Source organism: Sphaerodactylus townsendi, linkage group LG06, assembly GCF_021028975.2.
Source record: "Sphaerodactylus townsendi isolate TG3544 linkage group LG06, MPM_Stown_v2.3, whole genome shotgun sequence".
Lineage (NCBI taxonomy): Eukaryota > Metazoa > Chordata > Lepidosauria > Squamata > Sphaerodactylidae > Sphaerodactylus > Sphaerodactylus townsendi.
Window position 1 is genome coordinate 89,567,057 of NC_059430.1, and position 144,179 is coordinate 89,711,235.

The 144,179-nt window shown below is 41.8% G+C and overlaps 1 protein-coding gene across 1 annotated transcript; it reads right to left on the bottom strand.

Moving 5' to 3' along the window:
* Positions 1-51,115: 51,115 nt before the first annotated feature.
* LOC125435400 (cadherin-related family member 4-like) lies at positions 51,116-110,593 on the bottom strand. The gene is made up of 17 exons (XM_048501598.1): positions 110,464-110,593; positions 106,721-106,821; positions 98,592-98,705; positions 93,927-94,039; positions 90,332-90,477; positions 89,645-89,825; positions 86,309-86,465; positions 85,287-85,392; positions 83,273-83,488; positions 79,463-79,608; positions 64,401-64,542; positions 63,377-63,630; positions 60,146-60,276; positions 58,368-58,460; positions 55,661-55,724; positions 53,940-53,976; positions 51,116-51,641 (listed from the first exon to the last, which is right to left on the bottom strand). The coding sequence occupies exons 1-17, from the start codon at positions 110,591-110,593 to the stop codon at positions 51,565-51,567; spliced, it is 2,208 nt and encodes a 735-aa protein (XP_048357555.1). The 3' UTR covers positions 51,116-51,564.
* Positions 110,594-144,179: the final 33,586 nt, after the last annotated feature.

A 144,179-nucleotide genomic window follows, 5' to 3' on the forward strand; every position in this document is an offset into this window, starting at 1 on the left:
TTACTGTACTGATACCCAACCATGTACCAGTAGACTAGACTTAGGATTGGTGAGTATCTTTTCCTGTCTAAATTAATGTGACGTGGCTGTTTTCACAAATGCAGACAAAAAATAATCTTTAGCTTTCAGATGCAGTTGTTGGGAAGGAGAAGGGACAGTTGAATTTCTTTGCCATGGCTCATGCTATGAAATAAGAACAAGACACTTAAAATCAAACGACAATTAACAGAGGACAAAATGATAATGAACATGTGAATTCCACTTTCACCATGAATGTAGCAACAATAGATGCGGAGAACCTGGTATTTCGAAACAGAAAGGAAGGAAGGAAGGAAGGAAGGAAGGAAGGAAGGAGGAAGGAGAAAGAAAGAAAGAAGGAAGGAAGGAAGGAAGGAAGGAAGGAAGGAAGGAAGGAAGGAAGGAAGGAAGGAAGGAAGGAAGGAAGGAAGGAAGGAAGGAAGGAAGGAAGGAAGGAAGGGGAGGCTGGATCATTTGACTGGAATGAAAACTTAATCTGAAGTTCTGCAGGTATTTGAAACCAGAAAGTGGATTGAGAAGCAGCTTTCTACACTAGGAGCCTTTAAGCAGGCCTTCAAAATCAAATATGAAATTAGAGACTTCTTCATAACTAATAATTTTTGATGCAATAGACATCATCCCTAAGCACCATCCACAAATTCAAACACCTCATCTAGCCTCTGTTTGCCAACCTCCAGATACAGGCTGAGTTCTCCTGAAATTATAACAGATCTCTAGACTACAAAGACTACGTCTCCCTTGGAGAAAATGGCAGCTTCCCATGGCAAACTTCAGGCCCCAACTGTAGGTTTGTGTGCCATAATTTCTCCTTAAAATCCCTCCCCCAATTCCCCCTTTCCATTGGCACCAACTGCAAATCTCCGGGAATTTCCCAGACTAGAGATGACTCTTTGCTGACAAAGTCTCTCTCATTTGCCCTGACCGAGGCCATGTTGAGGACAGATACAGTATTTGAGGTGTCAGAAGCTTCTGCTTGTCCTTTTGTTATGCATAGTTGCAGACTGATCTTTCCTAAGGATGCTGAGAGGGTCCTTGGAATTGTAAGGGCCACAACCTGGGCTCTGGATCCATGCTGATCATGGCTTTTAAAAACTTTTTAGGAAGAGATATTGGATCCATTAATGGAAATATCCAACTCCTCCTGATTGAGGAGCTCTCCCTAGGCCTTCAAAGGAGGCATTTATTAAACCCCCTACTCAAAAATCCTTTATTGCCAGGGATCAAGTGGCCAATTACCAGCTAGTCTCTAATGCACCTTTTCTTGGCAAAGCATGCGGTAATAGAACATGTGGTGGCAGAGCAGCTCGAGAATTTCCTGAATGACATGTGTGCCTTTGACCCAGTTCAGTCTGGTATCAGGCCTGGGTTTAATACTGAGATGGCTTCAGTTGCACTGGTAGACAATCTTCATTTAAAATTGGACAGGCTTAAAGAAGATAATATTTCCCATTGATATTACTAGATCTCTCATTGGCCTTTGATACAGTGGACTTCTCCATTCTTATCCACTGGCTTGAATACAGGGTGTAGCTTTTCAGTGGTTTCACTCTTTTGTGTCTGTCTGGACACACAGAGTCTCCATTAGAGGTTTGTCAAATTTGCTTGTTGGAAGCTTCTATTTTCTCATCTGTGGTCTTTACTATCTGTCTGTCTGTCTGTCTAGTTAGTGAGGGTGGTGTGTTTATATGCATGCATGTGTGTAGGCTCCCTGAGGAAATGAGAGGGCTCTGCTCATTCAGCAGGTGCCACAAGGCCTCCCTGTTTGCCAGGGCTTTTGAGGGTGTTGGAATAGCTGGCATCTTTTAAGGAGAATGTGTTTGGGGCTTATTTTGTCTCTGGTTTTAGCCAGAGATATGTAATTATTGTTGTAGGCTGCCTTGAACCAAGAAGAAAGGTAGAATGTAAATGTTTTCATAAATTAAAAAAAACCCTAATGTGGTTTCATCCTGGCTATACCCCTGCTAGAAGGAAGTCCATGAAGATAGGGATTTTAGAGGGCAGAGAGTCCAGAGGCAAGATGGCTGAAGAAAGGTGCAGAACTATCAATCCAGGCAACAAGAGGCCTAGGGGTGGGGGCTAGAAAATAATTCTGGAGCACAAGTTGAAGGAGCTGAAAATTGTAACCTGGAGAAGAGTAGAGGTATCAAATCAGGGCTGGAAAAGTTCTGGAAATTTCAGGAGTCCAGTGTAGGGAGGGCAGGGTTTGGGGAAAGGAGGGACCACCTTCCAAAGCAGCCACTTCTTCCAGGAAACAGATCTCTGTAATCTGGAGATCATTTATAACTCCAGGAGATCTTTGGGCCTCTGCTGGAGGTTGGTAACCCTAGAGAGGAGTGAGGGAAGACATGATTGTGTTGATGGGCTGTCACACAGGAAAAGACAAAGACTATCATGCACTGAGCCACTGTGACTATCATGTACTGTGTATCAATATATTTAGCTAACAAATAATTAGAACTATGCTAACTAGCTAATAAATGTATGTACTCGCTTGACATGAACGGAAATATCTGTGCACAATTTAGAATGGAAAATGAAAAGCAACAACCAAGATCCAGCAGCAGTCAGGATTAAGCAGTTTTAAACTACCTTTGATTTCAATTTTAACTATTGGCTTAAGTCACTCTTTGAAATCACAAGGACATATAAATGGGAAACTTTTGCTGGATCATGCCCCAAGCATAAATCTTCTAAAATAATAGTCCCTCAGGGATTCTGCTCCAGACTGGCTAATGGCTGAGGCTGACTATGCTTCAACAATAATTCAGTTGGAAAAATGGAATTTAATTCACTCTTGAAGATTCACTGCTGAGCTGGGACAAAGCAAGGAAGAGAATTAGCTTCTCATCAGATTTTATTAGGCAAGTGCTTCAAAAAGAGGGATGTTTGTCCACTATTCATATCAAGTAGATACCCAAAAGTGTAAAAATGACTGCCACTAATGACACTAAGAACTGCAGAGACAAATGCCTATCCAGTTGCAGTGTTGTTCTCTTCTTCTAATTAACCTAAAGGGGGAAGGGAATGGAAGCATGTACTTTTCTGCCTTGGGAAGTCAATGTGACTTTGTAGGCAGTGCAGAGCTGAACGTTTGGCTTGACCAAGCCGAGCCTAGCATTCAGTTCTGCCTCACCACCTCCAAAGGTCACATGGGTCTCAAAGGCAGTAGATTAGGAGTTTGCAACCTGCGGCTCCAGAGCCACTTGCGGCTCTTTCAGCCTTATACTGTGGCTCCATGTGGCCTGGAGGTCAGAGGGTAGCGTGGGCATGTCCCTCCAGCCCTCCAAAGCAGCGCTGGAAGGAAAGGTGAGTGGAGGGGCCGAACCGGAGGCGGCTCCATGCAGAGCCACCTCTTTGGCTCAGTAGATCTTTGGGGCTGTGGAAAACGGGTCCAAATGGCTCTTTGGGTGGTAAAGGTTGCCGCCCCCTGCAGTAGATGGTGTGGAGTTTAATGATGGGCTTAAACTCTGCACCACCTGCTGCCTTTGAGACCTGTATGGACTTTGAAATATTGGGGTTTTTTTGGGGGAGGGGATCAAGCTTAATTTGCGGGGGGGGGGGGGATCAGGTTTAAAAAAGCCAGGAAAAAAACCCACACACCAATATGAAGGTTTGACTTTTCCATATTTTTCAAAAACATTCGGAGTCTTTTAAGCCTGAATCCGAAAAATACCAGAGGGAAAAGTTGCACAGCCCTAGCTGTAATGATTAGCGTGCCAGGCTGAAAGGCTCAGGTTTAAACTCACAGGATATTGTTGGGTGGCCATTGTTGGGATAAGAGCTCCTGGTAGTTGGAGATTATCTCTTTATCGTAGTTAGCAGAGCGGCACGGGTGGCTAGAACACAGCAGAAGCCTTACCTGCATTATTAGCGTATGCAGCGTCGTGATGGATCCCAATGCTCGCGTAAGCTTACAGCAAAAAAGAAAGTCGAGTCAGTTATAGTTTCTTATCCTCTAATGTGTATGAGTATTTATTAGTGAACTCCATTTCTGGATAGAAAGGTAGGTAGATAGAGTCACTTATGCTATCTTTAATCTATGCTGGATGGAGATGGATGCGTGAGCATCCATCCTACCTCTCTCTAGGCATGGTAGGAAAAAAATTGAATTTGTGAGAAGGGGTCGAGGGAAGTGCCTGAAGCCGAGGAAGGAAGTGAAGTCCCTGAGAGTATCAGTCCCTAACATCAAAGGTATAGCAGCAGCATGATAGAGTAAAGGTGTCAAACCCCTAGGTCCCTATCTAGCCACTAGCTCTCTAGTAAAAACCTCCCTCTGTAGGTTGAGGCAGGTAAACAAGCTTAACAAAAGTCCTTCACTTCCAACACCCCTCTCGAATGTTTCTTGACTCAGGTAGTCAGGCTTATCTGGTTTCTAAACTCTCCTCAAAAAAAGCAGGTTTCGCTTTAGGGGTTTAGCGCGTGAAGCAGGTCTGCAAGCATCTCTCAGTGGTGTGGCAGTAGATCCCAGTTGAAGGCTTCAAGCCATTCTTTTTGCAGTCTTCTCACTATGTGGTACCTCACATCAATGTGCTTGGTGCGCTTCTTCACATCTTCTTGTTTAAAGATAGTTTAATGCAATCCTTTGGTTATCTTCATACACTGGTATAGGAAGTGGTGTGTCTATGCCTAGATCCTTTAGGAGTTGGCATAAATCCCACTGTAACTCTCGCGGACAAGCACGTGAGCAGCAGACACATATTCTGCTTCTGTGGTAGATGCTGCTGTTATGTCTTGCTTTGGTACTAGACAAAATAATAGGACCATTGCCAAAGAAAATGATCTGCCCATTGGTAGATGCCCTCTGTCAGTTGGAGTTCCGGCCCAATCTGCATCAATAACATAAGCTATTAGTGTGCAGCGGTATCTTTCGGTAGCTGGCAGTTTCCAGTTTAAGATGTCGCGGTTCAACTTTCAGATATCTAGAAAGCCGCCTTTCCAGTGCATTCCAGTCCTGGACTGTTGGTGAAGCAGTCTTTTCTGCACAATAGACTCAACTGCTATTGCTATATCTGGTCTGAGATCAATGTACCTATGTATAGAAGCTTTTCCTAAAGCTTCTATATTTGGTGTTATGAGAGGTAATTCAGTGGGATCATCTTGTTTGATATAATTGACTTGTATAGGTATGGGGAGCTGGATGTGCATCGTGTAGGACCAGTAAGTTGATTAGGGTCTGTGATCTTCTGTTGTTGATTCAAAAGGAAACTCCGTCTTTCTCGCTCTCTATTTGAATTCCTGAAGTAGTGGTGCAACTGTTCCTAGTTGCTTAATTTCAACTTGTGTGCTAAGATGGTGCGTATTAAGTTCTTTGTAGTCTTCTGTGTTCTCAGAGACTAGAAGTAAAATCATCTACATAATGCTAAAATATAAGTCCATTGTCCATTTTGTTCCTGACATAAAGGCATTGGTCAGCCTCACTCTCGCTGAAATTTTGCATCAAGTGGCATTTGGTTCAATTTTTGTATTCCAAGATCTCGTGTAGCCTGTTTCAGACCGTAAAGAAGAGCGCTGGAGACAGCGAGACGCACTTTTCCTTGCCCTCTTACGTGAAATCCTGGAGGTTGCTGCATAAAATCGCCTCATCCAACCACCATGCAAAATGCAGTCTTCATTATCGAGCAAAGTACTGAACTTGCATCCTTTTGCTTGCTGCAACACTCAGCAAAGTTCTGACTGTAGTGTGTTTCACAACAGGTCGCGAAGGTCCCATCATAATCTTCTCCATATTTTGAGGAAGTAGCCTTTAGCAACCAATCTTGTTTTCTATGGTGCTGCTGTGACTTGGCCATCTGCATCATGTGTTTCAGCTTAAGAGACCCATTTACGTAGCCACCCTCGCTCTTCTTCCTTCACTGGCGAATTTCAAGTTAAAGTCCAAGTTTTATTTTGTTCTAAAGAGTCTATCTCATCAGAGTGCAGCTTGCTTCCATCTCTCTGGCGCCTCTGAGTGGTGGAAAGTGGGATATATCTTCTCCCCATGACTCTCGCTCATCTAGCAGCCGAAGTTTGTTGGTGGCAGGGAAATTCCCAGTCTTGCGAGGTGGTACTCCTTTTGTTTGTGCTAGCGTACTGATCCCTCACCCTTCATCTCTTGGGATTTCTTCCCCTCTGCAACTGCTGCTGGTATTGGTAGGTACTCTGGTTCAACATCAACATCTGGAATTTCTTCTGGTTCATCAAATACACCTTGGTTAAGTCATCTAAATCTGGCGCTTGTCATCTCTCTGTGCACCGTTGGCAACAGGATACATCAGCCAGTCTTGCTGGGGCTTGGTACTGGTCATTGTTATTGCCCCTCTGGAGACATGGCCATTTCATTTTCCTCAAACTGGAACAGATCCTGCTGATCATGATCTCATGTGTATCGAGGGTTCATCAAGCTTATAAGCTTTTGATTGAGCAGAATAATCCAAGGAAGATTGCTTTCTGTGCTCTTGGGACTCAAACTTACTCTTCGTTTTTCTTTGCAAACATATACATAAGCTGTGCATCCAAAGGACTCTTAGGGTGTTATTGCCATTGATGGCTTGTAACATGGCTAAAGTTCAAAAGGTGTTAGGCCTGTGGCTCTAGTGTACAGCCTATTGTGTATGTATGTTGCTGTCATGATTCCTTCTCCCCAGAAGTGCTGAGGAAGGTGTGTGCATTAATGAGCATGTCACCTTACCTTGGTCAGTAGACTTCGATTGGGGCTCTTCTTTCTGAAGTGCCATTTTGAGCTGGGCAATATGGAACCGCGGGTCACTGGTGTTGAATTCCTTCAGATTTCATGAAGTCCTGCGTAACGCTTCTGGATGTGTATTCTCCAGCACCATCACTTCGTAGTACCTCTGAATATTTCGCTGGAACTTGTTCTGCTCTTTCATTCCGACATAGTCTTTAAACCTGTCCAAAGTCTCCAGATCTTTCTTTCAAAGAAATGTGGTTACATATCTAGAATAATCATCAATAAATGTCAGAAAAATATTTAAATTTACCAATGTCGCTTCAGGAAGTGGCCCAATAAAATGTCAGAGCGCACCAGATCCAGAGGGTTGCTTCGCTTTTTCTCTTCACTCTGTTTAGGATAGGATGCGTTTTCACAGCTTTAGCTTGTAGACAAGAATCACAAGAAAAGTTAGTTTCACAGTTTTTCAAAACAATATCTTTAGTCAAACCTTCTTTCATGCATTTTCAGGGATTGTATCGTATGTGCACAGTGGCTCAGGCGTTGATGCCATGTGCTCAAGCAATTTTTTTGTGGTTGCAGGCTTTTTTGCTAAATTGGTTTGAAAAATCATCATTGCATTTTTCAAGTTCAAGTTTATTTTGTTCTGCATTCATAGGAACATCAGGCAATTGATTAACTGGTACAGATCCATTCATTTGAGATGCAATGAGACCCACAATTCCTCTTCCTTTGTAACATAACATTTCCCATTTTTAAAATTCAATTCAAAATTCTGCTTTTCCATTTCAGCTATTGACAGCAAAGAATTAGTCATCTCTGGTGCATAGTATGCATTTTCAATGGTAAAATTAGCAACTTCATTATCATAGGGCAATATATACAAGGGATCTCGTACAGTCCCCTGGACATGATGGGGAAAGAGAACATAATGTATCATTTCCTATGTAAATTCTTTGTTCTGGGATTTTACTCAGGTCTACAAACAGGTCTAATCTGTGTGAGGACATTGCATGAGGCACCACTATCAATTAAACAGTCATTTTTTGCTACCTTTATGTGCATCTAAAATTCAAGTATTCCAAAAGCTTTGCTCAGATTGTCCTTGCTTAGGGAATCTTTTAGTCGAAGAGTCTCCCCCTGGTGGCTGGCTGTTGTTGAAACAGCGTTATCTGGCACTAATGACCTGGCTGTTGGCATTTGTAACAAAATGATCTCTTTGTTGTTAGAGGTGAATCCCCTGGTTGTGGACCGCATGGGTCTATAGGTATTTTTTTTTATTGCTGTGGCCAAATTGGGTACCATCAAAGGAACTTTCCCTGGCTCTGGTGGTCACGCGTGATCTCTTCCATCGGGTTGGGCCCCTTCCTCTAAAGGGTTGAGCCCCCCTTCCTCCATAGCAGCCATCTCTCTCTGGTCATTTGCATTTCTAAAGGTCTGCCCTTTTGTTTTAGAATACCGGAAGGATGCCTTTAAAGGCATTTCTTTGCGTTCCAAAGACTGAGGAAGGGCTGGATCTTTCCCATGCTCTTCCAGCCATTACATCCTGGACGAAATATACATTTTGGATCTCTTTCACAGCTTGAGAGAATTTTTAAACCTTCCCCTCTGTTCCAAATTGGCAACGAGAGGTGCAAAAGTCTCTGGTAGAGTTAGAAATAATGCAGACCGCTTATTCAGATCAGACATTTCCTGGCTGCTCATTTTTAAGAGAAGTGAAACATTGCTTTGAAGCTTTGCAGGTGATTCATGAAAGGTGTCCCTTCTTGGTACGCTTTTAGTAAATATAGTTCATGCTTTTAAAACATGTGACATTAGACCAGCCTCCCCGATTGTGTCAGGTCTGGCTAAAGAGTGTCCAGCATCTCAGAAGCAAGCTCATATCAATTATGTGTGAAAGCGGGCTGAACTTCCACGGTTGAGATGATAAAAGCACAGGCCACGAGTTTGATTTCTTCCAGCCGCTTTGCTGCCTCGGCTGCAGCATTTCCTGGTGGGGTGTCAATGCGTCCAAAAACGTGAATGAGGTCTTCTCGCGATCCAGAAGAGCGCAATCTCGCTTCGCTAATTTGAAAAGCTCGAGTCTTCCTCGGCCAAAATCATCAGAGGAAGTCAGCCCATCGGTGAAGAGAAGTCATCTAACTTTGTAGCCACCGGCTCAAGTCGTTAAGCCAGTACAAAAGAAAAGTTTGTCAAAAAACTCTAGAGTATTCTGCACTCCCTGGCCTCTGGAGAAAACCAGCAGAAACTTAACCTCCCGGCCAGTGCCAAGCTCTTTCACTCATTGGTAAAAAAAAAAACAAAGGTTGGGATCTCAATCACCAAAGTAAAAGAAAAATATGGGCTAAAACAACCATTGGCACAATAACTTGTTGAATGCCTGGGCCCATTAACCTGTTGGGACAAGAGCTCCTGGTAGTTGAGAAGTTATCTCTTTATCGTAGTTAGCTTGAGAGCGGCACGCGGTGGCTAGAACACAGTTATAGCCTTACCTGCGGGTAAAAGCGCATGTGCTGATAAGGATCCCAATGTGACAGAAGCTACACACAAAAGAAAGTCTGAGTCAGTTATAGTTTCTTATCTAATAAAAAGAGTATTTATTAGTGAACTCCATTCTGGATAGAAAGGTAGGTAGATAGAGTCACTATGCTATCTTAATCTAGCTGGATGGAGATGGATCGCAGGGAGCATCAAAGGCATCCTCTCTCTAGGCATGGTAGGAAAAAGTGGTGAGAAGGGGTCGAGGAAGAAGCCGGAAGGAAGGAAGTCCCTGAGAGTATCAGTCTAACATCAAAGGGATAGAACCAGCATGATAGAGTAAAGGTGTCAAATCCCTAGGTCCCTATCTAGCCACTAGCTCTCTAGTAAAAACCCCCTCTGTAGGTTGAGGCAGGAAACAGCGTAACAAAGTCCTTCACTTCCAACAGCCATGAGTAAGTCACTAGCTTTCTCAGCCTAACCTGCCTCACAGGGTTGTTGTAAGGATAAAACAAGAATTCTTTGGAGGAAGTTTGAGATTAAAAAGTGCACTCAATAAAGTATATTTACTTTATAGTCCCCCTTTCTCATTTGGACTCAAGGCAGATTGCATGGAGTGAGTCTATACAATCAACAGATGGGACACTCAATAAATAATGCAACAAGACTAGAATTGTGGAACCACATGAAAGGCTAAAAATTGAAATGAAGCAAAGGATAAGTATTACCATGACATATTAAATGATGCAAAATTACATAGTAGGATAGCAATTTCAGCCAGCTATACACAGAGCTATAGACTACAGTACCTAATATTTTTCCAAATAATTTTGACTCATTCTGCGCAGCAGGAAAAAAAAAGGTGTCTTGGGGATGAACTCTTCACATCTTTTCCTCCAAGTCATTCTCAGGACACCTTATTTCAGCTCAAACCATCTTTTTTTGAAGTAGCTAAAATGTGGACCTTTTTTCCTGAAGTCGTCTGCAAGTCCTCTCTTGTTTGCTGTGCAGAGCTCAGGAGCTAGGAGATGTTTTATTTTTCCTGTCTACAGTTAAAGCTCTCTTGTCAGTTTCCTTCACTACTCACACTCAACATTTGTATGGTGTTGCAGCGATTCTCTGTGCCTGCAGTCATTTGATGACGGTTTCCCTGGGATGTTTGCTCTGCAAACTCCTCTGCTGGCACCTTTCAGCCTGAAAAGTACATGGTTGTACTCAGCACATCCTGCCGATTCCAGCAATATCTAGTTTTGCCTTTTTTCCCCCTGATGAGCTATCTTTGAAAATACGCAGACACAATTTCAAAATCCATGTTGATTTTCACATCATTTTTGCAAGTCTTCAAAGATTTTTGAAAGATTTTTTCAAAGGCAAAAGTATATAATGCCAGAATTAGCAGTATGCGTTGAGTACAACCATGTACTTTTCAGGTTGAAAAGGCACCCAGAATTGGAGCCTGCACAGCAAATATCCTGGGGCAACTTTCAGCAAATGGCTGCAGGTATGGAGAATCACGGCAGCACCATACAATATTGGGCATGGGACCACAAACTCAAGCAAGAGGAAGTGGCTTTCTCCCCTGATACCTTTTTTTGTCCATACTGTCCAAACAAAAAAAAAAAATCAGTAGGCAGCTTTTTTAAGACATCCCCAAGACATCTTATTTGTGCTGTGCAGAATGGGCCCTTGTCGGTCATTTAGTATAGTACAATGCTATTGCCTGTGTAGAAAAGCTCTCTTGAATAATTCAGTTTTGAATTGTTTGCAGAATATTAGGTGAGTAGTCAACCTTACTTCTTTGATTAGAAAAAAGAACTTAACTAAATTCATTAATAATTGGAAGCCCTGATAGACTTATTGCATAAAACAGGGAGGAAAATGAACTAATCATTTGTGGATCTGAGGAACAAAAGAACAAGAAAATTGACATAGTAAGGGAAAGTGTGAATCTTATTATTAGTATTAGTAGTAATAATAAATAAATAAATAATTCTATAGTTCTATAAATTCTATAAATAATTCTATAGGAGAGATGTTGGTGGAGGTGGAGAGATAGGTTCGCTAACTATCCTATTCTAGCAGGATGGAGACGGATGCGTGGGGCACCCATCCTCTCTCTAGGCATGGTAAAAGTAAGATGGAGAGGTCTGAGACAAAGGCGGAAGGAAGGAAGGAAGGAAGGAAGGAAGGAAGGAAGGAAGGAAGGAAGGAAGGAAGGAAGGAAGGAAGGAAGAGAGAAAGGAAGGAAGGAAGGAAGGAAGGAAGGAAGGAAGGAAGGAAGGAAGGAAGGAAGGAAGGAAGGAAGGAAGGAAGGAAGGAAGGAAGGAAGGAAGGAAGGAAGTCCCTGAGAGAATCAGTCTAACATCAAAAGGATAGAACCAGTATGATAAAGGTGACAATTCCTAGGTCCCTATCTAGTCACTGGCTATCTAGTAAAACCCGCTCTGTAGGTTGAGGTTGGAAACAGCATAATGTCCCTTTCTTCCAACAGCACCTGCACAAAACCCTGCTCTAGTAAGCGATGCAGTTGAGGTGGAGCAAGGGGAAGAGGCAGTTATGCAGATATGAGGGTCCAAGGCCATGAAGGACTTTAAATACAATTATTGATACCTTAAGTTAAGCCTGGTAACTGATGGTCAGCCAGTGAAGTGCCTGTGGAATGAGAGTAATATGCATGTTCCATCTAGCTCCAGATAATAGCCAAACAGCACATTTTGCACCAGCTGGAGTTTCTGAATTGATATCGAGGAAAGGCCAGTGGTGGGATTCAAATAATTTAATAACTGGTTGTTTACCATTTTAACGACCGGTTCTCCCGAAGTGGTGCGAACCTGCTGAATCCCACTACAGGGAAAGGCCCTTTCAGTAACTACTCCTGCCCAGCTACAGCATACACTCCCCCACTTTGTGCCTCTGGTGCCATTGCTATGTATGTTCTGGAACAAAATCAAAATGTTTTTTTCAAAAAAAATTCAGCTGACTTTTAACTAAGTGGTGTGTGCGTTAAACATTCTTAAGATTTTTTTTGTTTGCTGTTTGTTGATTACTTATTGCTGTTGGTGTCTCTGCTGGTTTAAAATTGATTGTTTTAGAAAATCTGTTGGAATTGTTTCATTTATTATTCATTATAGTCATTATGTGGATTTTTTTCTGTGTGTTTTTTCTTGCTGTATGCACCTTGATGGGGAAAATATACAATTCAAGGTGCTCAGTAGTAAAAAGAATTGGCACTCTCTCCATTCAAATGAAGCAGCTGGGACGGGGGTAGACTTGTATGTGGTGGTTAGAGTGGCAAACGATTCAAGAGATCAATGAAATGCCCATTCTCCCATGAAATGCACTGACCATGGACCAGTCTCTCCCTCCCTCTCTCTCCTCCAACCATGTCACTGTAGACAGGATGAAACCACTGCCCTGAGCTACTTAGTGAAGGGGCAGAATAAGCAAGACCAAAACTGATGATTCACTCCAGTAAATGAGACAGAGCTGTGTGTGTAAGGTATCCTGTAGTTTAGATTTTTAAACCATGTTTCACCCAGTTTTGGTGAATGACCTGCAATTTAGGCTCCCAACAACTGTTAAAAGAGCCTGCTCTAAGCCTGTCACTTTCACCTGCATTTATGTTCACCACCTGACACATGAATATAAATCTGCATAAGATGTCTGCATTGCTGTCTGCCTGGAAATTCTCTCAGTCTGGAAAAAGGCCAGTGAATCAAGCACAATGAAAATACTTTCTGATCAAATATAGTTTTATTCAAGATAATATAGCAGACTATATTATGTTATTCTGGAGAGTGTTTATCTGCATCCTCAGAGCGGTTCTTGGCTGAAACGCTCCCTCTGCTGGTCTGCAAAGGCAAGTAGTTAGAACAGTATTTGCCTAGAAACAAAGAAATACCAGATTTATCAGACATAGTCTCTGCCTGGTACCTGTCCCTCACATGCCCCTAGGAATTCTTTGTGCCATTTTACAATTCTATAGCTGTCCATTTCTTCATTCAGGCAAGTAAAATTTGCCACATCCTGGCCAAGGTTTCTCTGTAGCTGTATCACTTCCTTTGGAGCAACCTACCTGAGCTTGTTATGGATGCTCTGTCCCATTTAGCTTTTAGGAGGTTCTACAAGACTGAAATCTTTAAGAAGGAATTTGAGGGTGAATCGTAAGAAGGAGGTGCTTGTTCAGTTCTTATCTTCTTTGTTTTATGATATGACTTGCATTGTGGATTGGCAGTTTTAAAACTTCTGTATGCTACATTGGGTCCCATTTGGGGAGAAACGTTTGAAATTCAATATCTTATTTGAGATATTCTACACCCTGATTTCCTCCCCTTTGGGGAACCAAAGTGGCTTACAACATTGTTCTCATCTCCTCCATTTCATACCACCAACAACCCTGTGAGGTAAGTTAGGCTGAGAGAGAGTGACTGGTCTCATATCACCCAGCAAGCTTCTATGGCAGAGCAAGGATTTGAACACAAGTCTCTGAGATCTACTCCAACACTGTAGCCACTGCATCATGCTGCCACAAACTGATCAATAAATTTCTGAAGTTTGAACTCCTATATTCAAAATTTAAGTTTTAAGCTGCAATCCTTGGAACTTTCCTTTCTGTAGACCTAACTGTTCAAGTAAGAATACAACAAACATGTGGCATCCAGTCACTAGTATCACACAGCCAGTACTGCCTTTTTCTCTCATCAAGAATACATATGGGGGTGAAACATGGTTGCTTGGAATTGGAAGCCTTCTGGCAGCTGCAAGGGAGGATGGAGTCTTGACTGTGCCCACTCTGCACGTTCCTCCATTGCTTGAGCCCACTTTTCATTCCCACAGAAGGCTCTGCCCCTACAGCTGTGCAGGGTTGTTACCACCCAAGTCTACAAGTCTCAGCCAAAACTTAGGGAGAAAAAATAAGAAAACATTCCTGTATCATTATATAGTTGAGAAGACACAGTGAGAAGGTGCTAAAGACATAACAGAATTACAGCCTATAATACCCAAACTTCACACATTCCAACATACTCATTAGGAGACTAACTCAAAAAGTTGATGCAAATTATCTTTCTGGGTCAATTCCCAAGTAACAAGCTGTTGAAGGCATCAGGAGCACCACAGTTCTTCACAGTGCAGTCAGTGCTGTTTTAATTTTCATTGCATGGGGAAAAAGTAAAGTTGATAAGCCCCACTTTTACTAGGCGCAGCCCAAGAAAAGAGTGGTTTGGTTGAGCAATTTTAAAGTTTTGTTTTTGTTTTTTTAAAAGGAAATATAGCTAGTGGTAAAGACAAAAAAGTTAAAAAGTTCACATAATGCCTTCTTTCAACAACTTCTCATGAGCATTTAAGGTATGGAAGTATGAGCAGAGTTGGCATAAATGACTATTAATGCTAAAAAAATAAGTGGAACCTATTAAGTAAACTGATCTCCCAATTAGTAGATAGACTACCCACAGTTTAACCCACCAGTTAAAAATTACTAGTAATGAAGTCCACTCAGAAGACAGTTACATCTCTCTCTCATTTCCTACATTGATGCAGAAAAGGGATGTTAAACAAAATTCTCAAGAGCCACGTCAGTCTGTTCAGGTTTCCCCAGTGTTGTTTCTTGTGTTAGTGCTTAGTCACACAGTTAAATGACACAACGGATGCTGCCTGTTATCAAGTGAGGGGAAAGTGTGGCATTTGCCTTCACTTCTCTGCAGTCTGCTGTGCTCCTGCCTGTAGGACAGCATGTGAAAGCAAACAGTATGCCCAGTGTTTAGCAAGCACAGCACAAGAAAAGACAGACCTTTTATGTATGCAGGGCTTATGCCTACAGCTCTGTTCTTTGCAGTGGGTTTTTCCCATACGCACTGCAGTGTAATGATGCTGAAATTAAATAGCAGCCATCGATTCACCAGTGGCAGCCATTGCGGCAGGGGTGAGCAACCAAAGGCAAAGAAAAGCAAGCTTGCAGCTCAAGGGCACCAAATTGCAGGGAGCTGTATTGATTGGCCTGAGCGGAAAGGGTGGGAGGAGCAAACGCATAAAAGCGCCACACCCCAAGCCTCGGCCTTCTTGGCTTGCCGAGGCTCAAGAGTGGCGTGACCCACTCACCCTCCCTAGTTTCAATGGTTGGTAGTTGATTTTGTTATAATGTTTACTGCAAAAATGTACTTGTCGCAGCCTGGCAGGTTGGCAACGGAAATTGCAACATCTGGGGGGAGAAGCCGAGGCGGGCGGCTGGTCTTCTCCATAGTTATGTCCTTGGAGAAGGGCCGGGGGGTGGGGCGGGCTGGTAAGCAAGTCGGTAGGCTTAGCTGGTGCCCAACACCCCATCAGGTGGGAGTGGGGCGGGCCGGTAGGCAAGCCAGTAGACTTAGCCGGTGCCCGCTACCCCCAGCAGGAAGGGTTGAAGCCGGGGGTATCACCCCTGGGGCTCCCAGCTTCCAGCGCAGTGCCTCCAATGGAGATTGGGGACAGCATGATGTTGCGACCCGTTTTTCTGCCCAGCTTCTGAAGTGTTTAATGTTGTTTACCAGTTAATAAATTGGGCTGCAGCCCAATCCATTTCCAAACTCTGGTTTGGTGTGTTTATTTGCCCGGGAAGGGTCTACAACATCTGCACGCAATTAACATTCATAGAACAATTTTCTGGTCAGTTTTTTCTTGTCTTTTTGACTCTTTCATAATTTTTTTTTGGGGGGGGGGTTAATTCCTCCCAAGTTGCTTTTACTGTTTAGTATTGTTTTTAGTACTGTTTAGTACTGTTTTTAAGTAATAGCATTTACTCAGCTACAAAGCTGTGGTCCTGTCTTTTTCCAGCTGTTCTTTTTCCCACCTCTGTCTTTTTGGATAATTAGATCTAAACAAGCACATTTTATGAACCAATATTTTTATTTTATTAGATTTGATATTCTGCTCTTTCTCAGCAGAAGGCCAAACTCAGGGCAGCTAACAATTAAAATCATTTCATATAATACAAAATCAGTGTTTCCAATAAATAGTTCAATAGCCCATTCAGCTATCACAATTCAAATGGCATTTGTCGAACTTACTTAAAACAAGATTCAGTTCCTAATTCCTCCCTGATTAGTTTAAAACTTCCACACTTTTCTGTTAATGAAGGAATAATCCAGGTGCGGAGGGGGGAGGTTTTGCACCTGATCATCTTTATTAGAATTGAAGAAATTTGTGTAGCTCATCTGAGTGCTCTTGAAGTCCATCAGCTGGTTTTCTTATTTTTAAAAAAACACACCTGGCAATATGTTTGATTACTTGTAATAGTTCTCCAAACACTGGCAAGAGATGCATTTCTAACAGGAATTCATTATTTCAAAGCTGTGCAAGGTATTCCCCTAAGGAAGGGAGGCTAATTATATCCCAAAAGGAAAAAAAAATCATCTAAGTTGAAGCATTGTCCAGTCTGAAGTGGAAAAAATTTAACTTGTCTGATCATGTTGTCTCACATTAAAGAGGAACTGAAAGACTGTTTGAAACCTTTGGCATACCTAATCTTTAGCATGAAACAGAAATCTCTAATTCACATTCTCTTACAGAAACAGCTTTGAACAAGCCTCAGACATCAGACTTCACTGGAAAATTGCCCAGAATTCTATCTTTAAAAAAAATTGTGAAATTAGAGAAATGATTAATTTTTACCTTTTTTTGACAATTTTGCAGGTTTTAGCAATATAATAATATAACCAAACTGTAAATAAATATAAATATCTTATACATTTGTTGCAAATGTTTTCCAGTATTTAGAGCCAATGTGGTATAGTGGTTTAAGAGCAGTGGACTCTAATCTGGAGAACTGAGTTTGATTCCCCACTCCTACACATGAAGCTTGCTGGGTGACCTTATGCTAGACACAGTTTTCTCAGAACTCTCTCAGTCCCACCTACCTCACAAGGTGTCTGTTGTGGGCAGGGGAAGCGAAGGTGCTATGAGCCTCCTTAAAAGGTAGAGAAAAGTGAAGTATAAAAAACAACCTGTCTTCATCCAATTACTCACAGCCGCTCTGCCCCGCTCTTGTCCTGCTCTGGTGTAAATGTCACACCAGAAGTGCTCTCATTTTCTGCGGGGAAAGCAAGAAGCACAGGCAGGGCAAGAGGAAGTGCATCGGGACAAGAAATCTTGCCCCAGTGCGCTTCATCTCTTGGTGGGCCGCAGGGAGGAAACACATCAGGACAAGTTTTTTTGCCCTGATGTGCATCTGCTCCCAGCACGCACCAGGGAAGAAGTTCACTGGGACAAGATTTTTTGTCCCCACATGCCCCAGCTGCCAGCATGCAGCAGCTGCCTTGTGGGTAATTGGCCTTCTTGGACATTTGAAGGATTTCTGCATAGTTTTCTGTTTCTACCAGCTTTCACCCAACACAACATTAGAATTGAATTCACAAACTTTTGCCAAGACAAAACATCTGTAGACATTTCACAAGATATTCAAATCATGTGAACAAGCATGGTCCAGTTTCTAAAGAGGGTCAAGGTCCTTGACCTTGATTCCAAAGCTGACCAAGCAAACCTATCAAGATGGGTGGTCCAGAAGTAGCTGAGTGCTCTAACAGTGAAAATATGGGTCAGCTTCTTATTTTTCCAACAAACATCAAGGGTAGTGGAGAAAATGAGTTGGCTGCATTCTCAAAAGAGAAACCCCTCCACCCAAAAGCAGAATTTCATGATTCTTTACCACTTTTCAGATGCATTTCAGTGATGATCAGCATCAAAGATGGACCATTCTAAATAATCACTTTGCCTTTTCAAAGACATTTGGAACTGCCCTCTTTCATTTCTCACTTAGCAGAAAGCCGAGTTCCTTCTTGAGCTTCTACTTTTATACCAAAGCTAACTTGAACTTTGGGACCTTAGAGCATTTATTACCTTTAAGAAACGATGTTTTATAGCCCATTCTCCTTAGGTCAATTTTTCTAGTTCAGACCCTTAGATTTAAGATTTTTTTAGAGCTATCAGATTGCACCCAGAGTTGAAAAAGTCACACAATTATTGGGTGTTACTCATTAACGGAAATTCAACAGTCTGGCAACACAAGAACAGGAGTGTGGGAGGGGGTCCCCTTCCATGAGTCATAAAAAGAAAGCATCTCAATTACCTTTCTTTTACTTCCAGCATAGCAGACTATGTATGGGTTACTTTATAATTACAAGGAAAATCTGCATGTAAACCCTGAAGCCTTGCCTGCATATTTGCACAAAAAAGTTGTGATTTAAAGGCAACCAACCTTCTATTTATGACCTCCAAAACTGTGCATTAAAAAATGAATTAAAAGCACTTCAAAGAAAATAATTAAGGCTGCTCTTTATAAGGAATAGCAAGACATCGATTATTTCGAGGTATAAAATCAGTGTTAATTAACTGGTCAAGAGCTATTCATGAGTGAGTTAAACTTCCTGAAAGGAAGGGAAATACTTTGACTTTCTTTTTGTCCCATTTCCCACTAAATGAAAGTCTCATTGGTATAGTTTCTCACTGTTATGAGTTCTCAAATGGTCCTCATCTCAAAGCATCATCAAGTGGCCTGCATTATCATTTTGGTTTCTACAGAGCTTTTAAAAATGATTTATAGTCCTCATCTAATGGCATCCCTGAGAAGCAGATAATCTTAAATAAAAGACATGGGGACTGGGGCTCATGGAGGATTGATTCATTCACAACTGCATGGTTATCATTTGATGGCTATGAAATGCAATAACCATTTCCATATAGAACATCAGAAATTGAAAATAAAATTAACTTGCAGATGACATCACGTGCTATTTCTTTCCAGTGGAATCTCTTCACATGGTCTGTCTCCTGTCATCAAGTGTGCAATAATGTGGAAAGAAATCCAGTGACGTGATTCACCTGAATCGCCGACAACGATTCCATCAGTAGAAACAAAGCTACAAACAGCACCATGAATCAGTTTCTCTATTTCACTTCCAAAATGGAAAATGGAGAGACAAAACTGATGGGAGACATTCATCATGCTGAGCACATTTCTCCTTTCTGAGAACATGTTACAACCTGCAGTAATGTGTGTTATGATTAGATATGCTTCTAAAATTCTCTCCAGATTTTGGACTTCACCCATTCTGGCCTTCTGTCTGACACCAAGCCAATGCATTAGGAATTCTTTATCATTTTAGGTTTATTATTGACTTTTGTGTAGAACAAAGGGCAATTTGTCCATGAGCAATTTGTTGTATTTTCAAGAAACCTCAGTTTATTTGCATCTTTTCACTCTCTGAGCCATGGATGTGCATATACACAATGATAAAACATTATAGAAGAGCAAACCTGATGCTCTGGGTTCTGGGTTTACATGCAGATTTTTTTTGTAATTATAAAGTGACCCATACATAATCCGCCATGTTAGAAGTAAATTGTTACATCTGCTTTACACATGTATCTATGCACTTATTAAAATACTGCAAGAAAAAGCATGCTTCATAAGACGGTACTCCTTTCTACCAAGATTATTTTTGTGTCTTGCTTTGCTAACATGCAGGGGCACATTTTTGCATCAGTAAAATACTGCTGAGAAAGAATTTAGGTCCGGTAATGTGCACAATGACACTGACTTTTCCCCACTTAATGTTTTACCAGTGGGCATCAGTAACATAGAGGGAGACTAAAGATGAGCCTGAGAAACTGAAAGCTACAGCAAACTTTACATAGTCTTTAATTCCACAACTGATTTTAGAAAGTTGCATAGTTACACAAGAATAATGGCACAGGCCCGAGTGAACCCACAGAATAATATTATGACTATTTCCATTGTATTGTTATGCTTAGTGTTTCATTTTACATTGTTGTACACCACCCTGAGCCCTTCAGAGGAGGGTGGTATATAAATTAAAAATTCCATTCCGTGTTTGTGTGTGTTTGTGTGTGTGTGTGTGTGTTTTCTGCCAATTCAGCTGTTGGTGGAGAAAGCAGGGATCTGAATATGCTCTCCATTCCCCCTGAAGAACGATTGTCAGTGGTATTCCAGCTTTTTAAAATCAGGCTTGGGTGTCATTTACAGAGCACTATACAATACCTATGGATATTGTTACAGAAGTTTGCTTCCATGCTAAGATAACATTTAGCTAGAACAGTCAGAGTGTTTTCACACAATATCCTGTTAACAATGAGGAATGAGTACAGGCATATATTGGAATGCACTGTTAGAAACTTTAAAGGCACATTAAAACACAGCAAAGAAAGGTTTCAGGGACTCCAGAAGGTGTGTTGTAACATGTTCTGCTGAGCAAAACCATAAATGACCTCAGTCAGTCCCTTCCAGGATAGTGAAGCTCATGAAGCTTCATGAAAAATGTGTCCAGTTTCAACTAGCTCTGCCAAAGTTTTCTTTAAAGTAGCTCTGTAGGGTATTAGCAAGTTGAGACTAATAGCAAAACTTTCTCAGCCTATATATATGTATCAGCATCAAGGGAGAGCTTATATACTAACACCAGTAATGACAGATAGTTAAAACTAGTTAGATGAAAGGAAAGAAGAACATTTAATTGTCAGCAAATTTCTGGATAAATTCTGAAGAAGGAAGTCATCCCTCTTGTCTGTGGGACTGAGTTTAGGAAAGGTACACCTGAATTTCTGCCAAAGGGGCGGGGTGAGTAGTTCAAGGCACTAAGAAAATTCTGAAAAAGATAAAAGAGGAGGGAAGTATTCAAGTGGAGAGAAGTGTAAGGATGGACAGTCTTGGTTTAATCAAGAGTTGAACTTTGGCAAAGAAAAATAATCCAAATTAGATAGGGTTGATACAAGGCCTGTTTTGGAAAAATACTAATGCAATTTTTTAATCACTACAATGATTACAATAATGACCAGATACTCAGTAGGGTACAGCCTCTCCCAGAAACAAACTTATTCTACTTCAGGTAGCATGACTGCAATACTAATCACTCATCGTTTTGTTGTGGAAATGGCCAAAAAACCTGGGCAGTTCTGTATGCTGACCTTACTCCTGAATCTCAGGTGGCCAATCTGCAAGTTTTAGAATTGGCTTGAGTACAAACATTCTTAAGCTTTCCAGTATTATTCAGCATTATTTGTGCTGCAAATATAATTTCTTTCCAAACATGACCAAATAAGTAGTACTATGTGTGGAAAGTAGACATCACCAATGCTGTTATTGTTGGTGTCACAACACCAACTCCCTTTTTATTTATTACACATGCACTCTGGTGATACTGCAGAGTAGCGTTAAGTGAATGCCTCTGATGTTTCATCAATCCTTAAAACTCCCACACATGGGGGGAGGGGTATTTGTTTTGCATGTATTTTAGTCATACTGCACAGGAATGCTAAAGCATTGACCTTCCCTTCCACCCTCCCTAACATGATTGGCCTGATTATTATTTCGCCCGTATATATGTATGGTGATTGTGTAGGTACTCTTTTTGAAATAGTGACATCAGCAGGGTAGGAGATTCTTTGATGTGCCTTTTTTTAAAGTGGCCATTTTGTAACCAGGAAATCTCCATCTGGATATCAGTTCAGGGACCACTAGACAAAAGTATGAAGACAGCAGTGGAATTGCTGATGGTGGACTGCATGTGTCTACTGCTGTGTTTCAGAGATTCCATAGTCATCTTTTCTGTTTACATGCAGTTGCTCAATGTGAATCGAGTATCCTTACCTCTACCACGTCAGAAACAAGGAGAAAACTTAGAGCACAGCAACATTGCAAGGCTATCTACTGTCGTCATGGAGGAGAAAGGAGGAATTTGCATTGTTGCATCTAGTAAAGTCAGGTGAGGTCTTGCCACCCAACACCATTTCTGTCCAGTTTATTTCAAACAAAGATAGTTTTGAAACATAAACTATCACTTTTCCTATCCTAAAAAGCACAGCAAAGCTGCAACCATGTTCCTGAGTTGAAAGACCAGGACAAGTCCTAAACATTACAAGAGGTTTTGGTAGAATCCGCCCCTAAACTTGCCCCTGGGATGTACAGATTTCACAATCAAAAAGGCAGTTTCTTTGCAAGTCATATTCTAAGTTTTATCTCAATGTAAAGTAAATGAGTTAGATCCAGTGATCCACTGGCAGAAAGTTTGGTGGCCATGGATCTTCCTTGCTCTTCTCTTCCCTAGCAGCCATTTATGATCACACGAAAGCTTATTCCTGCGGTCATGGGACTCATTTGGTGTAACAGCCTTCCAACCTGGTGGATTGCAAACTCAGGCTACGCAAATATATTTACAAAAAGAGGAAGACAAAATAGTCATGTGCTAAAAAGCACAGGCAACCAAACAAGCTTATACAACAAGCAAACAAGAAAAAATATACAGCACAGCAGCATGCAATAGACTCAACAAGCAGATCTATTTGGAAAAAAACAATGGCATGGCATGTAAGAGCAATAGATCTTTGAATTAATCTCACCAGAAAATGTACATACATACAGTGGTTGCTGCTATGGGAAAAGCTGTGGCTCTTTTAGAAGACATCAGCATCATATTGGCAGGGGCAGATCTACAAAAAATGGTGCCGGGGGCAAGAACTAAAATTGTGTCCCGCCCCCCGCTGCAAAACATAAGACTCTCTTTTTTAGATGTCTGCATCAAAGAAATGCCCTTCCTCCCATTCCCAGAAATATCTCCACTCACAGGTATCTCCATCCATATGCAACATAGACATAAAAAACCATTTCTGAAGTAGACATTTCTGTTCCAAGGAATCTTTTCAATTATTTATCATCTCCCTGTCATAATTCTTCTCTCCTCTCCCCTCACTGGCAAAGAAAACAGTTCTCATAATTCTTCCCCGTTACTGGGAAAACAAAAACTTGCAAAGGCTAATATAATGTGTGAGGGAGGAACTTTCTTTTGCACTCTGGAGATCTAACAATATTGGTAATACTGTTATGATTTTCTGGGAAAGATGAGATATGCAATTCTAGAAAGGGAAAGGAAGGGGAAAGGCAAAAAGAAAAAAGATGGAGAGAGATGTACAGAAAGATGAAAAGAAAGGAAGAAAGAAAGATGGAGTGTTTCAGAGATAAATGAAAATTAAGGATAGATAAAAGAAAGATAAACATAAAAATAGATCAAAAAGATGAAAGGAAAAGACTCACTCTGCCAAACAGAAGAGGACTACAGAAGTGGGCTGCACTTGTGGGGATTACCATTCAACACATCTCAAGGTGATTTCATCTGCACAAACACCAAAATATCTGTGTTTGATACCTCCAGAATTACCCCACCTCCCCCACACCCTCAGCACTTCATGTACTACGGTCCCTAGGATTCGGGATCATGAGCTGGGAGACCAGGAGGGACAGGAGGAAGGCAGGTTCTGCTGTTCTGTGTGCATTCCCCCCCCCCCCGCTTCCTGCCACCATCATGAGCAAATTGAGAAGCCAATAGGGATGGGACGAAGACAGGCTCTACTGCCACTGTTTGCATGCATCCCTGCCACCAAGAGCCAGCCAGGGTGGAGCTAGCTTGGAGCCCAGCAGAGATGAGAGAGGGAGGGAGGGGATGGGCAGCCAAACATCTTCCCATGTGACCCACTCAAGTGATGCTGGGGACTCAATCCCCTTCTTTCTGGTCCACTTATGTAACTTCCAATAAAAAAAACCAGAAGTCACATCATGGGATGTTCTAGAACAGTGGTGGCGAATCTTTGGCACTCCAGATGTTATGGACTACAATTCCCATCAGCCCCTGCCAGCATGGCCAATTGATGTCTCTCACACTCCTTTCTCCAAAGTGGCAAACCAATTGGCTGATGGGAATTGTAGTCCATAACATCTGGAGTGCCAAAGGTTCGCCACCACAGTTCTAGAATTTGCAAAAACCCAATGGTTTTAGCATTGTATTTTGAAGATCCTAGACCTAGAGCATCCTATAGCATAAGTTCTGGTTTTCACTGGATTTGCCTGATAATCACAGTTTGCCTGATATTCACAGCTGGCAAAGGGGTATACACCTCACACTTTGAAACACAGTTGCAATCTTGCATGCTCTGTTTTGCCCTGTTCTTAGCACTGTTCCATATTGCTTGCCCAAACCCCTCTCTGCCCTTAAAAGCAATGGAAAGTTTCTAAGACTTCAGCACAAGTTTAATCAAATTCCTGAACTGAATTTCAAATAGACAGGAAAGAGCATAGTTCAGCCACTCTTTATGAACACTTTGCCCTGTTGTCTGGCTTTTTCTTTTTTTCTTTTTTCTTTTTTTACAAAAAAACCTCCCCCCAAACAAAAAAATACTTGATGTCTCTCACACTCCTTTCTCCAAAGTGGCAAACCAGACATCTATTTATAAAGAGGAATGCTTTGATATAGTGGAACAGAGCTCAACTTTTGACACAGTTATTGGCCCATATTCTGCATCATTATGAAATATAGTCAGAAAACCTCTCCTGACATTTTTATGAATGAGGCCGTTTATTGGGTTTCAGTTTTGAGATATTGTATATAGACTTTGCTTAATGTTTTTGGGAATCTGATTGGAGCAACCATCATTTTTAAAGGTGGGGGTGGGGGAGATCACAACCATCAGGATTCCTGGAATGTGACGGATTCTTAAATTACTTTGCTCTTTAAAGTCTTGGTTCTGCCCCCCAGGATATAGACATTTTCCTTTAAATAGTTTTTTTTTAATTCACATGTTGGGTATTTTGGAAACTACCATTGAAAAGCTGCCTAAAATGAATAATGAAAATATATTTTGAAAACCAAATATGACTTTAACTGTGTCTACCTGAACAGGGTAGGAGTCCAGTTGCACAGTGGCAGATAGGAAGGTTCTCCAAAGGGTGATAACTACTGCACAGAGGATTATCGGCTGCCCTCTCCCCTCCTTGGAAGAACTCTATAATTCCCGAAGCCTAAAAAAAGCCCAAAATATTCTGAGAGACTCGTCTCATCCAGCACACTCTCTTTTTGAACTGTTACCATCCGGCAGACGATACAGGTCTATCAAAAGTAGGACAAAGAGGCTTAGAGACAGCTTCTACTCTAGAGCTGTGGCTATGCTAAACTCTGCGGCTTCGTGTTGATGTGTTTGGGGCTGTGTAGGGATGGGTGGAGGAAGGGGAAAGTGAGGATGGGGTATGAGTCTGAAATTGTGTGCATCGAGGAAAGCTGCTGTAAATTTCGTTGTGCGTGCACAATGACAATAAAATGCTTATGCTTATGCTTATGCCTGCTGCCCATTGTAGATGAGAAGAGCATAGCACCACATGTTATTTCGTGCCAACCAGTCTGGGGTATTATTTATTTGTTTGTTTGTTTGTTTATTTATCATTCGACTTCTATACCACCCACCCCTGGAGGGCTCTAGGCGGTGTACAACAACTGATATAATCTAAAATAGCAAGAGCGCATTCAATAAATACATACAATATAATAAAATTAGGGCTCTAAATTTCACATTAAAACCATTTAAAACAGCGCACAAAACATTGTGTCCGGCAATCTAAAAGTCCCTCTGAGAAGGGAACGGAAAGGCCCAAGATGTAAAAGGCCACAGATGATAAAAAAAGGAAGGAGGCTGCAGATGATAAAAAAAGGAATAGTACTTTATATTTAAAGTACTATTGCACAGCCCCCCAGTTCTTTCCAGCCATGAACCCCATCTATGCTTCTAATAGAATAGGCAGGTGAAGGTTTTTCTATTTTGTTTGACAGTCCCTCCTCCCCATTTATGTGTTGTATTTTTACATATTTTATACATTTATATATAAACCTAATTTGGGTGGAAAGATAGCATCAAACTGTTTTAAATAAAATAAACAGAAGTGGGTGCCAATTGTATTATAATTTGACCTCTAATCACTGTAGTTACATTCCTTTAAATTCATTGAAGTTAACGGTCTTAAAATTGTGTAACTCTTCTTAAGGACAGCACTGTCAATGACTGTAAATTCGGCCCTCAAGAATCCTTAGTGGTTTTCATTTAGCAGTCCATTAGGGTTTGGAGGAGTGACCCCTTCTCAATAGAAGGAAATATGCAGAACCTGTCTATGTGAAAAGGAAGCATACTTCTAAATGCTGAAAGAGTCAGAGACTGAAGCAGCCAGAAACTGAAAAAGAAGAGAGTAATTTGGCTTTTCTTTTCTTTTTTGTATAGTAATTTTTATTTAAAATGTTCAAAACATAAAAAACATATTATAAACTGTGCATATCAGTAGTGTAACATTGTGTTTCATCACTTCATGTATAATTAACTTATAAATTAAATACAAAGAATTCAATCTACTCTCTCTTTATCTTCCTAGTAATACTATATATCTACACTTTTCTTAAGTGTAAGGAGTCTCAAAGCAGCTTACAAACTCCTCTTCCTCTCCCCAGAACAGGCACCCTGTGAGATACGTAGGACTGAAAGAGTTATCAGAGATTTGTGACCAGTCCAAGGTTACCCAGCGGGCTTAATGTGGATAGTGGAGAGTCAAACCCAGTTCTTCAGATTAGAATTGACCAGAGGCATTCCTTCCATTGGGGAAAGTGGGCAGTTGCCCAGGGTGCCCCCTTGTGGGGGGCGCAAAAACTGCAGGTTCATTTGTGGGATTTTTTGTATTTTCAGTGTTTTTCCATTTTTGGCCTGCAGAGGACACAGTTTTTAGAATAGCAGCACCAAAATCTCAGGGATTTTTTGGGAGACTCTCCTGATGATATCACTCAGTTTTGGTGAGGTTTGGTTAAGGGAGTCCAAAGTTATGGACTCCCAAGGGAGTGCCCTATCCCCCATTGTTTCCAATGGGAGCTAATAGGGAATCAGGGCTACGCCTTTGAGGGTCCATAACTTTGGACCCCCTAAACCAAACTTCACCAAACCTGGGTGGTATCATCAGTAGTGTATCATGAAGATAAATTTTGGTGCTGCTATCTTAATAATTGCACCCCTGACAGCAGGCACCCTCCAAATTTCCCCAGATTTTCCTTTTAAATCCACCCCCTTCCTGCCAATGCTTATTTTCTTTCTTTCTTTTATTCTCTCAATGCCTAATAAAGGTTGTTGTTGTTGTTGTTGTTGTTGTTGTTGTTGTTGTTGTTGTTGTTGTTATTATTATTATTATTATATTATTATTATTATTAAATCCACCCCCTTTGGCATGGATTTAAAAAGAGAAGAATCTGAGGTCCCCAGTTTAAACATTGAAAGTGATGCTGTTTCAGGGTGGGGGATAATCCACCCCAAAACAGCATCACTCTCAATGTTGTTTAAACTGGGGACCCCAGATTCTCCCTTTAAGGTGGATTTAGAAGGAGAACCTGGGTTCCCTAGTTTAAACACCATTGAAAATGATGCTGTTTGGGGGTGGATTCCAGCATCACTTGTTTAAACTAGGGAGCCCAGATTCTCCTTTTAAATCCACCTTAAAGGCAGAATCTGGGGTCCCCAGTTTAAATAACATTGAAAGTGATGCTGTTTCCCCCAATTGGGGGGACTGGATACAACACCATAAAATGTTTTCATAGCAGTAATAAAACATTTTGAAAGCATTTTGAAAATGTTTTCCAAAAATTATTTCTGCTGTGTGGCATGGCCCATTGCTGTGTTCAGATTTGTGAGTTGGGGGGTGTTCTATAATGTGATGGTGACTTTGAAACGACCTGGTGGAAAAAATCATTGTTTGGTCATGGTGGGGGAGGGTGGCCACCCATGGGAGGGGCATCAAACTCAGGTTTTGCCCAGGGTTCCAGTTTGCCTAAGTATGTCTCTGGTATGAGCAATCCTTTTTCAGCACCTAAGTTTGAATTATGTGATATATTTATAATAAGGAAGACACGTTCTGAACAGGCACAAAGACTTTTCCTCTCCACCAAGGATCAAGATTCAAAACCCCTAGAAAATAACCCCTTCCTCTCCTACTCCCACCAAAGTGTAGGGATGCCAGGGCTCCAGTTTGCCTAGGTACGCCACTGGAATCGACTGCTCTTAGCCACTACACCATGCTGGCTCGCAGTACAAGTTAACTGAAGTACCTTGAAGATGCAGAATCTCTTTCTCTCTCTCTGAAGATCTGATGCCTCCACCTCTAATCACCGGTATATCTACAAATAAAGCAAATACTCGTTCCAACAATTTGCCATCACTCAAAGCAGTGGGGAACATAGTACTACCTGATAGAATATTACCTGATAGAGTGGGTTTTGCACTCTGCTGAAAGCAACAGTAAGACCACATCACTTTTGATATGATTATTGAGATGTTATGGAAGGCAGATACCAATCTGTCAGTTTCTTAACAAGCATATAATACTCAAGTGAATATCCCTTCCAATGAGAAGAGGGAGCTCTTGACAGGGAGGAGCAGCTGTCCAGTCAGACTTCCTATTCTTTTGATGGAAGGGGAGGGGGATCAAATAATTGTTCTGGATTGCAGATCAAATAATTGTTCTGGATGTAGATCAAATAATTGTTCTGGATTGAACAGAGGGGGAAGAGACATTCTGTAAAAGGAGAGGAGATGACAACAATTATCTCATTCATTAGAAGAAAAACAAATAGTGAAGATTCACACGCTAGTTCATAACCTAACCATCAGAATCCAGCTGCAAATTGACTCCCTATTCTCTCATGCATTTAGACATAACAGATAAGAGGAATTTATACTTCCTTGTTTCTTGAAGATGCTTCTGAGCAGGGAGGTCTTTTGGGCAAATCATGCCTGCCAATTCAGGTTGGTGTCATTTTCCCACATGAAACAGTGGTGTGTCTTCTGAAGGTCCCAAATGGGTCATCACAGATGAACCTTTCATGTAGCCTCAAATAAACTCAAAATGCAATTCTTTTGACTGGAGTTAGTCCATAATAGTTCCTGTATATATGCACATAGAGGCATCTAGTGAAATACATACATACCTTGAGAACAATACTACAAAGAAACAAGGTAGCAACCTAGCTATCTGTCTGGAGTGTACTAGCCACCGAGATCCCCACACCAATACAAGGGATGCTCAACGACATCAGTGCATTTTGCCACCTCCTTATGGATAGCAATCATTGGAACCAAAGTTTCATGAGCTATCCATCTTTACGCCCAACTGCTCAAGGTTTTTCCCCCCATGGTGGTCCTGTTCATCTCTCTCAGCCCTGGACCTTGTGTTGTTTCCAATGGGAGCTAATAGGAGATGGGGGCTACAGTTTTGAGGGTCCATAACTTTGGGCCCCCTGAACCAAACTGCACCAAACTTGGGGGGAATCATTAGGGCAGTCTCCTTATGAGACCCTGAAAGTTTTGAGACTGTGCCTTCAGAAATGTGCCCCCCCCAGCCTGCAACCCCCATTGACAGCAATGCAGAAAACTCAATGCAGAACAAAGATTCTTGGGCAGATTTCGGGATGTTCTTGCAGGGAGGGCATTCTTGGACATATTGGCACCAAAATTTCAGGGTACCATCAGGAGACTTCCCTAATGATTCCCCCCAAGTTTGGTGCAGTTTGGTTCAGGGGGCCCAAAGTTATGGACCCTCAAAAGGGTAGCCCCCATCTCCTTAGCAAAGAATGTGGGATGCGGTACCCCTTTTGAGGGTCCATAACTTTGGACCCCCTAAACCAAACTGCACCAAACTTTGAGGGTACCATAAGGACAGTTTCCAGATGATACCCTGAAATTTTGGTGCCGATATATCCAAAAATCCGCCCCCTGCAAGAACATCCCCATCTCCTATTAGCTCCCATTGGAAACAATGGGGGATAGGGGCACCCCCTTTGGGAGTCCATAACTTTGGACTCCCTGAACCAAACTTCACCAATCTTGGGGAGTAGCATAAGGACAGTCTCCCGATGATACGCTGAAATTTTGGTGCTGCTAGCCTAAAAACTGTGCCCCCTGCAGGGCAAAAATGGAAAACCACTAAAAATACCCAAAAACGAACCCAGCATTTTGATGCCCCCCACAAGGTGATGCCCTGGGCAGCTGCCCACCTTGCCCAATGGGCATTACACCAGTGTGGACAAGATCAATCTTTGATAACTTTTTACACCTGATTGTGTGTTCAGTACCAAAAAAAAGAATCCCAGACATGTTTTCATGAAGGTTCCCACAAACAAATGTCAATCCCTTTGAGGAATCCATAGACCAGCTAACCAATCCTGTTTCTACAGCCATTCAAAGGATCAAAGGTAGAGTTCCCAACCTGCAGGAGGAACCTGGAGTTATCCCAGAATTAAAACTGATCTGCAGACTATAGAGATCAGTCCCCCTATACAGTTACAGGTTCAGATGGTGGAATCTATGGTATCACACCCCTGTTGTGCTCCCTCCTTTCTTTGTACTTCCCAGGCTTCAACCCAGAGTTGATAACCCTAAGCAAGGTCAAAATCATTCTTCCAAAAAGCAGAAACATAATTCAAATTTAGTATAGAACAATTTCCCACAAAAGTCTAGGCAAACCCAAAGGGTCTACAAATTTTTTGAATCTAGACAATTCAGCAAGCAAAGTAATTGTATGTCATTATATATATTCAAAGAAGCAGAGAACCAAAACGAAATTAAATCATTAGGCAATCTAAATTTCATTGCTATGTAGGGAACATATAAATATTCTTTAATGATCTACTTTACCTTTCCTGATATGCAACTTTTATTTCTCTAGGAATTATACTAGCTGTTTAGATCTGACATTACTAATAGATCTCATGACAGAATGCCTGTGTGCATTTGAGACTTGGAAGTTAAGTTCTGAGAGATGTTTGGCAATACTCTTACGATTAACACAGTTTGGGACTGGTTTGAACTTGAATAATAAAAAAAAACAGCATTTAGTCAGCTGCCACTGCATTTTGACAGAATACAACAATTGAAAAGTCTGTTTTAAAGCTGGGAACACAATCCTCAAAATAATGCAGGAATGATTACCCCTTTGTGTTTCCATCCTCCCTCCATGATGATCTAGTGTGGCAAAGAACATATGCTGTGGGTTGGTGGGAGTCTTTTTCAAGCAACCCAGTTACAATTGTCTTTTGTTGTTTTTTTCAGTGAAAACCCATAGTTTGGAGTTCCAATAAAGCCAGCACAGCTTGACTTTAACTGTATACACTGCATGACACAATAAAATGACTGGGAATGCAATTTGAGGGTATGACTTTGCAGCAGCTTGTGAAAACAGATTCTAAGAGTTAGGCCTTTAGCAATCATGAAATGCTAATAGTGGGTGGAATTGGAATTTGTACGGGAATGTTTATTCGATACTTGCCTCAGAGTCAGTGATCATAACTTGGTCCACCAGTAGTATCCTTCCATCTGGCATCTTAGTATCTGCTGTGGGTGGCTTGGAAGCCCACTGATAGGTAGTCTTGTCAACTTTCTAATATACGTTTGGTAAGACTTCATCAACTACTTTTCCTCAGACCCAGTCTCATTATTACAAGTAGGTTTGCCAGCTCCCCGCTGGCCACCAGCAGGGGGTGGGGAGTAGGGTTGTCAGATCCAGATCCTGGAAATTTGGGGGTGAAGTCAGGGGAGAAAAGGGACCTCAATGGGGTACAATGCCATAGAGTCCACCCTGTGAAGCCACCATTTTCTGCCGTTGAACTGATCTCAGTAGTCTGGAGATGAGATGTAATTCTAGGAGATCTCCAGATTCCATCTAGATGCTGGCATCCTGTTGCATTGTAATGAATTAGCAGAGTAAATAATAGAGCAGAGCTGCAAGTGAGTTGTTTTTGTAGAACTTTACTAGATAACAAATGAGTTTACACTAAATATAGGAACAGCAAACTCTATCTACGGAAGCGCTCAGTTTGGGTATCTGTGCTGTTGTGCCCCTGTGTCTCTCCTATTTTACTGGAAGAAGGAAAGACCTTTCCAGAACTCATGTGATTCTAGTCATGTGACTTCAACAGTTAACTCTTGCTTGACTGAATGAAGCAGGCACTTGTAAAAACCCAATACATCCTAATGATAAGAGATGTATGAATGTCAGCTTGCTCCATTTTCCTGGTAGTATCAAGTGAAAAAATCAGTATGGCATGATGTGGTTATGCTCAATACTTCCGTGCTCTGCCCCACAACTAGCAGGCAGTAAAGTGGACTGGGGACATGGAAATGGTGATGGCACCACATCAAGTGTGATGTTTTCCCCCCAGGTTTTTTCCTTTTTTTGTTAATTGAAATTTTGTGGATATTGAAATATATGCAATATTTACTGTCCTATCAAACCAAAACTAATGTTACTGCTTTAACATAAAAGGCATAATTTATAACTTACTTAGCATATACATTTGTAATATTTGCATATATATGGAATTAAATTTCCCACCAAAATTGTTTTTTTTCCCCAGAAATAAATAAATAGGGAAAAAGGAACCTGAGGGAAAATTGTTGTTCTGTGGCTTGAAAATTTCCAGAAATTTTTCATCTTTACACATGACGGTCCTGACTTGGGCCTTTCCGCACAGGTCAATATGATATGAACAAATAGTTTGTAATGTTTTAAGCCATTGTATTTAATCATATAAGTTATATGAGTGTAATTCACTAGGCACTAAGCACTTCAGAAACTTATTTTTGTTGAGAAAAACAAAACTCAGAGCAGCCCGACACTGGCCTTGAGTTGAAAGAGAACAGGGCCCCACCAAGGAGATAAGGAATTAGCAGAAGCTCACAAATACAGATAACAGTAAAATAGAAACTTAGTTGTTATAAAAACCTTTGCGTAAGATGTTTTTAACTTAAGTTGCACCAAATATGGGATGAAAAGGTGTGGTAAAAGGTGGGATGAAATGACCGGGTCTGTACGTCTTCTTGACTCAAACCAATAGTCAGAAGACAAGGAGGAATGTTTGTAAGAAGGTATAAATTATGTTACACAGGCAGCAGCTCTTTGAACCTCCTCCCTGTTGCTGACAGAGGAGAGTTCCCTCTTCTGCGCAGAATTGAACAATAAAACTCTTAACACTGAAGAAGCTTATGGATGGTTATTTGTGAGTAACCGGAGAGAGCTTTTGCTCTGAGAACAGGGCCCTGCCCTGTCCCTAACAAATAAACATAGGGTGCAGCTGGGGTACATGAGCCTGGTGCAGCCCCAGGTTGTTCACACGCCTCCGTGTGGGCAGCCTAGAGCCAACATGGCTGGCCAATGCGCCTTTGCATGGAGGCATGTCTGTTGTTTGTTTACCTTTCTCTCCCCATTGTGTAGTAACACAGCTGGCCACAGATGACCCCCGAAGTCATACTAATGTCTCTGGACATCCATGCTCTCCTACATGGTTATGCCAGAGAGAGGCAGGGAGGATAAAACAATAAGGCATGGCCGAGTAATACGCCTTTCACGGGAGGCCATTTGCTCGGAGGCAGCTCCAACCCGGCCTTTCTAAAAAGAATTGCTGATAGTGTAATTCTTGTTTAATCCAGGTTGGGGTGGATAAAATGGAGCAGAACCAATGCAGGGGCTGGAACTGTGCGAAGTTCCCACCCACAATGGGTTATATCCCGTTGTTATCCCGTGTCAGATAGCATGTGTGGAAAGGGCCCTGGATAGCCCAGGCTAGCTTGATCTTGTCAGATCTCAGAAACTAAGCAGGATTGACCCTGGCAAGTATTTGCATAAGAGACCTCCAGGGAACACTAGGGTCATGATACTGAAACATACAATGGCAAACCTCCTCTGAATTTATCTTAATTTGAAAACTTCACTAGGGGTTGCAATACATCAGATGTGACTTGATGGCAAAAACAAACAAACAAATGCATGGGCACACACAAGACAGAGACTGAGGTTCATTCTGCACAGGCCAAACGAGACAGGTGTAGAACAGCATACAATCCATTTTGGGGAGGGGACTTCACACACATCCTGCCCCCAAAACGAGCCTGCCCTGTTTTATTTCCCCCAACCCAGCTTTTTTGAAAATTGATAAAGTAGCAATCCTTTTGGAAAATCCCAGGTTGGATCCACTCCCAAGCAAACAGCCAGGCAGGAGGCACTTTATTTCCCTCCCTTCCCCACGCTGTCCAAGGCAAGGTGAATCCTCTTGCCATTGCCCTGCCATTGCAGGGAGGCCTCTTTTCCTTTTTGTAAAAAAAAATTGTGGGTTACGTATGCATAGCTTCGCAGGTGGTCGTATCATGGGATGATTGGCAGGATTGTGGATTCATGTCTGCATGCCTGCATAGCTGTGCATGTTTTGCTGGGATTTTTTAAAAAAAGAAGCATCTCTGTGCGAAGGTGCAACAGCACCCCAGATTGTTTCCATGGGCTCCAATCACTGCCTCCATGGAATGCATGTGGACAGAAAAATGGGTTCCTTTATCATGATTGCAATCTGTTATATATTTGCTGTGTGGAATCAACCTGATTTACGAGATGGTTTAGCGCTCCCTGGCTTGTCTCATGAGGCTATTTGCCCTAATCAAAGAACCTCCATTGCAAACACCAAATAATAAATTAGAAAGAGGGTAGGCTGAGTAAAAGGGTGGAAATTAGTGGATAGGAACTGTAGGAAAGCATGAAGAAATCTAAATAAATGGAGGAAATGAAATGAAAAACAAAATTATAGTAAAAGTATTATTAAAAAATAGGAGGGGATCAATTTTTAAAACCAATATCTTTTGTAATATTCCCAGTTCTCTGCTAACAAATCCACATGTCTCAGCTTTTTCACTCCACATCCAAATACATATTTCTATATATTTTCAGCTATTTTAATTATCTGTTTTAAAACTTTTCTGGGCATTCTTAATGACGTTAATCTGTCAGACCCAGCTCTACTGACTTCATCTGATTCAAGATCTTAAAATGTTTTAAAACCCAAGATGTAAAATATATAACACAGCTACAATTCGAAGAGCAAGCAAGTGTGTACCACAAGAAGAACTGAGCAGAAACCTCCAGAGAGAGTCCATGTGTCACTGGCTTGACTTACAACGTGGGCACTGGGGAGCCGACGCTGATATCCATGCCAAATTATTTGGTGGTTTTTATGAAGTGAAGAAGTATCTGCAAGGGTTTAGCTGTAATTCAAGAATATTCCATTTACTGCTTAAATTACCTTTGAACTACCTTCATTTTCAGAGGGGGAATGAAGATTTACTGATCTCCCTTACCTCCTGATTCCCCTATACCAGTGATGGCAAACCTTTTTGAGGCCGAGTGCCCAAACCGCAACTCAAAGCCCATTTATGTATCGCAAAGTGCCAATACGGCAATTTAACCTGAATACTGAGTTTAGAAAAACAACTCATACATTTTGTTTAGAAAAACAATTCAATACTAAAGTATTCATCAAAATGTTTCCACTGCAAGAGGACCATCATGCCTTGTAAGATAACATAGAAAGATTTTTTTAAATAAAAGTGGTCCATGGCACTTTTAATTGAATTTGAATAATTGATCAGTTGAACTTAAAAGACAAATCATGATTACTGGACTTTGGGCAAGGTATTTCTGAACTCTATTCCTTTAATCAAAGGGCCTTTTCAGATGAATGCTTCCATGTAGAAGGAATGTGCAATCCTTGGGGGGGAGGGGGAGTTTACCATTAAAGTTTGCCATTTGCAATTAAAACCAAAATTTGCTGGGGAAAATCCATTCTTCTCTCCTCATGCTTTTTTTAACATTTGCCATTTGTTTTATTTAACATTCTATTAGTAACCTAAAGGGTGAGGGTGGCATTAACTATTCTTATTCTGTTTTATCCTCAAAACAACTGACTTGTGGGCTCTGAAAGCAGCTAAGCAACCTGCACAAGTTACAGATGGCCACAGCTATGTGAAAGATGAGGTCCCTTATGTTTGTTTCTAGAGTTATGCTTGTTTAACATACATACATTGTTTAACAGAATAATATGGGGGTCTCCAGCCATGCTCTGCTGGCGGCACCAGGTCAAAGGAGCGTGGCTGGCTGCGGGCAGGCGGGGGTGACCCTGCCACCGCCTCCTCTCCCCCCATGCAAGTCGAGGTGGGCCCTGCCGAGAGATGCCGCCGTCGCCTAAAGCACCATCGAGCCCCGGCAGCCCAACCGGCCAGCTTGCAACGCGCCTGGCTCGGGGTGCCGGCGAGGGTTGCTTTCTGGCGCTGATCGCCGCTGGTGCCTGCGGGCATGACGGGCACTCTGCGGGGCAAGTGGGATCAGCTGCGCCAGGCAAAGGGCATGGAGCAGCCGGAGAACAGCGAGAGAAGCTTGGGGTGACCCTGCCGCCGCCGCCTCCTCTCCCCCCTCCTCTCCCCCCACAAGAGTCGAGCCGGGCCCTGCGTCGCCCTGCTGCCTCTGCCGCCTAAAGCACCCTCGAGCCCAGGCAGCCCGACCGGCCGCCTTGCGGCGCACCTGGCTCGGGGCGCAGGCGGGGGTTGCTTTCTGGCGCTGATCGCCGCTGGTGCCTGCAGGCATGATGGGCACTCTGCGGGGCAAGTGGGATCAGCTGCGCAAGGCAAAGGGCATGGAGCAGCCGGAGAACAGTAAGAGAAGCTTGGGGTGACCCTGCCGCCGCCGCCTCCTCTCCTCCCTCCTCTCCCCCCACGCAGGAGTCGCAGACGGGCCAGACTGAGTGCAGCCTGCTGCCGTCTGCGCCTAAAAGCACCCTCGAGCCCAGTCAGCCCGATTGCCGCTGGTGCCTGCAGGCATGACGGGCACTCTGCAGGGCAAGTGGGATCAGCTGCACGCCTTCAGACAAAGCGGGCATGGAGACAGCCGGAGTTACCTGGCACACAAGAGAGGAGCTTGGAGGGAGCTGCTGCCGTCGCCGCCGCTTGCTCCAACTCCCCGTCTTCTGCCAGCTCGGAGACCTCCATGTGTTCGGAGGCGGAGAAGGCGCCCGTGCTAGGGCGGAGGCACAGCTGCAGGAGGTTTATCTGGCTGAAGATCTTTGGGCGCAGGCAGTGGCAAAGCTCCCATGGAGCGGGGGGTGCGCGACGCACCGGGCACGCGGATTTGGGTCCCCTGCCGCCCTCCCCCGCGGCGCCCCCCCTCCACACTTACTTTCTGAAATTGAGCAGGCTTCTTAAAGCTGTTTAGACACCTTGCCTTCGTCCCTAACGAACCGGCTGACTGGCTGGAGCAGGCGTGTCTAGGCGGCGAGCGAGGGAGGTGGAAGAGGAACGCCCCAGAATGCAGAGCAAGAGGGGAAGCCCCAGAATGTTTAGACACCTTGCCTTCGTCCCTAACGAACCGGCTGGCTGACTGGAGTAGGCGTGTCTGGGCGGCCAGCGAAGGAGGTGGAAGAGGAACGCCCCAGAATGCAGAGCAAGAGGGGAAGCCCCAGAATGCATTGCGGGAGGGGAAGCCCCAGAATGCATTGCCGGAGGGGAAGGCCCAGCCCAGAAGGCAAGTGAGTTTGCAGACAACTCGGCCTACGAGCCGCCTCTGGAGGGGGAAGGGGGAGGGGGAGCTTCGGCACTCACGTGCCAGAGGGGAGGCCTCCGCGTGCCACCTCTGGCACGCGTGCCATAGGTTCGCCATCACGGCCCTATACGATACCACTTAATACCTAAGACAGGAAAGTTTTTTTTCATGATGCATATATTTTTTTAAAAAGCATAGCGGTTTGTTATTGCTGATGTTTTGTTTTGCTTTTCTATGGTCACCAAAGTGACTTCAATACCAGTAAAACACAGTAACTCCAAAAACAAAAACATTCAAAAACATTCTTAAAAATAAATAAGATTGATGTATGTAGCTTTTCTTGCACTTATACATTTTGTCAAGACCTTAGTTAAAATACTGACAGTATTACAAAATAAGTCACATGTCAGTGGAACATCTTTGAGGGTACATGTTGAATACATCCTACAGACAGGGGGATTTATTCAACATAGTGCCTGTGGCAAGCATGGGCGCTCCCCCCCCCCCCACAGCTGCATCTCGTCCTGCCCACACTGGTCGAGGCACAGGTCAATTCCCCATGGTCAATTCATCGCATGATACTCATGCGAAATAACCAGGTTTCAGCAAGAACTCCCCACTGCCTGAACACGGATTCACTGCCTGAATCTGAACTGCCTGAATCCAAACTGCCTGAATCTGAACACAGATTCATCCCAGTTCTGGCGCTCCCTCGCCTGCTGATTGCGTGTTTTTTCAGAACCTGCATGGAAGCGCACCTTTTAAAAAAACATGCACCAAATCCAGATCAGTGGAGAGGATTGGGGTTTCAATCTAGATTTAATTTCCCGCCGTTGGCAGTGATGTGGAGCCTTCCAGCCAATCAGAGCCCAGTGGGCTGTGCGCGATTCACATGTAGCCCTTTTGTTTGTTTGTTTCACTCCAGCAGAGGCTACGTGGAAATGTGGCTGCATGGAACATGATTTCGGTGCCAACTGTCAACTAAAATTACACTTTTGTGCCAGCACAGCTGCCTGGGTAAAGAGTACTGAAGCCGTGAATAAACATAACTTAGCATGAAAAACAGCTACCATCCTGTCAACGCATGCGTGTGGTAATGTAGCTGCGCAAAAAAAAGTTTTAAAAATTCCCACCCTAACACAGCACAACAGTCAATCAGGGGTCGAATCCCTACTACCGTCTTAGCCAGGTTTCAGAACACAAACTAACCAGAAAGAGCCACTGAGCAGATCATGCATTCGACCGCGCTATCGTGGGGAGTGCTGCACTGTTTGAAAGCATGATAGACATGGATGTCCTCATCACACACACGCTGCAGTGGGGAGGGTGAAACCATGATGAAACCATGATGAAAAGGTACTGTTTCTTTTGAAACCTGGGTCGAATCCCCACTACCGTCTTAGCCAGGTTTGAGGGCGTTTGTGTTCTGAAACCTGGCTAAGACGGTAGTGGGGATTCGACCCTGGTTGTATCTGGATTTAATTTCTTAGTTGGGATTTGACCACAGTTGATGCCCGATGTGCAGGTCTCATCTCCATTCACAATCTCCATGTTGAGCAAGTTCCCCTCCCCATGCAGGTCGGGTGTGGGGGTTGGTCTCCTTGTGGAAGGGGTGGAAGAAGTGGGAGTCACCCCATTCGCAATCTCCACATGTAGGTCAGGTGTGGATTGCTCCCACACTGACCTCCACATGGACAGAGTGGCAGCAGGGCCATTCAAGCCTGACCCAAGCCAAGCCTGGACTGAAGACAACTGCTCTGGAGCATGGCCCCATGCATGGCTAGCAGAGACTCAGAGGAGCAGCCGTGCTTTCCATGGAAATGATATAAGAAGGCATGTGAAGCAAGTGAAGCATTGATGGTGCCTAGCATGAGGTTGTCATGCAGCCCATAGGATACCAGCAATACTGAAGGGTATATTGTGTGGCACATTTAAGCCAGGAAGAATATAGATGATTAAGAGGGACTTGCAAAGGGATGTGACAATAAGTGGTGGACATTATATACCTCAGCCAAATATCAGCTTCTCACTGCTCTAAAAATTAAGAGAGTTTTCCCAATTCAGTTGTATTGGAAAGGGTGAGCCACATCAGTCAAATCCTAGTAGTTGTTGTATGGCACAGTGGAAAGGGATGAAACTTGGCACCTCTTGGAACAGGCTGGAATGCTTGGTTGGATTTTCAACCCAGAGAAGGGTTGAGAGTACAAGGCAGTCATCAGAGGTTGTCCTGCAGCCTGTGCTAAAATGGATGGTATGTATTTAATTCCCTTTTAAAAGTTAGGAGCAAGTTGCTTCCTATAACAGCTTATTATGAACTCTTCAAAGTCAGGAGTATGTTTGAATAACGGCCATCCACTCTAATATTTCAAGTGCTACCATTATTTCATTTTAAAACTTTTTCACATTGCAGAATCAGCTTACTCTTCTCGCGCACCCCCCCCCCACACACACACACCAAATTTGCCCCATCTGGTTTCTATTGAGGAGGCATCTGTTATCCAAAGCACAGTAGTCTTATTTTTATGAAAGCTTGTGGAAATTCGTAGCTAAGCTAATTTACTTTTCTATTTCATTTACTACATTCCCATCCACCAATCTTCCAATTTTATTGTTTCTTTTGTCCATGCATAGCTTTTTCTTCCATTGGCTGTCATTTTACATCAGCAAATCTTACAGTTCATAAATAACTCTGCATTTTATTGAGAGTTTTATCTGGGAATCTTTGTTGGTCAAGTTTTAAAATTGTTTTAAGATTACATAGGCATTATGCCATTTTGGTGGTTTCCAACTGTACATATGAGAATATGTATAACTGGGAGAATATATACGATGTAAGTGCTAAGAAAGTATTTACATTAAGTGGCATATTGAATATATCTCTCTCACACACGTACAGTTTACTTATTTATATGCCTTTAATATAATTTGTATCTCATGTAGTCAGAGTTGGTTTTCAGTTACTGGTATCCTTGGCAACCCCCACTCCTGAATTTTGCTGTCTCCAAGAGCAGTTGGGCTTGCCAGAGCTTTTAACCCACAGAGTTAGCCTGGGATGTCTTTGTATGGTCAATAAAATGTAAAGCAGTTGAAATGCAAGTGCATGGCATGATGTGTGAAATAAACCTATGATGAATACGCTCCCATTATGATTTTTAGGCCAAAAGCATTGCTTTCAGGAGACAGAAATATCTTGCACTTTCCCAACCCTTAGCTGTTAGAATGTTCATCTTTCTTTGATGCTGTCTGTTGCATTTCTTTCCCTCATTTGCTGCAGTTCTGCTTTGTCCCCAACTTAGGGAAAAATCACAATTGGATGCAGATTAGAAGTAACCATAGTCAGTTGGGGATCACACACTGAATGAGGCCATATTGTCATATTGTACAGCCAATCAGACTTAACTGTTGTAATTAAATGGATGATGTCATGACAATGATGGCAGAGAGCCACATGTCTATATGGTGATGCTACTAAAATGAATGAAGCCAATTCCAAGTGTTTCCTGTATATTATATAAAAAATATTGTTTCCAAAGCAAAAACAGAATGATTCCCCCAAGCGGTGCTTGTTTTTTTGATGGAGTTGCCAGTGATAGAATGATGGGGTGACCAGCGAGTTGAATTCCTCCCTACCTTAGGGGAAGGTTGTAAAAATGAAATGTTTTACTCTTTGCTTACTCTAAAAAGAAGTTGTTCTATGTTGAAAGAATGGATAAAGAAACGAAAGACCGACTAAGCACTCTAACCCTGAGATTGTACTCTCTAGTTCTAAAACATTCCTGAGATAAGAAAAATAATTTGTATTTGTAAAGTCCAGGGTAATTTGCTGGCATGAAGAAGAAATTCAGAGAACTCTACATTACTCCAGGGGAAATTGTACATTGGGCAGGAGCTTTGGGGGCAGACCATAAAGTCTACAAGCAGGCCATGGAGGCTTTCCTTGGAGTAAGGTTTGGACATTTGGTATTCAGAGATTCACTTTAGCAATCATAATGCTATACAATACCATTTTATAGCTTGACAGTTTATCTGTATTTCATGTTCATGTTTTTCTGATTCTTATGCTTTTTGGATTCTTTATTATTGTGGTTACAGCAATAAAATGTATCTATCTATACTATCTGTTTTATTCTAACAGTGCAATCCTTAGGGGAGCAGGCAAAAGTGGTCAGAAAGCAATGTGAGTGCTTTGCCAACATAGATGCCACCTCTCCCCAGCATGAGAGGCATCTACACCAGTGCAGGGGCACTTAAGCTGGTGCCTGGGAACCATGTAGCTAGGTGATTTTCAGGTTCTGAGGCAGCCGCGGTGGCACCAATGGTGCCAATGGAGACAACTTTAATTGGCTTCCTGAGCCCTTTCAGTCCAGGAATGTCCCTTTTTGCTAGTGTGCCCTTACCTTTTGCTGGTGTGCAGAAAGTGTGGCATAACCCCATTGGTCACTGGGGAAGTTTTATATTTTATATAATTATATTTTATAATGTGGAGTGGTGATTGAAGAAAAGGTAAATCCTATTCTAGGGATCTACTGGAAAGAGCAGGCAGTCTAATCCTGAAAGGGTGTAGAGATTCATGGTAGCTGGCACAGCCTCACCACCTCCATAGAGATTTGTGACACCATGTCCAACAAAAACAGAGGCAAACCCCCTTTTATATTGCTGGCTCTGCCTGTGAAGCTCCGGCTCTGAAGTCACATGGACTTCAGAGGCAGAGGCAGCAGTATAATACTGGACCCAGCCAGGCTGAGCCTTCAATTCAAGACTGAGCTTTGCCCAGCCAAGTCCAGCTTTAAACTGCAGGTTTTGGAGATGGAACTCACAGTTTTAAGGTGGACCCAGCTAGACCAGACCAATTTTGAACTGAGTGCCCCACCTCATGGCAGGAATGGGAAAGCTGAATCATGCTCTATGACTTCTGCCGAAGAGCACAGGAACACACTTCATTCTGCATGTTGAAAGAGATATAGCAGCATCCATTTCTAAAGAGGCTTTAACCTTGTTACATTCTATAGCAGGACTTTATGTGTCATTTTTATGAGAAACACTATTCAGATGTATTTTGGAACAGTGCATAGCTGATTTATTTGTTTTTCTTTTATTTATTTTACATGAAATGGCATATTTAGAGTAAGTTGCAGAAAGTAATAAAAAGGTTGGCTAGGTTTTTTTTACAAATATGGCTTACAATAACAATTCTCATGAGGAAATCTACAGATACATAATTATTAATATGGTTGATTATCTAAACTCTCTTGTTACGCTTACTATGAGAGTTCATAAGTTTTTATGTGGCTTAAGCAACTGCACATTCTTTTTGGTACAGTGGTAATAAAATCCAGGCTTTGCAGGAAACCTCACTTGGTTTACTGAGTTTTGATATGATGGTCTGATACATCTAATTCCTAAAGAAAACATCAGGCCCCAATACTTTGCTTATATAAAACAAAAGTATTTATGTAATGGCAGGACTTTGTCTTCTTAATGTTATCTTTATATGGAGGAGTAACAATCAGAAATGTATGCCTCATTTCTACCTAAAATTCCACGGCCAGAGCAGTTATTTTTGGAAGCGTATCTATAACTCTTTAGCAAAGCCCATGGGAGTTGCATTCTTTGATCTAAAAACAGGAGTTAACTGCTTCACTATCAATTATATACTAATGTTGAAGATACATGGAATTTCCTCAACTTATGCTCAAAAATCTAAGTAAGGACAGAGATCACCAATCATACAGACCTCCTTCAAGAAAAACTTTTTTTAAAAAATTGCTAAATATACCTTCCACATCCCAATCTGGGTGGGGCGGGCGGCTGAAGGGAGTTATGAAGATTAGGCTTGGTCAATACTATAGAAATTGGGGAAAATTCAAATTCAGATTTATTTGTGCATAAAATTATCTGTATGCCTGAATAAGACAAATAACATATTCGGGTATACCTGAAAAATTTGGAGTGATGACTGAGGGTAGAGCCAATGTTAGTCAGCTTCCACTCTGGCATGGCCTCCAGGTACGCGTTGGCCCAAGTCATGGACCTTCACCTCCATTTTGGGTAACCTCCTATTGAGTCCAGTGGATGGGGTTTTTGGCAGCAGGAAGGTTATGCTTCACATTTTGTCTTCCCGCACGACTGAAGAGCTCTCTGGAGGTGGCAGGGCAGCACTGCAGAGGCACCAGCCCTGGCTGCCAAGGGCTCTGGATTCTTCATAACTTAAGACAATTATTCTTTATACTAAAGATTTTACTCTCTCTCTCTCTCTCTCTCTCTCTCTCTCTCTCTCTCTCTCTCTCTCAGGCAATAAACTCATTTCTCTACTGTGGGCTTTTTAAAAAGGTCCCAAAATCTCTGGTACCCATTGAGACTGGTATGGCAGAGGGTAGGGTTGACAGAGCTAGCTTGTTCAGGTTTTGTGCAGTGGTACTAAAATGTTTAAGCATTGCAGCACAACTTTTTAACATTACAATGATTCATACACATGTGCTAATCTAATTATCTGGATTTTAGCATTTTCACTGATGGACCTTTGCTGGTTTGAGGAGGGGAGGAGAGGAGAAGGCCCTACCATAATTAATGACACAAGACTCTTTTTAGTGGAAAAATAACAAGCCATAGCTGATTTATAGGTTATAAACATAAAAAACAAGGGGCATCATAGGAGACAGATCCTGTTGTCAGGCAGCATGCTTGCTGAACCCAACACAATGTAGAACCCAGAGCAAGCAGTCAGTGGGAGCAATTTGAATGGGAGCCATTTCGACCACCAAATGATACTCCCCTTCTTGCTTGGAGGTGAAGGGTGACTGGCAGCCCTTGCTAGGGCATGATATCAAAGCCTATCACACCCCCAAGGCCCCCTAGGAGACCCTCAGTGATGGGGCGGCAAGTGTGAAGGCTCTGTCTTCCCCAAAAGGATCTGTCCCCCTGCACAATCCGCCAAGCTGTAACAAATAGTAAAATAGGAACATGCAAACATTAAACATCACATCAAGTGAAGCATGCCATAAAATTAGGGGGAAAGATGGGCAGGAGTGTCATCCAGGAGTAGGGTCAAAGAGGAGCCAGGTCTGCCTTTGCTTGCCTTTTATGGCCCAGCTCCCAGTGGCCCCTCCTCCAGTTTACCTGGTATGACCCAATTGCTTTGTACCAGCCCAGTCACTAATGGCTTTGCCCTCCAGGCAACATGTGGCCAGCGTGAAGGCTACCCTCATCCCTCCCACCCTCAGGCAGCAATAGCATCAAGGGGTATGTCTTGCACTGCATTTTACTGATAGGTTTTCTGCTGTTGGAATTTTAAAAATTCAACACTTCAAATATTTCCTTAAAATGTAGCTTTTCTTGTTATTGAAAAGCCAGTGAGAGATGAGGAGGAGAGAAAGATTCCAGAATGCTTGAGTTCCAGTGGAACACATGGTGTCATTCATCCAATTTATGTTGGAGAAATAATCATTCTTTGACAGGAATTTTCTGTATCACACAATTAATGTTTGTGGGCTGCATTCCATTTGCCAAACTCAGAATATCAGATAAACATACAAGGAAAAGCTTTGCAATGGAGATATTCATCAATCATACCTGTTTATCAGTTTTCAAATAGAGAATTGACCCAATGACCAAAAGTATCAGATACTATTTCTTGAAAACTGCACAACTTTAAAAAAAAATTCAACAAGATAAATTATGTATTTGTTCAATCTGAGTGTGAAAACACAGTCGTACCTAAACACATATAGAGACTGATAAGAAAAGCCTTCAAAAAACTAACATTCACCTTGGATTGGACCAGCAGCTGTAGTCATGAACATACATGAATTTATACATCAATACATACATGAATATACATGAATATAACCTAACACTTTTTTTGGCTAGAGTATTTATTTGTATTCTTTGCCATGGAGACCTGCAGATGCCTACTAGGTAAGAAACAGTCTCGTGCCTTGTGAATAGGGAACAGTTGATATATGTGTTAAGTGCTAAGTCACTTCTGATGCATAGTGAACCTAGAAAATGAAGCTTAGACCCACTGTGATCCATGGACCCATCACTTGGCCAACCCACTTTTCTGATTCTCACAAAATGTGTTCGTTTCTCCTCAGTTTGAGAAACATCAGTTGCCCATACTCCTTTTCCTGCTGCCTGCCATCCACTGCATGTTCTTTTTTTAACAATGATATTTATTATTTTTTTAACAACTGTGCATTATAACTAAAATGATACCAGAGGCGTAGCTGGGCCAGAGTGCACCCGGTGCATACTCTGGCTCTCTCTCTCTCTCTCTCTCTCTCTCTCTCTCTCTCTCACACACACACACACACACACACACACACACACACACCGCAGTGCCCCCCACCCCCACCCTTTACTTTAGGAAACCGAGCAGGCTGGAGGCCTGTTCTGGTGGGAACTACATTTCCCAGGTTATCCTGGGAAATGTAGTTCCCACAAGAACAGAAAGGCCTGTTCTCCAGCCTGCTCCATGTCCTAAAGTAAGTGTGGGGGGCGCCACGGGGGGTGTTGTGGGGGGGAAATCATGCCCACCTGCCCCACTTACTTTAGAAAACCAAGCAGGCTGGAGAACAGGTCTTCCTGTTCTGGTGGGAACTACATTTCCCAGGAGACTCTGAGAAATGTAGTTCCCACCAGAACAGGAAGGCCTGTTCTCTAGCCTGCTCGGTTTCCTAAAGTAAGTGGGGGGGGGCACCACGGGAAGAAGGGGCGGAGCCGGAGGGAATTTTGCACCCCCCAATTGACCCAAATTCGTGCGCCTGGTGCATGGCGCACCCCTGTCCCCTGGTGGCTTCGCACGAATGATACATACAACGTTATGGTGATCCACTAATCCTAACACTAAAAAAACTACTTACAGACCAATACCAGAAAGGAAAAAAGCAACTACTTGATTTCCCACTGGATCCACCCAGAATCCCTTGCAAAATTAATCTTTATTGTACTGTTACCATTGGTATCTAGACCAGCAATTAGCATTTTAAAAGTAAACTATACACATTTCCATCCTTTTAAAATAAAGAATATACATGGTATAATCTTATCTCTCTAATTTATTTCTTGGATTTAAAGGCAATTAACATATGAATTCTTCTCACCTGGTACAGTTGCAAAGACATCAGCTGGCACTTCTAGAATACATTGTGGTTTCAACAAAAGCTATGATGCTCTCATTCATGTCTGGTGGCAAAGGCTACTGCTCTATAAATTCTGGACCAGCATATTCAAAGAGATAAATAATAGTCTAGATTGTAAATTAGTGTGAACCTAAGGTAGTTCTCCTAACCATTCTACCTGAAGATATATCACAGAGAATAAAACATGCACTAAAAAATCTACTGGTTGCAGCCAGGCAACTGTTAGTACAGGCTTGGAAACCTGCCATCAAATCAGGGGTGTTGATAAATGGACTCCCAAAGTATGGCATGTTGTGTTGATTGGTAAGATGGCAGTTTATAAGTAGATGCACGAAGGGGAAAGTAAGGTCCAGCAGAGTTTTGTGGAAACATGGTTCCCACTTATTGTATAGTGGAATAAAAATAAACCAAAGAAATGAGTAAAAGAAAATACCTTAAGAAATATCCGAACAAAAGGCTATTAGAATAATAAATTGTGCAGAAGTAGGCACAAATTTATGAGTAAATTATTCGAAGCAGTAAATGAAACAGACTGTAAGAGTATGGATCCTTTTCTCTTCAGAATTTTTTAAAAAAATTGAATTGGATGTATGATAATAGTTGGATGGAATATTATCTCCATGCTTTGTTCATTGGAGTATGAAAAATAGGTATAATAACATAGAATTTTAAAAAAATGTCTTTTGGAGTCAATCAATCAATCAATTAATATTTATTACGGTCATAGACCAAAAGTTGTCAAGTACATTTCCATACTGAAATTGCAAATAAAATTGAGGTATCAAAATTTCCAGTAGCCTGTTATTTAAAACCCTAGTGTAAATTCAAATGGAAAGCTGGAATAATATTTAAACAAGGTATAAAATTAGTAACCCAGACTCCATACCCTTATTACATCTTTTGGATTAGTACACCCGCACACACAGCCACTGACCCTAGATCACATATATTTCAAAGAACTGCTCAGCCTTTTTAAATGAAGCCTTGAGGACTTTAAAACATTATAATTACAAACCCAACACGGGGTTAAATTCATGCCTCCTAAAGTCTGAAATCTACAGGATTTTTGCAGTGAATATCAGTGAAACCAGGGCTGTCCACATGTGCCTCGAACTGCAAAACACTGGGAAACTATATCATTTTCATTCTTTTCACTAGACAAATTAACTCATCATGTCCAATTCCATTAGTCAGAGTGCAGGATGACCAAGTGGACACACAGAAACAAATGAACAGATGCAGACAGATGTTTTTATTGCATTGGCTGTACGTTTTGACAATGTTTTAAGAAATTCTAGGAGTTGGTGGGGATTGTAGAGACCTTGGCTGTCTTCATTTCAGCATGAATAGGTTTCAATAAATCCAGTGGTGGGATTCAAATAATTTAACCAGTTCCGAACTTCTGGTGGTGGGATTCAAATAATTTAACAACCAGTTTATTGCCCTAGTGATCATTTCAAGTATAGAAAAAGATATACTGAAAGGTAGTTTATTTCATACAGTTAATACTTAAATAAGAACAATAAAAGAGGACATAAAACTAGATTATGTTACAAGAAAGAGTTTTAAAATATTAATGAAAAAACCTGCTTGAAAAACACGGATCCTCATGATTTTTGCACTGTCATCCCCAAATCACCAGCGCATCACAACTCCAGCCATTAGCCACATGTCTGAACACAACAATCACATATCCCATGCTTTGTGGTGTTGCAGCGGTGCAAAAACCTGTTTAAAAAAATGGATCCTGATGGATTCTCATATTTTTTCTACTTGGTCACCGAAAAATCACCTGCACATCACATGGTGTCACATGTCTGAACACAATAATCCTGCATCCCATGCTCCATGCAAACACAGTGGCACAGTGGCACAAAATTGTAGTTAAAACACAGATCCTCATGGATCCTCCTGATTTTTGCACTTGGTCATCCCAAAATCAGCAGCACATCACAGCTCATGCCCCCGGCAACATGCCTAAATGCATCCCACGCTCTGTGGAACCACAGTGGCACAAAACCCTGCTTGGAAAACACAGATCCTCATGAATCCTTACGATTTTTGCGTTAAATCACCCCCATCACAGCTGAAGCCCCTTCCTTCTCCCCCCCAGAATATCATAGATGGCCTTTTGGGGTGGGGGAAGAGGGAAGGTCTCTGCCAGGCCCCCAAGGCCCCAGCTGGCCTTTTGTGTTGGAAGGAGAAGAAGGCTTCTACCAGAAGGCTTCTACCAGTCCCTCCATAAGTTCCAGCTGGCCTTTCTGGGGTAGGTGGGGAGGAGAGGGAAAGCCTTCTGCCATGCCCCCACCCCCACCCCACTTACTTTTGGAGGCTCTGTGGATTTATTGGGCAGCCTCGCCCAGCCGGGCTGGAGCGTCCGCTGGCTGAAGGAGCAGTCTGGTGGGGGCAGGGCCAGGGGGGACAGAGAAGGATTTACAGGGCCTCATCCTTCTCCCAACCCCTCACTTCCCCTCCCCATTCGTCTGGCAAGCTCTCTTTTACAGCCTGGCCTCTGTCCCTCCCTTAAAACCCAGCTCTTAAAGAGAAAGGTCCTCTTAAGAGGAAAGATCCTTTCCCTTTAAAAGCCTGGGTTTTAATGAAGGGGTGGAGGTCAGGCTCGGGGATAAAAAACAGTTCTGCAAACTAGACCAAAAAATTAACTACCAGTTCTAGCAACCCGGTGCTTACCAATTGAATCCCACCATTGCATATACCTCTAAAATACACTGTATATGTGTGTGTGTGTATCAGTGATATTAGAATTAATTTTTCTAAAGTTTTAATAATAGCATAATAAAAACATTTAAGCAGCATAGCAGGCAGTTCCACATAGTGGAAGCATAATAGAAATAGTAAAGGAGAAGACTAGAATAATAATAGAAACACTTAAGGAGAATAGCAGGCTGTTCTCCTGCAAAGCAATCCAATATATTAAAAAGTTGCAAATAATGTCAGCTAAAAAAATAATCATACAATCCAGTGCTGTTATGACATCCCTGCAAAGAAAAAGGCAATCCATCAGATAATATGAAAAGGCCAGAGAGTGCCCCATTAATCAGCCTGTTTCTTTTGCAGGGCAGAATGTAATCAAGTCATGAAAGTGGGAGTTCATGATATACATTATTATTTTATCCTTTCAACCCAGGAATTATTCTGAATCCACAAAAACTGATGTCTCCCAGCCCCCCCCCCATTTTAAAATCCCAGCTGTTCTTAAGGGGGTAAACATCACTCAACAATATTTAACACGTTGCAACCAACTAATTTATCTTATTGCTTGTTATCTTTGTGTCACAACCTTTGTCTCTGGATGGTACATCATACAAAACTGGGCTCCATTTTCAGTGCTCAATATGGCACTTTGCATACATGCTGTAATGGTCTGTTTACCAGGGGCACACTGCTCCCTAAAGCTTGCCTTTTATAAATTGTTATCCCTCTTTTGCATTTTAAATGCCTTTGGCAATAGCCTTTAACCTTTTGTTAATAAGAACAGGTTTTAGTCCTCTCCTTGAGAAATGCAGAACCCCCCCCCCCTCAAACGGTGCACTTACATGAAAATTTAGACACAAAATGGATAATAGCAGCTATACTGAATCAGATCAATGGTCCATCTTGACCAGTATGAACAAATAGGACACAGAGGACAAAACATCTTACTATCACCCTGGCTCTGCTATTCCAAAAGCTGCTGTATTTGAACATAGAGGTTTCATGCAGATATTGTGACTGAGATGTCCATTATTGGATCTGCCCTCCACAAATTAAATGTTAAAGCTATCAGTGCTAGGCTTGGTAGATTCAGATCACCGAATCAAATAAACCGCCTGAATATCGGATGGCATTCAGTCTGAATACCATTTATCTGAATAGGGGTGTGTGCATATTTGGATGCATTCAGACACGCAGTGACTCTACAAAACAAGTAAGGAAACCTTTTAAAAAACGCATCCTAAGACTCAGGGAACATTTCACACAGTTAAAGAGGGACAAAATGTGAAAAGTTAAACCACAGAATCCCCCCCAAAATTCGATGGGAAACTGCTTTGTAAGAAGAAAAAAGAGCAGAAAATCACCCCCTCCCAATTCAGAGCCATGCGGCTTTTGAGAGGGAAATAAAAATCCAGAGAATCCCCCCCCCCCATTTACTATTGTTCTGCAATCTTTCCTTACACCCTTCAAAATATGCTAAAATCAATTTGTTTAGAAGGGTATAACCCTACTTAGGATGGCATTGTTAGAGTACAGCCATTTGCATCTCACTCTCAAGTAAATCTGCAGTTTTGCTTGTAGAAAATGAAGGCATTTATACTTTTAAATTCTATAAATATGTCAATTAGTATATTATATATTATACATTTTATGTTGTTAAAGCAGCAAAATAATTTGATAAGAAAGTAAGAATTGCATATATTTCAACTTTCCCCAGAAATTATGTTTTTAAAAAAGTGTTTTAAAGTGGTTTTTCCTATGGGCTGAAAATTTCCAGAAACTTTACATCTGGAGATAGTATAGAAGATATATTACTAGAATTGAGAGATACACCTATTGTCATTTATAAAGTGCTGGATGATGTAAACAGATAAACACCTTAAAGAAAACATCAACTGAGTTTAGAGGTGAAAGTAAAACATAAGGCAAACATTCTTCCATTCTATCAATGACACTTCCATCAATCTAATTTGGTACTTTGCAGACTATATCAAGAAAACAACTGAAACAGCATTTATGTGCAAAGGCATGAGAATAGCAACAGCATGAGCATTAATCAAGGCAATAATAATATTCATATAATTCCATGAAAGCATTAATGAGTTAATTAAAGATAAATCAACCCTCAGAAATGCTGTACGCTTATTTGATTACTTTCTCTGGATGAAGATTAGAAAGTCCAACAAGTTTAATCAGTGCACTTCCCTTGTCTCATGGTTATGTTGTTTAGATCTTCTTTCTATGAATGTTAATGGCAGCCAGTCTGAAGAGAAGGGGCTTGGAACTTGAGGAGCATAATGCTACACAGTGGGAATGTTCTTGTTTAGCCACTGGACATCACCAGTTTTACTGTTAAATAGGTACTGCATTCCTGTCACTAAAGTGAAAAAAAAAAGGATTAGAATTCTTATCAGAAATATTGATCATTATTAATAATAATACATGGCATTTATATGCAAAGAATTGATTTCAAAGTATTTCAGTTATTTTACAGCCCTGTAAGTTAAGCAGGCTCAGCCCTAGTTAGTATTTGGATATGAGACCACCAAGGAAGTCCAGGGTCACTATGCGTAGGCGGGCGATGGCAAACCAGTCTCTTGCCTTGAAAACCCCATAGAATCACCATAAGTCACTTGATGGCATCTCCTCCGTTTTAATGCTGCCAAGACTTGAGAATTCGCATTTTCAAGTAGGCAAGGATGTACTTATTTTATAATCAACCACTAGCATCTGTACCCAGTCATGGGTGTGGATGAACCTCCAGAAGGAGATTCTAGGGGAGCAATTAGGCATGTGTTAATGCAACTCTAAATAAATTCTAAAATTGCAATAAAAATAGCGTTTATAAGCTAGGGCAATTATGAAGAAATTTAGTAAAAGAGTCATTTTGTGTGTCCTGTTTTTACATTTTGCAAAAGAACTTGGGCACCATGTCATTTTTAGCAACATTTTCTTATATGTATGTATTTCTCTCTCTCCCTCTCCCTCTCTATCATAACAAAAGTATATAAAAGCAAATCTGCAGGCACTTCCAGACTATTTCTTTCTTCTTCTTCTGATATAACAAGGGGTAGAAAGTGCAATATGCTGTCACAAAATAGGTTGATATGGATAAATTTCCGAGTGTCTGATCCAGCAGGCTCGTTCTTATGTTCTCATGAGTGTGGAAGATGTTCAACCTGAATCTTGGGTTCTTTAATGATGTAAAGCAACTAATTTACACATACATATGGACCACCCATAAGATGTGTTGTAGGTTCAAGCAGAGGAAGCAAACTATGGCAAAGAAAGGAATGAAAATAGGGTAAAGCATATCCAAATGTGTGTATGGTAAAAAGATTTTTGAAATATGGCAATTACATAATACTGCTTGCATCCATTGTCTGTGGATTTATTGATAGAGTGTACCACTGCCTACTGTGACCCTCATAATGAAATGGTTAATAGAGGCCTTCCCAAAGCAATGCAATGAAAATAACTTTTGAAATTTTTTTCAGACTATGTTGAGATTTCAGATTAAGGTGGCTGTGAAAATTTGCCTGAGTACAGTTATATTGGTAGATGATTGTGATTCCTACATAAAGTACCTCATAAAGAATACAGGGTTACATAGTGCCTGAATGATATTTGATTCCAGACAGAATCATACATGAGACAGAACAGCATGACACTAAAAGGAAAGGACTTCTAATCTTCATCATTTTAAACTTTACAAGCAGGGGAAAAAAGCCTTATGCATTGTTCAATTTGTTTGGTCACTCCAGATTATTTCTGGTACACTAGTGACATCATGTGGCCAGATCAGAATAGCTGGATATTTTCTTGATACATTATGTGGACTTTTCAGCATGAGATTTTTTTCTGGTCAGATCTAGTTCCACACTGGTCTGGTTTATGTCCTGATTTCTGCATGCATTTTTTCTGCCTTTAGTTTTCATATCAGTTTCTCCTCCCCTAGGCTTTTTCTGATTCTTTGGATACTACTTTTACCTCAGCATTTGTTTGGAAACCGATTTTGAGTTGGCTTTTTCCAAGTGCATAATGTTTATGTTGGTTTTCTTTGTCCCATTCACCTACAGCCTACTTTTCAATTTCTGTTTTTCAATGAGTTGACTGTCATCATTGTTAAACCACTCTACATTCCACCCCCACCAGAGGAATTTTACTTTTTATATATAGCTCTAAAATATTTATATATAGATCTATAATGCTGTAGTGTTGCAATTGTTGTTTAAGCAGGTTCTCGGAATTTTCAATTTTTTAAAAAGTAAGCCTTTTTCCTCACAGATGTATATATAGAGGGAAAGACATATCTCCATAAGGAAATGGGGCAGAGATTTATTTTGTGTTTTTAAATGAAAGCTGGGAATTCAGGAAGGTGACTTAAGCCATCATTACAACACGAAAATGTTATATCAATATTTTAGGGCTATTTAAAAAGGGGGGTAGGTACTGTGATACCAACATCATAAGTGACAATAGCACCAGTCCTTGAAAATTCTAATTAAGACATATGTAGAAGAAAATAAACTGACTCCAGAACTGTTAAAAAATCACACAGAAAGGAGACATGCAGAGGAACTTTGTTCCAATCGATTCCAGTGCTTATGGATTGACTCCCAAGAAAATCAGGAATAATTTGAGCATGCAGAAAAGGTCATTCTGTTACTGATACCTTGATCCATTGCACGTCCATCATAAGTGGCAGGAGTCTGGAAAACAACATATATGGAGGTCGCTGAGTTGGATTCAGACTAAATTTTCTGTTAGCAACTTTGATGCAAACAGAATCTAGTTTTGCAGTGAAAATATGCTTTAAAAAAGAGTCACTGAATATATTTGGTAACTAAAATATTCTCCCTCCTTTTCCATAGCATTTAAAATTTCATTGTCCTGATCTCTACCATCCTCCATACCCCCCCCCCCTTAATAATTCTTCTTAAACCCTTAGGGACAAAGTCTTCACATTGCAAACATTCAGAACACACTCACCAATTCAACCAAATATTCTTTCTCATGAACTTGTTCCTTTCTAATTTTTCCTAATAATATTTTAGTTATTTCTTTATTTGTTCAATTTATATCCTGCCATACCCCAACAACTTTGGGCTCAAGGCAGAGTGCTACATGGTTAAAACAATATACTAGTACAATAAAAGTTACAACTATACAGTCATCCATAAAATGAAATATAAAATACAAAATGGTTAACAATTAAAGCTATAGAAACTCTTTCAGCTCAATATGAATATAAAAGTCAGCTTTATACCAAGTCAAACTATTGGTTCACTTTGCTCAATGTGGTCTATTCTGGCTGGTAGAAATGATCTTGGACAAAGAAGTTCGTTCCCACCTGAGATGCTTTAAATGGCAATACCACTAACTGAACCTGGACCTTTTAAATATGAAGTTTTTCTTTCTGTTAGTAGAAAACAGGTTGGAGTGGGGAAGTAAAGCCTCATCCAGCCAAGCATTTTAGAAATGCTACTTCCTTCCTTGCTAGACACAATGAAATGATCAGCTCACCCCTCCTTCAAGAAGGTGACACTTAGCAGTGAATAGAGATATTGGAGATTCAAGGTGCTAGAAAATAACTTCTTTGAGACTCAGAAAAAGCATTTTTGATCTACACGGGATGGGTAAGCAGAGATGATAAAAACCTTTTGGCACAGAGGGGAAGGGTTTCTTTTTGGCTAATTCCACCTAGACAGAAAGGAATCTTACACCTGGGTTCCTGCTGAAAGCAGCTATTGCCATGTGGGGGCTCTAGGTCTGAATCAAGACTCAAAGATAATGGGAAACTATTAAAACACTGTTTACTTTTAAGTTAAAGAGCCCACCATAGAATAATATCAAGTAGGGCATATACAAGGTGAGGAAGAGAAACAATGCAGGTCTGCACTTTTATTTTGGGATGCTTTGCTCAAATTGTGCTGAGGGTGTGCAAGTGGACATTTTAAAATATTTGTTGTATCATTTTTAATTCTGGTAGTCATCCTCTGCTCTACATGGATGTCTTCCATTCAGACACACTATTTCAATATCGGCATCAGGAGAGGCAGTCAATCCACTGGCAAGCTGCTAATTCCTCATTCTCTCGGTGGGTGATTCTTACAAAGGCCAGGTGGTGGCAGTAAGTGAACCAAAAGAAGGAGACAAAAATCCTCCAAAGGATGGGACAACCAAGAGAATGGCATACAGCTAGGCAGATTATTTGATGGCCAATAGTATGCAGTGGTACGCCTTGGATGGCAAGATGGAATATTATTTGCAGGTCACATGAAGATTCCTCGAAATGGAGCTTGAAATTTTCTTCTGAACTGAATTTTGTTTTGCTGAGATAAATGAAACAGAACATTTTTTCAGGCAATCCAAGTACCACTTTTTTCCACTTACATTAGGAATCACATGCAGTGATTTTTTCTCTGATGTTGGTAGCTTCTCAGGTGGATTCATTTTTCTAGTTGAAATAAACAAAACAGGCAGCAATAGGCAAAATATTCTTGGTTAGAACTTTCTCTTTAATTGCAACAAAAGTGCCTGAGGCCGTTTCCGCACGGCCTCCAGTCGCCCCCACGCCGCCAAGAGTTCTGGCGGCGTGGGGCTTAAAGTCGCCGCCGCACGCTAAGCGTGCGAGCAGGCGAAGCCGAGGTCGGCAGACGGGCAGGCTGGCTCCGCACGCGAGTCGCCTCTTCCCCTTCCGCCCCACTCACGAGCTGTCCTGCGTCATTAGCCTGCTGGCAGAACATTAAGCAGCCCCGCCCACGCTGCCCTCCACCGACCCCTGGAGGTCGGAGGACAGTGTAGGCGGGGCTGCGGCGGTTTCCAGCAGGCGACGACGAGGGACACCGTGAGTGGGCTGAGATGGGAGATACAGCGTCTTCAGCGCTGCCCGGTTACGCACCACGCCGCCCGGGAAGACGCTTCCTCCCCAACAACAACCCTTTAAAAAAAAGGGTTGTTGTTTCAGGCGGCCTGACGCCGCCCTGGGAGGAAGGAAGCGGAGTCAAATTACGCCGCTGCTCTGCGTTGCAGCAGCGGGCGCCTGTCGCTTAACGCGTAAGTGCAGCCACGGGGGCGGCGTTTTTAACGCCCCCAGGCCGTCGTTAATGGGCCGTGCGGAAACGGCCTAACTCAGTTAAAAGCATTTGCTTTCACTCCAGGAATGTTGTGCAAACAGGTTAAGATCACTGAGTACCCAGGGATATGCAGTCCTTGGCATCAGTAATCCCACCAATTCTCAAACTTCTCTTCCCAGCATCATTAATATGATTCCTGCAGAGGAACCCATGAAAGAAATATATGAACATTAGAATGGTAAAAAAACAAAAAAGGTATCTGCCACAACTTCTTTAGGTAGATCACCAGCAGACCCTTTGTAAACTGAGGCATTAGGTACATCTGTCCAGCAATCAGAACACTTGAGAAATGGGTCACTCTTCCCTTTCCAACATGAGAAATAAATAATTATTGGGAGTAAACCTTTCTATGAAGATGCATGATCCACAGGAGAATGTGAAGGGAAACATTTAGGAAATCTGACAATTCTTATCAAAATTCTTTTCAAAAATATAAAAAAATACAAATACAAAAATGTAAGATAAAAATATTTTCAGTGACCTCCATCTTAAAATTGAGAAAGATGTAAAGTTAAATTCTTTTTAATCCACATTATGACACGTTGTTATGAACTCCACAAATATTCTCCATAATTACGCATTTTTCTAAAATAAAATGAAATGAAATCCATGATGCTCTATGCTTTAAGAAGCTAAACTGAGAACTGCAATAAACAAATTACTGGCTGCTTTCAAAGGATAGCCATGTTGGTCTGCAGTAGAACACCTAGAAATTAAAGTCCTATAGCACCTTAGAAACTAATGCGTTTTTGGGAGTATAAGCTTCTGAGAGTCAAAGTTCAGGAGCTTTGACTCAAAAGCTTATATGTCAAAAAATCTTGTTGGTCTCTAAGGTACTACTGGGCTAAAATCTAATTTTTTTTCCAATTGTCTGAAACATCCACAGACAGCTGCAGGCCTGATGGTGGTCGCAATCTATCCATGCAGAACAAGGACAACTACAGAGTCTATCTTATTTGCTGCAGGAGGGGCTTGCACAGCTCCCAATTCACCAAATAAATTGTAGTCAAAGCCAGGCCACTCTTTATTCAAAGCTGTATTTCTGATACCAGGAAATGTTTCTGGCTTCCAAAATAGAGGCTAAAAGAATGAGTAGTTCAAACAGTTTTACTCTGAGGAGCAATTCCAACAGGTTTATATAAACACATCCAGATAACCGTCTATTTTAACATGTGGCCTCAGCGAAGGTCTTCAAATTAACACACTAGATTAATATAAGGGAATATCTTGAAAGTATAAGTTTTTTCACAACAGTGCTACTGAACTCAAATCTAGCTGTTCTGCTGGTGAATCTGTGATGCTGAATCTCATGTCCTACAGGGCAAAGATTATGTATCATATAATTCACAACAAGACATCATTTTAAGAGCCAGTGTGGTATAGTGGACTCTATTCTGGACAACCAGGTTTGATTCCCCACTCTTCAGCAGCAGACCCTTATCTGATGAACTGGATTTGTTTCCCTACTCCTACAAATGAAGCCTGCAGGGTCACCTTGGGCTAGTCACAGTTCTTCAGAACCGTATCAGTCCTACCTAAGGTGTCTGTTGAGGAGAGAGAAAGGAAAAATGAGTTTGTAAACTGTCTTGAGACTCATTACAGGAGAGAAAGGTGGGGTATAAATTCAAACTCTTCTCTTTCTAATTAATAACTGCCCAAAAATTGTGTATGTGGGGACAATTTCAGCAAATCTGCTCTAGAGAGTTCTGTTCCCCTCAAAATCCCCCAACTTTTTCTCCTTATCATAAGTCTTCTAATTTACCTTCAAATCTGACTCCAAGCAAGTCTGGTGGTAACTCTTGAGTTGGAAAATTCCACATTCATGCTTGAGAACCACTGCTACACAGTATGGTATAGTTCTCAGCCAACATTCATAAGCTAGTTATTCAGTATGTGCATAGATAGTCTTGATTATCAACAATGACATGCATTAGACAACAAAAATCTCTGAAGAATCTCCTTACCTTGGTGAAGTGGCAATTTGCTCAGTGTTTGCAAGCAATGGATGACTTTCATCAGTACAGCATTTGGGAAATAGCATCCCACATTTTGGAACACTGTTGAGGGCAAAATGTATCTACATTAGAACCACAGAATGCATATTGTTGCTATGGAGTTTGTTTTATTGCCTCTCTCTTTTAAAGCCCTTGTCCTATGACAACTTGAGACCTAATCTTCTTGTCAAGAAGTCCCACCATAATAAAGACATGAGAGTATCTTAAATTCATTATGGCCTTAACAAATGAAGGTAGCTTAAAGCAAGAGAAGAAGAAGGAAGCTTTAAGGAGGGAGGAGGGAGGAGGGAGGAGGGAGGAGGAGTTTGGATTTATATCCCCCCTTTCTCTCCTGTAGGAGACTCAAAGGGGCTTACAATCTCCTTGCCCTTCCCCCCTCACACCCTGTGAAGTAGGTGGGGCTGAGAGAGCTCCGAGAAGCTGTGACTAGTCCAGGGGTAGGGAACCTGCGGCTCTCCAGATGTTCAGGAACTACAATTCCCATCAGCCCCTACCAGCATGGCCAATTGGCCATGCTGGTAAGCTATTTGGAAAGGATACTATCAACTAGATGTGTGGGAGTGTACAGGCTAATCTGAATTCCCCAGATAAACCTCCACAGCTCAGGCAGCAGAGCGGAGAATCAAACCCAGTTCCTCCAGATTAGATACACGAGCTTTTAACCTCCTACACCACTGCTGCTCCTGCTTAAACATATCTTCTTTTTTATTTTGTAACATCTGACCTGATGAAGAGTTTTGAGGAGATGGAAAGCTTGCATACTGTTTTGCCTCCTAATAAAGTTGGGTTAGTCTTAATAAAGGCATTACATGAATGGTATTTTTGGCTTTTTGGAAATATTGGATATTGGACTAGAGGGATGTCCTGCACTGCAAGAGACCTTCATTACACACTGGAAGTTTTATTCATGCATGTAACATTATCACATATAAGCCTCCTGTGGGTCCAGGTAGGAAAGTTGCCATCTTTGTTACTGGGTTTTACTGTTTGACTTGTTGATTATGATCCACTTGCTTTAATTGTATCTATTTATTGTTTTACTGATTGTATGTGTAACCCCCATGCCCAGAATGGGTTAAACCAGTAAGGGGGTGGAGACTCAGAGCAGCAGAAAGGCTGCAGAGCTCTCTGGAGAAGACAAGGCTTCCAGACTCGGACCTTGATTTCTATAAGCCTTTAACACCTTGTTAAGGTAAACTGTTACTTGTTGCAGGAACTACTGTGGGAAGGTGAAGTTGTTTGTTTTAAAGCGTATGTTATGAAATGTTGAACATGCTGTTTCAGGGGTTTCTTTTGTGGTTGTAATGGGTGAGAGTTCTCCTGGAAACCTTCATCATGTTGCATCCTGTTCATCAAGCCCTTGGAGTCTTCAGGAGCCAACCCACTTGCAAAGAAGAATTGGACTTGGCAGTATCAGTAGACTGTAACTAGAAGGACTTGAAATGCAACCTGAACAGGACCTTGAATTGTAATGTTAAATGTTGATGTTTAATGTTATTTGTAAAGAGAAGTAAACTGTTTTGTTTAAATTTGGTTCTTTGCAACTCCTTCCAAGTACTGCCCCACAGAACCCACAAGCTGAGGTTACATATGCTGCCTAACCCCTTTTTTGGAATGGGCGGCCTAAAAATCCAAAATAAATTTGGAAAAAAAATGCATAGATTGCTTAGATGTGCCCATTGTCACCCCAGTGGTCTCCTTTCCTTTTTTAAAAATAAAAGTCTTACTTTTTGAAGCAGAGGCAGGCAGCCATGTACAGGCTCATCAAGAGTAGAGCCCCTGTTATAGTCAGAACAGCAGCAAACCAGTTCTTAGGGTGCCAATAATACGAAATTCGAAACAGCACTGCGGTGGTCACCTAGGAAATATAAAGCATAACATCTGCAATTCAGAACTGAGCATAGTTATTTTTCCCCCTAGAACTGATGTTTGGAGAATCAAATTCTGATTCAGATTTACTTCCAAGGTCATGTATAGGATCAGGCCTCATTATCTGGAGTAGCGTCTAGGTTCTTATGAAATCCTAGAATAAAAGGAATGCTGAATGTTTTTTAAAGTTTATTACCAAGCAATCTGGTCCAGCAAGTTCAATGTTTGGTACAGTAAAACTTCCATGGATTGTAAAGGAAGAAGTAAGTGTACAGCTGATATGAAAAAAATGTGGGGTACCCCTTCTTAGATAGTAGAATAATTTGCACTGGTGACTATGCAGTTTTCAACCCAACAGATGGCGATATCATACAGAGTAAATAAAGTAGGAATCTCTTACTGAGAAAGTAAATGCTAAAATTAAGCTCCAAAGCACTTTGAAAATCTTGTGAGATACAAATGGAATATTGTTGGTGTTTGTTTTTGTTATGAATACTGAGGTAGTTAACATCAGATCTTCAGCTCAGATATTTTTAAAAAAGCAGAAAATACATTCAGATGGGAAAATATGCTGATTAGCAATTCCATCATCTTAGCATACTATGCGAGAGGGGTTAGCAAATATTCTGTCTACAGACAGCTGACTAGTTTCCTGAAAACTATCACCATCTTGCCCTGGCAAGAGTTGTTAAATTCTGAAATAAGGGAGCCCATCAAAATATTTTTGCCCCGTGGTTCCATTTTGAACAGGATTTCAAACTGTCCAAGTCCAATGAATGTTGATAATACAAAGGCTTCAAGCCCTACTGTGGCCTTCTTGTGGGGAATGGAGTCTCCCTTTTTTTGGCGGGGTTGGGGGAGGGTTAATATTTTTGTGGGCAGTTCTGGCAGTGATTGAGAAGTTTTCATGCCTAGCAATGATATTGTTATATGGGGATGTGATTTACTGCCTAATGGATTTCCACACAAGCTCAGCATGCTAAAACTTAATACCTTAACTCCTGAGGGGCCTATAAATTCAAATCAATCACTACAAATTATCAATATCATTAGAGTGTATTCTATCCCTTCCCTTCCACTTCACTGATTAATATTTAAGTCTTTCTTCCAGCCTAAGTCATCTTTCAACTTAAGTGAATTCTGCTAGAGGAAGAAACACTTAAGTTGGAGACAGGTTCCATGGAAGATGGTTGGATCAATCCCAGTGCTAAGAAGCCTCTTAAACATGACCTAGTTTAGGGACTAATTATGTCAATCTGACCCTGTTCCTAAAAATGTCAGACATATTTAGACTGGCATGATTAATTCCAGAACAGATAGAGGCTGGGTCTGCTTATCACTATTGGCTGCAATAGTGGGAGCAATATTCACCATGTCAGCCTAAGCAGAATTAAACCCTTCTAATTTATGAACTTCACTAGATGTAGAAGGATAAATTGTATTTAGGATTTCTCGCCAAAGATGATGTGATTCAGCAGCCTCACAACCCTGGTATTTCTTGGAGGTCTCCCATCCAAATACAAGTCAGGGTTAGGGCCGAGAGTGTATGACTGGGGCAAGGTTACCTAACAAGCTTCCTGGTGTGATTAGGGATTTAAACTTGGGCTCCTCAGATCCTAGTTCGACACCTTAACCACCACTACACTATGCTGGCTGTCATGCACGTTGAAGCAGAAAATAATATTTTCCAGATAACATGAGGGTGTTCTTGTGAGAACGATAATGGTTGTGACAAGGATAGAGTTCCAGTGTCAAGTCAGAGGGATTCTATTTCCTTTCATTCTTTACATTTATATGCAGTTAATTAAATATGTGAGCTTTTCCAGTTTGGATTGTTTTCTCAGGGATGCCAGACAGATGAGCATGTACAGATCTTCCATGCTGATAAAGCAGACTGCCTATGATACTGATATTCAGGGCAACTGAAGTAACTGACTGTGCTGAATTACCAAAGGCTCTCAACACACACTGCAAGTGTGTCTGATACGAATCTCAGCATTATGTCACCAAATGATGAAACTAAAAGATTTGGACAGTTAACATCTGCTGCATCTGATTTACCAAGTGCACTGGGCTGTAGAGTTTTCGATGAGTGTGGCCTGTTAATTTGATTTCCTGTCTTAACATCTTAATGATTCAGCTGGCTATCTCATTTTAGACTTATATTATTTTTGTACATGAGTTGTATCCAAGATGAGAGTATCCAAGAAAATGAATATCTGCCCTAGAAAATACATTAGAAACAGAAGTAAAATAAAGACAGAAGAGTAGATCTTCACTGTGAGACCAGCTAATGGATTTTTTAAAAAAAAAAAACCTAACAAAACAAGGGATGACCATCACCAGTATTCAAAGGCATCTGAATGCCTGCTTCAGGAGACAAAATCCTGAACTTTATAAAGTTCAGTCGAAGCCAGAAAGACTATAACAACAGGGTTAAGACTAACTAATGGCAAACAAGATAAGGTTGGGTACATCAGGCAAAAGATGTATTCTCCTATAATGGGGACAGCACTTTTTTTTGCTATCTATAGACACAAAGGGATGTCTTCTGGGTTCTTCTGCTACACTTCTTGTTCCAATGCAGTGAAGGAAAGTCAGGATTGTGAAAGAAGCAAGTGAGCTTTGGAAACCCCATTAACATGAGCCACTGTGCCATGTTAGTAACCACTGGTTCAGCAGAGTTGCACAATCCTGGGAAAACAATCTCAAAACCAGAAAGTTTTGGGGGTGGGGGAAGTGTTGGAAAAAGTGATGATCTTCTACCCATAGATGGCTATTAGGGTTGCCAACTTCCAGGTGGGGCCTGGAGATCTACCACTTTTACACCTGTTCTCCAGACAATAGAGATCAGTTTCCCTGGAGAAAATGGCTGCCTGCCTTGCAGGATGAATTATATGGCATTGTAACATGCTGAGATCCCTCCCCTCTCCAAAACCTGCACTCTCCAAGCTCCACCCCCAAAATCTGCACTCTCCAAGCTCCACCTCCAACCTAGAGCTGGTAACCCTCATGGCTATACATATTCCATCTACGTATTCCATCCTTGGATACTGCTTGAAGTGTAAAAATGCATATTCAGGACTTACTGCAGTTGTGGTTGTTTTGGTAGTAGTTGAAGGCTTGGTTGTACTCCAAGGTATCACATGTATGATTACAGTTGCTGTTGTGGACAAGCGTTTAGGCAAATAGGCACCCATTTCATCAGCCACTTCTATTAATAGCTGAAATGTTGTGGGATCTTTAATTCCTCGAAACACATCATATTGGAAGTTCTGTGTGGTTACCAAGGAAGGTGGGCCAGAACCTTGTCTCTGGAGCTTAAATCGATTATGCCCATTCCCTGGAAAGAATGGGATTTGAAAGGAGACAAACAATACAGTTAGCATAATACATAATAATCATTTCTCCAGTTTATAGAATTATGCACTACAAATGAATAAGCGTCTTTTGATATTAAAGTTCTAATTATGCTTGTTTGATGAAAAGAGTTGTGTTTAGAAAAGAGCCACATTTAGGAAAACATGTCATAAAATACCAAATATGTTTTATTTGGGATCTAAGACTAACCACTCCATTTCTGAAAAAACAAAGAAATAATCTCTTCGTTGAGAAGGAGTTCCTTTCCAGCCAAACTATGTCATCATAAAACTGGCACACCCACTATGCATGCATCTCATGTGCTCTAGCTGCCTTATAATGATTAGAAGAAGTTTATCCAGAACTGGTTGTGAATCAACACCAATGGTTGCCTAGGAAATGCACTGTACACAGCCCACTTCTTCTCACTTCCTGACGGGGGTGGGGGGGAAGTAAGGCAAAACTGAATTTTTAGCATCCTACATCTGTGTTTATTGGCCCGTGTGAAAGGGGCCTTAGTGTTCAATTTTTAACACTTTATGTTCTCTTCAGCAAGTGACCTATTCTGTGTTCATATATCACTGCTTGTAGCAGCCCAAGTTAGAAGCAATTACTCATCACTGAATTATCATGAAAGGTGTTACCTAGTTTCTAATATTTCTTCAGACCCCAAAGGGCAAACATGGGAAAAGAAATGCACCTGAAGATGCTATACCTATTGCAGTCAGATACTCATATAGTTAAATGAGATACCTCCTACAATATTGTAGCTGAGTTGATGAGCTGGGGAATCTTTATCTGAGCAATTTAATTGTAGAACTGATGTTTTTATAGTAGAGTAAATCCATTTCTCATAATGTGGTGGCTTACAGACTGGAGATTCATCATTCACATTCTACAAGAGAAGACAATAAGGTATTTTCAATCCTGTGAGGAAATTTAGAAGCTGGGTACATCCTAATACAAAGAGCAACTGCCAGTGCTGGTGAGAGCCACCACATGCTCCAGACAAAATTCCTTTTGCTTCCTTACCATTCAGATTGTAACCTAAACATCACATGAAAACAATACACACACCTTATTGTCAACATTAATACAATAATCATTGGTTATCTGTAGATGGATTGGATGCATCTTATTCCTTATAATTACCGTATATACTCGTGTATAAGTTGATTTTTTATGCTGAAAAAGCCCCCCTCGTCTTATATTCGGGTCTTATACTCAAGTATATACAGTATTTATATACAGCTGAATGTGCTATAGCTGAAACTCTGTTTGTGTAACCCAGGGTCCATTAGGGGGAGCTAAAGAGATTTTCCATATAAGGGAAAAAAGGCTCCATTTCCTCAGAATTGTTAAGAGGAGTTCAGTTGTTATGAACTGTATTTGCATATTTCAGATATGAGAATGTTTGTATTAATTGTTGAGAAGGGGATATTCTGTTTATAATGATTGACTATTAGTTTGTATTTTGGTTTCCTGTTATAAAATGTTATAATGGGTGTGATACAAATATTATTTTCCTCAGAATTGTTAAGAGGCCTGTAGCTGGAGTTCAGTTGTTATGAACTATTTTTGCATAGTTCAGGGCTACCCTTGAAGGCTTGACAATAAGGAGAGAGGGCTCAGCAAAGAACAGCAAAGCTGCAAGTCCATCAACAGTGCCACAGGACACAGCTAGAGAGAACTAGAAAGGACTGAGACCCTGCTAGTCTGTTTTGCATAGCAGGCCAGAACTATTATATGTTGATTATTGTTTCTGTATTGGTTTGCCATATTTCATTGTTATACTGCACACTATTGTTTATGAAACAGAAAACAGATTTAAAGTTTCTTTTGTTGTAAGTCTGGTGAACGTTAAGGGTCACAAGGTGGGATCACACTGTCAAAGACTTAAACTCCTTTTCCATTTCTGATAATATCCCTCTTAAAATCTCAGTTGGGTTACATTTGGACATACAGATGATGAGGAGGAATCCAGTTGTGAAGGATTTTAACTCTGGTGTTTTAGCTTGGTTACTGATTGAGCTAAGGTTTTTGCACTTTTAAAGTTATTGTTGATACCATATTGTTCTTGTTGACCCTCTTTTCCACTTACACAGCTAGTTTACTGTTTTTCTTTGAAATAAATATTCAAAAACATTTAACCTACTGATGCCTCAATTAATGTAATTTTATTGGTATCTATTTTTATTCTTTAAATTTACCAGTAGCTGCTGCATTTCCCATCCTAGACTTATACTCGAGTCAATAAGTTTTCCCAGTTTTTTGTGGTAAAATTAGGTGCCTCGACTTATATGCGGGTTGACTTACACATGAGTATATATGGGTATATCCCAATTTCATGCCTTATCATTATCCAAATCTTCTTCAAAGAAGCTCAGGCACCTTATGTGTTTCCCCCATTTACCCTCACAATACTTCTATGAGGTGTTAATCTGAGCAAAAGTGAATTCGTATGGTTACACTTCCTACTTGTTAAATGAAGGGGCCATTGATTGTACAGCCAAACACCAACGGTAATTGCCTAGCTTCCAGGAGTACTACTCAAGTGAATAGAACCCCTGTAATATCTGTCCATAGTCTTTCCCTTCTCACAACTGTGGCCATGTTGCACCTCCACTATAATCAGTATACTGAAATGCATGGTCACCATGTGTGAATGGGACAATGTAAGCATTTTCTATGAGTATATACCTATGAGTTTACACATCAAGTGAGGATGGGATTTTCAGGATTTCTATCTGTCACAGAACAGTCCTGCTGATCTACAAATGTCTTTCTGTTTTGGGTCCTCTTAGAAGTCATGATACTCATTGGCTCTCTGTCAGTTACAGGAGATTCCTCATCTTGGGAGTAAATGAGATCTCCAAATACACCACAACTTCTTTAAACAACAAATCCTGAAGCACATCATTAATGAGGCTCATGAATACCCTGGAAGCTCCACTTAACCCATGTTTCAAGATGGGTTCAGAAGTGAATGCTCATTTGAGAGCTTCAAAAGCTGTTTGGCAAGGTGGAGTCCACTTGAGAGGTGCTCTGGGTCAAGTGGCCGCTGCTCTCCTCCCTTTCATGCGAAGCAAGTCCGCAAGGGGCAGAGTGAGCTCAGTGAAGGGTTAGAGTAAATACACTTTCCTAATCTAGTCTAACTAGGATGGGGAAGATACAGAACCTGCATCCTGCCCACATGGTTGCAAGATGGAGAAGGAAGGCATCCATATGAATGGGGATGTAAAAAGGAGGAAGGAAATTTGCAGAAATAGCAATTTACACAACAAAGGGACAGTGTCAGAGCAGTAGAGAAAGGCTGCCCAGTGCCTTGAACCCTTTTTCTCTTTGACTCTCTAGTCAAGTTCTCCTCTGGATTCTGAGGTTAAGAGACAGTGGCCCCTTCCGCACACGCAAAATAATGCGTTTTCAAACCACTTTCACAACTGTTTGCAAGTAGATTTTGCCATTCCGCACAGCTTCAAAGAGCATTGAAAGCAGTTTGAAAGTGCATTATTCTGCATGTGCAGAATGAGCCAGTGCAAAGTCCTCCACTTCCAACAAAACCACCAGTGCTGTTTGCTTGTGCTTGGAATAGCCTCCTACATCAGTGATTCTTAGTAGGTGCAATGTAAACATTTTGGGAGGACATTCAAACTGGGGGAAATTGAAAGCACCAGGGTTTTTATACAGCATCTTCTCCCTGCTTGCAGTGGCTTCTGACAAACCAGCAAAGAGAATAGTTGTATACCCTGCCCTGATAAGGTCCCAGATTTCTCCCTGAGGCCCCGGGGGTGGCGGGTGGGGGTGGGAGCAAAGAGGAATCAAGAGTTATCATTAAAGAATGTCCTGATAATCATCATGCACAGGGAACACTTTCAGTGAACACACTAAGATGTATTATATGGCCTTATAAACATATCTATATAATGTTACTGTGAGGTTGAGCATGAGTCTGGTGTTGTCTTATCCTCAAGGGTTGCTTTAGTTGGTTAAATGTCGCAGGATAGAGCCTCAGACTAGAGCAAGTGGAGGGTGTTTCTCTTCACTTGGTTACCATCATCTGGCAACCAGTAAAGATGGAATGAGGCAGAATTTACCAAGGTCAATGGTCAATTGTCATCTCCTTCCCTAATGACAAAACTTCCACTGTGACTTGGGAATGATGATGTCACACTAACACTCTAGCACTCACCTCTAAACTAGTGATGGGGGCAGATAAATTTTTGAGAGGCAACTACTGGGCAGCAGCAGTAGTGGAAGGGGACACTGGCTGAGGCTCTTTTGTAAACAATAGCAATGCTACTACAGCTAACCATTGTTAGAAAAAAGCCTTAACAATTGGGCTCTGTCTTAATGACACCATCACCATGTGAAGCTAACAAAGGACAGGAAGTCTGGGTGACTGAAATAATGCTGTAACTTTAAGATTAAATAATCTACCCTCCATGTAATTAAATTTCTGGCACACAGAGAGTTTAGATGGGCTTTGTTGCACACAATAGCATTTGAGCATTCTGCCATATTACCATGTTTCATATGAAAAATTTAACAGGTTTCACAAAGGAAAATATCTGAGAGTAATCAAGAATGGTAGAGCTTGAAGAAGAAAGATTAAAGTATTGAATCCATGTTAAAATGAGGTATGGATAACCAAGCTTTGTTCTTCTGCTGAACTGGCATGATGGGCAGTGATTGAGCTTACATATGTATACAAACAAAAACCAGACTTTGCAAAGCATAAAAAACTGTGAGGATCTTACAAAATGTTTGTGGGATTTCTGCTTTTTCTTCCTAAAGTACAATATACACAATAAAAGCTAGGTTTTTGACCACAACCTTAAGATACCTTATACAACCTTGAGATACCTTATACAGCAAAGCTATCCATCAGTATGAAGAAAACATGGTTTCTTAGCTCTCAATTAAAGACAGTTCAATCAATCTGTAATATTTAAACAACTTTTGTTCAGAACTATGTTGAAATGAAAAGTGGCTTGACATGTTTACCAGACTAAATGCTCCATTAAATTATTTGCAAAGAGATGTAATGCTTCCATACACTTTCCCTTGAGAACTATTTCCCTAAGTACAAAATAAAATACAACAAATCCATACTTACATAGTGGGTTGATAGAGCTCAATAAAAAGCTGTTGATCCAAGTTACTGTATTAGTCACAGCAGACAGATTTGTTAGTCAAAAGATGGATACCATAAAATTGGGCAGATAAAGCCTCAAAAAAGCACAGAAGTGGTCAGGCTTTGATCCTTAAGGAATACTAATTAAATCTAGATCACTGGATGTTAGTGAGATTTGGACTCCTGTCAATTCTGGTTTTATTTTAGACTTAGATGTAGTAAAGAAAGGTTGCCAACTCCCAGTTTGGAAATTCCTGAAGATTTGGGGGTGGGCCGGGAACGGATGAGATTTGGGAAGGAGTGGAACCTCTCCAGGGTATTGTACCATAGAAGCTGTCATTTTTCTCCCAGGAAACTGATCCCAGTACTCTGTAGATTAGTGGTAATTCCAGGAGATCTCCAGGCTGCAGGTTGACAACCCTATGATCTGCCAGAATATACAACAGATCTAATGTCTGGTCTGGGCTATTTTACCCAACTTTTTGTTCTGGTGTTTAGCTATCGATGTGTGTCACAGTCTATAACCTCATAAACAGGCTAAACAATGAGTATTAGACTCTTCCTTTTACCTTGATGATCCTATAAAAGTAGCAGGATGGATCATAACATATGAAAACTTCATTTCCTATCCTGCCAAGAAGACCAGACTTGTTCAGAAGTCTCTACACCTTGCATGCCAATGACTTCATTATTAATGCCAGTACAGTTTTGCTTTGAGTTTTCACTCTTTAATCTTACCTGAATTACAAATTACAGCCACCACTGATTTTGCAAATGAATTAGTTATGCTGCTGACCTGTCAGCACCCACTTTACCATCCTATTCATATAGTGACATTTGCTTTGCTTTAAATTCATTGTACAGGTAAAGTCTAATTGAAAATTTTTTTTAACATCCACTTACTTTCACCCCATAAATGAAGGGCTGAATTTGCCAACAGCCTTAGTTCCCATGTACATCTATATATAATTCTCTAATTTAAAAAGCTTATTTCAAACAACTCCTGTTCATTGATATGCTAATTGATATACTACATTTCAGCATCTAAAATCTACATCTACATCTAAAGTTTTGTATATGAAACAATAAGATAAACTAGGCAAATCAGTGAAATAATGCAGGTATTGCAACCAATATGAAAGTAGAGAGCAAAGAAAACTGCTGGAAAGTTCTCATGGAACACACAGAAAAGGACCTCTAGAGAAGTTCTTGAGGTACAGGTAGGTTCATAAAGAAGCAAAAGTTAAAACCAACATTTTTATTTTATTTATCTATCATGCATAGAGAAGAAAGGGAGGGGGATTCTTAGGAGCATTTGTACTGAAATCAAAACATCTAAGCTGCATTTTTCCCATTTCCTGTTTCTAGACACTTAAGCCTGGGTGAGATGCATGAGCCTTGTGGTGCAACCCAACCCTAACTTAAACCCTAACCAGAGTTACAAACTTCTCAGACCACTTACGTGAAAGATTTACAAAAAAACCTGTCACAGTAAAGTAATAAAAATATACATGTGTCAACATCAAAATTAAAATCAACTTTCACCAGCAAACTGAACAAAAACTGAAAACAAATAATATGACACATCATCTGAAAACAGCAGTAAAACAACACCATCTCAAGGCTTTGCTGGGGTCTGTTATCTCTAGCACCAACATCTGAAAAGGGCAACACAAGCAAAGAGGGCTAACAGAGATGTGCTAGGCTTCTGGGGAAATGTTAGGGATCACCAAAATGTGTATGAGTATTCCAGAAAGTGCAAAGTTGGCAACTAGTTGTTGAGCTGACTATGAAAAAATAAAAACAAGAGTACACAGGAAGGAGAACCAGTGGAATATGGGCTGCACCATGTTTCTGGTGTTCATGACCCTGAATTCTGCTATGATGAGAAATAACTCGAAATAATTGGAAGCAATGGGACCCTATTATAAGTGATCCATATGGAGGTAATTTGGGACCTCTGGGTTTCAAAATACAATCCAGGTCTTTAAAGAAGTCATTACCACATTCATGTCCAAAAAATCTGAGCCATGTCCATCTGTATTGTTCATCTGTCCAAAAAGACATCCACAAAGGACCTGAGACAATTCAGCCACTCTACAAAAGTTCCATTGTCTACATTGCCCTACCTTATCTTACAAATCTTTTCCACCAGTCTATGAATAAGGTCATCCTGATTATTTCATTATTCACATCATCCTTCACGGAAGCAACTTGGCTCTGTGCATTCACTTGCATTGAGTGAACAGCTGCAGTTACATTGTAAAAGAGGCAAGAAGGAACTTTGCCAAAAATGCTGACATTGCTGGAGAGTGAAATTTGTCTAATAATAAATATAACTGAATCCTCTACACAATAGAGCAGTGCTGTCACATTTTAACTTACATACTGAAATTTCTAAATGATATTCTAGCTTTTCCAGGTCTTTTGAATGGGCAAGATACCTTCCACTGTCTGTCACTGCTCCAAATGGTGGTGGAAGATTTAAAAAAAAAACCCAGTTCTGTAATTGGCATTTATTTATTTTATTTTAATACATTTATTCCCCACTTGTACCTGAACATAGTCAGGCATGACATCACTCCCAGGATAAACCCAGAAGTGATGTGATGGTGCTCTAGGAATCGTTCTTAATAAAACCATGGAATCCCAGAAATTCTTAGAGTAAAGAGGTTTTGATTTATGTGGTGCCACGTTACATCCCCAATACTCCTATCCCTATAGTACTTTCAGTAACAACTGGAAAATATTTGCTATTTCTGTATGGCATTATATATTTGACTTCTAGGAGCTTCATGGGGTTGGCAGGTTCCTCCCGGCAGGGCATGGGAGCATAGGGTTAACAGATCCAGGTTGGGAAACACCTGGAGATCTGGGGATGGAACATAACTTTTCTAACAAGAAACACACTGATGAGATTTTGTGATGATGAACAGTAACGGTAAAAACATCATAATGATATCTACCCACCTACAACTAGGATATCGTTCACATCTGAAAACTGTCTTCATTTTCTACTCCACCAGCCTCTAAATTAGATCCAAGTAGATACACTTGTTTTTTGTAAGTCATTTTGTAAGTCATTTGAGACAGATGGACTGTGGGGAAGCATTAGGGATGCCAGCATCCATCCTTTGGAATTTCAGCTCATCTCCAAACTAAGGAGATCCTGGAGAAAATTGTTGCTTTGAAAAATGGACTCTTTGACATTGCATTCTGCTTAGGTCCCTGTCCTCCCCATTCCTCTTATTTTACTATGCTATTCTTTAAGTGAAGAAGACAAAGGAATTACCACAATGTCATCTTAAGGCAAAGAATGTTTCTCAATATGCTCTCTAATTGCTAGGAGTGGTGATGCGGAAAATCCAAATCACCAAAAAACCCACCAAAAACCTTTATTGTTTTTTTCAGGTTTTTAATTTGCTGGAAAAAAGAAAATCAGGCTTCTTGGGAGCTGATAAAGCTGAACATGAATTGGCTTTATCAACTTTTGGAGTTAAGGGAGTGCGGGGTGAGAATTGAATGTTGTGCTAGGCTCAGCCCAGCTCAGCATTCAGATCTCCCCACTGCTGCTGCTTCAAAAATCCTTCAGGACTTGAGAAATGGCAAAGGGTGGCAGGGAGAGAGAGATCTAAATGCTGTGCTTGACTTAGCCCAGTCAGCAGTCAAGGACTAGATTTTTTGGAGTTTGGACGGCTACCAGCTTTATTAGGCTTTATTGGGTTTAAAACCCAAAATTTTACTAATAAAAATTATTGGTGCTTGCCCCTACTGATTACTTGGCTTCAGATCTACAAAATTACTTTTATTCTTCTAAATGCAAGTTGTCAACTTAAAACGTATTATTTTTAAGCAGAAAGGCAGTATTTAATCTTTGTGTGAATTGCATTCTCAGAGTATGTACTGTTAAGTGATGTATCTGTTAGTAGTTAATGACAACAATATTACTCAACACAGGTAAATCCAATGAAATAAAAAAAACAGTGGTGCATACATCAACCTATTATAGCAATGTCTGGAATATTGCTTCTTCCATCCCTATAAAGCTGCCGAGTTAAATGTATTTTTAGTACTTGCTTCACAAGTAGAAAATGCCAGAACTCACTGGAGAATTCCCCCAGGAGAGCCTGAACATGGGGCTTCTGAGGTGAGGAATTTAGAGACCATCTGAGGGCATCTGAGGTGAGGGATCAATAATCACTGCCCAAAAGACACTAAGATGGCTTGACAGACTTGTAAGATCTCTTCTGAAAATCAATTAGCCACAGATGATTATGAGATAAATTTGATTCTGTAAGTCTTCCAGATATATTTAATTCACATAGTAACCCAGCCCTATTCATGTCTTGGCAGCTTCTTTCACTTACATTTGAACATTTTTGGCTGACGCTGCAGGGGCAGAACTACTACTCATCTAGACTGGATTTTATGACCCTGAATTTGGATAATATTTTTAATCCATAGTATTTTAATAGGGTTTAGTAGCTTGCTTAAATAAATGAAGGTCTCTTGAAGACATGTCAAGTATTTGATATAACATCCTCACATGACCTTATGAAGGTACAGCTATAACATCTTTTGGAAGTGGATAACAGAGTCAGTCAGTCAGTCTTTCTTATGGTCACAGGCCAATATAAGGTAAATAAAATAAAGCATAGAACTTATTACAGGGCAAAACAGTACATATGTATCTAGAACAGGGGTAGGGAACCTGCGGCTCTCCAGATGTTCAGGAACTACAATTCCCATCAGCCCCTACCAATTGGCCATGCTGACAGAGGCTGATGGGAATTGTAGTTCCTGAACATCTGGAGAGCCACAGGTTCCCTACCCCTGATCTAGAAGGAATAAAAGCAAATGCTACTGGTAAAAGGAAGTTGGGGACACAAAAGCTATGGGACTATAAAGGGAACAGAATAAAAGCTTAAATACTTAAGAAGAATAAAAACGTTAACATTATAAAGGGGGAGAGACATAATAAACAATAAAAATGGTAGTTTGAAGGTTATAATTGTCAAATCAAACCATTGAGCCTACTTCAGTGCTACACAGAACTTGACCACATTGTATTTTATGTCAGGATTGGTAGAAATTTATAATTGTTCATTGTAGCCTAGGAATTTACATAGCAGAGGTGAAATAAAATGGTTATGTATATTTTTAGTGACAGTAGAGAAGTACATGTTCTATTGTTTCTATGTGCCCAGATCCACAGGGACATTTTCTCTTCCAAAAAGAAATCTTCCTGTAATGGCCTTCCTGCACAGCTGAAGGGAGGGCCTGGCACCAAGCCAGAGTAAAAGCTATCCACTTTTAGGTACTTCAAGATTAGTTAGGTAAGAATGACAGTATAGCTAACTGCTATGGATCACTGGTGCAGATGCTGGCCCCAGCCCCACTGCAGGGACAGAAGTGGCCACTTTTGCTGCTTTATTTTTTTTTTACGCCCCCAGTATGGCTGTGCTGAGAGAAGGACAGTGTTTGTAGAAGGGAAGAGCGTCTATAAGCCGAAAGTGACTGCATTTGTTGGTGGTATATTGAAAAGCTCCCTGTTGCATTGTGGCTGAGAAACAAGACCAAAAACAGTGGATTGGGTGCAGCTCTTTAAAAGAAAGTGCCAGAATCCACACTTTTGGAAGGATGACTTCTAAGTAGGACAAAACCAAAGGCTGATCCATATGTGCTGGGCAGTGATTTGAAACTGATTTGAGCTATGGCCATTCTAATCTGTTTGCATTTTTGCAGATGATCTATAGCATCAGGCAGCTGTGGACTCTTTTTTATCCCTCAGAAACCTCCCTAATTTACCCCCCTTCCCCTTTCATTAAACATAAAGTAGGTTTATGCAGGACAGAAAGATACAATAATTTATCAGTTATCCAAATTTAAACTGAGCCACATTTACGAGGACGAGTCAAAGTACAGCTGGATTAGCTGAGTGTATGTTTCAGACTGTTAATTGGCAAGGTTTTGTTATTTAAAGCCATGTTTGGGTAACTGAAATATTAAAAACTAATCGCTACTAATCACATCATGGCAAGCAAATTAAGAAACCTCATTCAGACAAGGAATATTACATGTTATCTTAAGAATTCCACTGATGTGGTCTGTCTCCTGCTTAATGTTTTCAACTAGAACATAAGAACCAGATCTCTTGAAGGAGATTCCCTTATCTCCCAGGTTTGTATGACTTTTTAGTTCACTGCTGTTTTTTCCCCATCAACACACCCTCTCTATGCCTGCAGCACTAATAACATCAACCCAAAATCAGTGTAAGGACTAACAATGAGTCAGATTCAGAGTCTCGACAAAGCAGAAAGAATTGTATTAGATAATAAGTATGGATAGCCTATGAATGCCATTGTGTATCCTCTCCCAAAGCTATGAAATGACTTTCTTTTCTCCTGCAGGAAAGGAGAGCATTAAATGAAAGCATGACAGCATTAGAGAAATACGACTATGGCTGGAGTGTCTAATATTTGCAGCCAAGGTCAGATTTTGAATTTCAGAGAATCCTGTGTCCTAATGCATGGCAAACCTCACAAGGCTGGGCAATTTTGGTCTACAATAGTCTTTGCCCAGAGAATCTGAATTCTACATGCTGCATACTTTAAACAAGATGTTCTCTAAAGTTGCACTATTTATTGTGCAGATTTTTTTTCTGTTTTTGCGTAAATGTAGACTTTAGGAGGAGGGACAAGAAGCTATGTAAAATACTGAGACCTTGCCCCCAGTCACTCAGAAATTAAGTAATTCCTCAGCCTTCTGAACACTGAGCAGGTATTGCCTGCAAGTGAGTGTTGGCAACAAAGGTTAGAAGCTGCTCCCCACTTTCAGTGTCCATGGGGCAAGATGAGGGTGAGAAGCTTGAAAGGATGCATCAGATCAAGGTGGAGCTAGAAGAGGTGTTGCTCCCAGAACCCACAGAGCCATGGGTGCTGTGAGACACTATGCAGCTGCTCAACCTCTGCTATCACAAGGCAGTTCATGTATGGGCCAGCCGAGACCAGTGGCAGAGTCACTGGAACTATCCTACTCTCTACATCCCAGACAGTTGATGGAGGCCTGATCAACCACTTTGCTTTCTGTGTGATCTTTAGGGATGAAGAAGATGAGGAAGGAGAAGCCTGGTTGGATTTTGTGATACGTTACCAGACAGCCCAAGTCAGCAGTATGAAGTCAATCAAAATTAGATAACGTGTCTTGACATCTCTGTGTCACTGAGTGAACATGATGCATCTGTCAGCTCCCATGCCTTGATCCAAGACATTGCCATCTATGCTCCCCATACTCCTAATTCTTGCATTGGATCAAGCTCTGCTCCAGAGAAGATGGTTTGCATTTTGGATGACCCAAGGAATTTAATTGCCAGTTAATCTCTGTCATTTTTTCTATCTGAGAAAGAAAAAGTGTGGTTTATTGATTTAAATGCTCAAGTGAGCTTGGTTTGAATTCTTGCTTGCTGACCATTCCATTGGATTTCAGAACTGCTTTCAGAGACTCTCTTTTCCCCAAATGTTCATTGTCTAAGATATACCAGTCCCGAATGGATCTGGCCATGTTGATCCATGTGATGGTCACCTCTGTATATGCTCTAAGTTTGTATTTTCTTTCTTTTTATGTTCTAATCCTTTTATTTCTTTGTTCCTTCATACTGTGTTTAGCAGAATCTCTAAAGTTGTAATGAATAGTAGCAGCGATAGAGGGCATCCCTGTCTTGTGCCTCTTTCAATTGGAAACGTTTCTGTGTAACAGTTATTTACTTTGATTTCTGCTTCTTGTGATGTATATATGTTACAGATTGCCTCCTGAAAGGTACCTGCAATTCCCATTGCACATAAAGTTGCTAGAAAAAAGTTCCAGTTAACTTTATCAAAAGCTTTTTCAGCATCAAGAAAAATCAAGGCCAGTTTGTTGTGACAAATTAATGTTCCTGCCTCAGTGATGTTTAATATAGTTCTAACATTGTGAAACATCTGGCACCCTTGGAAAAATCTGGTTTGATCATTTTGAATATAGATGTTAAGTACCTCCTTCAGCCTCTCCGCTAGAATGGTTGCAAAGATCTTATAATCAGTATAGAAGAGATTTAGAAGGGAGATGGGTCTAAAGTCTTTCGCTTCTTGCATTTCTGAATCAGTTTTTGGGATTAATGAAATTACTGTTCGTTTCCAGGAGTCCGGCAATATCTTCCCTGAAAAAAATCATTTTAAAAATTCTGCAAGTGTTCTACTTGTTCTTTTGTGAATGTTTTCTAATATATCACTGTTAAGCCAACAGAGCCAGGTGTTTTGTTTTTTTAAATTTATTTATTGCTCCTTGTATTTCTTCTTTTGAACTATTTTCATTTATTCTGTTTCATTTATTCTGTTTTTTCTGATTTGTAGTTATTTGCTGTATTTGCTGTTGATTCAAGTATCGTTCAATATTGTCTGATGGTATTTTTTCTATTTTATATACGTTTTTGTAATAGTCTTGTATTGTCTCCTGTATTAGTTTGTTGTCAGTTATCGTTTTGGATTCTGTTCTGAGTTTAGTTATCAGCTTCATTTCTTGTTGTCTCTTTACTTTGTTGGCTATCCACTTGCCAAGTTTGTTGTTATATGTGAAGTTTTTCTTATTTTTAAAAGCTGTTCAACCATGTGCATTTTTATTTATTTTATTTATGTAAAGATATGTATGAGTTTGCAATGAAGACTGGGGTTTTAAATGTCATTTAAACAGAGGTAGCATCACGTATAGTTTGACCAGGGTGATCTTTACTCAACTTTCTCTTAACAGATGGACCCCAAGTGGTCTTCTAAATGCAGTTCTTACATGTAGGACATCAAGGAAACAGGATTTAAAAATCCAATGAATTTTATACACTAACAGGAAGATGAAAAATAAGGATGTTCAGTAATGAGACTTAAAACAATTTACAGATAACATGCTGGGCACATTATGATACCCGGCAAGCCTATATTCAAATAGAGGGGCCATTTCTGCTGGGTTCAGCTGGGTACCCTGCCAGTCATAATCTCGATATCATGCACAGCCAATCTCAGACGGCAGAGCAAGGGTAAGATGGGTGCCAATCTTAAATCAAGGACTTGATATCAAGTGGGTCTGCCTGACACATAACACCATGATCCCCCCTGAATTAAGAATGCATAGTTTCAGACAACGCCTATCCTAAGGTGACAACTTAAATCTGGTTAACAAAAGCCCAGGTTTGAAACCGTGCACCATCCCCACCCTTTCATTTTTTTCCACTAAGTGACATGCCAAAATCCTTGGGTATAAACTATTGGCTCCCATCTTTTTCAGCTTCTAGCCTTAAAAATGTTTTATTCATATAATTTTAGACTGATTAATGTTCAGTTCATACTGCTTTGTCCTCTGGCTTGTTTTTAATTAGTTGTTTGCTTTTGTTGCATTGTTTTTATTGTAAGCTGCCTTCAGCAGGTCTCTGGACAGATGGTTTATAAAATTTTCTAAGTAAATGCACAGTGAACCACTGCTGAGTGGGAAAGAAGATGGAGATACCCAGCACTCAGATGGAAAGATGGCAGCATAATACTGTTCAAAAAACTGTTAGGAATTTGCAAGTGCCTGTCACAATCCTGACAAGAAGGGGTTAACTGTGTGCATGTTAATTAGCTAGTGAGGTCAGTGTCTTATGACCAGTTCATTGATTAGGCCATTGGGCAGTTAATCCGACATTGTTTATGTGAGACAGAGCATGTAGGTCAGAGGTTATAAAGTTAACTATGTTTCTTTGTCTTGCAGCACACAAGGTTTTTCTTTTGTACCTGTAACATGGGCCCTTTCTGCACAGCAGAAAGGGCACCTCTCCACCAGCAGAAATTATGCCGGTGGAGGGGAGGGGGCCGTTTGCATGGGAGTGTGCGAGCAGCCCCCGCAGAGGCCAGCACAGAAGAGGCAGCTCTGCATGGAGTCGCCTCTTCTGCGCCCCCCCCCACTCATCTCGTCCTCCAACGTCGGTCTGGAGGGCTTCAGGGACCTGCCCATGCTGCCCTCCAACCTCCAGGGGTCAGAGGGCAGCGTGAGCGGGTCTCAGCAGCCCTCCAGGCTGACGCTGGAGGATGAGGTGAGTGGGGGGGGGGACGGGAAAGTGGCACCGATGGGAAGGTGGCACTTTTCAAAAACCTCCCTCAGGAAGAGAGGTGGAAAGCGGCGCCTTCACACCGCTCGGGGCCACACAGGATGGCGAACAGCAGCCCAGGGACAGTGTTTTTGCTGTTTCTGGGCTGCTGTAAATGGTCCGTGTAGAAAGGGCCTTGGATTCACCTTAAGAGGTGAATATCTAGGCCACATGTGGGCTCACATGTGCCTAAGTTCTGTAACGAAGTTTGTACTAGAATAATAAGGATTTGTTGTTTTATATTCCATGTATACTCTACCTTTAGTAAGTAAAGTTTCTTTTTATACAATCACAGCAACTGTCTCTTGGTCTCTCATTTACTCTGCTAATTACTCAAACAGGCAATCATTCCCCCAACAAAAACCCTGACCAGTAGGTTTCTGTGAATATCATTTATCCTATGTTGTTGATAGCCATTACATTGTTTGCCTTTATCCTAGATACTGCTAGCTCTCAACTAGAGTATTCACCACAAAGTCTTGCAATCACCACATACACAAAAAATTAAACAGTCCCCAAAAGAGTTTCATTTACCAGAATGTTGATAGTGACTGTAGAAGTGCCGGATTTTTGTCTCTTGGGGTCAGGTTCAATGTCATTGTCTAGGTCTGTAGCCCTCACCCGAAGAACATATTGGTACTTTGTTTCTCTGTCAAGAGCATTCAAAACCTTTATGATACCTAGTAATGACACACACACAGTAAAAGGAGACAGGTTCTAGTCTTCTGTGGATTTCTGTGGATTCTAGTCTTCTGTGGAGCACTGCACACCAAGACAACTAGACATAAGAACAGTTTTTTCCCGAATGCCATCACTCTGTTAAACAAATAATTCCCTCGATAATGTCAAACTATTTATTATATATTTATTATATAATTACTGCACTACTTTTTTCATCATTCCTATTACCCATCTCCTCCCAATTATGACTGTATGACTATAGCCTGTGCTGACATTTCATTTTATTTTATGATTTTACATTTTATGTTTTTATTACTATTGATTGTTTCCTGATTGCTTACTAGACCTATATGACAATCATTAAGTGCTGTACCTTATGATTCTTGACAAATGTATTTTCTTTTATGTACACTGAGAGCATATGCACCGGAGACAAATTCCTTGTGTGTCCAATCACACTTGGCCAATAAAGATTCTATTCTATTCTATTCTATTCTATTCTATTCTATTCTATTCTATTCTATTCTATTTGACAAAAGTCCATATTTGAGATTCAAGACCCTGTACTGGTATAAATTCCATGCTAACATCAAAGGTTAGAGGGGTGTTGACAAGCCCTTGGGATTAGCAGAGACAGTGGCATTTTAGATCAAAAGAGATTTAAAAGGTTTGGTGGGAACCAACACCTTGCTAAAGCACAATACTGATAAATTACTGCAGTTAGGACATGTTATGTGAAGGCGATATATCTGACTTCACTTTCCCAGAAAACATTTGACCCTTATAAAATGATACTATCACAACACAAAAGGGGAGAAATCATACCAAAATCCCAGGATGCTTTGTAAGAGTAGGTCAGGCAAGTGATGTTATCCTGTACAGCTAAAGATACAGAATAATATATTTTTCAGAGTTAAAGATATGGTAGAAACATATCTTTCTGTGGTGGGGACACTCATTCATCTTTTTTGCATGTGTTTCAGGCTTCTGGAGCATTTTATCAATCTGGTCTTTAATAACAGCAAGACCAAAGATATTTATGTGGACATAAATAGGGAATGATGCCTAGGGAATGATGCCTCTCTCGTCCCAGCTTAGGAACTGTTGTCTGACTACTGTTGTCCCAGCTTAGGAACTGTTGTCTGACAACTGTTATCCTAGCTTCAGAACTATTGTCTGACTTTACAGACTGATTTCACCCCCAAGCCTTGCAAGATGCTACAGCAAGGTTTCTTTTACATTGAGATTGGAGTAAGTGAGACAGTCTTACAGTGTCTGCACTCATTTCTCCAGGGTTGGGGACAGAGGGTAGCAATCAGCAAGAAACCCTCTGCGTGCCATGAACTGGTGTGCAGGGTTCCAGCAGGGGTAATTCTTATAGTGATATTGTTTAATATCTATATGTGCCCTCCTGCTGGGTTGATTTGGAGGTTTGGATTAGGATGTTATCAATATGCTGATGACTCCCAGTTTTATCTGTTGATGGACAGTAGTCTGGATGCTGCCCCTGATGCTTTGGTCAGTTGTCTTGGAGCAGAATGGATGAAGGAGAGCCAGTTGAAGACAGGGAGTGCCAGCTGCTTGCTGTTGATGGTGTGCAAGTGAAGGTTGCACCATCAGTCAAGAGCCTGGGTGTGCTCCTTGATGCCTCTTTGACAATGGATGCTCAAGTGGTGCACATAATTCATGTGGCATTTTTATATCTTCGCCAGACGAAACAGCTGACTCCCAACCTGGCCACAGTGATCCATGCAACAATCACCTCTAGATTAGACTTCTGCAATTCACTCTATGCAGGGCTACCCTTGGACCTACTCTGGAGGGTCCAACTGGTCCAAAATGCAGCAGCACGAGTCCTTTCAGGGACCTCATGGCAAGATCACTTTCAACCAGTGGTCTCCCAGCTGCATTGGCTCTGGGTGGAGTACTGGATTAGATATAAGGTTCTGGGGTTAACCTATAAGGCCCTAAAAGTTGTGAGACCAGTGTCTCAGTGGGCCCATCTCTCCTGGTATGTCCCCCGAAGGTCACTGAGGTCAGTGAATGGAAATCTACTGGAGATTCTGCATCCTAATACGATCTGGCTAGCCTCAACCAGAACCAGAGCCTTTTTGGCTCTGGCTCTAACCTGGTGAAACACTCTGTCTAGTAAGACCTGGGCTCTGTAGGATATAGCACCGTTTCACAGGTTATGCACGCATATGGTTGAGGCAGATACAATTGTTAAATCTAGACCTCCCCCTCCCCTTTACCCATCTTGTGCTGGAATGGCTGGATTATGTTTTAAAGTGTTATAGGTCTCAATTGTTGTGCATTTAAATTAAATTATATTTTAATTGTAGTATGGATTTGTAATTGTTGGAAACTGTCCCAAGCCTGTATAGGGAGGGGTAGTATACAAACCAAGTAAAATTAATGTTTAAAAAAGGAAGAGGAAATGATGGAACAATTTGTAAGAAGCTTCACTGATAATGGACAAGATGCCCTTTAAAAAGTTGCAGAATATACGTTTGACTGGAAGTCACATCCTCTGGCACCCTTTCCTCCAAATCCTAACTAGTTTGGAACTTGCTATAGTTACTTGAAGATAAACAATGTACTCTACACATGCCTAGAGCTCCTAGAGGGTTGGACTAGATGGCCTGTATGACCCCCTTCCAATTCTAGGGCCCTTTCCGCATGGGCCAAATACGGTGCCCTGGGGATGGCAAAAACGCCGTCCCCAGGGAGCCGTTTGCACAGGCGGCGCTGCTGAAACGCAGCAGCGCTGACCTGGCTCCCCTCCACCTCCCCCAGAGCGGCATCAGGCTGCCTTCAAAAACCACTGTTTTTGGAAAACAGTGTGTTCCCGCTGGCACGGTGCGAACGGCACCGCCTGGGAACACGCTGTTTTCCCCGTCCCCCCACTCACCTCATCGTCCTGCGTCGCTCTACTGGACTGCTAAGACCCTCCCTCGCTGTCCTCCAATCCCTGGAGGTCGGAGGACAGCGTGGGCGGGTCTTAGGAGTCCAGCAAGGCGACGCAGGATGACGAGGTGATGGTGGGAACGCAGGCGACTCCTCGCGAACGATGCCTCTCCCACGCCAGTTTTCCTACGGGGCGGGGGCCGCTTGCACGCTCCCGTGCGAACGGCCCCCACCCCTCCACCGGCAGAATTCCTGCTGGTGCAGGGGCGCCCTTTCTGCAGTGCGGAAAGGGCCTATGATTCTGCATACTCCCTACAGCAGCTGAGTGGTATGATTAAAAAAGCACAAATGTGCTCTTGTTATTATTTTGTTTTTTAGTGTGTTGTTGCTGTTGTTCTGAGCCAATTTTCATTGCTGGAATTCCCAATTCCATTGTTATTTTTATGTCATTTTACACCATTTTATGTTATATGTAATTTCTCCATAAGAATAACAAAAATAAAATTTAAAGCTCCATAAATATGAAGTGGGGAAACCATCATGCAATAAAATCTTACAGGTTTTATTTGCGCAAAACCAAAGTGTAGATTTTGTAAGTCAAAATAGGGAAACTTCAACATGCAGGTGAATTCCTACATTTAAATAAAGTTCTCTCCGTGATGTGGACTAACCTCCACAATCATAGCTAAATTAAATACTGCCTATTTGGCATTCATTTTTCTTTGGCAGATCAGCATTTCAAAGAACGGACTATACCTGTGTTGGATTCTATATAGAACCTAGGAGGGTCTCCCATGTTGTCTCCGATAATGGTCCATTTCAAATTGTTTATTGGCCAGTCTTCATCTGTAAAGTTCACTGTTCCAACCACTGTGCCAATCTTGCTATTTTCAAACACGTTGAATGTTTTAGTTCCCGTGTGAGGAGCTATTTCATTAGCACGAGTTACTTTTACAATAACTGTGACAGTGCCTGTAAAAAAAAGAGATTAGCTCTGCAATAAAACTATTTTGTCAGAGAGCAGCCCTGTATCACTTCTCTGAAATGTAAAATCAAGAACCTCTGTATACACATTTACCAGCTTTTCTACATACAAGTGCAGATGGGTAGTGCCCCCTTCACACACATGAGTAGAAACATGGGATCTACTTCTCTTTGGGGAGTGTGGTAGCTGCTTCCATCGCTACTAGGGAATCTCAGCAAACATTCCAACCATGTGCGCAGGGCTGAGGACTTTCTCTTTTATTTCTTGTCAACTTGTCAAACTATAATTCTTGACAGAATCTATTGACCAAGTGTGGCTATTCAGTTCAGTGACTGCAAAATATTAATATCAGGAGGCTAGGAAGCTTCCAGTTAGCCAAAAGACTATTTTTGATAAGTCATGGAAAGCAAAATATGACTAGCACACATTGTTTGCAAACTCCTGCCTTCTACAACTGCAGAAACAGCAGTGAATTTGCTCCACTTACACATTCAGTCAAGTTTGCCATGACGATTTCTTCCTTATTTTTTGACCAAACCAGAAATGACTGCATGTGCCACTCACATACTTGGCAGACATATGGCACTCCTTACACTGCCGCCCCGCCCCCCCAATTTTTCATGGTGCTGCTCATGGTATTTTTAGAATTTTGTTTATTTTAAAATACATTTAGAAATAACATGGATTCCAATTTCCAAGTCATTGTCAGCATCTCTCTTTTTTCTCTGCTATAAGCACTAATCGCCGTAGTACTCTTTTTCTCCACACCAACTGCTTCCAGAATTTCAGAACATTTTATTCTGGGATCCCAACAACTGCAGGAAGAACCCATGATTTCCATAGCCATCAAAGTACAGTCTTACTCCATCTACCTTCCTAGTATTCAACTTGCCTTCCAAGGGTCTCATGTGATTATTTAAGATTTTCCCCTGTGACACTAAGCTAGGGCTCAACTTACTCCTGTCTTTCTTGGCAGTCAATCCACAAGCATCAGACTTGGTTTGAGCATACTTCTTCTGCATGCATGCTCTAAATAATGAATATTTTCAAGAAACAATGCTATCATCATTGGTGCCATCACACCATGTTTGTATCAATATATCACTATAATGTTGTAATGGTTATTCAAGCAGATTCCCTGAATTCCCAGCTTTCATTTTTCAAAAAGTAAGTCTATAGCATCATAGAGATATGCCTTTTCCTTATATCTCCATAAAAGAAAGGATAGAAATTCCACTAAGCAAAGTTGATTACTCTTTACATTTATTTACTACAGTATTTATATGCCACATTTCCTTTTGGCTCATGTTTGTGGTCTTGAATCTAACAAGCCTTCTTCCAACTTCAGGGGCTCTTCCATTGGAAGAGTAGCCAAAAATTGGAGGAAGACTCCTCAGGAAGTCTACTTGGAGGAAGGCTACTTGGAGGATAGTTGAATGAAATGAAAGCTTGATACAATATGGCATTTCAGTGTCTGGGAGAAACTACATAGTTTCTACCCCCTTCGCCAAGCATCGGTTCACAGTACAGGACATTCCTATGTATTTGAATGACCAGGTGCGGAACAAGGGGGAACTGTGCCTGGGGCACATGTGCAGTCCATGCCCCTGCCACGCCCCCACTATGCCCTGGAACGCTCCTGCCATGCCCTGGGCATGCCCTGGGCATTGCGCCCCCCCATCCCATTGGTGCAACGCCACTGTGAATGACATGTATAACTGAAACAAGTAAGCTTGATATTAAAGCTCCTAAGTGCAGATGTTTCAGATGTCTATGGTCACTTACTTGTAAGTGATGGTGTGCCACCATCAGACACTTGGACGATCAGCGTATGTTTAAACTGCAATGCTGCAAAAGCCACAGAGTCATAATTCAGTGGTTCAGGCCCCACCTATGGCAAAACAATGAATGGTTTTACAGCTCAATAGAAAATCAGCAGAAAATTTATTTGGATATTGTTCAGGAGCATGCCCACCGACATCTACAGAACTGTCCCCAGATTTACCCAAGGGCACTTGAGTTCCCATGGTGCCAACATCAGAGAACACCCTCCTACCCAGGACAGCAGCAACCAGGAGGAATACTACAATGGGAATAGCACAGGATGACACCCTTTTAAGGTCCCAGTTGTCATGCAAACAACTGTCAGCAGTGTAGACTGGTCAGGGAAATGAGAGGCTTTAAGTACAACCCAAGATTACCCTGAGGTCTTGTGAGACAGTTTGTTCTCATGAGACTTCAGAGGGCTTACTGGGCATGTGAAGATGGCAGGACTGGCCTCATAAGGGATTAGAACAGGCCACTGAAGAAGGTGTCTGTTCAGGCTACCCAAGATAGCCAAGAGGTAGGGAATTGCTGCAAGGCCCCTTTCCAGTTCCGGTGGTGTTCAAAGTCACAGAAAAGGATGTAAGGGGCAAGGGGAGACAGTGGTATGGATGCCCTGCTGATTCCTGCAGGTTTGAAGGGGAAGGAAAAATTAAGCAGAATGAGAGGATGGCATCCTAATGTGGAAAAAATGGCCTGTACCACTTCAGATTGCAGATGGAGTGAGATATTGGTCTTTTTATTTGCTTAATTATTGTTTTTAGTGACACTTTTACAGTAGTTTTGTAATTAACTTTAATAATTATTTGTTGAATGGTTTCATTTGCATCTGTGCTCTCTGTGAGCTAGAAAATGATGGTGTGTGGTGTTTTTTCCATTAACCTTCAAGTAGCAATAAACCACTTTTATCTAGAACTAGATAGAATAATTCATATAATCAAGTAGTTTTTAGCTAAAACAAAAAAAGGACATCTAATCCATACCTTGATTACATGATCCTCCAGAGTAAATGTTTCATTGGAAAAATTTTCGAGTGTTAAAGTGTAGGATAAGGAGTTACTAGGAGCTGTCCCATCTTTGTCTCCACATATTAAGGTAACCAGAGGGGTCCCAATTGGGATTGTTTCAGTAACTTCCTTACTGTAATAGGTAACAAAAAAAAGCAAAGGCAAGAATGAAACTAGGAATGAAAAGAACTAGTTTTGGCTGACCCGGTTCTTTTCATTCCTATGTAATAGGTAACATCCAAAAACAATGCACTTATAATTTAAATCATGCTAATTTACCTAGAATTAGAATATTGTCTGGATAAGATCATATGATCAAACAGAAAATAAAATATAAACATCCTGCATAAAGACCATCATCTTCATGGGAGGTTCTTGAACTATTTTTCATACAATTGGCAGTTACTCAGCAATGGTAGCACTACATTTCCTATTAATAATAATAATAATAATAATAATAATAATAATAATAATAATAATAATAATAAGAAGAAGAAGAAGAAGAAGAAGAAGAAGAAGAATAAGAAGGAGGAGGAGGAGGAGGAGGAGGAGGAGGAGGAGGAGAATTTGGATTTATACCTTGCTTTTCTCTGCTGTAAGGAGTCTTCAAGCAGCTTACAAACTCCTTCCCTTCCTCTCCCCACAACAGACACCATGTGAGGTATGTGGGGCTGAAAGAATTCTGAGAGAACTGTGACTAGCCCAAGGTTACCCAGCAAGCTTAAAATGTAGGAGCAGGAAAACAAGCAGTTCACCAAATAAGACACCACTGCTCATGTGGAAGAGTGGGGAATCAATACCCAGTTCTCCAGATTAAAGTCAACCTGTTCTTAACCACCATACCACACTGGCTGATTGAAATTTGTTGTAACAGTTGATTAACAGCAATTCGATCCATGTTGATAATGTCCTCATAGCAGCCTTCTCCCTTAAGTGTATGCAGAGACTTTTAGGAAGTTTTGTCAAGCTTAGGAACCCTCTTTCTGAGCACATCAGCTAATGGATCTTAATAGGTAAGTGCTAATAAAAATGAAACTTGGTGTGTACCCGCCCATTTATTGATTGATTGATTGATTGATTGATTGATTGATTGATTGATTGATTGATTGATTGATTGATTGATTGATTGATTGATTGATTGATTGATTGATTGATTGATTGATTGATTGATTGAATGAATGGGTTTATATCACACCTATTCTATAAACTTTCTAATGATTACAAATGTGTTACCAGGTGCAGTCCAAGGTAGTAATTATCGCCTACAAACCCTTAATGGCCCTGGCCCCGTTTACCTATAGAACCGTCTCTCCTGCTATGTTTCATCATGAAAACTCCACTCACCTGAACAGTATACTGGAAGAGCCCAGGAAGATACTTTGATAAGGGAATAGGATTGTAGTCCATTGCAATTGTTTATTGTAAGTATTGTTGTATGTACCATCTTGCTTTTACTGTACTGTTTTCTACCTTTTCCAATCCACTCTCTACAATGTCTATGGTACACTAGGGACACATTGAAACATGAAGCCAACTTATACTGAATCTGAGCATTGGTCTGTCATGGTCAGTACTGTCTACTCCAGGGGTAGGGAACCTGCGGCTCTCCAGATGTTCAGGAACTACAATTCCCATCAGCCCCTACCAGCATGGCCAATTGGCCATGCTGACAGAGGCTGATGGGAATTGTAGTTCATGAACATCTGGAGAGCCGCAGGTTCCCTACCCCTGGTCTACTCAAACTGGCAGTGGTTCTCCAGAGTCTTTCACATCTCCTGCTTTTAACTGGAGATGCCAGGGACTGAACCTGGGACTTTCTGCACACCAAACAGATGCTGTACCATTGAGCCACAGCCCCTCCCGACAGCCATGCCTTCGACAGTTCTCTGTTTGCATTGTTTTCTAATTCTATGATCCTAGTACTACTGTATTATTTATTGGATTTCTGATAGAACTTTTAAAAATATTTTGTAATATGCCTGGTGTTTTTGTGAGAAAGGCAAGTGGTAAATGAAGTAAATAAATAAATTTCTAAAAAATTTTCCAGTATAAATAATATGATTTTGGGAATAGATTCTAAGAATCAGCACAAAGCTTGCTTTTTCTTCTGTTCTGTCTCATTGTTCCCTCAGTGGTTTCTGTGTTGAGCCATTTTTTTCCCCCTTGGCTGTTCATTTCTTCTATCACATTCAGGAACTCTGACAGCATGTCCAGGCAATTTACTCCAAGTGTTGCAATGGAATCTTGCAAGTGGATAAACTGACAGCCTTGTTTGGCTTGCACTGCTGTGCTACCATTGCAGATGTCCAAAGGATAGGTCAACATCTTTCACAAGTCCATGCCAACTTAAAAATTAACAGTGTTTATCCCAGTATAAGCTTTCATGAGTCAGAAGTCGAAGCTCATGATAGAAGAAATGTTGCTTTTCTTTGAGGTGACACTGGACTTCTGTGTCATTTTGCTGCTGACTAACAAGGCTACCTCTCTGGAACTACAACTTTTTGCCCAGCAAAGATTAGCTGACACAAAGATCCAATAGAGCTTCCATCTGGCCTTACTAAGCCATTTATTCTGGCTTGGTTTTCCTTAGTGTGGGCAACATATTCAAGGACCGTTTGAACTCTTCATAAACTGGTCCCCTCCTTTAAACCTTATCAAACTATCTACCAATATACATGCTACACTGCTTTGTTTGACTTTATCTTAAGCTGCAGAAAACAAGATACAACTGGCGCAATGGAAGAATTAGTTTTAGTTTAACTCACAAGTGCATACCAGTCCAGAGTTAAATTAAAGATCATTCTCCCCATGTACCCACTATCTCTTGATTTATTTCTTGGTGATTTCCCACTAAACCATCTACCAACCACAAGGCTAATAGCTCACAGACCTCTTTTCTGCATTAGTCACATGGATGATTCTACTCAGTCAGGGATCACAAAGCAAACATAATGTTATTAGAGAACTATATCACCAAATATATTTGACAGTATGATAATGATGTAGCACGTTGCTGAGGACAATTAAGAACAACGACAATGAGCAAACATTTTCACCAGAAGTGCTGAAAAAATTTGCCACAAAGGGAAGGAACTTGTCTGCGCTGCTGAAAACATTCATGAAGACCTCAGCCCTATTCCTTACTCTTATCAATATGTCTGGGTGAACCAGAACTGAATACTTCCAATATTTACCAAATACAAGAGTTCAGGGCTAAGCTGGAGTTCACTATTAACAACAGAAACCACAGTAAATATAGAATTCAACTCAGATTAGACAGATATTCCAGAATTTCTATTTCAGAAGACTTACACATAAATGTCTTGTGGACATAAGGGAAAGTTATCATTCACATCCTGCAGGGTGATGATCAGCAAAGCTGTGGCAGAATGCTGTCTATCATTGTCAAAAGCTCTGACTTCCAACATTCTTGTCTGTGGCACAGTGGGGTCTTCATAGTCCAAAGGAAAAGTTATTGTGATATCTCCAGTATCTAGAGGACAAATAACATGGATAGAAACACTGAGGTTGTTATTGCAATTAAGGTCTGTTCGATTAACACCCAAGAGAAGCAACAGCCCTTGGCTACTAAATGTATTAGCCTCTATATATGTGCAAACCAAAGTTTATAGGAAAGCAGTACATCGTGTCTTTTCCAAGTTTTTTTTAGAGCAAACAACAGCAGCAAGTCTTTATTGGCATAGAGAACAGTACAACAATAGTAAAAACTGATTAAAAAACATATCCAGTACAGGAAATAAATGTTAAGTGGAAGGAAATCTACTGGCATTTAGTAATTTCCAGAAGAAAGTCTGCCACTATCATACAGAGAGAAGGATCAGGATTGTCCAGCAAGTAGTGTAACCTACTCTTTTCCAAATTGAGAATTTTGTGATTTTAGGCCAGGCTTCGTTTAATGGTATTCTGTCATTCTTTCTAAGTTAGATTTAAATATATATATTTCTCATTAGTTCACAGTTTTAGACGGCTCATTCTTACCAGCATTAATAGTAAAACCTCTGTAACTTCCAACAAATTCATAGTGTACTGTATCTCCTATATCTCTGTCCGCTGCTGTCAGTCTAGCTACTAAAGTCCCAAAAGGAAGGTTTTCAGAAATATTCAGATGAGTATCTGATGTGTTCCTTCAGGGAAAACAAGGAGAAATGAAATATCAGCATATTCTTTGTGCAGCATCTGCAAGAGTTGAGTTTTCTTCCGCAGTCTTCCACATGTTCAGTGCAACGACATTGGCACTCTGTATGGGTACCCAGCAATTAAAGTCTCAGGAAGGTTTTTGCATTCAGCACACTGAACAACTGACATCTTTAATGATTAACATGGCAAGGAATTTTTGAGAGAGGAAACATTAGTAATTTATGCTCTCTCCCCCTTCACAAACACACACACAAACACACACACACATTTTTGTTTGTTGATAAAATCCCTCCCATACCTGTTTCATACAAGAAACAATGGGAGAGCTTTTTGTCCAGCCATTCTGGCACCCCTTTAGCTATTCCTTTATCCTACAGTCAGACATGGGAGTATCCCAAAGTTGCTAGGCTATGTTGCTAGGCTGTGCTAATTTAACATGCTACTTCCAAAAAGACATATTTGTTCATAATGTATGCCAAGTACAATATGCATTTTCAGGCTCATCAACAACAACGACAAAATACGAGAGATGTATCACCTGTGCTTAGTGAAATAGGCACCTTGAGGCTACAATCCTAAGGATGCTTCCTGGGAGCAAGCCCCCATGAATTACACTTTTGAGTAGAGCTGCTTGGGCTTCATCCCCGAAAGCAGACTCATTTAGGAGAAAAGAAAGTACATTTGAATTTTAACTTATCAAAAACAAAAAATGTCCTCTTCGCTAGTAAAGTTTGTATAACTGTTCCAAGTTAGAATAACTGGCAGTAATATGCAGAAGTCTTCAGATTTGCCACATTATATGGTTGAGAGTTCAAGGAAGTCAGAGGGAGAGAGAAGATGAGGAACAACGGATTCATGATGTAACTGACAGAGATGTTCCAGTCAGCAAATTTACACAGGGACCTTGCCAGAAGACAAGATTGCATGGTCAATGATTCCAAAGACTTGCAAATGATACTGGCTATGGATCTTGCTTACTTATTCTTCTTCCAAGGCTCTGGTGGGCATCTATGGCTCAGGAACTAATATTTTGCTTACAGATGCTAGCAGGCAGGCAGTGCTGCCAAATTAAAGTGAGGGCAGCGACACAATTGTTATCCTTGCCCTCCTCAATGTTAGCAGCTTCTACTGTAGTGCCTTCTTGAAATAGTGTGAGTGTGCTGCAGTAAATAATAATGACAGAAAGTCTCCTGAAATCCTGCAAACATCAAGACTGATGTGGGATAATGACAGTGAGATCCATAGTAAGAACTGCAGTTGTTTAACTCTGCCAGCTTCATTCAACTGCATTACATATTTTATAGATCTTACTTTTACTATCAACTATCTTAAAACTTCCATTAATAACTTTGAGTAACATCGAACTGTGTTTTGATCTTCATCTTTCTGGTATTATAAAGAGACTAATTGGATATAATTTATAGGACTAGAGATAATCTGTCATTTTATTTTTGGCAAGATTAATGACTAAAGTGAATTAAATAAATTTAAAGAGAAGAAATCTCAAAGTATTGTGGAAACATTTTCAGCCAGGTTACTAATCTTGGATGCCTATTTTGTTTTACATTTTTTCCATTACAGGAGGTATTTCCGTTATAGAGAATGGAGTGACTTTTTTTAAAAAGAACAACTTGCCCTCTGTTATGTCTTTACTGAGATTACCTGCATTATTAAGTATCTGAGACTTTTCAAAATGGAATAAGCAAATATATATTTACTTTGGACTTCAACTGAACTGTTATCCCTTTAAAACTAACTTGCATCGCATTTTTTACCCCAATTATACTTGGTGGGTTTCCTCATCATTTCCCTGTCTCTTCTTGGATCTTGGACCTAAAATCTCACGTATTGAACTGCACCTCTAAGAGTGCATTCCTGTTTTAGTGATCAAGGCTAGAATCTCCACTGAATCTTATTAATCTATGTAATTGAAAACATAACTTTGATAGCAGTTCTCATAGAACTGTAAAAAAGCAGATTTTAAAGCATACATTTTAAAGCAGTGGACTGAAGAATATTGTTTCTGAGTGCAATCTGAAAACAAATTGGTATGATATTTAATCTACTATGACATCTGTGTCAGGCTGCAGGGAAAATAAATTCTTTTTGCTTTTATCTCATTTTTTGACGAGTACTGGATATCTGAGATGTCACCCTAACTTTTTTCCCAGTGCTTATTTTATTAATAACTCAACATTTCATATATTCTGTAATCCCCACTAGGACAGCAGAGCACCATGTCAAAATAAGGAATATTTCAGAGGCTAAATCTATGTTCAGTGAAGTTTTGATATTTGGGGGCGGAAAGGGAAGAGAAATGAATTGGTTATGGTTCAATATGGCTATAAGCAAACTATGAATAAGGTGTGGCTAGCATATTTTAACTACCCTAGAGCTATCACTTCATAAGAGACAGATGACTCCAGGAGTTCATGTCTACCCATGCAGTCACAGCCTTTTCACATCTCATGAAAAGGAGAGGAGTAAATCTAGGTTTACAACCAAAAGTATCCTCAACAAAGATCTTCAAGCAACCATGTCTGATCTAATTGGACTGAAGTAGATGGGATGTTTGCCATGTGTTCTTTTCAGAGACTGGCAGCCATATGGCAGCTGCTGGCTACCATGAAGAACTCCCTCTAAACAAGCTGAAGTCCCAATTCTTGTTGGAGTTACAGAATGGGAGAGGAGGACAGGTTCCTGCACCCCTCTCCCCAATTTTCCTGACCCAAAATGCACATGCTGCTGCCCAATGGGACAAATAACTCATCTCAGCACCATTTCAGGTTGGAGCTCCTTCTCTTTCTGTGTCATGGACCAACTGGAATCAGGGTCTTTCTATGCTTTTAGAGGGAGTTCTCCATGGAGACTGGCAGCTGGCATACGGCTGTTATTCCCCATTGAGAACATATGAGAAACATAATCTCTACTGCAACACTCACTCTCATCCTTTTCCAGTGCTACATCCATGCATACCAGAATCCTGAAAAATTCGGCAGTTAGCTTGTATGTACCTAAGTTGTATGTGCATGCAAAATACCCCAGTTCAGAACATGCCATTGCCCCAGTTCAGAACATGCATATCAGGAGGATTTACATATGTTTGGAAGGCTACTAGTATGCATGGATTTTGTGTCTGAAAATATCTAGCCTCTGATGAAGGTAATACACGGATTTGCAAACACATTTGTCACATTGATACATACATTTTGATGTATGCAGAAAAATCATAGGCTCATTCTGCACATGCAGAATAATGTACTTTCAAACTGCTTTCAGTGCTCTTTGAAGCTGTGCAGAATAGCAAAATCCACTTGCAAGCAGTTGTGAAAGTGGTTTGAAAATGCATTATTTTGTGTGTGCGGAAGGGACCATAGTTACACATCTCTAGGTATACATTGTGAAGCAGACTGATGCAAAAGGTGAAAATACTTACAGGAAAACAGGAGCCTCATCATTAACATTCTGAATGTTTAATGTTATGGTGCCAGTACATGATCCAGGATTTGCTTTTCCTTTTTCTTTCACAGCAACAACCATCTGAAAATGCTAAAATGTGTAAAATTCATAAATTCCCAGTATTCCTCTTTTTTTAAAAAAAAGTCTTTTTTCCCCTGAGTTTGACAGGAAGACATATCATCTGTTGGACAGACACTGATTTCACACAGTGTGGTGGACTTCCACCGGAGGGAGATGGGTTGAAATCTTTGCAGAGCTATGAATACAAATACAATTTAAGATCACAAGTTTTGTCCAATCACAGGCCTAACCTATGCAGTTTGCCATAAGGCTGGGCAAGGAAGGGACCTATTTTCACAATTTGAAACTGAGCTCACTCCTTTCTTGCTGACATTTTATAGAAAAGTATCTTTCAAATGCAACCTTTCATTATCTTTAAAACACTATCTTTTAAGTACTAAAACAAAATAGGGATTGAAGGAGTGAACCCTTTCTTCCTTCTTTGCCCCAAGGCAAACTGAGTTTGAACAAGCCTCCAATTTCCATTTTATGGATGAAACAAAATATCAGGGTTTTTTCCCTCTCAGCTAGCCATTTAATCTTTAAATTCCCTCCCATGTCTAGATTCCTTGGACGGAAGACTGGAATGCAAACATTAAGAATAGATGATCTAAAAGTAATGAAGTTTTAAAATATTTAGTAGGATTTCATTTAGTGCAGTGAAACCCACTCAGTCTGTAGCTCTCCTGAGCATCATTTTTCAATGAGGCATCTGTTCCATGCTTCAGGAAAGTGATGGGACTTGTGGCTGGAAGCTGGTTCCCACCTTGAAATCTGTCTGTTGCTTAGCCCAATTTGGTGTGGACACATCTGTAGACTTGCACTTAATTTGTACAATACATATCCCAAAGATAGTGATCCCAGAATATTATGGGCAAGCCTGAAATGTTATGCAGAGGAAGTGGACTGGTATCCACAAAATGATCATACACCAGGGAACTCATTTGAATTTGGACTCTCTGGACTCTGTTCAATTGATCGGAATCTGAGAGCTGCTCTCTCATAGACGATTCTCTTAGAGGACTGTGAGCTGTGCTGTGTCTTTTGCAGATCTGCCTGTTTACATTTTGCATGCTGTTTAATAAATATACAGTCATTGCTTGGATGGATGTTTACCTTGTATATTGTTGCAGCCTATGCATAGTGTTCTGGTGTTTATTTTAAGTTACTGTCTCACATGTTTTGTCCCACCTTGAACCAGCCACTGCCAGAAAAAAAGGCAAACTGTGAGCCTTGCTGAGGTGCACATACCATGTTCAGGATGGAAATAAATGTGATTCCTTTGGTTGATGGTAATTGTAAGTATGTCTCTCTGTGAGCTAGGAAGAAGTACTAGGGATGTGCACCACAAAAATGGCATTCCATCCAGATTTCGGGGAAGGCAGTATTACTGGAATTCCAGATTATTTAGATCTTCAATACCGATTCTGTACTGGAATTTGGGGTTTTCCCCAGTACTCCTAAATGATCTTGTTCCATTATTCCCTATGAAGAAATCTTTCTGGGGGGCTGGAGATGTTATTTTTCAACTGCACAGCACCAACATTGCCATTAATTCAGTGCTGCCGATCCACTAAAACCCCCTCAAATTTCAAGTGAATTTTAACACGGGGTCAAATTCTATGAGCCCTCAAACAAGATGCTCACAGCAATTCTCCATGGTTTCCAATGGGGGCAGGGCACATTCTTTGTTTTCTCAATGAACAGCCACACAGACAGAAGCCAGCAATTACTTTCCAAAAGCCTTCCAATGCAAACAGAGCCAACAAGCCCAACAAGCCCAACAAGGCTAGTTCGCGCCCGGCTCAATTGTTTCGAGTTATCTGGATATTGACGACCTCTTCGATAGGTCCTAAAGATAATAAATTGGCATTAGGCTGTGAGGCATTTGCGGACTACTTCATGCACAAAGTCTTGTCCCTCCGCCAATCCCTGCCAGCCACAGTTGATACAGTATGTGAACTAGAGACCCCTGGGCCGTCTTTGGGTTCTTTCTTGGACCCTTCAGCTTACTTGACCCAACGAATGTGGACAGGACCCTGGATGCTGTACGATCTACCACTTGTCCTTTTGACCCGTGCCCTTCCTGGCTGGTGAAAGCCAGCAGGGAGGAGCTTCGGAGCCACCTGTTAGATATAGTCAATAGCTCCTTTGAGCAAGGAGTTTTCCCTGGTCGGCTTAAAGAGGCGGTGGTCCACCCGCTCCTAAAAAGACCGTCTTTGGATCCAAGGGATCCGGCCAATTACCACCCAGTTTCAAATTTACCATTCTTGGGTAAGGTAATTGAGCGGATCAGCTCCAAGGGTTCCTGGATGATGCAAACCTACTGGATCCCTTTCAGTCCGGCTTTCGCGCTGGTCATGGAACCGAGACGGTGTTGGTTGCCGTTGTGGACGATCTCTGGCTGCACTTGGATAGAGGCGGGTCGGCGCTGCTGGTGTTGTTAGATCTCACCGCAGCGTTCGACGTAGTAGTTCATGACCTTCTGGTCCACCGCCTCACTGGTATTGGGATGCGGGGTTCAGTCTTGAATTGGCTGACCTCATTTCTTCAAGACCGGAGACAGCAGGTAGCGTCGGGGGGTGAGATCTCTGGACGACGCCCCATCATGTGTGGGGTGCCACAAGGAGCGATACTCTCTCCAATGCTCTTTAACATCTATATGCACCCCCTGACAAGTTTAGTCCGGCGTTTTGGGCTGCGGTGTCACCAATATGCTGATGACACCCAGCTTTTGTTCACAATGGAGGGCCACCTGACCTCGGCTCCTGATGCTCTCCAGCGTTGTTTAGATGCCGTGGCTGGTTGGTTGAGTGCGAGTCGGCTGACATTGAATCCTACAAAGACGGAGGTCATGTGGCTAGGTCAAGGGGAGTGTCCGGCGGCCTTTAGTCTGCCTATGCTGCACGGCGAGGCATTAACATTAGCCTCGTCCGCCAAAAACCTCAGGGTGATACTGGACCCATCACTATCGTTGGTTGCCCAGGTCACCCAGATGGCTAAGGCGGCGTTCTATTATCTGCGGCAGGCTAGACAACTGGCCCCCTACCTCTCCCGCTCTGATCTGGCCACAGTGATCCATGCCACGGTCACCTCTAGGTTAGACTACTGTAACTCACTCTATGTGGGCTTACCTTTAGCCATGATCCGGAAATTGAAGCTCGTGCAAAATGCGGCAGCCAGGTTGCTGGCGGGAACATCTATTAGGGACTGGATTACTCCGGTCCTGTACCAACTACACTGGCTGCCGATCGAGTACGGGTCATGTTTAAGGTTCTGGTTTTGACCTTTAAAGCTATTCGTAGCCTTGGACCAGCATACCTATGGACCATCTCTCCCTATATCGCCCTGCTAGGCCCCTCCGCTCCTTGGAGGCGGACCTTCTGGTGATCCCTGGCCCCAAAGTGATCCGGCTGGCCTCCACAAGGGCCAGGGCTTTTACGGCCCTGGCCCCTACCTGGTGGAACAGGCTCCCAAGTGAGATCAGGGCCCTGCGGGACATACAGAGTTTCTGCAGGGCCTGTAAAACGGACCTGTTCCGCCAGGCATTTGGCCAGCCGGGATAACATCTCACTTCTGTGGAAAAATCTGGCCTCCTGTGGGGGTAGGAATGGGGAAGGGGAAACAATTTTAATCGCCATCTCAACTTTGAATTTTATAATTTGTATATGGTTTTAACTGGGATTGGGGGTGAAATGGATTTTAATTGTTTATATGAATGATGGACACCGCCCTGAGCCCTTCGGGGAAGGGCGGTATAGAAATTTAATAAAATAAATAAATAAATAAATAAATAAATAAATAAATAAATAAATAAATAAATAAATAAATAAATAAATAAACAAACATAACCACCATCAAAACAGAGAATCTCAGAAGAATGATAGACCTATGTCAAAACGTCACTAAAAGTCAACTTGGGGAATCAAAGCCAAACCAACTGAAGCAAGGGAAGGGATGCTATTTCCAGCCTAACACAACCAATACCAAATCAGAAAACCCCAGCAGAGGAAACCAAGTAAGAACCCCCTAATATGTGATCCCATTTGCTTGTGAGAGCTGCCTTCCTCTGCCCGCCCTCCTATTGCCTAGGGGTGGGGGCCACCTGGAGCTTTAAATCACTACCCCTGGGTATTTATGAACATACCAGTATTGCTGAGATTCCCAAATATTTTACCTGGGAAGGTATTTGGGGGGGGAGGTATATATTTGCACTAGATATATCTGTGTGCATTCGTTGAGAGTACCACCAATCACACTTTAAGCTAGAAAAAGCCTTATGATTTAGTGGACCTCTAAGCCAAATGAAACCTACTGCTTCATACAGTAGTCCAGGAAAGTCTCAGAAATCCCCCTTTCTGCCTGCATGAAAATGCAGAATGGGGAGGGGAGAGTTCAGTGCTGCAGCCCCCAATACACAGCTAATTATTATACTTGATAAGAGTCACTCTCCCATAAAATCTATTTTTAGGTAAAACTTCACTAAAAGGCTGAAAATAGATGTTAAAATAAAAACACTTCAGAAAAAACATTATTTTATTTCATCACAGAGTTTTTAAAATTATCTTTTAGTTCATCTTACTTTAGGATCTGTTTCATAATCCAGAGCTATGTCAGCTGTTCGATAAATCCTACCATTGTCTGGATCCAGCACAAAATACATTGTGGTGTTGGCTGATGAATGTAGAATAGAAAACTGGAACAGAAATTAAAAAACGTTTTTAAAAGAACAAGAGAAAGACGTCTCTCGTGGTGCTTGTTTTGTGCAATTTTAAAGAGCACTCTTTGGAAAAGAACACACTGCAATTTGACATTAATCTGGTGAGCACAGTTTATGTACACTAAGCCTTTGTACTCATCCAATTCCAAACATTAGATATCTTCGCAAAGGCTGTTAAATCCTCAGTTGTAGGTTTTGAAATCTTTGTTTTAAGCTATTCCATTCATTTTTAATAATAGGGTTTGATGTTCATAAATCATAACATTTTCATTGCTTTCTAAGTCCTTGGATTTACTCATAAGAAGAAAGTCTGGTTCATATTTGTGCCCTCTACTGTTTGAAATGAAATGCCAGTGGAAGAAGAAATCTGTTCCCCAGATTTTCCTGGGACACGAGTTACTACACACGAGGGTCATCCAGGTTATAGGCCTCTAGTCCCTTGGAAAAGGGAAATTTGGCAGACTTCCTTGCTGTTAGGGAACAACCACTGAGTGTTCACAGACAATGAAAGGAAGATAATTATACACAGATGGAGGACCTGTGTTTATAGTTGCTTCACCTTTGTCTACTGGAGGATTCAAATGGAAAGAGCAAGGATTATTTAACCCACACTACCAGCACTTGGTCTTCCCTTGCTAAACAGAAGGTGCACAAGCATGCTAGGGGGAAGCACTCTAATATCAAGCTACAAGACAGGAGTTCAGATAAACAATTGTAGGATTTAGTTCATTGACAAACCAGATTAACAGGCTACAAGTTTAATGGGGAGAGTTGCTGCTAAATTTTTGGAACAGGCAGCTAAGGTTATCCAACCACCTGGAAAAAAATGTCCTACCCTTTAACAAAAACTTAATGGAAGTTAATAATTTTTTTTATTTACCAGGTGGAGCTATTGATCTCCATGTCATGAAGAGCTTCAACCGCCTGTTTCCACACATTAAACTGCCATGAAAGGGCCAAGACATTGTTTTTGAGGCATACTGTCAAGCATACAGACATCACTTGGAGCTTGACTTGAGGTTCTGACAGGAAGAAGCACTCTACGGAATTCAGGAGAAGTAACTAAATCTCAAAGCAGGTTCCATTTGGATTCAAACCATCTATTGATCACTCCATTCATTTTGTAGACTTGGGTCACCAGAGCCAGTCGCTCTTGGTTAATCAAACTATCTTACAAAGTTGCTACAATCATAAAACACCATTCTTCACTTATCAGTGAAAAAGAAATACACAAATATGAAAATAATAATAATTATGACACAGATCCCACTTGAAATGTCTATAGATTGAAGGATTTCTCTCCATGGAAGCATTTTTCCTGCCCCCTGCCATTCACCACAGACCAAAATGATCTCTGAGAAGCTGCTGTGAGACAGGGGAACTCCAAGAATATCGTGATCAGATACTGACCTCTGAGGGATTCAGTGAAATTCCCCACCCCCTAACACACACAAACCAAGGAAATTTAGGGCAGGGTCCAACCCAGCATTTTACCTTTTCCCCCCTGAAACCATAGATATTAATTTGAATTTTATTAATTTGTGTTGTAAATTATTAACTAAAATCTATTTTGTTGTCACCTTGAATACCACTAGAGAAATGTGTATTTTACTAAATATGTATTTTACTAAAGGAATGAATATATAAGACCCTAAGTGGGGAAAAACCCTTGTAGGTCACAAATGCCCATCTCATCTATCATCCTGTTTCTCACAGTAGTCCAAATCTTTTGGGAAATTTCCAAACACAGCATCAACAACTTCACTGTTCCTCTCCCAGAAACTCTTATTCAAGGGTACACTGTCCCTGAGCATGGATGTTTCACTACAACTTATACACTGATTAATCTTCGATGTGTTTATCTAGTACCTTATTAAGATCATGACAATCACAAAGCCCCACAAAAGAAGGGGGAGAGAGGGAGACAGAAGGGTGGATAAAGGGCAGCTAATGCCACATTGTGTGAAGAAGTGTTTTTTTCTATCCTGAAACTTTTGCAGACTCAACTTCCAAAAAGAAATCTCATAATACCACCTCCTCCATCATTTACATAAGCACAAAATTTTAATAAATCAAATCTTTATTAATGTCATAGACCAGAATAAGATAAATGGAATAAAAGTTAGTACACTAATGACACAATACATTAGACCAGTAAGCATAAGTACTGAAAGAGATAAAAACTTAAAGGAGGGTTGGAAATGTTACAATGAATTTCTTAATTCCAGTGTATTGTAAGTTTCTATTGTTACATTTGATTGCTCTCAACTGGGAAGATAACCTGCAAAGTTGAAATCTTGCTTTTCCTATTTATCAATGAATATAATAGTATTACATTATCTGTTAGAAAGCAATTATACAGTATGAAATAGTTTTTTTAACAATGGTCATTTGTAATTTTTCCTTGAGGAATATAAGTATATAGGACACAGCCACTTCTAAGGTAGAACTGCGTAGTTATTAGAGTAAGAAGATTAAGAAGGTTGGGTTCTCTTTTGTTCACCACCTAACCAATCTTCTCTTTTTTTCTCTTCTTTTCCTCCTTTATTCTCTTCCTCTTCTTCTTTTTTATGGACTATTGAGCTCTTAATGAATATTGGATGTAATGAATATTAATTCATACAATTTTTGAAGTCTCCATTAAATATTGTGCGACTTGTAGAAAAATGCATAAGTAAGGGCTCCACTGATTCTTCTTTTCCTTATTATGTTGTAACTATGGATATACCTTTGTAACCTTGCTTTTATTACTTCAATAAAACTTTATTTTAAAAAAATTCAAGGAGGTTAGGTATAAGAAAACTTTAAATAGGGAACAGCTAGAGTCAATGTCCTACTAAAAGAAGAGATGAAATTTATAAACTTTGGAAAAAGCCTTTATCTTGCATTTTGGTTTTAGCTGCTTCATATAGTATATTTTTAATAGTGCAGCTCTTTACTTTATTTTTTAAGTATCCTTACCTCCCACCAGGAGACGAGAGGTGTGCCAAGCAAATTGAAGTACCAAAATTTGTGTTACTGCTTGTTCTGCCCCCCAAGTGAATCTGTTTTTGGTGCCCTGTATTTGGCTAGGACAGAGTGCGGGAGACACAAGCCAGGTTCAACAGTTCGACAATAGGTTTATTACTTAACAGAATCAAGACCCTAACTCCTCCTTGGGTCTATGGCTCATTCCGCACACGCAGAATAATGCACTTTCAAGCTGCTTTCAGGGCTCTTTGAAGCTGTGCGGAATGGCAAAAACAGTTGTGAAAGCAGATTGAAAGTGCATTATTTTGCGTGTGCGGAATGAGCCTATCTAAATCAGAGTACTTGCTTGTCTTGAGCAGGTTTGAAGCTGTAAACTGTGTCTTCTCTTGGCTGCTTTCAAGAAAGTCCACTGTGTCTTGCTTCCTTTCAGTTTCTTCAGTCTTTGTCTGATTCTAATTGCTGTTAACCTTAACTTGTGCTCTATGGACCACCATATACGTCACAAATATTCCAGTCCCCAGCTACCCTTGGCACCTCGCTCTGACTGACTGGCAAGAGCTAAAACAGGGGATTACTGGGTAATGAAGGGAGACTGCCTATTGGGAAATGTCTTAAAGGGACAGGGGATAACTAAAATACCTTCCCTTAGAAGACTTAACAATGAACTAAAACCATGCTAACTATGGGGAAACTGAAGCTTAATGGGGAAATAACAAAAAGGGGCATGACACTGCTGATGTTTAGCATTACTAATATCAGATGTATCTTTCATAAGTATGGATGGGCCAGATTTCAGTTTAATCAGACTCACAATGTAATAACAAAATCAGGTTCACACTTTTAGCCTTTGTGAGAGGCCCAGAATCCTTTGCTCTTCGACCAAAGTTCCAGCTTAAACCAAATAACTGAAGCCGGCTGCTTAGCAAAACATCTGCAGCACAAAAAGCCAAAGTTATCAGGGGCCTGGAATGAGGGGGACTAAGTTGCACAAATAAACAGATACTGTAAAATAGAACCATTCAACTTAGGTGAAGATAACCAGGCAGTGCCAGGAGCTGGCAGCAAAACTGCTGACCAAAATATTAAAACTGGGTTACCCACAAAGAGATGATGTAACTTTAACAAATCATGCAACTCAGTTTTAAAACTGCATACTTATGCTTAAACACAAGCTATGATTTATGAGTAGAAATTAGTTTTATAATCTACATACAATTTTAGGATTTAAGTTTAAAGCACTCTACTGCTCTCAACAAAAAGAACCTTAAAAGATGATAAGCTTTTGCCTGTTCTGAATACTGTCTGCATTACTGGTGTGAGCTAAAATACTGCAATGGAAACATTGTAAGGTCCTTGGTCAGCTTTTGTATCTCAGAGGGAACTGCTAGATCTTTTAATATTTCCCCGTTGCTGTATTGTTTTCAGTATGGATGGCCCAAATCAAAGAGATACTTTACTGATTGAAATATAGCTCTCAAGAATGCCAATCATTTTGTGATGTATGCTTGGATTATTGTTTGCAGTGTATCTAAGAACATTCCATTTCAGCCTCTTCCTTATAAAAAGGGTATGATTTATTTGTCAGTCAGTCTTTTTCCTTTGCCACTAGAAATGCTGTTGGTTTAAATAAACTTAAATAATTAATTCAAAGACTCTTGTCTTTTGGAATTTCTCTAGCCCTCCAGCCCAAGAGTCTGGATAGCCAACCTATGTTGCCCCACAGGGTAACAATAAGACCTCTTCAAACTGCAAAACTTACAGCATTATCCTGAGTAGAGTTATACCCTGCTAAGTCAATTGAAGTCAGTGGGCTTAGAAAGATGCAACTCGGCAAAGAACTGCATGGTTAGCAACACATCTGCTGTGAAGAAGACCTTTAATTACAACACTGATGGGAAAGTGGAGGTGTTTATTGTAAATCTCAGAAATTCTAGAGGTATAAGTAAGAGAAAAACAAACTTTTGAACTACTCAGAAAGTTGCACAACATGGTCTCCATTGAGAATGGCAATCATTCTGCTTTCTAACAACTTTCTAACAATTTCACTGCAATCAGATCGCCTGAATTCCCCCTGTTCTGCCTGCAAAGCTAGAGCTGTTATCCCAATACATGCATTACCTCCCATTGAGTGGAATGAATGAGAAAGCCAAGGAATGCTTGTAGTACAAAAGCAATGCGTACAATGTTCTAAAGCACCCTTCCTTTCCTATTCTTTTGTTCTCCCCCTCTTTCTCAAACACTGGAGACTTTGATTTAATATAACAGATCAATTTATGAAGAGACCAACCAGTCTATAAAACCAGAACAGACTTTCAGTATGTAATTGTGTCCTATAGTAATGAGCAAATAACTGTGGCTTTCTGTTAAACTGAATTTTATATAAGGAAATTGGGCTCATTGTATCCAAAGGAGTAGTCTGTTTAATATACAGTGGTGCTTCTGTACTACCAAATGTGTAACATGCACCATCAAATGTGGCTGGACCCAATCAACACACTGTACCTTTTCTTTCATTCATGCCAGGGTTGCTTTGTCCAACAGGCAGATCAGGCACAGATAGATTTGGTTGGAATCGTTATAAATGAATTTGTTTTCCATTTGGAAAACGGGTTCATTTACAATGACTGCAACCCGTTATAAATATGCTGTGGGAATGAGCCTCAGTTCTGTCTTTTTTCCTCATTTCTATACTGTGTATTTATTTATTTATTTATTTATTTATTTATTTATTTATTATCAGATGTATATACCGCCCTTCCCCCAAAGGGGGAACCATGTCCCAAACCTCAAAGACTGGTAATAACCAGTCAATCAGTAGAAATGTCATCCTAACCATACTTCCTATTTTTTAATTATTATTATTTTGAGCCACTCTGTAGCAGAACACTTTCTGGGCAATTTATTTATTGAAACCTTTTAACAGCCACCTTTCTTCCTTGCAGAACTCAAGGTAACTTACAATATAAAGAAAACAATTATTAAATAACAATAAATACAATATGAATAAAACAAAAATTTATAAACACATAAAAGGTCACAATTTAACCTTAAACAGTTACTTTATGCCCATGATAATAGGGAAATTACCATTGCTTTCTTGTCAACTGACCTTTATATCTAGAAACAGCCAGTCAAATAACACTGGTGAAAATAAGCATAAGCAAACACATTTATGCAGCCTGATTTCTCTTCTTTCAGGTTGTATGGATACTCTGACTGGAATCAAGTTGGCAGTCAATAGATTCTACCTCTCAAAGTCACCACATGGAGGTTGTTTCAGCTGACAGGTCAGCATAATCTGTTAGGAGGCCTCAAGTGGTTTCTTTGTGAGGTCTTTTTACATCTAATTACAATAACAAAGCAAGAGAAACTAGTCATATGTTTTAAAAAACGTAGTTCCTTCATCCAAACACATCTGAGTGGACTACAGTTTCAGTTCTAATCCAAAAGTGAGCAATTTTCGACCTCCAGATTACATTGGTTTCTTGAGGCTCTTTATCACAGCCACTGTTTCCTTGTTAGAAAACGTGAAAATCTAGATTTCAGTTTTAAAGTAACTTTTTTAAACTTGAGTCGAAAAGACACATGAGGAGATGGAGTGGCAAAAACTCCAGACTGGGCTCTGTTCTGTGATGAAAGCTATTAGTCATGATAAACAAATGAAACTTCCCTTCATGAACAGTATGACTCTGAATATCAGCTGCCAAGGAAAAGCAGCAGGGGAAAGTCTGTTACTACAATGTTCAAAGAATAACATTTCTACAGTGGATTCCACACAGAACACATATAATGTCTTTAGGATGTTATAAAAAGCATTTTGGGGGAGAACCTGCCACAGCTCTCTTCTCCAACATGAGTTCAGCACATCATATTCCTCTCAACCCAGGTTTTTCAAAAATTGCTAAACTAGCGATCTTTTCCCCCCATCCCGGGTTGAAGATGATTCCTGCTTTCTGAGCGAGCACCAGCAGGCAGGAAATGCTTTATTTCTCCTGCCCAAACCTCTTACTTTCTGCCACTTGTGACCACCATTTTGTGTGCTGCAGCAGATTTCCCGTGAAGATTCACCATAGAGGTTTCCTCTGCTTGCAGCTCATCTGCACATGATTTAGGTGTAAAACGTAGATGAATAAAGTTTGTTTTGCTTAGCAATCCCATGCATGTGTCATTTTATCTTTTGTTTTTGTTTGGAGAGGGATGTCTGTGAAGCCATGGCAACACAATTATAGAAGCTGCAGTATGCATATACTTGTGTCACCATAGCTTTGCAGACACCCCCCCCCCCTCAAAACAAACCAAAAAAGGAAAATCAACACATGCACTGGATTTCTAGGCAAAACAAACTTTATTCATCTACTTTTTACAGTGAAATAGCAAATGGATGAGCTGCAAGCAGAGGAAACCTCCATGGGGAATTTTCATGGCAAATTTGCTGCAGCACACAAAAGGGTGGGCACCACTTTGAAATTGACAAGAGATCCATGCAGCAGGTAGGAAAGAGATCTGTTTTGGCTGAAATGCTTGTGTTCTCCCACACGGTGGGAACACAAAATGCCAAAACAAATCTTTTTATAATGTCCTAAGGACATTATATTTATGCTGTGAGGAATCCTCCTATGCTTACTACAGAATAATAAGAATATTACTTTGTACAAGATCCAGGCAAGCTTTCCATGTTTAAAGAACCCCCTACTGGCTGTAAGTCCCTGGTATGAATTGTCACAAAACTGACTGCTTGTCTGGTTTGTTGAGTCACAGTTTGAGAGAGCAACAACCTTGCCACAAAAGGAACTGATGAAATGATAGTGAATCACAACACTTATCATTTTGTGTCTTTCCTCTGGTACATAATATTCTGATCTGCATGATGTGACTAACTGTCTCTTAAATATACCAAATTCCATTTTGGAAAGTCACATGATTTCAGAGCCCTGTGAGAAGAAGTTGGAAGTATGACTTCAGTGACATCAAAGCCAGGACCATAGGCAGCAGATTAAGAGACCTGGGGACAGGAAACATACCAGGAGATGTACAGAAGTGAGAAGCACAGCCATGTCAAGAGGCACAGCCGTGGAGGAATACTCTCCAACACTAAGAGATTTTCTTTGCTGTGCATCTAGTCCTATCAGCATGCACAAGAGAGGCAGGTATATGGGCACTTTTGATCTCTACTAGGGTCACGAGGCAGTGCTGGGAAATTGGGAGGAGGGCCGGGGCAGGCTCAGCTCTAGGAATCACTAGAAAATCTATGATAAAAACATAGTTTGCAGCAAGTTCTACCTTTTGCCACTTCCATTTTTTTCAGCATAACAGATTTGATGCCACATGCATCACCTTTTGTTTGTTTGTTTGTTTGTTTGTCTAGGTCTGATTGAGGGGGAGTGCAGTCATAGTTTTGGGTCTACTACAACAAAAGAGTGGACAGTCGAAGGCTTTCATGGCCAGATTCAACTGGTTCTGGTGGGTTTTCCAGGCTGTGTGGCCATGGTCTGGTGGATCTTGTTCCTAACATTACGCCTGCATCTGTGGCTGGCATCTTCAGAGGTGTATCACAGAGAGAAGTCACAGTGTGTAACAGACTTCCCTCTGTGCTACACCTCTGAAGATGCCAGCCACAGATGAAGGTGAAATGTTAGGAACAAGATCCACCAGACCACAGCCACACAGCCCGGAAAACCCACCAGAACCAAAAGAGTGGACAGTTTGATAGTAGTTCTACCTGCTAACATAGCAGAGTGGCTTAACTTTATCTCTGGGTGAAGTCAGGGTACTCAGTTGTTAGTCCTCTCGCTGGTGATGAGCAGACCTTGTATTAGTTAGTCTGAAACTTGGGAAAGGGCATGGGCAGAACCCTGTGTGTATGGAAAGATGCAACCTTGTCAGTGAAAGGCTTTCTGTAACCACAAGCATTAAGGATCATTCAAACACCCTCTGAAATTATAATTAGTTTAAATTTATGTGCTTCATCCAGGTTTCTTCTTTGTCTACCTGGATACCTGTTTTGCTGATCTGTTCTCTGAAACAAACCCATAAATAAATAAATCTTCTTTTTTATTCATATACAACCCCAGCCTCAGTGATATCCATGTTTTACTTGCTCACAAGAAAACACCTCACAGTAGCAAACTCAAAGCTTTTACACATGCTGCAATTAAACCATCTTTACAGATTTATAGTTTAAAACTGATCCTGCTTCCAGTATTCCTGGGATTTCAGGAGGGGTATTTCCCCAGCATCTTGAAATATCCCCGATAACATCTGTAAAATACTGATGAGGTAATTTTTAGATGTATAATTAGACCAGAAATTCCAAATGCACACTCCTAGTCACAGATTTCTGGCACCCTTTTATTTTGTGGTCAGAATACATGGACATATGTCTGCGAGAATATGGCACATTTCCTTTTGCAGCCCACACCCTCACTAAAGGCCCAGTATATGTAAGTGATCTTCTTCTCCACAAACCCTAACTTTTTGCTTATGGAGCTGCTGCCTTATATAATGATACTGGCTGCAATCCAGAGAAGTGATCCAGACACTGATAGTAAGGATCTGTGACTAAGTGATGAAGCACTACCACAATCTTGGAAAGAAGATTGAACACAAAGAAATAAAAATGAGGAATAGGTTTTTGTTTTTTTAAGTATCATACAACATAACAAAGAAGGGAGAATTAACCATCTGGATCCAAGGCTGATTCCAAGTACCAAGGAGTCGGAGCAAGTTATTTTGTTTGAGTGGAAGAGAGAAAGGTTTCACACTGTATTCCCTGTCTGTTACTTCACTCCAAACCCTTCTGGAAGAGAGTGGTTTGTAGATTTCTGTCTATCGCTCTGCATGCAACTCTCTGTAACTGTACCTCATGAGAGGCTGAAACCTGTAACTACTCTTGTCATAATTAAGTGTATCATCCATGTATGTTCCAGTCCTTTACACATGGACTCATTTGTAATGATTCAGACACAAAACATCATGTGTCACAACTGCCCCCTACCTATCCCCTTTCAGTCCTGTCAAATATTCATATTATGCAACTGGAAAAGTGAGAAAATTCACACACTTATGCTGAAATTATTCAGTTTAGTCTTAAAAGTAAAACAATACAGAAGCCCAGTGGCACCTTAAAGGTTGATTCTGCACAGCAAATGTATAAAGGTTGCAGTCGTTATAAAGGAACTCGTTTTCCTATTTCCCATTCACACATGTGCTATTAAGGCAGCAATTTGATTTCAAAGCAAATTTTTAATAACAGGAAATGTATATCATAACAGAATAATAGAACTGAGAAATTTGAGATGGTTAAAGTCAATTGATATATTGTACTTCTAAATGTATCTAGGTGGTTCACACCTCAATACATTCTCTTTGTTCTCTTCTAAATGTGATTACTTTTGGCAGTCACTAGTTTGTTTCTTAAACTTAAACTTCTGTTACATTTTCTTAGGATTCTTTCTTTTTCAGTGTTTCTTTATTGGTAGCAGTTAGGAATATTAACACACTTCCCCAGTTTCTCTCTCAAATTGCCCTGTGAATCTGATGGGATTTGGCAAGTGCCAGTCACACAATCCAGTAATGAAGGAGTTAATTGTTGCATGCTAATTAGTTAGTGAGATCAGAAGTCAGTGACCAGGTAATTGATACCTATTGGTTGGGTGGGCTACATGCAGGTCTGCACGTAGGCTTTAGATATATCTTCTTTGTGTTGCACTCTGCACGTGCTCAGTCAGTCCAGTCCGTCTAAAAACAGTTCAGTCTCGGTAGCTTATTGTAGCCGCAATAGTCTAAGCTTTCAAGGGGTAGGAGAAACCTCTTTACGGCTCAAAGAGCCATTTGGACCCATTTTCCACGGAAAAGAAAACACATAGAGCCGCAAATACTTTTTGACATTTAAAATGAAGATAACACTGTGTATTTTGGTTATTTACCTTTACTCTTTGTATATAAAACAATTATAGTGTGTTGCTTATGAAATCCACGAAGTGCTACAGAGAAAAATATTTTTTTGATTTATGTAAAGAACACATTTTTAACTTTTTGAACTTTTTAAAGAAAATAACTGCAAAATTAATCGAAAAAAACACGCGACCCCCTGCCATCCCAAACGCCGGAACGGACACTACCTTACCCCCCCATCCCAGCCAAGAAGGCTGCCTTTGCGCCTGCCCTGTCCCTGGGTGGCTCTGGGGTGTTTAGCCCTACTTTCGGCGAGACAGCCAGTGCCGCTTCTCACAGCCCTCACTCCCCTCCATGGCAAGAGCTTGAGGGAGTTCCCTGGCTCTACGCGGCGGGAAGCATGCTGCAGAAGCCGCCGCTGCCTTAGGCAAACCAGCGCCCTAGAGCAGCGGTACAGGGCAGGGGAGACCAGCACTCAGGCCACGCCCCTCCCTCCCTCCCCAAGCGGTGGACCGGGCACTTTACCCCCCCCCCGCGCCCGCGATCGCCAGGCATGAAGGCTGCGCGCACCATGACCCTGCCCCGGCTGCTCACTGGGGTCTGCTGGTCTTTCGGCGGCGTGATTTATCGGCGGCTTTCTGCAGCCCGCCTTCCACTCCTATGTAGCCCAGAGCTGAGGTTCCCAGCTCTGCCATGCGGCTGAGGCTGCAGAAACCCGCCGCTTCGCTGAGCGGACCAAAGCGCCCCCCAGGCAGCGGAAGCGGGTAGGCTGAGAGGCACCGAAAGCGCCCAGGTCACCCCTCCCCTCCCTCCCCGGTCACACCCCGCCCCGCCCGAGATCGATCGCAGAGCCATGAAGGCTGCCTTGTACCTGCTCCTGCCCCGGCTGCTCTGGGGGCGTTTGGCCTCTTTCGGCCCAGTGACGGCGGCTTCTGCAGTCTCTTCTTTTCCCACACCATGGCATGGAGGGAGGCGGGCTGCAAGAAGCCGCCGCCCGCCATCTTATCCCGACCGCAATAAATTGCTCGAGGCTTTGAAGGCAGAAAGGCATCCGCTTACCCAGGCCACCTCTCCCTTTCTCCCCAAGCGGCGGTGGATAATCTGCCCGTGACGCGCTTTTTTTCTCCCCTCTTTGCAAAGGGGGGATTCCCTTACCTCTCCCCAGGAAGGGGCGGGAGCCACACCACGTTAATTCATTGCTCGAAAGAGGCCATTTAGCGGCTTTCGCATAAGCGAGTCGGGTTCCCAACCCTGGTCTAAGCAGCAAGCCTGGCTGTTGAGTGCTAGCTAGTAAGAAAGATGTTAGTTGTTTTTCTTCCAGAGTTTCCCTTCCCTGCTTGGTAAGTGACTTTCCATTTCAGTAAAGCAAACTTGGTCTCTGCCTCGTTGGCCCACATTGCACAATCTGCTGAAATAAGTATTTGTCACACTGGCGAAGTCACTTTCGATCCACAAGAGATATTTCCCATTAAACTCCGGGAATCATTCTATCAATCTAGAACTATTTTCCCTAGATAACTGGTTATAAATCCCATCCTGATTCAAACCCCCAAAATGTGTTCCTTTTTACTCCACAGCTCACTAGAGTTATGCATTCAGATATGCCAAACTGAAAAAGGCACCATTTTAATGGAGCAAAAAAGGCAAAGCTGAAAAAGCTGATTTTTTTTCCCAGCTTTTTCAGTTTTATATTTTTTGCAGGACTATCAAATTTTGAATTGGACAGAGCCACCAAATTTGCTGTGTAGCTTCAGCAGGGGTAGGGAACCACCTCGCATTTCGAGAAGCGGCAGCATCGCGGCCCTCGCTGCACTTGCCTGCAGCTCCGCAGGCAAGCTTCACTGGCCCCATCCTTGCCACGTAGCCTGCAGGCAGCAGGGAATTGGGCGACTTTCTTCCCGTGGTCGAGCTGCTGGAGCGCACTGTGGGCTTCCCCTCTTCGCATGCCTCGTTGGGTGGAGTGGAAAGCCTTTCAATGACCGCTGAGGAGTCCAGACTGCTGGCCCCCCCATCCTTACCAGCCTCTGCAGGTGTCAGGGCAGGCCCGGGACAGCTGACCATGCACTTTCTCAGAATTAGAGCCGGGTAAAAGGTTGGGAAAACCAAACCCAGCCATATGCAGTATTATCTTTTATTTTAAATATCAAAAAAAAATTATTTTATAGCGGCTCCAAGTGTTTTTCTTTTTCGCCATGGAGAAAGCAGATTCCAAAATGGCCTCTTTGAGTGTTAAAGGTTCCCCTACCCCTGAGCTACAGTGACTCTCCTTATAAGAATGTCCAAGTTTGATGAAGATTGGGTCAGAGGTCCAACTTTTTGAACTACCAAAGGGTGTCCCCCATCCATTTTCCATTAGAATTGATTGAAGAAAATTTGAGGGCCCATAAAATTGGACCCCTGACCCAATCTTCACCAAATGCAGGGATTTTTTGTAAAGAGAGGCACCTGCAACTAGGCTAATTTTGTGCTTCTACTTTTTAAAAAAGGCCTCCAGGGCTCCACAAAATTTTCCTGTTAATGAACATAGGAAATGTTCCCTTAAACATTTAAAGGGAGTAGCTCCATGTACATCTCCATGTTATCCTATGGTAAATCTTTAGGGTTGGGGTGGGGGGGCATGATTTTCAAGGCAGAGGCACCAAAATTTCAGTAAATCTGCAAATGCCTCTCCTGAAAACACCCACATTTGGTACAGATTAGATCAGGGGGACCAATTTTATGGGCCACATATGGAGGAAATCTGGGTACCTATAAAATTGGGTACCCTGATCCAAATTTAACCAAATTCAAGGGTGCTCATAAGCAGTGAAACCTGCAGCTACAGTAAAAATTTGGTGCCTCTACCAAAAAACAGCCCCTGCAGAGCCCCATAAAGACACTTCAAGGGCGGGTTCTGCATGGGCCTGGGAAGCGGCAGGGCACCAGTGTACATGACAGGCCATTCGCACACTTCCATAAGCGCACAGTCCCAAGACGCACCTAATTTTTTTTAACTTGCTTTTTAAACTTACTTAACTTAACTTACTTCCTCTTCACTGCATAACTCTACAAGGGGACACACACACACACACACACACCCATGGCCATGGCGATGCCTCAGGGGTCAGGGGCAGGGAGGCATGTCCCCTCACCTCCATGGAGTTACACAGGGAATGCAGCTGGAAGTAAATAAACCAATCGAATAGCGCTGAAAACGGTGGCTTCCACCCAGTGCCAACTGAACACCACTGTTTTTGAAAAGATTCACTTGTTTAGCGAGTCACAAAAATGCCATTGTGGGGAAAATAGGCCATTGCAGCTTCACTCCAGCAGCAGCAGCTGTGCGAAGTCCTCCCCCACAATGGCATTTTTACCATCCACACACAACTGTTTATGGCCCGTGGGGAATCCACCCAAGAGTGCAATGTTGCTGAAAATTTTTCCTACCACTGCAAAAATAGTGGAAAAATTTGACTCAGCTTGATTCTCTGGCCTGAACTTGTTTGACTCAGATTCAGAAATTTTAGACCAGAAAATGAGATGAGGCAAAATCCCCCCCTCCCGAGTCCCACAAATGTTACCATGGTGATTATTGGACAGCCTACCGATTTTAAGGATATTTAGAAAAAACTGTAAAAAAAGCGTATCAGTTTCGGGATTCAGCCTTTTTTCCAGATTTTCTAACAGTCAACTGTTAGTTCCCAACTGTCAGAATTTTAACTGCTACTCTCAAAATTCTATTCAAACTTCCTGTTCAGGACAACTCCCTAGAATGCAGCTCTCCATCACAGCTAATGTTATATCAGTTGATTCTTTAATGAAAACAAAGTATTTTTAAGCAGGTTATGTAGAAACTAGTAGTAAAGCCTATTATATGTGGAAATAAAATGAGCTCTAGACAGGGGGCAGGGCAGGAACGGTACTGTGTGGACTGGTGGCATGCCAGCTGCTTTCCCTGTCTGCCCATCTTCTCTAGACCCCTACCTCACTGCTTATTCCAGTTTCCCCTTTCCCCCAACTCACCTCTCATTTTGCCCACAATTTCTCAGAAGGTAAGGTGTTTGGAGGGTGGGCAGAAAAATGGGGTGGCTTATGGAGGACCTGGAGGAGAGGACAGCTGGCCACTGTTGCCCCACTAGGCCTGCCTTACTCTTCGGTCCAGGGGGAGGAGAGCAGGGAACTGGGGAGGCACATATTTCCCACCAATTGCCACACATGCTGAAAGTGAGTTCTGGGAAGTTAGTCATCGACTCATTTCATTCCTTCGGCAACTATGTCTAATGATGTGAGAAAACCATAGAAATGCTGAGATCAGAAAGTAGTGCAGTGGTAAATTGCAGTTCCTGTGATAAGGTGAGGAAAGTCTTTCAATTCTATGTTATGGGACTAGATTATTACAGTTACTTCAATGGTGAAAAGAAACAGAATTTCTGTCCATTCACTTCCATCTGAGAAACATTTCACAGAGACATATTTTGAATCCCACTTTGACTTCCAATTGGTTCAGCCTGGAGTCTCGGATCTTTTCCTAAAACTGTGTAGATGGCTGCAAAAGCTGGAAATGTTTCAGGAACTGATACAGAAATGCCTGGGCAATAGGAATAACAAACCAGAGACATTAAAATAAGTCAGCTGCACTTGTATAACAGCATTATACTGTTTCTTGAATTTTGGAAAGGTCTACATTTCTTTCCACCTGTGCATGAATATCTTGCATATCACAGGCTCTGTAACAAGATTCTGCTGCCTTCATGCAAACCAGTGACAGGTGTTCATCTTACTGACTTCATAATAAATAAGGATTGTTGAAGCAGAACCTCCAAGCTGAAAGGAAAATTGAACAGAGCTAGGATATTCTCTAATGAGAACAAGTTCAATCTTATTGGAAAACCAGGACTTAACACATTTCATTTTTACCTCACAAGATTTCTCAACAAGCCAAGATAAACAGATGTTTGCAGATAGAGCAATCCTTCAGCATTTTTGCACTCAGGCAAAAAAAAAATATTACTACCCAGCACGCCACCCACACCAGACTCTGAACTTTCCTGGACTTAGCAGCCCCAACATGTTGGGTAGTATCTGGTATCACGGCCTAGAATATTCCCATTCCCATCAGCTTTCTTTTGATCCACATGGGAACAAATTACACAGAAGGGATTTTTGACATCAGAAGGGATTTTGAAGAGGGCTCTGGGAAGGAGGAACCTGGAGAATCTAGATGTACATGGGAATTGTCATTATCATCTGACTACCCAGTTAGAAGGACATGGCCTTCAGGAGAGAGGAAATAATAGAAGCCCGGAACAACTGAAAACCCCGCCATAGAGTGGTGCATACCCGCCAAGAAAATTATTTGGGTTCTTGGATTGATGGTCTGTGGTTGTATGAAGAGGGAACTGCTGGCAAGGGGTGGGTTGCACCTCACTCCTGTAGGTAGAAAACATCTTTGCCAGGAGGCTCATTACAAACCCTGGGTCAGAGAGAAGGCTTTAAACTGAGTTGCATGTGGGGGCAGGAGCACGGTGATTCACAGCAGACAGGGGAGTTCACATCAAGCATGATAGTCAAAAGTTATAGAAAAGAACTGTGGCCCGAATAGGGGCCTCAAAGAGAGGTCAAGCTGAGCCCGGAAGGGGAAAAAACTTAAAGAAGCAGCCAGAGAGGAAATGCACCATGGGTTTCCTTGGAGTGGTCTCTACACCAGGGTGTAGGAACCTGCGGCTCTCATTTGAGTGTTCAGGAGCTACAATTCTCCATCACATGCCTCTGTCAGCATAGGCCAATTTGGTAGGTCTTTGAACATGCTGGTGAGGAGCACTGATAAGGTGGTCACCTTGAACATCTGGAAACGTTCTACCCTACCAATGTACAGAACATGGGAAATAAAGCAGAGATGAACTCAAACTCTTATCACCTCAAAGCAAATATATGATATTATAGGTATCACTGGAAACCTGGTGGGATGAGCCTCACATGATTTGGAACATAAGAAGCAGGAAGGGAGTATAACCCTATTTCAGAGGAAACAGATCAAATAGGAAAGGGAGGAGTACGAATTGTACATAAGAATATTATTACAGCTGGTTGAGAGTAGGTCCAGTACCCAAATCTTACACCAGAGTCAGGTTGAAGCCGAGACATTTGGGTGCAAAAATCAAGGGGAAACAGCACTGAACTCATGGTGCCAGTCTGAAAGAGATAGATTGGTGCATTCTTGGAGACAGATAATCAAAACTTTCAGAAGGAAGAAGTAGTAGTAATGGGAGATTGTAATTATCCCTGATATTTTGTTGGGAGTCAAACTCTTCCATGACAAATCAAGGTCCAACAAATTTCTCACTTGCCTCTGCAAGAACAATTTCCAAGGTAGTCAGAAGGTGAAAAGAAGCTAATAAAGAGGAACGACACATTTAGATCTGCTCCTCATCAATAATGATGAGTAGTAGAGTGAAAGTGGCAGGTGGGGGTGATCATGTTATCCTGGATTTTGTTATACAGTGGAAAGGGAATGCTAAGCATGGTCATTCACACATTCTAGATTTTAAGAAAGCAGTTTTCAGTAAGCTTAGGAATCTACTTTGAGCGCTGTATTTTAATAAGTACTAAATGTACAGAGTTTATTTAACTATTTAATTGTGTTGTATATCTGTGCTGTGAAAGTCAGAAAAGCTAAAGCTCATAATGAGCTGAAGTTTGCCAGAGAGGTTAAAAACAACAAAAAAGGCTTTTTTGGTTATGTCCATAGCAAAAGGGGGAAAAAGACAGGACAGAGTCATTGCATGGAGAAGATGGCAAAATGGCTAACAGAGGGGATGGAGAAAAGGCAGAAACCACTCTGCAACACCTTCTTTGCCTCAGTCTTTTCAAAAAAAACAGTGCTCATCCAGGGGGAAATTAAACAGAAGAAATTCAGCACAAAATAAATAAAGGGGTAGTGCAGGAACACCTGGCTACTTTAAACGAATTCAAATCTCCAGGGCCAGATGAACTACATCCCAGGGTATTACCAAATATACTTGCGTGTAAGCTGAGTTTTTCAGCCCTGTTTTAAAGGTGAAAAATGCCCCCTCGGCTTATACACAAGTCACTGCTTACCAGATCAGCTCTTCAGGCCTCTGCCCTTGGTGCGAGGCGTGGCCAGGGCAGCGACCTCCCCTCGCGGCTGCACAAGGCCGGCCCGCTTGTTGCCTGCCCTCACCTCAGAGGGTGAAGGGGGGACTCCCTGGCTGGCTGGGCTTCCTCAAGCCCGGGGAGGCAGAGGGAGCTCCTCATTTGGGCAGTGACTCCCCCTGATGTCATTGCCCAAATAAGGAGCTCCCTCCACCTCCTGGCTGGGTTTGAGGAAGCCCACCGGGAGATGGAGGGAGCTCCTTATTTGGGCAATGACATCAGGGGGAGTCACTGCCCAAACAAGGAGCTCCCTCTGCCTCCCGGCTTCCAACCTTCGGCTTATATGCGAGTCAATACATTTTCCCAGGTTTTGGTAGTAAAATTAGGTGCCTCGGCTTATACACGAGTCGGCTTATACACGAGTATATACGGTAATAGAACTGGCAGAAGTAATCTCAGAACCACTTGCTATAATCTTTGAGAACTCCTGGAGACCAGGAGAAGTCACAGTGGACTGGAGAAGGGCTAATATTATCACCATTTTCAAAAAGGGGGAAAGGGAGGATCCTAATAATTACTGTCCATTCAGCCCGATATCAATACCGGGGAAGATTCTGGAGCAGATCATTAAACAGATGGTCTGCCAGCACTTAGAAGAGAATACTGGGATCACAAAAAGTCAGCATGAGTTTCTGAAAAATAAGACATGCCAGACTAATCTTATCTCTTTTTTTGATAGAAAGACAAGCTTGGTAGACAAAGGGAGTGCTGTGGACATAGCATATTTTGATTTTAGTAAAGCTGTTGACAAGATGCCCCATAATATTCTTGCAAGTAAGCTACTGAAATGTAGACTAGACAATGCTACTATTAGATGGATTTGTAATGGTTGACTGATCAAACTCAAAGAGTGCTCATCAGTGGCTCATCTTCATCCAGGAGGGAAGTGACTAATGGGGTATTCATCAATGGCTCATCTTCATGCTGGAAAGAAGTGACTAGTGGGGTGCCACAAGGTTCTGTCCTGGGCCCAGTGCTATCCAATATTTTTATCAATTACTTGGATAATGAAATAGAGGGCAAGCTAATCAAATTTGCAGATGACACCAAAATAGGAGGGGTAGCTAATACCCCAGAGGACAGAGTCAGAATTCAAAATGACTTGGACAGATTAAAGAGCTGGCCAAAACAAACAAAATGAATTTCAGCAGGGATAAATGTAAGATACTACACTTAGGTAGAAAAAGTGAAATGCACAGATATAGGATGGGTGACATCTGGCTTGAAAACACTACATGTGAAAGAGATCTGGGAGTCTTAGTAGACCACAAACTGAACATGAGTCAGCAGTGTAATGCGGCGACCAAGAAAGCCAATGTGGTTCTGAGCTGTATCAATAGGAGTATAGTGTCTAGATCAAGAGCTGTAATTGTACCTCTCTATTCTGCATTGGTTAGACCTCACCTGGAATATTGTGTACAGTCCTGGGGACCACAATTCAAGAAGGATACTGGCAAGCTTCAACGGGTCCACAGGAAGGCAACCAAAATGGTAAAAGGTCTGGAATCCATGCCCTAGGAGGAGAGACTTAGGGAGCTGGGTGTGTTTAGCTTGGTGAGGAGAAGGTTAAGAGGTGACATGGTAGCCATGTTTAGATATTTGAAGGGCTGTCCTGTTGGTGAAGGAGCAAGCTTGTTTTCTGCTGCTCCAGAGACTAGGACCAGGAGTATTGGATTCAAGGTGAAAGAAAAGAGATTCCACCTAAACATCAGGAAAAAAACTTCCTGACAGTAAGGGCTTTTTGACAGTAGAATGCACTACCTCAGAATGTGGTGAAGTCTCATTCTTTGGAAGTTTTTAAAGAGAGGCTGGATGGCCATCTGTCAGGAGTGCTTTGTCTATAGTTGATTCCCAAGGTCAATTGATTGTGTGATACTCACAAGAAATATCAAGGATTCTGGACAAACTGCCCACTGATTGAGCGACTAATAAGGCTTCACCCAGGTTCTGTCGCTCATTCTCCCCCTTATCCTGTATCTTTGTGGTACCTGGTTGCAAGTACAACTTCTTCCAAAATCATGTCTCCGAACCTATTTGGACGGGAGGATCCGGGGACTAATCTGGGTTCCAAATTCCCGTCATTGAGCGTGACTCTGAAACTTGTGCCGAGAGACTTAAGTTGCATTTCTCCCAACAATAACCCAACAGTGTCTCTGTGGCACGATTGTTAGAGCATTTGGCTGTGGAGTAAACGGTTGGTGGTTCAAGCCCAGCCAAAGATGAGAATTTTTTTTAATTCTGGATTCCCTGGTGCAGCGAGAGCTTTATCATTTTTGTGCAGAGCACACATCTAGCCAGGTTTCTCCACCCCTGCCTTCTTAACATAAAAGGGATAAATATGGGGAGGTGTATGTGCTCCCTTTCCTCCCCAGACTTCAGCATCCTACCCCATGGAAGGCAGGCAGACAAACATTGACAGCAGGAGCCTTTAACCTGGGGGAAGCAGCTGGTGCATGGGATTCCCCCCCCCTTCTCTTCATCCTCTGTTGCTTGGAGTTGAAAACATGAGTTTAAAATGTAGCCGAGCAAGGAGTGAGGGAAGATGGAACAGCGGGGTGCTCGTTTTTTCACGGAAGTAAAAAGTTCTCGCCCCCAAAACAACACGACAGCCAATCTGGAGAGGCCCGCCATGGCGATTGCGTGGTAGTGGGGATTATAACATTTCTTGAATACGAGATAGGCCTAGATGTCTTCACTGGAAACACCATGTGGTGGGGAGGATGAAACCTCGATGAAAAGGTGCTGTTTATTTTCATTTGGCCTGTGTGTTCCTGCATTGCAGGGGGTTGGACTTGATGGCCCTTGAGGTCTCTTCCAACTCTATGATTCTATGAAATTGTGCTAAGTAGTTCATTGTCAGTGTATATCTATGCAACCAAAAGTGATTTAACTTTTAAGCACATTTAATATGTTCAGTTCTCACAATAAATTAGTGAATGCTGTCTGGATTGAATGCTGTCTAGATTGTGCTTAAGGCTATTCATTGTTTTCTAACCAACATCAACTTGCCTGCTTCTGTAGAAAAACTTGGATCACACTCTGGATTATTGTTAACCTGCTGCCCAAAGGTATAAGAGGCTGTGTGGGCATTTCCATCATCTGTTGCCTCAAGTTCCAATTGGTGGGTCCTGGTGTGCTTAATACTGTCTGAATTTAAACGTTCCAAAAGGGTAATTGCGCCCATTTCTGATTTTTCAAAAGAAACAGAAATTAACAAGTCATTGGACAAAGGTAAAAGGTAAAGTTTCCTCTTCAGTCGTGTTCGACCCTGGGGTACCACTGCAAGCAGTGATTTCATAGGCAAGCCGTTTTTGTGGGGTAGTTTGCCATTGCTTTCCCCGGCTATTCTTTACCCCCTAGCTGTGTGCTAGGTACTCATTTACCAACCAAGAAATGGATGGATGGCTGAGTTAAGGGGCTTGATCTCCTGACCGCGTGAGTGGCAGTGCAAGCACTTAACCACTACGCTACACAGCTCCTTTGGACAAAGGTAACATTGTACTTATCTCTCAGTGAAGATGGAGGTTCAAGATGGCAGACTAAACCAAAATACAGGCGATGATTTATTTATATACAAAGGGGTCATTTTACCTTGCACTCTAAACACAGTAGGATGATAGGGTTGAACCTTTCATCCAGCTGCACACAGAAGGCTTTATATGTCTTACACAAAACACCAGCTGATGGCAGTAAAGATCTTAGATCAGTTTGACTTTGATTAACACTTTCTAACAAAGCAAGTCTCTAAAGCTTTTTGTTTAGTCTTTTCTGAAATTCTTAAAAAACCTTAAGAGAAAAAGGTGTAAATCGAAAAGAAAGAAAAACCCAACATATTTCTCCTCTCTATTTTTTCCTCACAACAAACCTGTAAGTTAGGTTAGGCTTAGAGAATGTGACTGGCTCAAGATCACCCAGTGAGTTACCATGGGGATTCAAATCTGCATCTCCCAGATATTAGGCCAGCACTCTTAATCACTACCATGCTGGCTCTCAGTGCGGGGCAGCAAGATCCCTTGCACTGACAAGACACCTTCATTAGTAGAATCAGATTGTTGTAACTAGTCCAAGGCTGATAGACGTGTATATACAAGTAAGCTTAAAAGTTTAAAAAGGGTGGGTGGGGTGAGAATTACAATATTATGCAACTCAGCATAATAGTTGATCAGTTACGTTTCTGCTAGATTGCACCAATTCACATCCCATCTTGATATACATTTTAAAAAGTGATCCATCAGCAAACACTTGTTTTCTATATTGAGCTCTTCCATTCAAATATATGTGTGTAATATGGAGCAATTTGTTCTCAAAGTCAAGATTTTCTTGAATCACAGAACTATTTGTGCTGGGTTTCTTTCTTCCTTTTCGAAGAAAAATTCAGAAAGCTTTAAAGAGCCTGAATGGACCTACCAGGATCAATGCTGAATTTATCTGAATCACCCTCAGCAATCCTGTAAGCATCTCTGCTGTTGTTGACACCGGGGTCAAAAGCTTTACTTACCTGCAGGGGTTGACTCAGTCAGATCTACAGGGTTAACTGTAAATGTTAGTTCAGTGGCCAGCCTTGAAATCACTAAAAAATAAAAGGGGAAAACATTGTTTTGGCTTTCCTCCTTGGTTTTACATTTCAACTAGAGATGTCTCTGTAAATTAAGGATTCATTGGGTAAAGTATTAAATTTTGTGAAAAATAATCACATACCTTCATTGCAGTGAATCTTACCTGTAGATGTGAAAAGGGCAATAAAACCCTTTATTGACAATGCCATGATGAACTGATCCCAACATCCACCATCTGCAACAAAGGTGCATTGCCTAATGTAAGTGCAGCACTTCAAGAAACAGATCACAGATGACCCAGGCAGCGTTTAGTGTGTTGCTACCAAACATTAAAAAAGAGTGGAATTATCTATGTGACTGCTCCACATTCCTGGTTCATATTACAGTTGATAATCTCACCAGCTTCTTTGCCATGGTTGCAAGTCAGTTCAAATCCCATTCAAAGCTGTAGGTTTGCCTTCAGGAATGTCATAGTTGCTATGAAATAAAAACCCAGTCACACCTTAAAGATTAAAAGTATTTATTTCAACATTTATTTCAAAATTGAAATAAATGTTGTTAGCCTTCAAAGTGCCTCTGGACTTTTGTTTATTTTGCTACCAACAGACAAAGGCTGTTAAAAACTAACAAAGAACATTGGAATCAATAACTGTTATGAAACAGGAAGCCCCCAATTTGATTCCTATTTCTCTCCTAAACTCAGTAGATGACCTGAGTCCAGCCATTCTCCTCCCCCACTCCCACATCTACAATATGGGGATAATATTATTGACTTTTCTTATAGGGCTGTTGTAAGGGGAGAAAGGGGACAGGATATGGGGATTGCCAGAAAGAAAGATATTGGAAATAATCTGTGGAGGGAAATAAAAGGAAAGTGAGATGTGCCCTCAAAATTCTTGAGGACTCCCTACTATGCAAGTGGATCTGGTCCAGTGGCTGAGACCACACAACTGGGCCACAATTTTATTAGGTAGAGCTGCCTCAGGCAGGGGAGAGAAAGATAAAGATGGGGGGCAGATAAAGGTGGGATGAAGAGAAGGAAACAGGAGAGGCTACAGAGGCTTTCAGGGAAAAGAATGCGGAAATAGCACAGAAGGGGAAATGATATGCCTCCTGCAAGTCCTTGTGGATTCCTACTTGTACTATGCATGATTGCTTTACAGCTTTGATGGCCCTGCCAATAGTTCAATGGTAACAAAATAAAACAGTCCTATTCTCTGCCATGGAAAAATAACCCCTAAAATGGAAATGCTTACAATTATTACATGGATTAAGTGATGATCTGCAGAACATGGGAAGCTACTTTGCATACAGATGTCATAACTTTAGCTCATTACTTAAATCCGCTGTTTTAAAAAATCAAGTCCTGTTTGATGGAATGACAGCATGTCATTAAGCTTAAACTCAGTGATGGAAAAAGCAAATGACCCAATGATGGAAACGCAAATGACTTATTTAATCTCTTTTAGCTGTTTGATTTATTTTTAAATGTTTTTTCCCTCCTTGCCACCAGTTCTGGCTCCCAAGGCAACTGTCAACCAAAATGTAAAACAGTCATAATCCAGGTGCTGTGAACAAAACCAATAGCAGGAAGTCTGGCATCAAAAGATCCATGCCTAAGAGATGTGCCTGGGAGGACATGTCACAGCCTGGGCATCGTAATTAAAAAGGAACTGCTATCCCTCATACATGTCCACATAACTTCTCAATGTAGAGAGTCAGAGCACAGATACCCTTAAAGTCCAATTAGGCTCATAAGAGACCGAATTTCCTTGAAATTTCTACTAGCAGACTGTATGAAACTTCATAATTTTATAATCTTCTTTCCTCAAAGTGCTTGGTAGCCAAGTGAATAAGCCCGGAGCTTGTCACTCCCTGTAGATAATTTAAAGACCAGTGTGGCTAGAGAAACAAGCTGTCAGTACTAACTACAAGAGATTTTGGTAGGAGTCAAAGAGCCAGAACCAAAGGGATTTTGGCTCTTGGATCTCTGGAGGTATCCTGTGGCCCAATTTGCATGGAAACAGAAGAATGTTGTCACTTTGGAAGATTCTTGCAGCTCATTACCAGCTATAATTTATATATTATATATGTAATTTGCTTCCCTGTAAATTGTATTAGTACTATGTTTATTTTCACTGTATGTTGCTTTTAATCCACAGTGTGGGAGAAAGCTGGGATTAAAATAGTCTAAATCAATTGCTTGATCTGTGGGTTGACAAACCTTCTAGAACATCAGTATCCTAAGATTTGAGGATCAAACAACACACTCACAGACCAGGAAAGGGATTTAGGCGTCTTAGTTGATAGTTCCATGGGAATGTCAATTCAATGCATGGCAGCTATGAAAAAGGCAAACTCTATGCTGGGGATCATTAGGAAAGGAGTTGATAATAAAACTGCAAAGATTGTCATGCCCTTATATAAAGCCGTGGTGCGACCGCACTTGGAGTACTGTGTTCAGTTCTGGTCGCCACATCTCAAAAAGGATATCGAAGAGATAGAAAAAGTGCAGAGAAGGGCAACGAGGATGATTGAGGGATTGGAACACTTTCCTTATGAGGAGAGGCTGCAGCGTTTGGGACTCTAGTTTGGAGAGGAGGCGGCTGAGGGGGGATATGATTGAAGTCTATAAAATTATGCATGGGATAGAAAATGTTGACAGAGGCCCCTTCCGCACACGCAAAATAATGCATTTTCAAACCACTTTCACAACTATTTGCAAGTGGATTTTGCTATTCCGCACAGCTTCAAAGAGCACTGAAAGCAGTTTGAAAGTGAATTATTCTGCATGTGCGGAATGAGCCAGAGAGAAATGTTTCTCTCTTTCTCACAATACTAGAACCAGGGGGCATTCATTGAAAATGCTGGGGGGAAGAATTAGGACTAATAAAAGGAAACACTTCTTCACACAACGTGTGATTGGTGTTTGGAATATGCTGCCGCAGGAGGTGGTGATGGCCACTAACCTGGATAGCTTTAAAAAGGGCTTGGACAGATTTATGGAGAAGTCGATCTATGGCTACCAATCTTGATCCTCCTTGATCTCAGATTGCAAACACCTTAGCAGACCAGGTGCTCAGGAGCAGCAGGAGCAGAAGGCCATTGCTTTCACATCCTAGATGTGCGCTCCCAAAGGCACCTGGTGGGCCACTGCGAGTAGCAGAGTGCTGGACTAGATGGACTCTGGTCTGATCCAGCAAGCTAGTTCTTATGTTCTTATGTATATATAACTTTCCAATAAATACTTTGAAGAGCCTAAACTGGGCTTTCCGACATGGTTTGTAATTAAATATATCTGAGATTCTTTAAAAGGAGCTGATTCTCCTACCATACTGTAAATCAGCAAGAGGAAAATAAATTCAAATTAATTCTTCTCTGCTGTTCTTGTTCAATTTTCAAACTAAATGACAATAGCAACAGAATGAGGACTATTTGAGAAAGAAATGAAGGTCCTGCTGTTCACATTATTATGAATCCCTTCAGTTCCTTAGAACAAAGGGCCAGGTGCCTTAGCAGGAGGGCATGGCAACACAAGGGCACTGTGCCTCTAGAAGTTAAATATATTTAGGTACACAGTCATTCAAAATAGACAGAATAGGTATGCTGGCCAAACCAATAGGTCTGCAAGGCAGCATAGTTCAGCCTAGAATGAGAAGAAGCTGGGAAGAGCCTAATGGCTAGCTGGGAACAACAGTTCAATAACATGCACACAAGGCATCTTTTGTGCAATTGGGGCAACTGTGCGTCGCCGCCGGATTTTTTTTCAGACATATTTCCTCGAGCCCCGTTTTCACTTTCTATTCTCCAGCACTATTCTCCATATCAGAAATAGGCTGATGAGAGTGTGGGTGGGGTGAAAGATGATGCCTAACCAGGATGAGGTAAGATTATCTCCACTGGATCATATAAACAACTTGGGGATGTTCTTGTACCCATCCTTGTTATTAGAGAACAGGTTAGTGTCTTATTTATTTATGGTCTTTGACCAGAACATTTACAGTACAATTTAAAATAAACCAACTTAGAACATTCTTAACTAATATAAAATACAATTTAAATAATACTCCTGCTTATTTCAACAGCCAAAATGACCAAAACTTATAATGATATTTCTCAGTTTCTATTTTTTAAAAAGTCACTTCACCCTATTTTTCATTGTTCTTCAAAATTCTTAAATTTACACAAGAAAACACAAAATCTTGCCACTGAACAGGTTAGTGTTTGCTAACAATGCTTTCTTGCCACCCGAGGAGAGGAGGAAGCGGTCCAAGGGTTCAGAGGCGGTCTGAGGATGCAGAAGGAGACACAGAAAACCCCATTGTGTGGGTAAAATTTGACCACAGCCATTTTATTACTGTGCTGGTAAAAGGAAGCAGAGGTGCAGTATAGGGGCAGATCTGGAACTGGGCAGCACATCTGCTGTCCCCCAGTGACCACTGGGAAGCACGCCTGGAAGGTAGTCAACATGGTACGGCAGGCACAAGACCCCACTGGACCCACGAAAAGGAAGTCATCCAGGTAATGTGTGATGTGGGAGCTGGCCATGTGCCCTTTTATCACCCAGGAAGAAACTGAATGCCTCGAAGGCAGTGCAAGCAACTGAGCAGCCCATGGGCATAGTTTTATCCATGTGCCACTGACCATGAACCTTAAAGCCTAATAGGCAGAAATCATCTGGATGGTTGGGCAGGAGCCAAAAGGTTGACTGAATGTCACACTTTGCCAGGAGGGGTCTGGGTCTGCAGGAGCGAATATGGACACAGTGTGGTCCAGGGATGCAAAGCGCACAGAGCATAGGTCAGGGTCAATGGCATCATTAACAGAGGAACTCTTGGGGTAGGAAAGAGAATGAATGAGGCTGTACTCCCTAGGAGCTTTCTTGGGGACCAACCCCAGTGGGGAGATCCTCGGATTCATGGGGTGTGTGTGTGTGTGTGTGTCAGGAAAAGGACTAGAAACCTGGCTAGTCCTGCATTCTTTCTCAATTTTGGAGGCAAATACATGGGGCAGGTCCTGGGCAGATTTTAGGTGGCTGCAATCTATGGCCACCTGGGTCCCTTCATAGACCCTCTGTAAAGCCATTTAGCAAGTATTTTGCAGCTGCTGTATTGTGATAAGCCTGCAGCAGGGGCACCAGAGAGCCGAAGTGGATGGGGGTGGCAGCTAGCTTCCCCAAGCCTGACCCAGCTAGATAACTAAGAGGAGGAAGTGGAGGTGCCTCAGCATAAATAGGAGCTGTGCTTGTTTTTCTCCTAACTGAGATTAATCAATGCTATGAGGAACAATTTGTGTTGAGGCCAAAATAGGGCTGCTATGTGCCTTTACATGAAATAACAGGCTTTAGAGAGATCCCAAATCAGAAGTTCTCTCTCTTAAACAACTCATTTCTTACATTTAGTCTGATTTGCTCTGTGAATGTTTTTACTGTTGGATGGGCAAAACCTCAAGCTCTGTCTCTATCACCTCCTAACTGCCTCAGAAAGTCTGTTGAGACTGTAGTATATAAATATGTAGAATAAACAGACACGGCCCAAGTTTGTGTGGCAGTATGGTTGCCTACCCTGGTTCTGCCTCTATTCCCTTTGCCTTGTCTGCCAGCCAGCTAGTACAATATAAATGTAATATAAAAGAAAAAGATACTGAACAAAGAAACAGCAGTTGGAAATCTGGAGATATGAAGGGATTATCCCATATAGGTTTGTTCTGCTTCTTTGGCAGACTTCAGAAATGTTTGTACCACTTGTGACTAATTCAATTTGCCTAACAGACCACATGACGTTGATGTAGGTGATGTTGACAAACTGCAATTAGGTGGCAACAGACCAGAATCTCTTACATGGCAATTGTTCCTAATGACAAGTCATTCTCCAGAATGAAATTCATTCATCTTCTTCTATGGCTGCCCATAGAATTGTACCACTGACATAGCAAAGTTAATGAATGTCTCAGGGGTAATGCCAGATTGTGACACAGAACACCTTGGTCCTACACATCACCAGAAGCTTAGGTTTTTCACGGAACACAGTAGGTCAAACATCAGTTCTTTCCATTGCCTTCAAATGACTTAATACTTTTGAACTGACTTCAGCAAGGCCTTTCCCACATGCACAACGTGCCACAGGTTTTACAAATGGCCATAACTTGTATCTTAAAAATGTTTTCTGTGAAATCATTCCATACAACTCCATCCCACCCCCTTCATTTTCTCCCTTGTCTCTTCAATTGCATTTATTTCACATGCTACTACTGAAAATATTCCTAATGGTGGTGGGATGTCATCTATGATGTAGAACAACTCCCCACCCTTTTGTGTGTGTGTGTGTGTGTGTGTGTGTGTGTGTGTGCGCGCGCGCGCGTGCAGGCACTCTAGTGTTACTGTGAAGTTACACTGAAACAGCAATTAAAAAATGTCTCAGCTTCCATTTCTACCACTGAAAACTATCCACACAAAATGGAAGCCAAAAAAGCCTAATGGGAGAATCACCATTATTGTTTTAACTAAGTTACTGTTTTAACTGCATGTATTTCTGTATTGTTATAGCCAATGGCTCAAACAATAAATACTTGACTATGACTATGACTATGACATTACCTGGAGGAACAGAAACATGTACCCACCCACACCACAAAACGACACATTTTCGAGCCAATTACAGCAGCAGTGGCACACAGTAATCACTGTGTTATATTACATTTCCTTAATACTAGCTATAAATCTATATTATTTTCTCATGTAAAGAACCTATTTGTATCATGTACTTTGATAAACGGGCAGAAGAAGCCATTCTTCTTTTCTTTTAAAGTTGCTTAATTTAGCCTTGATTATTGTTAATGTCTAAATACCTCCAATAGAGGTAATCACAAGTTTTACTGGAAGATGTTTATGACATTTTAGGACCTATGTCGAGAATTTAGAGCCCAATTTTCCCTCAGCAGAATTTACAATTGCAGGAGGTTTTAATTCCAGGCTTGGGGGGTGATGAACTAGATGCCCAGGTTTCAGCAATGAACTAGATGCCCAGGTTTCTCTTCCTAATTTTTTTACCTTTATAAGCAAGTCAAAAGATCTAGTCAATGATGGGGGCATTCAGTTGGCTAAATTTTGAATTAAATTCAATGAATTAATTTTAAATGCGTTCCTTCCTCATGATCTCCCAGGAGAATACACGTCTATTGAAGGCTGCAGTGTTATTGATTATGTTATAATATCTCCTAATCTGAAAGGATGTATTCTAGATTTTTATTGGACAATCATAGTTGGACAATCATATTGGACAATCATTATTGGACAATTATAATAACTAATCATAGTTATTAAACCCAAATCATCTTCCAGAGTACCATCACCAACTTTTTTACTGGGTGAAAATACCCTTATTCTTTTGAAAATCATTTGGTTTCACAAAACATCTGAGCAGGCTAATTTATTACTTAATGCTAAACTGCTATCAGGATTAAAGCAACAGATGCCATATGTGGGAGACCTTCATGAGACCTTTCAACTCTATAACTTCCTTACTAAGACTTTTAATGGTTTGCTACAACACCAATTCAAAGCAATTTTTATGGGGATAAAATGGATACCTGATTTGGTGGTGATTGCCAACAGATAAAAACAAAAATACATGCAATGTATACTCAATATTGTAACTGTAATGTTTGTACTGTTCTGCCAGTTTATTTTAAACTAAAATCCATTCCACAGTATGATAGTTCACAGAAAAGAAGAAGAAGAAGAAGAGTTTGGATTTATATCCCCCCTTTCTCTCCTGCAGGAGACTCAAAGGGGCTTACAATCTCCTTGCCCTTCCCCCCCCCCGCCACAACAAACACCCTGTGAGGTGGGTGGGGCTGAGAGAGCTCCGAGAAGCTGTGACTAGCCCAAGGTCACCCAGCTGGCGTGTGTGGGAGTGCGCAGGCTAATCTAAATTCCCCAGATAAACCTCCACAGCTCAGGCAGCAGAGCTGGGAATCAAACCCGGTTCCTCCAGATTAGATACACGAGCTCTTAACCTCCTACGCCACTGCTGCTCCTATAGTAAGAACTAAAATCTACTAATTAGAGGGGAGATTAAGTTATGATGGGAATGTGATAATAGTGTGTACATGGATATTATGACTGCACTTTTGGATTGCCCATCTAAGGAACTGAATCTTGAGGTTATTTTTATGTAACTATATATTTTATTGTATGTACTTGTGTAACAGCAGAAGGTACATCAGATCTGTATATAGGTATTTTATGAACGAAATGGTGTAGAAACTTTTAAGAACTGGTCTTTGACCACAATAATAAAATTCATTCATTCATTCATTCTAATTAGTGCTTCCCCTGCAAGCAACAGTAAAGAGCCAGCATGGTGCAGTGGTTAAGAGCAGGTGGATTCTAATCTGGAGAACTGGGTTTGATTCCCCACTCTTCCACCTGAGTGGCAAAGGCTGATTATCTGGTGAACCACATGTGTTTCCACACTCCTACATTCCTGCTGGGTGACCTTGGGCTTGTCACAGTTCTTCAAAGATCTGTCAGCCCCACCTACCTCACAAGGTGTCTGTTGTGGGGAGAGGAAAGGAAAGGCGCTTGTAAACCACCTTGGATCATCTTACAATATAAATCCAAACTCTTTTAATGTGACAGGAAAGCTACACCTATCCATTACTAAGGCTGATTCCGCATGGGCCAAAAACAGCAGTGTGAAAACGGTGTGAAAATGGTGTAAAATGGTTTTAAAAGGGTTATACTGTTGTCACACGGTTTTCACACTCCTGTTTTTGGCCCATGCGGAATCAGCCTAAAGCAAAGATTGTTTGACATTGAGAGACAAAACATTTGTGCCTCAACAAATAAAATCTGCTCCCCATTAAACTTTGGTATCACTTCTGCTCAGGGGATCCTAGCTGAATAGTTTTACAATCTAACTTCACTTCAATTATGATGAGCCTTCATGCTTGCTTGTTGAATGCTCTTCCACCTACAATTCTCTCATGGAGATATGAGGGGAAATCTCAGCAAAAAAGACTATGCCCTTGTGGGAACCAAGGTATTGAATTTATCTCACATGTTCTTTTGCACTGTGATTTCTATGCCAATATATGTGACTCCATTAGTAATTCTCTCCTTGTTATGCATCTATCTGAAAAAAGATGTATGTTATAGTTACTGGCAGACTGTTGACCTTTATCACTGCTTTAATTGTGAAGTTCTTTTTAATTGCCACACAGTTACAAGATTACCAGCTGTCTCTTTTTTAATTTTGGGTTTTAATTATGTAATTGTATGGTGTCATAATTCCAATAAAGGTCTACTTGAATGAACTGTTGTCGTGACAGTCCTTGTTGATTTCCTCCTGCATAAGCAACTTGTCAAGTTCACTCACTGTAGTCATGACCGCGAGGTCAGCGCAAGAACGAGACGAGACGCGGTGATAACATGTTACTGTTTTAACTGCATGTATTGCATTGTTATAGCCAATGGCTCAACAAATAAATAATTTTGACTACAAATTATGACTTATGAGACAATTGGAGGAAATAGAAACACAAAAATTCACCCACACCACAAAAAATCCACACACATTTTCGAGAGCCACTACAGTAGGCACACAGTAATCACTGTGTTATATTACATTTCCTTTAATACTAGCTATAAATCTATATTATTTTCTCATGTAAAGAACCCATTTGTATCATGTACTTTTGATAAACTGGGCAGAAGAAGCCATTCTTTCTTTTCTTTTAAAGTTGTTTAATTCTAGCCCTGATTGCCATTGCCCAACACCTCCAACAGAGGTAATCTGCTAAGCTACCTTGGAAAGATGTTTATGACATTTTAGGGACCTATGTCGAGAATTTAGAGCCCACTCTTCCTCAGCAGACTACAATTGCAGGAGGTTTCAATTCCAGGCTTGGGGTGATGAACCAGATGCCCAGGTTTCGTTGGGAATGAACTAGATGCCCAGGTTTCTCTTCCCAATTTTTTACCTTTATACAAGTCAAAGATCTAGTCAATGATGGGGGTATCTAGTTGGCTAAATTTTGAACAAATTCACTGAATTAATTTTAAATGCCTTCCCCTTTATGATCTCCAGGAGAATACATCGCCTATTTAAATGCAGTGTTATTGATTATGTTATAACATTCCAATCGAAAGGATGTATTCTGTATTCTTTTATTGACAATCATAGTTGGACAATCATATTGGAATAATCATTATTGGACAATTATAATAATCTACACCATAGTTATTAAACCCAAATCATCTTCCAGAGTACCATCACCAACTCTTTACTGGGTGAAAAATAATTCTTTATTCTTTTTGAAAATCATTTGGTTTCACAAAACATCTGAGCAGGTTAATTTATTACTTAATGCTAAACTGCTATCAGGATTAAAAGCAACAGATGCCATACATGTGGAGACCTTCATGAGACCTTTCAACCTATAACTCTTACTAAGACTTTTAATGGTTTGCTACAACACCACAATTCAAAGTACTTTTATGGGATAAATGGATACCTGATTTGGTGGTGATTACAACAGATAAAAACAGCCACATGCAATGTATACTCAATATTGTAACTGTGTTTGTACCAATTTGGCCAGTTTATTTTAAACTAACCATTCCACAGTATGATAGTTCACAGAAAAGAAGAAGAAGAAGAAGAGTTTGGATTTATATCCCTTTCTCCCAAGTAGGAGAGACTCAGTATTTCAATCTCCTTGTCTTCCCCGCCACAACAAATGACTCCTGTGAGAGGTGGTGGGCTGAGAGACCTCGAAGCTGTGACTAGCCCATGTCACCTAGCTATGCAGGGAGAGGCTAATCTGGGGCCTCAGATAAACCTCCACAGCTCAGGCAGCAGAGCTGGGAATCAAACCCGGGTTCCTCCAGATTGATACACGAAGCTCTTTAACCTCCTCCAGGCACTGCTGTTCTGTAAGTAGCAGTAAGAACTAAAAAATCTACTGATTAGAGGGGAGATTAAGTTATGATGGAATGTGATAATAGTGTGTACATGGATATTATGACTGCACTTTGGATTGCCCATCTAAGGAACTGAATCTTGAGGTTATTTTGTAACTATATATTTTATTGTGGTATGTACTTGTGTAACAAGCAGAAGGTACATCAGATCTGTATATAGGTATTTTGGTGAAACGAAATGGTGTAGAACTTTTAAGAACTGGTCTTTGACCACACACACAAATTCATTCATTCATTCATCTCTAATTAGTGCTTCCCGGTAAGCAACAGTAAAGAGCCAGCATGGTGCAGTGGTTAAGAGCAGGTGATTCTAATCTGAGAACTGGGTTTGGATTCCCACCTTCCACCTGAGTGGCAAAGGCTGATTATCTGGTGAACCACATGTGTTCCACACTCCCACATTCCTGCTGGGTGACCTTGGGCTTGTCACTGTAAAGATCTGTCAGCCCCACCTACCTCACAAGGTGTCTGTTGTGGGAGAGAAAGGAAGGCTTGTAAACCCACCTTGATCATCTTACAATATAAATCCAAACTCTTTAATGTGGACAGGAAAGCTGCTGATCTCCATTCATTACTAAGGCTGATTCGGCCAAAACAGCAGTGTGAAACGTGTGAAAATGGTGTAAAATGGTTTTTGCTGGCAATTGTTGTCACTAACGGCTCTCACACTCTGTTTTGGCTCCATGCGAACCAGCCTAAAGCAAAGATTGTTTGACATTGAGAGACAAAAAAACATTTGTGCTCCCTCAACAAATAAAAAAATCTGCTCCCCATTAAACCTCTTCTTTGGTGTCTGTGGGATCCTAGCTGAATAGTTTTACAATCTAACCACCTCTACCTTATGATGAGCCTTCATGCTTGCTTGTTGAATGCTCTTCCACCTACAATTCTCTCTCTCTGCAAGATAGGGAAAATCTCAGCAAAAAAAGATCGCGTCCTTTGTGTTAAGGTATTGAATTTATCTCACAATTTTTTGCACTGTAGGATTTCTATGCCAATATATGTGGACTCACAGTAATTCTCTCCTTGTTATGCATCTATCTGAAAGATGGCAGCAGTAGCTACTGCTGGCAGACTGTTGACCTTTATCACTGCTTCTAATTGTGAAGTTCTTTTTTTTTAATACAAGGTTAAGCAGATTACCAGCTGTCTCTTTTTTAATTTTGTCGAATTATACCTAGGCGGTGTCATAATTCCAATAGCGGTCTACTTGAAATGAACTGCTTGCTCTGTGACAGTCCTTGTTGATTTCCTCCTGCATAAGCAACTTGTCAAGCTCACCCCACTAGAAGTCATGACCGCCAGGTCAGCTGGGGAACGTAGACGACGCTGGGTGATAACATTCAGTGGGAGAGTGCCAGCAGCTGGGAGCTGGGTGTCCTGCAGGTTCCTAGCTTAATTCTCTGCCAGCTGGGCTGGTCTCCCGGGGTAACTTCATTATGCGATTCTAACGGGCGTGGTATGGAACGGGGAATTCCGGAGAGCTGGAGATCTGAGAGATCATCATGTGATGCATGATCTCACCCGGCTGCCATGAGAGGGAGCATCAGCTGCCTGGGCTTCAATCCCACCTGGGGGCACCATTGTCTCTTGTCCGGGACACCTCGTGGCTGCGAGCCAGGTAGTTCATGACCCGTGACCCTTCGGGGATGAGGGTGGGGAGCGGTGCTGACCAGAAGGTCGTAGGAGCTACCAGCAGCTTCTACGGCAGGTGCTGCTGGGTCAGCAGTGCATCCCTACATCTCCTTTTTACATTTAAAGGGGCAACAAATGTTAGGGCGATTTAAAGGGACGCCTCCTGCCAAGCTAGCCTGTTGCTGCAAATATTAGAACTTGTCATGCATGTGGCAAGTCAAGTGGCCATTACGTTACAAGGTCACATATACATTGAATGAAACAAGATCCCACAATGAGGGACACAATCGCCAATGCAGAGCTGTACAATAGTATTCCTATCCATCCCTCGGTAGCCAGCTCCAGAGGGCTGGACCACCAAAACGGCTATACTTCAGATTAGACACCTGCGTCTGCCCCATGCCGGAATCTGTTCTTAAACGTTAATGTCCACCCTCAACCCGCATGTCAACAACAATAATCAATAGCGCACGATTATCTAAAGTCAGTTGACGAAATTCCGGCGCGTTCGAGGCCAGAGCATCCAGGAGCAATGGAGGTGGAGTTGATGGACTTCAAGAAGGGTACAGCCAGCCGGCCAATGGTCTTAATGCCAGCGAAGCGTAGTCCGGGACTCCCACTAGGGAAGTCACAGGGAGACTAACCTCGCCTTCGAGAGGCAACCACGCCCGCAAGAGGTGGGTCGAGGGCAGAGTGGAGTGGCGGCGCACGGGCGTCCGGCTCCCGGGAGCCTGAGGCAGGACGATGGGTGAGGCAGCTAAGGCAACAGAGAGTCCCGCAGAGCCGAGCAGGATATAGTTGAAAGTTCTCTCCCGCAAGTCCAGAACCAAACTTGGGGGGAGCAAGATATTTCCATACACCGGGAATGTCCCTCCGCAAGGCCGTATTCCAATTGGCCGAAGCAGTGAATGGGCCCGGTCGGTCTCTGGCCTTGCCGGGTAACGCGGGCGCAGCAAGTATTGGACTTGTGATTGGCGACAGTCTTGGTGACAAGGGAGAGGGCTACCGGCCGGGAGGGTTTGAACACGGTCCCCAGTCAGCCATAGAGTTCTGATGGAGCCACATTCATGGGGCAAGCCGCAAACCAGACCCGCTTAGGAAGTCCTTAGGGTTTGCAAATCCGTAGGCGTGGGCAGGAGAGCTAGCAGGTTCCTCCGGACCTCCTAGGTACCGGGGTCTGGCGCGCGGACCAAACGCTGGCAGCTGCAGCAAACCGCTTCCAGAGTTATTTGGTCAAAGCTCGCCACAGGGTGGCCGACAAGCCACTGGTAGGGAGGCAGCGCAAGGATGGCAACAGCTGCAGTGATGATTGCAAAGAGGGCTGCATGAGGTTCTCGGCGCCTCGGGTGGTTCTTACGGCGAAAGGTGCTCTGAGCTTGGCTGGCGGCTGTTTTGACATTCCCCCAGGTCATCCTGGTCCCTGGACCATCTGGGCCGGTGGCTGGGCGCTCCCGCTGAGGCCGCTGGACGGATCCTCCAGAGATGCTGCCCACTGGATGGGTTGTTTTCCTCCTGGCACCATTCCATGGGCTGGCCCCGCCGTAAAAGCCTGGATCCACAGGAGATCTGTAGGAAGAAGTTGGAAACACAACTCCCCTCCCAGGTTATAGGAGGGGGGCCGGGGCCAGGCTTGGAGAGCTGATGGCGGGAGGTCAAAATCAAGTTTTGTTGATTTAGTGTTTGATATAAGACCACTATATAATGGCGGCTTATCTTGCAGCCCGTGTAAGGGTTGCTTCTAATGTAGTCTACTGGGGACGCCCACTCCTTTCAAATGTTTGACAGGAAGGGTAGTGGTATGCATCCCGATGGAAGCTGGCTTCAGAGCGCCAACAAAAGGCCAGAGCCAGGGTCCCAGCCTCGGGAGGAGGGGGGCATGACCCTGGGGGAATTGGGGCGCCGTTAATTTGCAACATAAAAGAGGGCTTGATGCGCTTTTAAAGTGGTGGATGCATCCAGGACAAAGCAATCAGTAGCGGCAGTAAACTCACACACACAAAATAATGTGGGAGGGGCCTTTCTTTCAGGGAAAATGTGACCTTTGGTGGTTACCGCCGAGGCTGGAAATGGTGCTGAATTTGTAATCAATTATCTTGGGAATTGTCGCCGCTGGAAAACCGCCCTTATATTAAGTCAGCGTTTCCGGCCTTTGGACGTGGTATTGGTGTTGCCAGCTAGGTGTTGCCATAACCCAAACAGGGTTTGGGTATTAGCATAATGGCAGCCCCTTTAATCCAGTCTGTCCTGGCAGTTGGCGGGTACCAGGACGGCCCAGATTTAATCCATAGGAGGGCCAGTCAGCCAATTGGCCTCCCGCTGGTTGGAAAAAATAGAGGAAGAGAAAAGGGAAAAGGAAGGGCAGTTTCTATGCGGAAGTTCTCGAAAATGAGTTCAGAAGGCACAATTAGGATCAATAATCTGTGTGATGGGTTTATCCATCCCAGACTAGGTCGCTTGACCTGGCCTGCGAGGTCCCTCCCAGAGATTGACATGGATGTCCAGAATGATGGGCGGACCGTGAGCCGCCGAGTCTGGCTGTGGACCGTGAGCTGGCGGATTCGCCTCGGCTGGGTTTGTCTTCCCCCACCCCAGATGTGCGACAGATCTCGGTTGGGTCACTGGTCAGGCCACTTACAAGCTCTTGACGGTCACATCAGCCGGTGTCCAGGCCTGGAACAGATACCCTCCATGGTGAGCTCCCAGATAATGGGCGGAGCTTCCGGCGGGCTGCTTCCACTGCCGCGATGCTGGTGGTACCTCAAGGCGCCTGATGGCTGCCGGGCTCGTGGGCCTCTTTATTGGCGCCGATGGCGGCAGCCATGGGGCAGGAGGATCAGCTGTGGCGCATTGGTTCCGCTGGCAACTCCTTAGCGCGGATGTTCGCCCAGACTTGGAGATGGATGGGGTCCTGGTGCTGGAGCCATTACCCATACCTAACAATCCTGTTCAGCCATGGAGGCCTTTAAGTGTTCAGCCCAATGGTCCGTAGGGATGGGTCGCCATTGGTTGGGGCCACGAGGACCCTCGTGGGGGAACTTAGCTGAGATGGTTGGGTGCACGTGGGAGCCAGATGCCACCAGAGGGGTGGTTTGGGTGTGGGTCTCTACGCTTGGGGCCTGCCCAGTACTCTCCCTTGGTCCTGGCTGGAGATGCCCGCCGAAGTTTCCACGGGTGTCGCCCACCAGTGGCCTTTCTGCACCGGGCATTGGTTTTTGGCGGCCTCGGGCCTTCGCCTCTTGGGAAGACCCTCCATCGGGTTGTAGGCCCACCCCGCCAAGGCTGCCTACACCTCCGCGTCCCGACTCCGCTCTAATTGAAGCAATCATCCTGGGGCTGTCCCCCCATGGAGAGTGCTGCAGGCTAGCTTGGTATGGAGGTGATCCCGATGTCCTGGCAAGCTTCCAAGCAGCGTCGTGGCCAGTTCAGATCCTTTCCAGGTCTGCGGATTGCTCTGGCGGGTATTCAGTGGATACATGCTTCTCCATGCAGGCGCATGAGGAGCTCGCTTTGGCCTCGCTATCTACCTGCCTCTCGAGAGCCTCCCCTGAGCCTGTTCACAAATTCAGCGTGTAGGGGTCTTTTGGGCTTTTGCCGGATGGTGGAGAACTTTGGGTTGGCTGGTCGGCATTGGGGAACCTTGGACAAACGCCAGGCTTAATCGAGGCTGCATCAGGAGGGTATTCTGGTGACAATCTGATCATTGGGGCTGGCGAAGGCATCGCCGTAAAGTTGCACGGCGGCATCGTTGCCCCCCACAGACATTGCTGGCGGAACTCGCTTCCCAGATCACATATTGTGCAGGGCTCCGCGGTAGCGGTATTCTTGTCATCCGAACTATTGGTGATTCCTAGCTTACCGCTTCCAGCATGCCTCTCACATAGGCTGGTGACTTATCCCGCATCGCTTTGGCGGAGCCTCGGTGAGGATGTTATAGCCTAAAGGGCGGCAATTCTGGTTAACTCATTAATAACGCTATCCTCCCTCGGTAACGGGTGGAAGGAACGGGCATAGAGCCGGTGATATCGCACGCCTTCCGCCGAGTTTCCCTTTCGCAGGTCGTGTATAATACGTTTAGGGTTTTGAAACCCGCACCATTACGCGGGTTTTGACGGAGTGCTATGGCTTCAGAAAATGAAGGCGGAGCAGGAGGGGCGGCCGAGCCGCCGAGAATTTTGAAGTGAGGCAGGGGAGCGGCAAGGTAGTTATACAGTCTGGTTCTAGGAGTGCGATAGAGAAAATTCGGGTGAAACTGAAGTTGAGATCAGCGAGGGCGCCTACAAGTGCGAGCCATAGGTCTGCAGGCTGATGGCTTAATATAGCATTTGTTCCCATCGCCAAAGGTAGTAGTGACATCAAGGCCACAGGCTTCCAGCCAAGAGTGCTACCCGATGTTTTCCCAACCCTTAAGATTCATTGCCCTCCGGGTACCATGGACATTGAGCTCAACTCGGGTCCACTTCATAGCCTCCTCTTTAATGGGACCCTGCTTCGCTTAACGCTTTAGCTCGCTAACGCGTTTGTCATAAGCCCTGCTTTGCAAGCTCCCATACTCACCCGGTGTTCCTGGCCGACGAGAGTGTCCTAGGACTCTGTCCTGATGCCGATTCCAGCCGGACGGGTTTACACCGGCGGTGGGGTTCCTGGACGTTCAACGCTGATCGCCGTCTCCTTCCCAGGTGGCTTAATTTCCGTGTAAGCAGGGTGAGGTCTGAGCTTCGGTTTCGCACCAGTCTAGTCGCACCCCAGGTCAGCGCAAGAACGAAGACGACGCCGGTGATAACATCTGGTGGAGAGTGCCGCGTGCCGGGAGCGCTGGGTGTCCAGGTTCCTAGCGACTCTGCCGCCGCGCTGGTTCCTGGCACCCCAGTATTATGACTTAACGGGGCGGTAGAAGGGCGGAACGGGGGAATTCGGGAGAGCTGGAGACTGAGAGATCATCACGCGATGCATGATCTCACCTGGCTGCTACGCGGCGGAGAGGGAGCATCAGCGCCTGGGCTCAATTCCTCACCTTGGGCAGGCAAGACCACGTCCCTTTGTCCCGGCCACCCGGTAAGGCGAGCCAGGTAGTTCATGACCCGTGACTCATCGGGGGATGAGGGGTGGGGGAGCGGTGCGACCAGAAGGCCGTAGGAGCGCCGGTGTGCCAGCGCTCTACTTACGGTGCTGCTGGGTCAGCAGTGCATCCCTACAACTCACTCCTAACTGCAGACACATAACAGTACATACCTAATTGAAGATAAAATTTATGAAGTTCATACAATCAGCCCAGCTTGTCTCTAATGTTGCATTGCTAATGCAGTATGATAGAGAGGGGGAAATCCTTTCAAAAACAGAGAATGGCTGAAGCGGAAGTTGGGCAAATACACAGGTGTGTGGATAAGGGCTAGGTATTTAGTGGGGCAGAGAAATAAAGACCATTTCAACATGATTGCACACTCAAAGGAAGCTGGCTTGGAAATAGACTGGAAAAATCATTGTAGCAAAAGTACTCTGGAAAACAACAGATGAAAAATGACGGGAACCAAATGGAAGAAAAAAATGCATGGAATTAAAAGAAAAAAGCATTTGGTGGCAAGATAAACTGTAAACAACTCATGTGGAAAAGGCATAAGAAACAGCATGAACATGAACTGCCCTAAACAGGATATAACAAAATCCAAGAACCATCAACCATCAGGTGTTAAAATTCTGAACACTGTGAAGTTCTCACTAATTTCTGTCATGAGAATGACCGCAAATAAAAAAGTTATCATACTATAGGAAAATATCCAACTATCTAATCTAATAGCCAGGACTTATGTTCCTTAGCCTCATAACTTGTATTCTATCTCATTTGCCATTTTGCTTCCCATTGTGTTTCAAGAAATCCTTTTGCAATTCTTCATCAGTTCTTTCCATTGCCTTCAATGGGAAGTTGGGATTTGACCAACTTGAATATGACCAATTTGGTATGAACCTCAAGCTTGTCTAACTCTTAGCTTATACCTAACTCCAGTACTGCCAGCATTTGCCAGTACTGACAGATGAACTCATCAGGGCTTATTTTTATTTTATTTATTTATTTATTTTTATTTATTATACCGCCCCATCCCCGTAGGGCTTAGTCTAGAATGAAATAGTTAATCCAGAATGAAATAGTCAAACAAAAGCTGAAAGGGAAAAACGAGAGTCATATCCCTAGAGGATGCTTGGAAGCTATTTTAAACCACACTAACTGAAGCCCTGATAAAATGCATCCCCCAGGTTAGGAAAGGCACTGCCAAGTCTGAAAGAATGCCTGCATAAATAAAAACTCAAGCCAATGAAGCTAAAGAATCTTGTTTTAAAAAGTGGAATGTCTGTCCCTATGAAATGAACAGGAGCCCATTCTCTAGCAAAAGAACAATAATTAGACATGCAAAAAGTGAATTTGAGAACAAATTTCTAAAAACATCAAGACAAACAATAAATATTTATTTACATGGATTCAGAGCAGGAAACCAGATGGAAAAGTAGTTGGGTCTTTGGATAACCAAGGAATGAAGAAATAGCTAAAGTAAAAGGAGCAGCAGTGGCGTAGGAGGTTAAGAGCTCGTGTATCTACTCTGGAGAAACTCTGCCGCCTGAGCTGTGGAGGCTTATCTGGGGAATTCAGATTAGCCTGTACACTCCCACACACGCCAGCTGGGTGACCTTGGGCTAGTCACAGCTTCTTGGAGCTCTCTCAGCCCCACCTACCTCACAGGGTGTTTGTTGTGAGGGGGGAAGGGCAAGGAGATTGTAAGCCCCTTTGAGTCTCCTGCAGGAGAGAAAGGGTGCATATAAATCCAAACTCTTCTTCTTCTTCTTCTTCTTCTAAAATGGGCAGATGGCAAAAAAGTTCAATGACTTTTTTTTTGCTTCTATGTTCAAGGTGGAAAGTGTTGGGCATGTACCTACACATGCCACAGTATTTCTAGGAAGGGAGTCTGAAGAACTGGATCAAATTGAGGTGATGAGTGATGATGTTCTAGACCTATTGAGGAAGTTAAAGGACAACTTTCCAGATTCTGATGAGATATATCTAAGAGTTCTTAGGGAATTCAAATTTGAGATTATTAATCTACTATCCTGTATATGTAACCTATCATTAAATTCAGCCACTGCACCAAAAGACTAGAGAGTATCAAATGTTATACTGATTTTGAAAAGTGGTCTAGAGGAGGACTAGGAAATTACAGGCCAGTTAGCCCAACACCTGACATAGGCAAATGAATAGAAACTGTAATCCAAGTTTGAATTATGGAAATAGCATTATAATATTTGAAGTGAACCATGTGCCAGTTCCCTCCTCACAGTGGAAGAGCAGTCAGATGTACAATGCATTTATTCTCAAGTTCCAGTGACCCAAAGTCCTCAACTATGGTTTGATAGCAGCAGAGGATAGGAAGGCCACACAGTGCTTCCTGTATGCAATACCTACTTTTTTTTTTCATCCCCGCCCCCTACTCACTGCAGGTCTCCCCGTCACTCCACGAGATTTCATTCCACCCTACTTTTAGGAAAGGAGCAGGCCGAAGAAGCCTGCCAGGAGTCCCTGGGAAATGTAGTTCCCACCAGGCCCAGGCAATGCAGGCAGGCTTCTTCTCTGGGATGTTCCATTCCTAAAAGTAAGTGGGGGATGCCCTGTGGGTGTGTGCGTCATGGGGGGGTGGGGGCGCCGTGGAAGGGGGGAGAGGAGGCGCTGGCGGGGGCACCACCGGGAGGCTGTGGGGGGCCACAGGGGGCCCACGGGGGGATTTTTCTGCCCCCCACGTGACCAGAATTGGGGCGTCCGGTGCGTTGCGCACCCCCCTGGTGGCTTCGCCACTGGATAGCAGTGGGAAACAGCATCATCTGAACAGTCTGCCATCTACTAGCCTTAGAAATCCCGTTCTAGTGGAATACAATACATTATATTAAAAGGGAACCTGGAATACATTTATTGTGTTGGCCGATGCTAGTAAATAGGTGACATCACTCCATTTTTAACAACAAAACAGAAAAAGAAACATAATTTCTTCCTGATGTTAGGTGGTGTAGTTAGCAATGAATACATGGCTTTTTGCATTTCACTTTAGTTTCCTCACCCACACAAACATACCGCACGATGAAGCGTGTGAAGCAGTTAAGCAGAATGTGACCTTATTAGCTTCATCCTGTATAGGATGTTTGGATAGAATGAGTAATATCATGACCAACTGTTGCATTGGGACATTCAGAAAATCCCCTCTTTTCATAAAACTAAGCTAAAGAATTAATATGCTGGTCCATTAAGGTAGGGTGAGTAAGGTAACAAAGCTCAGTTAGGTGGATTTTGGGGGTGATGTACAAATGCTCTTGTTAGTCTTATAATTAATGTGGCAGGAACTTGGCAACACCCTTTCTATCCAACATGTTTTTTTCTATGGAGAGCTCTCACATGAACCCATGAAGTTACTTTATACTGAATCAGACCGCTGGTCCATCAAAATTAGTGTTTTCTACTCAGACTGGTAGCTGAACTCCAGCATCTTAGGAAGAGAGTGTTCTACCTGCAACCCAAACACATGCTCTACCACTGAGCACAGCCCTTCACATGAGCACACTTGTAGCTTCAAGTGGTACAATTTACAATGATACCACTGAATGTATAAACTGATTGTGTAAACTGAATGCTATGTGTACCTTATGCCCCACAGAAATACTCCATGAAATACACTGATCTAGTCCATGGAACCCCATTCACGTCATTTTCACACATTTTTCATTGGTGTGTCTCTGTAGAATGGGTGTGCATTATCATTATGCCCCAAGCCACTTTGATTGTCTTTGGGGCATAACAGTTTCTAAATTAATAAAATAAGTAAAGATTGCAAAATGTATCAAATATGTGCCTCCACTCAAAGGTCACAGAAATTAACAGTTGATCCTTGGAAGGATGTTCAACAGGACACTTACAGGTCCTATCTTAAGCAGAGTTAATGGGTTCAGTAGAGTGTAATTCTGTTTAAGATGGCACCATTAATTTAGCAACAGTATGGAGTCACATTCACTCCAACCACATTCTAAATTCAGTTTCATTCAAATTATTCATGAAAAGAACCCTGCTGGATCAGACACATGCACCATCTACTACAGCATCCTATTTCATGTGGTAGTCCATTCCAACAAAACAAGGCATAGAAGCCAAGGTCTTCCTTGTTGTTGCCCTTTATAGCACACAGTCAGAGGATTACTGTGTCTGGATGTGAAAGTGCATTTCAGTTACTATGACTTGTAGTCATCAAGACCTCTCCTCCATCAATCTTTCTATCCCACTTCTAAAGCCATCTTTAAATTTGTGCTTATGATCATCACTATAACCATTGCTAGTGAACCCCACATTTAAGCTTTCAATGAATAAAGTGCTGCCTTCTATCAATCTTGAATCCCTATTACACTCTTTTCCTGAAATTCTGAAAATCTGAACAACTGATATGTCTGCTTCCTTGCTTCTTTCCTATTCACATGTGAGGTTATTATAAAAGGAGGGACATGTTTGTCTACTAAGTAGGTCTTCTTTAGCTGAGATATGGCAGGGATCACTGCTCAGTGGTTAGATCTTTTACTATTTCTCCGCTCTCCAAAATCCACCCTCCCTTTATCACAGGAAGAAGAAAAAATCCAAAACCAAACAGATTACTATAAAAAAATACAGATTGCTGTAACTTTGGGATGACAAATTCGGCAATGGAACAGAGAGCCTTCCAACAAAAATAAACCACGTGTCAGGCTGCAGCTACAATTTCACTCCTCTCTCAACAAAGGCAAGCATGCCTCAGTTATAGATCCTGAAGTAAACACTGAACTACTTTACTCCAAATGACTGGTAAAGAAACAAACAGAAATAAGAGCTCAAGCCGGAGCAAGAATAAACAGAGGACTGTGCCAGGAACAGGTCACCACATGCCTCTTTCCATTGTACCTTCCAGTAAGGAATAAACCCTCATGGCTTTGTGCTTCATTTGTTTACATCAAAACTATAGATTTTAGGATTAGATTTTGCTTGGCTGCTCAGACTTTTTTGCTACCAAAAAGGCCTCACTTAAGCTGAAGCATTCAGAGGTTGTGACCACTCCATCGAAAGATCCTTTCTGTACTCAAACCACATTCAAATCTTGTTGAATCAATGCCAAAATAGATGTGGGAATATAGGGCACCTTGTGGTACCTGTTTCTAGACTTCATTTTCATCTTTTTTTAAAAAAAGAAAGAAAATAAACAAACTGTGTAGAAT

What these genes read in the sequence shown, in the direction of transcription:
- LOC125435400 (XM_048501598.1), bottom strand. Translation starts at nt 110,593, where the DNA reads ATGGCGGGCGGCGGCTTCTTGCAGCCCGCCTCCCTCCATGCCATGGTG. An exon ending in GATGAGGCTCCTGTTTTCCT is followed by an intron (nt 90,478 to 93,926) that starts GTAAGTATTTTC and finishes TTTTCCCTGAAG; the next exon opens with GAACACATCAGATACTCATC. An exon ending in CAGTCACTATCAACATTCTG is followed by an intron (nt 64,543 to 79,462) that starts GTAAATGAAACT and finishes CTTCTCTTGTAG; the next exon opens with AATGTGAATGATGAATCTCC.